Below are 144,179 nucleotides of genomic sequence, written 5' to 3'. Positions count from 1 at the left end.
TGTCTATTCAGAAAATGTGCAGACAGACCCTGTGATGTAGGGAATGTTAACAAGCTGGTGGTTAATAACTCCGATCATGTCCTGTTTCATCGATGTCCAGGAATACAGCATCGTCTGGATTCCCTCAGCACCCTGAAAGTGAAGGGTCTGGTGATCGGGCCGCTGCACATCAATTCTAAAGACGATCCTTCCAGTACCAGGCTCAAGGAGATTGACCAGAAATACGGAACCATAGAAAACTTCAAAAGCCTCCTGGATGCTGCTCGTAAGAAAAGTGAGTACCACGTGTGGTGCCCCCCAAGGCAGGTGGGATCACTGAGGAGTCTGCGCTGGTGGTACAGAATGAGAATGGCAGTCTGTGTACTAAGCAGATTTATTCGTTTATTTTTAGGTATTCAGATAGTTTTGGACCTAACCCCAAACTACAGAGGAGAAGATGTCTGGTTCAACCAGGAAATGAAACAGCCAGAGAGTGCCCTGCTAACACAAATAAAGGTGAGCCCACCATACACAGGTCTGTCCGGCAGCGAGTAAGGCTTCTTTCACATTTACGTCAGTACTCGGCCGTCACAAAGCGTCGGCGCGACGTACCAACGTACGTTTGTGGAATTTGGTGTAACGTGAGCAGCAGACGCAGTTTTCAACGCGTCCGCTGCCCATTCTAAAGTCCCGAGGAGGAGAGAGCTCCGGCCGGGCATGCGCACTAGAAAAAAACAGGATAGGACATACGAAAAAACTTTCCCTTGAACGTTTCCTCAAGACGACGGCTTGCCAAATTCCGACGCATCCAGTGGACGACGCATGCAACGTATGGCCATACGTCGCAATGCATCGCTAATGCAAATCTATGGGGGAAAAAACGCATCCTGCAGGCAACTTTGCAGGATGCATTTTTTTCAACAAAACGACGCATTGCGACGGTGGCTCAACAACGGAAATGTGAAAGAGGCCTTAGAGCTCCGATTACATAATGCTGCCTACATTGACTGTGTCCTAAAAAAAAAAAACAACCCTTCCCTGGTCCAACACAGTCTCCAGCTGCTGCTCCCCGCGGTGTGTCTGTGATATTGATTTTGTGTCAACATGGCGGACAATAAGTGAGCTTAGCAGCTCTTGCCATCAACAGCATGTCAGTACTGTGAGTAATAACAGTCAGGAGCAATGATAAAGACTCAATGCTGGACCCAGGGTGGGTGAATAAAACCACCGCCCACAGGTGCAGTTTTTCTGAAACTGGAAAACCCTTTTTATGGGGTATTTTTATGTTCAGAATATTGATTCTTTCTGTATGATCGCCTATCCGTATCGGATTGTCTCCCTTGCATGCACAGGATGCTGCAGCATTTTAGACTGGGCTAAGGGTACTTTCACACTAGCGTTTTTTTAAATCCGTTACAATGCGTCGTTTTGCAGAAAAAACGCATCCTGCAAAAGTGCTTGCAGGATGCGTTTTTTCCCCATAGACTTCTATTGACGACGCATTTGCGACGGATTGCCACACTTCGCATCCGTCTTGCGACGGATGCGTCGTTCTTTGGCGGACCGTCGGGAGAAAAAAAACGCTACATGTAACGTTTTTTTCTCCTGATGGACCGCTTTTTCCGACCGCGCATGCGCGGCCGGAACTCCGCCCCCACCTCCCCGCACCTTACAATGGGGCAGCGGATGCGCCGGAAAAATGCATCCGCTGCACCCATTGTGCAATGCAGCAAACGCTAGCGTCGGAATCTCTCCCCGACGCATTGCGACGGGGAGATTCCGACGCTAGTGTGAAAGAAGCCTAAGTTATTTGCCCCACTGCCTGTTTGTTCCATAGAGTGGTGCAGCTCTTTCAGAGGTGTATCTAGGGTTTCTGGAACCCGGGGCAAGAATTCAGTTTGGCGCCCCCCCAGAACATATGCGATTTTCACACTTAGTCATGTAACGACGAGCTCCTCTCCCTAATGCTCTCAATGTTCAGTGCAAAACTGAGAGAAGCAGGAAGAGAAGCTTGTTGTCACAGGACCATAAGTATGAAAGTCGCATATGAGTGACATGTCCATGTGACGACTACTGGAACCTGCAATGCTGAATCCTGACATTGCAGCTTCTGAATTCTCACAACTAATGCACTGCACACTTTTAGGATTCTCCCTTGCCAGTGGATGGTCATGTCAGTACAAGCATGTGATTTGTATACTTCTGATCACATTCCAACTAGACGTGCCCAGCCTCGCTCAGTTCATTGAGTGAGGCCACACATGTCTAGTCGGCACGTGACCGCATGTACGTAAATCACCAGCACCAGAGAATCCTGACAGCGTGTAGTGCGCACTGTGAGAATTCAGAAGTCTGCAGTCACAAAGAATCACTGCAGACTCATCACAAACCTGGACATCCCCTTTAATGCTCCTAACATAAATAACAACATGAGAGTTAGTCAGTATAGATGACGTCGCCTGTGGAGTTGTTCTCCTTTTCTTCATCTTGTCCAGACCCCATGATGAGTTTTCTCATCCACAGCCATCTCTGCAGACTTCCATCTTCTCCGCTCTTTTGCAGAAAATCTCCACATGACGCCCTTAAAGATACAAGTGTCATTATAATGCTCCTGAATGAAAAATTGCCCCTCACTATATTGTCTGCACAAAATATGACCCCCACACTGTCCCTCTTATGGTACAAGCCCTTCACACTGACCTCTCCTTTCCATACCGGCCCCTCTTCACACTGTCCTCTTACACTGTGTCCCCCCTTTAGGGCCCAGTATTTATACTGTACTCTCTCATCACACTCCCCCCTCCTTGGTATACTGTCTGCTCCTGGCTGTGCCCTTACACTGTCCCCCCATGCTACACATGCACACATCCCAACACCCTCACTCCCCGTACTCTGTCCACATATGTTTTTCACATCGCAACTCATACTGTGTCTGCATACATTCCCCCGTTTGCTCCCCAAACTGTCTGCACCCATCCCCCATACTGTTTCCTCATATATGCCCCCCATTCCCCTGTACTGTTTCCTCATACATGCCCCCCATCTCCCTCTTTGCTCTTCATTTTGTGTCCTCAAATCTCCCCCACACGTTAAATCCCCTTATCCCCACTCAAAATATCACCCCACACATTAAACACCCCCATCCCCATGACAAATCTCCCCCCACACACATTCAATCCCCCATCTCCACTCCAATTCTCCCCACACAATAAATCCCCACATCTGCACTCACATTAAATCTTTTCCCCACAATAAATCCCCCCCTCTCCACTCATATTAAATATCTCCCATCCAATAATAAATCCCACCATCCCCACTCACATTAAATCTCCCCTGCACCTTCGGTGTCTTCAGCTCCACTGGAGCACTTACCACCGATCTGCTTCTCTGCCTCTGCTCTGCAGCGCGGGCGAGTTACATCAGCAGCGTGATCACATGACCTGATCACGCTGCTGGCGTCGCTCTGACCCGGCAGTCAGAGCTTCAATTGTACTCGCATCTCAGATGCAGTACAATTGAACACAGAGCCGGCGCGCTGCAGCTTCTCTGTGCCGGCTGTCAGCTTGACAGTCGGCACAGAGAACAGCTGACTCCCAGTCTGGGGGCCGGCAGAATGCAGCCGCCGGGGGAGACACTGCGGACCGCAGCTTTAGGCGGCCCAACTGCGCCCCCCCCCCTGCCGGCTGCGCCCGGGGCACATGCCCCGGCTGCCCTCCCCCTAGATACGCCACTGAGCTCTTTAAATGGCACTGCCACTCTTGGAAAGTGATGCAAGTTTTCAAGCAGGCAGACCTTATTGTCCCCTCAAACTCCTTTTTATTTCCCTATTATTTTTCAATCTCTGAGGAAGACTTACGGTAACTTTTTATTTCTGGTCTTGCAGGATGCTATGCATTTCTGGCTTGAAAAGGGAGTTGGAGGAATTTACATCAGCGGATTTGAGAAAATCCAGAATGTAAGTCTATTTGTCTTACACTTTGATAGTAGGTTCTGTCATATTACATCCTCTGTTCGCTGATAACACGTTTGTTCATCCCTTACTATACAGCCCGATGAGATCGTTCCTGAGCTGCAGAACATCACTGTGAACCACAGCTCTGAGGGTAAAGCGAGGCGAGTATCTAGGACGCTCTTCTCCGCACTAGTAGAAGATGCATATTGACAGGTTTTGTATTTTCTCTTGCTATAGGGTGCTGCTCATCTCCTCTAATGATTCCCCCAGCAACCAGATAATGAGTATCCTCAATGACACGACCACTGGTGTATTAAGCACCAGCTACTTGTTGAGCAAAGGGAATGAAAGCGACAACTCTCTCGGAGAGCGGATCAGGCAGTATCAAGGGTTCGCTTGGGAACAGGACAAGATTCTGTGGGCGGTGAGTATACCTGGACTTTGCCATATACTTCAGCTTCTGTGGGTACCAGTATGTCGATCGATATTCGCATTTATAATGTTTATCTTTCCTCTAGATCCGACCACGTCTAGGACACTTGGCTTCTGCGGTGAAGGAGAAGTTGCTGCGTGTGTATCAGCTCCTGCTCTTCACTCTTCAGGGAACACCTTTAACTCTGTATGGAGATGAGATTGGACTTAAAGATTTGCCTGGACAGGTAAGGGTTCTTACAATAGGATTAGCCTAATAAAATGACATCAGTGGACAAGCCTAGGCACGAAGTGGTCTACGCCAAATCCGTTAATCTGCCCTTTACTAGTCTGCACATTGTTCCTTACGCGTTCCCTCCTCCGCAGCCTGCACGTGGCCCGTACATGCAGTGGGATAGCGGTAAAAATCATGGCTTCTCTGAAGGCACAGTGGGCGAGGTGAATGAGCTCAACATGAACATCTCATTTAAGGTAAGGAGTGGGTATATGATCGTACTAAATATGAATATTTGAGCTGACCTCGGTCGTACAAGTCATTGTGTGGTTGACTTCTCGCATGTTCTTCAAACTGAGAATTATTGAATGTTTTTATTATTTTGAAAGCTGAATGATTAATGTAAAAACAAAATTACCAGAGGGGCTTTAACGTGATAAACTTCTGATACTAGATGGAGTGGTCAGAGGACAACTTCCTAGACACTCTTACACATGATGATTTTGGGAGAAGGGATTAGGCTTTTATGGACATATCTGGCTGCTGCACGTTAGGGCGTGTTGGGTTAGGCTATGGGTTGAACTAGATGGACATATAGTCTTCCTTCAACCTTAATAACTATGTATGTAACTGTAACTATCTCCCTTGAGAATAGAGATCAGACATGTTGAACCAAAATTGTCAGCGAAGTGTCGACATAAGCTGGTCATCTGGATCAGCCTGCACCTACATGATGCCTTACCATACACTGCTGTTTCAGACTGATCTTCCACTCAGGTGTCTGGGAAAGCATTTTTTTTTACCAAAAGATATGTAATGGGTTTTCCCCGTTTAAAAAAAAAAAAAAAAAAAAGTTTTTGCTCTTTCATCAGAGGCACTAAAGACATCACGATCCAACAGATCTGCTGAGATACATACACGATCGGCATGGAATCGCATGGACCTTTTTCATTAGTATCTTGGCAGGTGTTTGGGGTCATAACATTATGTGCTTCAATCGCCTCCTGTGTAGAAGTAGACAGCCCCACTTTAGAGAAGAGAGTAGGAACTTTGATTTAATGGTGATTTAGGTGCTTTCGTTTTGAGCATATGACTAATCATAAATGGCATAATTCAAATGTGCTATACTCTAGTGCAGGGGTGGGGAACGTCCGGCCCGTGGGCCATGTGCGGCTGGCGATATCATCTGGCGCGGCCCACAGCCACTTTGCCCTTTTTGGCCACTCGCCCTTTAATTCTTCAGAGGTGCCGATTCCAAGTTTGGAGCTTTTTAGCTGGCAGCCCTAGGCCCATCACGTAGGTGCAGAGCCTGGGATTCTCGGATGCAAGTGCTGTAAATCTATTTTATGGAGCGGTGGAGGAGGGAGAATGACGATGCAAGTGCAATCCCAGGAACAGCCTTCTGCAACCCCCGGCATCCCTACAAGAAGATCTGAGATGCACACTTTGCATCTTTGTTGTAAAACTAGAGAGAAAGCGAGGCATAGTCTTTTGTACACTCGTTCCCCCCCTCCCAGCCAAGGCAAAGGGGAGAATGTTTCAGCCTGGTAAAGGAGGTACCAAAGGAGGAGCCCAAATTCTGGAGTTTGCACAGTGCAAATACAAAATCCCCCCCCCCTCACCCCCCCCACCCCCCCCCTTCTCCCATGCATATGAGAGTTCATGAGTGCAGGCAGCTCGGGGCCAGTGCATTAGGCTTGGTTCACAGTGCGTTAATATGGCACGTTAGACGGACTGCGTTACACCGCGGCATAACGCAGTCCGTTAATGCTGCCATTAACCCCTATTTCAGGTGCATCGCTAACGCATGCCATAATGGGCGTGCCCTAGAGATATGCCGTCATTGAGTGTCGGACCCTCGGACGCGGGCTGCAAAGTTTCTGGGTCCGTCACCACTAGCGCAGATAGAGCTAGCAGATGCTCTATCTGCGCTTGCGCGATCGTATTTTGACACTTGCGTTAACGCAGTCCGTTTAACTCATGCGTTGAACAGGCTGCTTTAACGCATTGTGAACCTAGCCTTAGTAAGTTTGAGCATTTCCTGTTTACTGGCTGCCCTTCTGCAGAGTTTCTGCAAGGCAGGGCTTCCATGCAACAGTGGAGATCACCACTCCTAGTGCAGGCTGACGTGGCTGCACTGGCATGTACTCTCTGCAAAAACTGCACATCCTCCTGCAAGAAGGCAACAAGCAACTGGTTAAACATTGCATGCATACTTAATTTTTAATATATATATATTTTTTTCCCCTTTTATTTTACAAAAAAAAAATTTCATGGTTGCAGCTTTAGGCATTTACTACTTAGCATTTTTCATATTTTTTTGCATGCTCCTTTTTTATTTTATTTTGCACAGTTGCAAATTATTCCTTGTGCACTTTTATATTTGCAGGCATTTACTATTTTTTTTTTTTTTTATGTAGTTTTGCAGTTGCATTTTTTTTCTTTTTGCAAGTTATTTTATATTTGCATTTACTTTCTTTTTTGCACACAGAATGTGCAATTTTTTATTTTATTTTTTTAATTTTGCACGGCTGCCAAATATTCCCCATCGTTTTTCCTGGGTGCACTGTGAGGAGACATGCATTGAAATATGCATAATTTCATACAGTCCGCAAACGCTATTGTAAAATTCCAAATGGTCCTTGGGAGAAAAAAGGTTCCCCACCCCCGCTCTAGTGGGGTGCCGCAGCGGCTGGTGTAGAGGGCTGTGTGTTTTTGCGTGTGCCTGCCTATCTCTCCAACCTTTGTTCTCTGCAGTAACCTATGCACTTGCGTGTTTTCCGTAATCTTTGCTCTGTTCCTCTGCGATCTGCTCACGCTGCAGTTTTATCCTTGCTGTCGGCAGCTTTCTCTGCAGCAGCGGCTTCATCCCCCTCCTGACTCGGCTCATTGCATTGTGCGCTCCTAATCCTGTGGTGCGGACTCTTGGATACAACCTTTACTCTACTTGGCTACAGACTGAGAAGAGAACATGAGCCCAGGGCTGAAATGTCTGTTCTTTCACAAACTTTTCTTTATTTTTCACTTTGTCTCTAGGCCCAGGAAGGCGATAAAGATTCTTTACTCAGTCTTTACAAGCGTCTGAGCGATCTGCGGGGCAAAGAACGGTCCCTTCTTCACGGAGACTTCACATTACTCAACCACACTGGCAAGGCGTTGGCCTTTGTGCGGAGTTGGGACCAAAATGAAAGATTTGTGACCGTAGTAAACTTTGCTCCCGATGAGGAGACGGAGGTGTCCATAGCACATAAGAATCTACCGGAGCAGTGTTCACTAGTTCTGAGCTCCAATCCCGAGAGGAAAGAGGGAAGCGTCGTTCCTGTAAAGAGGCTGACGTTAGCGGCAGGAGAAGCCTTACTGCTGAAATATCCGTACAGCGCGTAAGGAGCGCTCTGCTGGCGGAGCCGCACTCTCACATTCCACATTCTGACCCTGTCCACTCCAGCAGGCACAGTATTAGCCCTTGCGCCATCCCTCCCTTTCACTCTTCCCTCCCTTTCATCCTTCATTGCGCTGAGACCACCATCACCATTAATGTCTAAATTTTTTATCGAGTAAGAGTTTCTTTAAACGCGTTAACAGCAATAAGTGTAGTGTGCTTTCTCGTGTCGTGAACGTAAATGCTCTAGGATGTGTGCACACTTGTGTATGGATGATTGATTCATACCGATAATACAGTATTGCGGCAGACTGACCCCTGGATGTTTGCAGAGGGAATAATAAAAGGGTTTCTGGTCAGAAGATGTTTCCTTATAATAAAAGTAGTTTACATGTGAGTGGATATTGTCGTGTGGTTACTTTTTTTTGTTTTTGTTTGTTTACAATTCAAGTAAATGGAAATTTCCTTATTCCTCCAAAAGAGGTTCTGCAGCAGTTAAAGGCAATCTCTTCTATGTTCTCAACACAGCAAAGGTATGTGCTAAGCCGATCTTCATGTGCTTCCCCTTAAATTGCAGTGAATTTTTATATTTGCTTTGTTTATACATTAGTAGTAGACAACCCATTTAAATATACTTGAGCGCCCCAGAGTAAAAAGAAAACCTGAATCAAAAACACAAAATGCTTCATTTGGTGCTTTATTCCTGACCCGACCTATAAAGCTTTGTGCACACAATGGGATTAGGCTTAGGAATTTCTGGTGCGGATTCTGCATCTCTTGGCAGAAAACACAGGTGCGGATTTGTCTTGTTTTTTGTGCAGATTTTGTGCGTTTTTGGTGCAGATTTGCTGCCGATGTTTTGCGGATTTACTGCGTTTTTTTACCCCTGCGGATTTCTATAATGGGTACAAAAACGCTGCAGATCCGCAAAAAAGAAGTGACATGCTGCTACTTTTAATCCGCACAGAATTTTCCGCACCATCAGCACAGTGTTTTTTTTTTTTTTCACATTGATTTACATTGTACTGTAAATCACTTGCGGATCTGCAGCGTTTCTGCACCGCAAAAAACGCTGCGGATCCGCAGCAAATCCGCAACGTGTGCACATACCCTAAAGCTGTCACACTAGTTAACTCCTTCAGAGCACACACCATTAGCAAAAGTTTTCTTTTTAATATCATGCCGCCAAACAAAAAGTCAAATTGAAATAAAAAAGGTAGCTATGAAAACGTCATCTTGTCCCGCAAAAAGTAATCTGCCATACAGCTCCCTCAGCGGAAAAATAAAGTTATGGCTAATATCGTTTGTGTTAAAGTAGCAAAACATAGTTGTTGTTTTTTTACTGTGGTATCGCTGTAATCGTACTGATTCAAAGAATTAAACTGTCTTACAAATTTTACCGCACGCAGAACAGCAATGAAAAAAAAAATCCTGAATTGCTGTTTTTTGTTCATTCTGCCTTCTAAAAATCGGAATAGAATGCGATCAAAAAAACGTCATGTGCCCAAAAATGGTACCAATAAAAAGATGTCAACTCGTTCCGCAAAAAACAAGCCCTCACATGACTCTTGTCAGCTGAAATATAGATAAATTATAGCTTTTAAGATGTGATGCAAAAACTAGTTTTTGTGAAAAAAGAAAGTCTTTTATTGTGTGACAGCAGCTACACATAAAAACTATATAAATCTGGTATAGCTGTAATCACACCGACCCAAAGAATAAAGTCACCTAATCACTTACCGTATATACTCGAGTATAAGCCGAGATTTTCAGCCCAAATTTTTGGGCTGAAAGTGCCCCTCTCAGCTTATACTTGAGTCAAGGTGGGTTGCAGGGTCGGCGGGTGAGGGGCTGAGGGCGCTGAGGCATACTTACCTAGTCCCAGCGATCCTGGCGCTGTCCCTGCCGTCCCACGGTCTTCTGTGCTGCAGCTTCTTCCCCTCTTCAGCGGTCACGTGGGATCGCTCATTAGAGAAATGAATAAGCGGCTCCACCTCCCATAGGGGTGGAGCCGCCTATTCATTTCTCTAATCAGCGGTAACGGTGACCGCTGATAGAGGAAGAGGTTGCAGCACCGAAGACCGTGGGACAGGCAGAGGGAGCCGGACGTCGGGACCAGGTAAGTATGTCATATTTACCCGTCCCCGTTCCAGCCGCCGGGCGTCGCTCCATCTTCCCGGAGCCGCTCCATCTTCCTGGCGTCTGCGCTCTGACTGTTCAGGTCAGAGGGTGTGATGACGCATATAGTGTGCGCGGCACCCTCTGCCTGATCAGTCAGCGCAGAGAGACGCCGGGAGCTGCAATCAAGAGAGGCGAGTATGGCTTTTTTTTTTTTTTTTTTTTTATTGCAGCAGCGGCACAGATTTATGTGGAGCATCTATGGGGCAGTATGAACGGTGCAGAGCACTGTATGGGGCACAGCTATGGGGGCAGTATGAACGGTGCAGAGCATATATGGGGCACAGATATGGGGGCAGTATGAACGGTGCAGAGCACTGTATGGGGCACAGCTATGGGGGCAGTATGAACGGTGCAGAGCATATATGGGGCACAGATATGGGGGCAGTATGAACGGTGTAGAGCATATATGGGGCACAGATATGGGGGCAGTATGAACGGTGCAGAGCATATATGGGGCACAGATATGGGGGCAGTATGAACGGTGCAGAGCACTAGATGGGGCACAGATATGGGGGCAGTATGAACGGTGCAGAGCACTGTATGGGGCACAGCTATGGGGGCAGTATGAACGGTGCAGAGCATATATGGGGCACAGATATGGGGGCAGTATGAACGGTGCAGAGCACTGTATGGGGCACAGATATGGGGGCAGTATGAACGGTGCAGAGCATATATGGGGCACAGCTATGGGGGCAGTATGAACGGTGCAGAGCATATATGGGGCACAGATATGGGGGCAGTATGAACGGTGCAGAGCATATATGGGGCACAGATATGGGGGCAGTATGAACGGTGCAGAGCATATATGGGGCACAGATATGGGGGCAGTATGAACGGTGCAGAGCATATATGGGGGCAGTATGAACGGTGCAGAGCACTATATGGGGCACAGATATGGGGGCAGTATGAACGGTGCAGAGCACTAGATGGGGCACAGATATGGGGGCAGTATGAACGGTGCAGAGCATATATGGGGCACAGATATGGGGGCAGTATGAACGGTGCAGAGCATATATGGGGCACAGATATGGGGGCAGTATGAACGGTGCAGAGCACTATATGGGGCACAGCTATGGGGGCAGTATGAACGGTGCAGAGCATATATGGGGCACAGATATGGGGGCAGTATGAACGGTGCAGAGCACTATATGGGGCACAGCTATGGGGGCAGTATGAACGGTGCAGAGCATATATGGGGCACAGATATGGGGGCAGTATGAACGGTGCAGAGCACTGTATGGGGCACAGCTATGGGGGCAGTATGAACGGTGCAGAGCATATATGGGGCACAGCTATGGGGGCAGTATGAACGGTGCAGAGCATATATGGGGCACAGATATGGGGCAGTATGAACGGTGCAGAGCATATATGGGGCACAGATATGGGGGCAGTATGAACGGTGCAGAGCACTATATGGGGCACAGATATGGGGGCAGTATGAACGGTGCAGAGCATACAGGGCACAGATATGGGGCAATATGAACGGTGCAGAGCACTATATGGCACAGATATGGGGAAATATGAACGGTGCAGAGCACTATATGGCACAGCTATGGGGAAATAATGATCTATTTTTATTTTTGAAATTCACCGGTAAATGCTGCATTTCCACCCTAGGCTTATACTCGAGTCAATAGGTTTTCCCAGTTTTTTGTGGCAAAATTAGGGGGGTCGGCTTATACTCGGGTCGGCTTATACTCGAGTATATACGGTATACCACATGAGGAGTGTCATAAAATAAAAAATACTGTATATACTCAAGTATTAGCCGACCCGAGTATAAGCCGACCCCCCCTAATTTTGCCACAAAAAACTGGGAAAACTTAATGACTCGAGTATAAGCCTAGGGTGGAAAATGCAGCAGCTACCGGTGAATTTCAAAAATAAAAATAGATACCAATAAAAGTAAAATTAATTACGACATCAGTAGTTTAAGTGTTTTCTGAATATCCATATTGAATCAGGAGCCCCATATAATGCTCCATACAGTTCATGGTGGCCCCATATAATGCTCCAAACAGTTTATGATGGGCTCCATAAGATGCTCCATATTAAAATATGCCGCATATAATGCTGTTCAAATGTTGATTATGACCCAATAAGATGCTCGATACAGACATTTGCCCCATACAATGCTGATTATGGCCCCATAAGATGCTCAATAGACACATTTGCCCAGTATAATGCTCCACAAATGTGGATTATGGCCCTATAAGATGCTTGATAGAGATATTTGCTCCCATATAATACTGCACATGGCCCCATAAGATGCTCCATAGATATATTTGCCCCATATAATGCTACACATGGCCCCATACAGATATTTACCCCATATAATGCTGCACATGGCCCCATAAGATGCTCCATACAGATATTTGCCCCATGTATTGCTGCACATGGCCCAATACAGATATTTGCCCTATAAGATGCTCCATACAGATATTTGCCCCATATAATGCAGCACATAGCCCCATAAGATGCTCCATACAGATATTTGCCCCATATAATGCTGCACATGGCCCCATAAGATGCTCCATACAGAGATTTGCCCCATATAATGCTGCACATGGCCCAATACAGATATTTGCCCCATATAATGCTGCACATAGCCCCATAAGATGCTCCATACAGATATTTGACCCACATATTACTGCTGCACATAGCCCCATAAGATGCTCCATACAGATATTTGCCCCATATAATGCTGCACATGGCCCCATAAGATGCTCCATACAGATATTTGCCCCATATAATGCTGCACATGGCCCCATAAGATGCTCCATACAGATATTTGCCCCATATGCTGTTGCTGCTGTTAAAAAAATAAAAAAATTACATACTCCCCTCTCAGGCCCCCGGCACTTGCTATATTCAACTGCTCCCTGTTCCAGCACCAACCGTCGCTGTGTCTTCCCCGTCCTCTGCACTGACTGTTCAGGCAGAGGGCGGCGCGCTCACTAATCGCGTCATCGCGCCCTCTGACCTGTGCGTCACTGGAGAGGACGCGGAGGACGGAGCGGCACCGACGGTGGAACGGGGAGCAGGTGAATATCGCGCACTGCCCCCCGTCATACTCACCTGCTCCTGTCGCTGTGCCTTCACGTCTGTTCCCTGGCGCCGGCAGCTTCTTCCTGTAGTGAGTGGTCACATGGTACTGCTCATTACAGTAATGAATATGCGGCTCCACCCCTGTGGGAGTGGAGTCAGGTCCATATTCATTGCTGTAAGGAGCGGTACCATGTAACCGCTCACTACAGGAAGAAGCTGCCGGCGCCGGAGAGCCAGGGACACCGCGCCAGGAGCAGGTGAGTATTATTACACAGCTGCCGCTCCCCCTCCCCTGCCGACCCCTGGGTATGACTCGAATATAAGCCGAGAGGGGCAATTTCAGCCTAAAAAAAATGGGCTGAAATTCTCACCTTCTACTCGAGTATATACGGTAAATCCAAGTTTTCATCTTGTTTATTTTTTTCTTTTCATTCTGCCACCCAAAGATCGCAGTAAGGCTCAGCGCACATTTATCATGCACTGAGCGCTTACACCGGGGTTTCCGTGTAAATCTCTGAAATATGTGATTCAGACTGAACCTCTGGCAGAATATTCCCTATAATGAGGCAGATGTCGGCACTGTGGACGCCATAGCACCTGTGATCCTTTTAGGATTGCATGAAAGCACTGTCTGCCAATTTTGTGCACCTCTGAAAAGGACAACGCTGAACAGAGGCCAGACGGAGTTCAGAGTAAGGCCGGGGTCACACTAGAGAGGAATACGGACGAGCGAGAGGAGCAAAAACAACGCATTGAACATGGACCAATGTTTCTCTATGGGGCAGCTTACATCAGCTGTATATTTCTTGGCCGTATTTTACTGACTGAGAAAATCGCAGCATGCTGCGATTGTCAGCATATTGCGCAAAAAATCTGCCAATGAAAGTCTATTGGGGCGAGAAAAATATGGATTACACAAGGACCATGCGTGTGACTTGTGAGAAATATGCAGCGGTGTTCTAGAGAAAAGCCGGCAATTCAGTGCGGTGTACAGTAAAATAACACTGACAGGTTAGAAAAGAATAGATAAAATAAATGTCTACACATAGTATAGGTGTGTGTGTGTGTGTATATATATATATATATATTTATATATATATATATATATATTATACTAGCTATTGAACCCATTCTACGCCCGGGTGGCGAGCATTTATATTGGTATATGGTCTCCATCCTGGTATGTGTTGCTCCATCCTGCATCCCCATCCTGTCATGTGCTGCACCCATCCTGCGCCCCCATTCTGACATGTGCTGTTCCTATCCTGCCCCCCCGTTCTGTCATGTGCTGCTCCCATCCTGCGCCCCCGTTCTGTCATGTGCTGCTTCCATCTTGCACCCCTTTCTGTCATGTGCTGCTGCCATCCTGCACCCCCGTTCTGTCATGTGCTGCTGCCATCCTGCACCCCTGTTCTGTCATGTGCTGCCCTATTCTGTCATGTGCTGCACCCATCCTGCGCCCCCGTTCTGTCATGTGCTGCTCCCATCCTGCGCCACCGTTCTTTAATTTGCTGTTTTCATCCATATGCCCCATACGCTGCTCCATAAGATGCTCCATAATATATGCCCCGTATCAGGTGGCGTAAGTAACAAATAGCTGTGGCATGAAGTGCCACAACCTCATGCCACAGCAATTTGTTACTTACGCCACCTGATTCCTTTGTCCTGCTGCCGGAATCGGTGCCTGCAGAAAAGCAGAAAAACATATCATGCTATCAAAGCCAAGCATAAACCATAGGGCTTGTCCCATTAACAACCACAGCCATGATCCACACAAAATCCGATCAATATAGTTCTGTCAGTGCAGAAAATAAGTACCGTATATACTCGAGTATAAGCCGACCCGAGTATAAGCCGACCCCCCCTAATTTTGCCACAAAAAACTGGGAAAACTTATTGACTCGAGTATAAGCCTAGGGTGGAAATGCAGCATTTACCGGTGAATTTCAAAAATAAAAATAGATCATTATTTCCCCATAGCTGTGCCATATAGTGCTCTGCACCGTTCATATTTCCCCATAGCTGTGCCCCATACAGTGCTCTGCACCGTTCATTTTGTCCCATAGCTGTGCCCCATATACAATGCTCTGCACCGTTCATTTTGTCCCATATCTGTGCCCCATATATGCTCTGCACCGTTCATTATTGCCCCATATATGCTCTGCACCGTTCATTATTGTCCCATATCTGTGCCCCATATAGTGCTCGGCACCGTTCATTTTGTCCCATAGCTGTGCCCCATACTGTGCTCGGCACCGTTCATTATTGCCCCATATCTGTGCCCCATATACAATGCTCTGCACCGTTCATACTGTCCCATATCTGTGCCCCATACTGTGCTCGGCACCGTTCATTATTGTCCCATATCTGTGCCCCATATAGTGCTCTGCACCGTTCATTTTGTCCCATAGATGCTCCACATAAATCTGTGCCATGGCCGCTGCTGCTGCAATAAAAAATACAAAACACATACTCACCATTCTTGCTTGCAGCTCCTGGCGTCCGGTCCCGGCGCCTCCATCTTCCCGGCGTCTCTCTCCGCTCTGACTGATCAGGCAGAGGGCGCCGCGCACACTATATGCGTCATCGCGCCCTCTGACCTGAAAAGTCAGAGCGCAGACGCCGGGAAGATGGAGCGACGCCTGGCGGCTGGAACGCGGACAGGTGAATATAAAATGCTTACCTAGTCCCAGCGATCCTGACGCTCACTCTGCCTGTCACAGCTGGTCTTCGGTGCCGCAGCCTCTTTCTCTATCAGCGGTCACCGGCACCGCTGATCAGAGAAATGAATACGTGGCTCCACCCCTATGGGAGGTGGAGCCGCATATTCATTTTTCTAATGAGCGGTCCCACGTGACCGCTGAAGAGGGGAAGAACTGAAGCACCGAAGACCGTGGGACGGCAGGGACAGCGCCAGGATCGCTGGGACTAGGTAAGTATACCTCAGCGCCCTCTCCCCCTCACCGTCCGCCCACCTTGACTCGAGTATAAGCCGAGAGGGGCACTTTCAGCCCAAAAATTTGGGCTGAAAATCTCGGCTTATACTCGAGTATATACGGTAGATAGTAAGGTTAATACCTTCAATAGGATCCGTGCTGGAACCGCTGCTCGTGGTGTCCCCTCACCCCGACGCGTGTTTCGCCTCCTGCTTCTTCCGGGGCTGTTTAGGATACCAATAGGGGTCTATATTTATGATCAGATTTTGTACACAAAACACCAGTTACTTATTCAAATGGTCAAAATCGACTGCTCACTTGGATGCCAGTTCTGATGCCCAGAACCCATTTAGGCCAGGCTGAAGGCACCTGGGTTTGATACAGGGCATCATTATCTATGTATTCTTTGTGTGATATCAGTAGCCCAAAGTAATTTAACCCCTTAAAACATCAGTTACTTATTCAAATCAGTGAAAATGGATAATGTGCCCACTTTGATGCCAGTTCTGATGCCAAGAACCCATTTGGGCTAGGCTAACGGGACCAGGGTTTGATGCAGGGCATCACTATCTGTGTATTCTAAGTGTGAGATCAGTGGCCCAAAGTCATTTAACCCCTTAAAAACATCAGATACTTATTAAAATCTGTGAAAATGGGCTGTTTGCCCACTTTGATGCCAATTCTGGTGCCCAGAACCTATTTGGGCCAAGCTGTAGAACCTGGGTTTGATGCAGAGCATTACTATCTGTATATCTTAAGTGTAATATCAGCGGCCCAAAGTCATTTAACCCCTTAAAAACACCAGTTACTTATTCAAATGGCCAAAATCGACTGTCTGCCCACTTTGATGCCAGTTCTGATGCCCAGAACCCATTTGAGCCAGGCTGGAGGCACCTGGGTTTGATACAGGGCATCACTATCTGTGTATTCTTACTGGATATCAGTGGCCCAAAGTCATTTAACCCAGGGGTGTCAAACTGCATTCCTCGAGGGCCTCAAATCATGCGTGTTTTCAAGATTTCCTTAGCATTGCACAAGGTGCTGCAATCATTCTCTGCAGGTGATTAAATTATCACCTGTGCAATGCAAGGAAATCCTGAAAACATGACCTGTTTGCAGCCCTCAAGGAATGCAGTTTGACACCCCTGATTTAACCCCTTAAAAACATCAGTTACTGATTCAAATTTGAGAAAATGAGCTGTTTGCCAAATTTGATGCCAGTTCTAATGCCTAGAACCCATTTGGGCCAGGCTAATGTGACCTGGGTTTGATGCAGGACATCACTATCTGTGTATTCTTAGTGTGAAATCAGTGGCCCAAAGTCATTTAACCCCTTAAAAACACCAGTTACTTATTCAAATGGCCAAAATCGACTGTCTGCCCACTTTGATGCCAGTTCTGATGCCCAGAACCCATTTGAGCCAGGCTGGAGGCACCTGGGTTTGATACAGGGCATCACTATCTGTGTATTCTTACTGGATATCAGTGGCCCAAAGTCATTTAACCCAGGGGTGTCAAACTGCATTCCTCGAGGGCCTCAAATCATGCGTGTTTTCAAGATTTCCTTAGCATTGCACAAGGTTCTGCAATCATTCTCTGCAGGTGATTAAATTATCACCTGTGCAATGCAAGGAAATCCTGAAAACATGACCTGTTTGCAGCCCTCAAGGAATGCAGTTTGACACCCCTGATTTAACCCCTTAAAAACATCAGTTACTGATTCAAATTTGAGAAAATGAGCTGTTTGCCAAATTTGATGCCAGTTCTAATGCCTAGAACCCATTTGGGCCAGGCTAATGTGACCTGGGTTTGATGCAGGGCATCACTATCTGTGTATTCTTAGTGTGAAATCAGTGGCCCAAAGTCATTTAACCCCTTAAAAACATCAGTTACTTATTCAAATCTGAGAAAATTAGCTGTTTGCCAATTTTGATGCCAGTTCTGATGCCCAGAACCCATTTGGGCCAGGCTGAAGAGACCTGGTTTTGATGTGGGGTACCCTGTTCTATATGTACGCACTGTGGTATCAGTGGCCCAAATTCATTTAACCCCTTAAAAACATGTTACTTATTCAAATATGTGAAAATGGGCTGTTTGCCCACTTCGATGCCAATTCTGGTGCCCAGAACCCATTTGGGCCAGGCTCAAAGGACCGGTGTTTGATGTGGGGCTCCCTGTTCTATATGTACGCACTGTGATATCAGTGGCCCAAAGGCATTTAACCCCTTAAAAACATCAGTTACTTATTCAAATATGTGAAAATGGTCTGCTTACTTTGATTCCAATTCTGGTGCCCAGAACCCATTTGGGCCAGGCTGGAGGCACATGGGTTTGACACAGGGCGTCACTATCTATGTATTCTTTGTGTGAGATCAGTGGCCCAAAGTAATTTAACCCCTTAAAAACATCAGTTACTTATTCAAATCTGTGAACATGGGCTATGTGCCCACTTTGATGCCAGTTCTGATGCCAAGAACCCATTTGGGCCAGGCTAATGGGACCAGGGTTTGATGCAGGGCATCAATTTCTGTGTATTCTAAGTGTGATATCAGTGGCCCAAATTCATTTAACCCCTGAAAAAAATGTTACTTATTAAAATCTGAGAAAATTAGCTGTTTGCCAACTTTGATTGCCTGTTCTAATGCCCAGAACTCATTTGGGCCAGGCTGAAGAGACCTGTTTTTGATGTGGGGCTCCCTGTTATATAAGTATGCACTGTGGTATCAGTGGCCCAAAGGCATTTAACCCCTTAAAAACATGAGTTACTTATTCAAATATATGAAAATGGGATGTTTGCCCACTTTGATGCCAATTCTAGTGCCTAGAACCCATTTGGGCCAGGCTGGAGGGACATGGGTTTGACGCGGGCCATCAATCTCTGTGTATTGTTAGTGTGAGATCAGTGGCCCAAAGTCATTTAACCCCTTAAAAACACCAGTTACTTATTCAAATAGCCAAAATTGATTGCCTACTTTGATGCCAGTTCTGATGCCCAGAACCATTTGGGCTAGGCTGGAGAGACCTGGTTTTGATGTGGGGCGCCCTGTTCTATATGTCTGCAGTGTGAGATCACTGACCCAAAGTCATTTAACCCTTTCTTCAGCGCTCTTTGGTGCCCACTTTGATGCCCATTTTTGTGCCAGTTTTATTGTTTTTATAGCTGTTTTTAAGTGTATTCACATCAGGGCTCCTCACTGCATTGTATGTTATTATTGTGATGCTTATTATTTGTTGTTCAACCTATAAAATAACAGAAAATAAAAAATTGCCAAAAAAGAAACCGACGAATAAGAAACCAACTTCAGCTCTGAATAAGAAACTGAATGAATGAGGCTACGTTCACATTTGCGTTCTGCCGGGCTGCGTCGGGCGCAGCCGCGGCGACCCATGCGCCCTTATATTTAACATGGGGGGCACATGGACATGCGTTGTGCTGCGTTTTGCGACGCATGCGGTTTTTTTTACGCAAGCGTGGGGCGCAGAAAACACAGCAAGTTGCATTTTGTTGCGTTGCGCATTGCGTCTCCGACGCAACATCGCACAACGCAAATGTGAACGTAGCCCAAGAAACCAACTTCAGCCTCGCCCAGGCTTCCCTATAAGTGAACTATAGCAAAACCGTGTGCTTGCCCTTAGTTACAAATGCCCACTGTCCTTCCTATGGTACAAGATGGTGACTACCACTTTCCTAATCCCACAGAATGGGCCATTTTTTTATGTATAGTGGAAGACGAGACAGCTGCTTTTGAGTATGGGAAAAAAATAACACTTTTCTGCTACGATCACATTACACGCTCAGCACAGTGTTCACCATGATCAGGTGATCTGTCACGGCCGCCATTTCTCGTCTCCACCCGCGGCCATTTTGTGTTGTGCATTGATTTTCTAATTAGTGAGAGGGGAGAGAGGATAAGGCGTGGTTTGGCCGAGGCAGACGTAGATAGGAAATGGTGGAGGGCGAGCATTGTAACGACGCATGCTGACTGAGGGCTACGAGAATAGTCAGTGTTGTTTATCTCGGTGTTGAGACAGCTGGGCGCCATTTCCTCAGCGCCCGCACTACTGCAGTGCTTGTGTCTGAGGTGATTTGTGGATGAATTCCCGGATGTTGCCCAGCAGGACTGCTCCTGTCCTGTACACGACAGCTGTGTCCGCTCGCTCCTCCATTCTGTTACTCTAGCACAGGAACCCTTGTCCTGTTGTTTCCACAATCCTCCATGTTTGTGTGTGAGGAAAATGCATAAATGACAATTCCCTCATCCACTGCTCGTACTGGAATCGCTCAGTTTTCGAGGTGAAGTCTCCTATAACAGATAACATACATTTTTTCATACAGGAAATAAAATCCTAACTTCTTCCCATTACACAGTAACTAATGGATGACATGCCTGGCGTGACTATGTGCTGCATGTTTTTCCATTTTCCCATTATTTTGAATGGATGAGTTATGGCTGCCATCATCCTCTGTTGTCACAGAATATAGAAAAAGTGATCAGACGATCGCAGGGTTAGTCCCTTGAAAGGACTAAAAAAGTAGAAAAAAAACCCAAATATCTCTCTATATATATCTTTTTGCAAATATAAAACAACATTTTTAGTCACTCCTCTTTTTTATGCCCCATGAAAAATAAAGAGGTTAGAAAAATACAAGGCGTCGCTGGATAAATATATATATATATATATATCTCAAATTGCCCTCCATTTATTTTTACTATTTTTTTTTAAACTTTATTTTTCAAGGTGGATAAAAAAGGGGGGAGACTAAAAAAATGTTTTTGTATATTTGTAAAAAATATATATTTTATATAGTAAGAATCGCGGTCTCCTATGAACGCCAGCCACGAGCTGTACTTCGGGGCACAGTCATGGCGCAGTCACGGGGGGCCCTCAGTATAGACCCCATGACTATTGACAGTTCATCAGCGAATGGTGCTGTCAAAGGTGCAAGAGTGGCATTTAAAGGGTTAAAAGCAGCTCGGCCCCACTCGCTGATGGGTATGATAGGGGCTCGACATGAGGCCGGGGTCACACTAGAGAGGAATACGGACGTATGAGAGGCGCAAAAAAAAACGCATTGCACAGAGACCAATGTTCCTCTATGGGGCAGCTCCTATCTGCCGTATATTTCTCGGCGGTATTTTACGGGCTGAGGAAATCCCAGCATGCTGCGTTTGTCAGCGTATTGCGCAAAAATCCGCCAATGAAAGTATGGGGGTGAGAAAAATACGGATTACATGGACCAACAGTGTGACTTGCGAGAAATACGCATCGGTGTTCTATAGAAAAGCCGGCAATTCAGTGCGGTGTACAGTAAAATCACACTGACAGGTTAGAATAGAATAGATAAAATAAATGCACATAGTATAGGTATATATATATATATATATATATATATATATCAGTGAGACACACACACATATATATATTTAATACAGAGCTAGATAGCAGAAACGCCGGTAATTCAATTGCCGGCTTTTGCTATCTCCTTATCAAACCCGACAGGGTATGAGACATGGTTTACATACAGTAAACCATTTCATATCCCTTATATTTTTACATATTCCTCACTAATAATGTTAGTAGTGTGTGTGTGTGTGTGCAAAATTTGGGAGCTCTAGGTGTTAAAATAAAGGGTTAAATCACTGAAAAAAACTGTTGTGGGCTCCCGCGCAATTTTCTCCGCCAGAGTGGGAAAGCCAGTGACTGAGGGCAGATATTAATAGCCTAGAGAGGGACCATGGTTATTGCCCCCCCCCCCTGGCTAAAAACATCTGCCCCCAGCCACCCCAGAAAAGGCACATCTGGAAGATGCGCCTATTTTGGCACTTAGCAACTCTCTTCCCACTCCCGAGTAGCAGGGGGGATATGGGGTAATATTATTATTATTATTATTATTATTATACATTTTTATAGCGCCATTTATTCCATGGCGCTTTACATGTGAATACGGGGCAAATATAGACAAATACATTAAACATGTAATAAAGGGTTAATGTCACCTTGCTAATGTAAGGTGACATTAAGCCTAGTTAATAGTGGAGAGGCGTCAATAAGACACCTATCCATTATTAAACCATTATTAATAACGAGTTAAAAAACACACATTAGGAAAAAAGTATTTTAATGAAATAAATACACATGGTGTTGTAATAGCTTTATGCTACGCTCAATCCACATGACGACCCTTGTCTTCTGAAAAAAAGTAAAAATAAAAAAACAGCAATATCCCATACCTGTCCGCCGTACAGTCATGTCCCACGATGTAAATCCATCTGAAGGGGTTAAATAATTTTACAAGCAGGAGCCTGCTAATGCAGCTGCCCCTGGCTGTAAAAACTGGGGAATTAATGGAATGCAGGGGAACTTAGCTACCTAGACTTGCGGTGATGCGCCCCCTGCTGGCATAACCTCATATGATCTCTAGCATGGGAATTTTTCAGAATATTTTCCCACACTAGAGTTCATACCCTTAGGGTATGTTCCCACGGTCAGGAACCGGCAGTGCTTTGGACGCAGCACATGTCCGCTCCGTCCAAAGCGCTGCCGGCTTTTGAGCGCAGGTTATTCTGCATGTGTTCACTGAACCGTGTGGAATCACCTCGCCCAATACATTGGACTGTGATGTTTATCTTGCGGAGACGGAGCATCTCTGCAAGATAAATAGACATGCTGCGGTCTGGAAAGACGCGCCGCATGTCTGTCTCCCCAGGGAAGCCAGAGGCGTCCCAGCAGGCATAGTGGAGATGGGATTTCTTCAAATCCCATCCACTATGCTGTAACATCTGGCTGCTGCAAGTTGGACACTGCGGATGTACACAGCGTCCAAAAGCATTTCTGACTGTGGGAACATACCCTAAAAGGTTTTAAGAGATATGCTCAGGGGTATAACGATTGCGGTACCGGAGGAAGGGGCCCAGGATAAGGGACATATATACCAAGAAGGGGCCCAGGATAAGGGACATATATACCAAGAAGGGGCCCAGGATAAGGGACATATATACCAAGAAGGGGCCCAGGATAAGGAACCTATACACCAGGAAGGGGCCCATGATAAGGGACATATATACCAAGAAGGGACCCAAGATAAGGAACCTATATATCAGGATGGGGGATATATACCAGGATGTGCTGAGGATGGAGGGAGATATATGCCAGGATAATGGACATATATACCAGGATGGGGGATATACTGTATATTCCAGTATGGAAATTCTGACAAATACAAGTGCCTGCTGGGGGTCTTCTGGTTGTTAATTTTAACCATTACAACTACTTCTGAGGCTATGTGCACACCTTCAGTTTTTTTCGCGGTAAAAACGCTATAAAAACTCATTAAAAACGCATACATTATGCATCCTATCATTTAGAATGCATTCTGCATGTTTTGTGCACATGATGCGGTTTTTTTTTTTCGCGAAAAAAACGCATTGCGGTAAAAAAAAGCAGCATGTTCATTAATTTTGCAGATTTTCTGTGTTTTTCCCGCTATTCTATGCATTTGGGAAAAAACACACCAAAAACGCATCATAAACGCATGAAAAAACGTCAGGAAAATTTCTGCAAGAAATCCTGACGTGTGCACATACCCTTACGAGCGTCTTCCCAGAGGACTTGTCTCTTCTTTCGAATTGCTGAACATATGAACAGCAAATTGTTTTTGTATGATGAATATGTTAATTCTTTTGAGCATGTTTTTTTCCCCCATTATGGTCGTGCCTTGGTTATCCAGTTGTTTTAAGCTATTTACGACTTTTCGAAATGTTCAAATTTTTGCGTTATATTATTCCTGCACCCTGGGGAATTACAAAATCCATCTAAATTTTTTCTTTTTTTTTTGTGCAGTTGCTTTCAATAATGCTGGACTTTATTTTTCATCATGTGACTTTTTACTGTGAAAGGTGCAAGAGAGACAAAAAAACGAGCTGCTGCAACTTTGCACCAAATTCATCAAACATTGTGCAGCCATTCAATAAATTAGGTGCAAAAGTAACAAAAAAAAAGGAGTTTTGCGTAAAGTACTTAATAAAAGGTATGCTGAGATCTGACCGATTTTATTAGGTCACCACGTCAGATATATACATTTATGTCAGGTTAAGATTATAATAAATTTGTTGGGTCACTTTTGGCCCCAACTCCTTTGGCCATTTATTTTTATTTTTTTTGTAGAAAAGTGGTGGAAGAACTCAAAGAACTTGCTGCTTATGCAGGTCACCATAATGTGAAACGTTGTTTTCTTCTTTTTTTACACCACTTTTAGCTGCAATAATTCCCCTAAACTACATTGAAAACTTTAACTTGGGGCCTCAAACACCCTGTATACACAGTAGATCGTTTGTCAGGAAAAGAAATGGCACTTGAAAGTTTGTGAACCCTTCAGAATTTTCCATATTTCTGCCTAAAATTAGATAATTGATGTCGGCCGATGTTTCTCATACAGGAGATGTATCCTACTCTGACTGTATTTGTAGTGCACCCCCGGCTGTCATGTTGCCCCTTATTTACCAGACACTATGGGTCCCCTGGAATGTTATTATTGCCGCTGGCCGTGTTCCCCGCACACAGAACATCGGCTGTAAACAGCGTCCTGGCATCGTCTTCCTTCCTAGTATCAAGTCTTATTATAGATCGTCCAGCAATACGATCAATTTCATCTCAGGAACCTGTTTACTGCCTGTGTCTCACGGGAAGACGTGCTGACACAGGAATCTTGGACAGGAAAATATTATTTACTTATGTCCGGCACTGAATAGTAATATTCATAATGCAACCCAGACAGATACACAGAAGCTTGTAAATACGCAGGGTTTTTACAGCAGGTAATGGAAGTTTTCAGAAATGATGAAAATGTGCCTCCATGGGAACCTAAGTAGCTTTTGTAATTTGCTCCATATCAAAATTGGCTTTTGCTGCCAAGATTCTGATACCCCCATCACCATGTGACCCGCCAGATCACATGTAATGATGAGTCGTTTGCAAAAGATCTGGTACTGGATTGTTTATGTGAACAGAGGGAGCCGGCACCACAATTATAGCCATTGGCTTTACTGGGAGCAAAATCTCACAGTCTAGCTGCCAACGTGGCCAAAAAACCCAGCCCAGTCTGCAGTTTTATTGAAACCTCTGAAAAATCCTCAGGCAGGTGGGTGGCGTTTCGACTGCATTGGGATCAAGAAGATTTTTACCTGGGAAGAAATGTTTAAGTGGGTATTCTCCGGTTGTCTTTTGAGCAGCTCTGAGCTATGCAGTCATGGTTTCTGGCAGGGCGTGCTCTCCCTCCATGTTCTGGTGAGCAGCAGAACTATATAGCTCAGCACAACTTCTGCTATAACATATTCATCTGTCAGTAGTTTGTTCTGAGTTTAAACTATCACTATATTTTCACACATAGCTAACGGGGCATTTGAACAAGCACACGGCTCAGGAAAGTAGGAGCTGCGATTAGGAGAATTGCTCTGGGAGAAGCTTATGGTGGGTGCTGGTGATTTTGCAAGACTTATAACAGCGAAAGAGAGGGTCGAGGAAGGTGAACAGATAACTGCTGTATATAAATCACTGGGCTGGAGAGGGGTGGCTGGTATGTTAGGAGTTAACTCCTCTCCTGGAATGTAACTACTGGTGGAAACTAGCTATATACTAAGTAAGATAAAAGTTCTTATTGCAGATGAATGACAGCAGATACAAGAAGCAAGTCAATTGCAAACTTATTTATTTTCATGCTGTCCAGCTAAAGCAATTTTAATAACTTAGCTGTATTCATAAAAGCATAGTTCGGGGTCAACATATACACCATCGATGCCTGGTCTGGCGGCAGGTCTCCAGACCCAAACTGATAGCCTCATAAATGTCTAGAGAGCTGTAAGTTTGGGTCAGCAGTAGAGATGAGCGAATTTGATCTGGTCAGGGCTTATTCGGCAAGCTATAGCGCTTATTGAATAAGCTACAGAGGGAACACGGCTACCTGGATCGCTCCGGCTGATCAGCTGTTCGGTTCCGCAGCTGCTTATGTCACGGCTGTGTTACTGTCATGACACATATATGGAGATGAGTCGCCCACCAGGGCCATGGGGTACTCGGTACCGGGTTCAGTACTCAGAGGGGGATGTCACGGTGGCGGCGACCCGGTCCATGGCCCTGGTCGCCCATGTTAAAAGTACAGTCTTTAATGGGGTTTTTAGAATAAAATTTGTTTGTGAGGCCACCTGCTTAAAGGGGTCCACTGGGGTGATTTTGAGGCAGAGATGAAAGCCTTCTTCAAAGCGCGGTGGTGTTGTAGTCCCTTAATGCGTATGGCTTCTCATAAGGTCCTCACAGTTCTCTGTCCCCCATATAGGTTAAGACACGAATTCGTATGACAGGTGACTCAAGCCTTTTTATAGGGTCTCTATCACGACCTGGGCTCTATGTGCCACTGTGCCTCCTGGGTGTAAAGGCGGACAGGTAACTAAGTTCAGCTGTCCTGCCGGTTTCAGCTATGTCTCTTAGAGTCCGACATGGCCTCAGTCTTCCGGCTACCGGAATCTGTGCTCAGCCAGGGAGGTAGCCAAATTACTGCTCTGCTCCCTGGGTGTGACTCTCCTGTGCCTTTTCTCTCCTGCACACTTTCCACAAGCTATTATTATTTATTATTATTATTTATTTATATAGCACCATTGATTCCATGGTGCTGTACATGAGAAGGGGTTACATACAAATTACAGATATCGCTTACAGTAAGCAAACTAACAATTACAGACTGATACAGAGGGGCGAGGACCCTGCCCTTGCTTACATTCTAGAGGATGGTGGGGATGGAGACAATAGGTTGAGGGTTGCAGGAGCTCCAGTGTTGGCGAGTCCGTAGCTTCAGTAGTGGTGAGGAGGCAGCAGGGTCAGTGCAGGCTGTAGGCTTTCCTGAAGAGGTGGGTTTTCAGGTTCCATCTGAAGGATCCAAATGTGGTTGATAGTCGGACGTGGTGGGGCAAAGAATTCCAGAGGATGGGGGATATTCGGGAGAAGTCTTGAAGGCGGTTGGGTGAGGAGCGAATAAGTGTGGAGGATAGAAGGAGGTCTTGGGAGGACTGGAGATTACGTGAGGGAAGATATAGGGAGATTAGTTCAGAGATATATGGAGGAGACAGGTTATGGATGGCTTTGTAGGTCAGTATTAGTAATTTGAACTGCATACGCTGAGGGAATGGGAGACAGTGAAGAGATTTGCAGATTTGCAGAGGGGGAAGCGGAGGAGTAGTGAGGAGAGGGATGAATTAGTCGGGCAGCAGAGTTAAGGATGGACTGGATAGGTGCAAGGATGTTAGCAGGGAGGCCACAGAAAAGTATGTTGCAGTAGTCAAGGCGGGAGATGATGAGGGCATGCAGAAGAATTTTAGTAGATTGATGGTTGAGGAAAGGACGGATTCTGGAGATATTTTTGAGCTGGAGGCGACAGGAGGTGGAAAGAGCTTGGATGTGCAGTTTGAAGGACAGGGCAGAGTCAAGGGTTACTCTGAGGCAGCGGACTTCCAGTACGGGGGAAAGCGTGATGTCCTTTAATGCGATAGATAGGTCAGGTAAGGAAGATCTATGAGATGGAGGAAAGATGATGAGTTCAGATTTGTCTACATTGAGTTTGAGGAAGCGAGAGGAGAAGAAGGAGGATATGGCTGATAATAATAATAATAATTTTTATTTATATAGCGCCAACATATTCCGCAGCGCTTTACAAATTATAGAGGGGACTTGCACAGACAATTGACATTACAGCATAACAGGAATACAGTTCAAAACAGATACCAGGAGGAATGAGGGCCCTGCTCGCAAGCTTACAAACTATGAGGAAAAGGGGAGACACGAGAGGTGGATGGTAACAAATGCTATAGTTATTCGGACCAGCCATAGTGTAAGGCTCGGGTGTTCATGTAAAGCTGCATGAACCAGTTAACTGCCTAAGTATGTAACAGTACAGACACAGAGGGCTATTAACTGCATAAAGTGAATGAGAACATTTTTTTTTTTTTAAATAGGCCACACAGGGATCCTTACATTAATGCATTGAGGCGGTAGGCCAGTCTGAACAAATGAGTTTTTAGGGCACGCTTAAAACTGTGGGGATTGGGGATTAATCACATTAACCTAGGTAGTGCATTCCAAAGAATCGGCGCAGCACGTGTAAAGTCTTGGAGACGGGAGTGGGAGGTTCTGATTATTGAGGATGCTAACCTGAGGTCATTAGCGGAGCGGAGGGCACGGGTAGGGTGGTAGACCGAGACCAGAGAGGAGATATAGGGTGGTGCTGAGCCATGGAGTGCTTTGTGGATGAGGGTAGTAGTTTTGTACTGGATTCTGGAGTGGATGGGTAGCCAGTGTAATGACTGGCACAAGGTAGAGGCATCGGTGTACCGATTGGTGAGGAATATGATCCTGGCAGCAGCATTCAGGACAGATTGGAGCGGGGAGAGTTTGGTAAGAGGGAGGCCGATTAGTAGAGAGTTACAATAGTCCAGACGAGAATGAATAAGTGAAACAGTAAGAGTTTTTGCAGAGTTGAAAGTAAGAAAAGGGCGAATTCTAGAAATGTTTTTGAGATGCAGATAAGAAGAGCGAGCCAGTGATCGGATGTGGGGGGTGAATAAAAGGTCAGAATCAAGGATGACCCCAAGGCAGCGGGCATGTTGCTTTGGAGTAATGGTGGAACCGCACACGGAGATGGCAATGTCAGGCAAAGGTAGGTTAGTAGAAGGAGAGAACACGAGGAGTTCAGTTTTTGACAGGTTTAGTTTCAGATAGAGGGAGGACATGATGTTAGAGACAGCGGTAAGACAATCACTGGTGTTTTCTAATAAGGCAGGCGAGATATCAGGAGCAGAAGTGTATAATTGGGTGTCATCAGCATAGAGATGGTACTGGAAACCAAATCTACTGATTGTTTGTCCAATAGGGGCAGTATACAACGAGAAGAGGAGGGGGCCTATGACTGATCCTTGAGGAACCCCAACAGTAAGGGGAAGGTGAGAGGAGGAGGAACCAGCAAAACATACAGTGAAGGATCGGTCAGAGAGATAGGAGGAGAACCAGGAGAGAACGGTGTCCTTGAGGCCGATGGAGCGGAGCATAGTGAGGAGGAGCTGATGATCCACAGTATCGAATGCTGCAGAGAGATCCAAGAGAATAAGCATGGAGTAGTGACCATTAGATTTAGCTGTTAGTAGGTCATTAGAGACTTTAGTGAGGGCAGTTTCAGTAGAGTGTAAAGAGCGGAAGCCAGATTGAAGAGGGTCTAGAAGAGAGTTATCTGAGAGATAGCGGGTAATACGGGAGTGGACCAGGCGTTCGAGGAGTTTAGAGATGAAGGGAAGATTAGAGACAGGTCTATAATTAGCGGCACAGTTTTGGTCGAGGGATGGTTTTTTAAGTAATGGATGTATGATGGCATGCTTAAATGAGGAGGGAAAAATAGACACTCCGAGATTCTGGGCAGCAGAGAGGTGACGTCTGGGCCAGAGAGGTAGATCTGAGTGTCGTCAGCATAAAGGTGGTACTGGAATCCATGAGACTTTATGAGTTGTCAAAGGCCTAGTGCATAGATTGAGGAGAGTAGGGGTCCTAGAACAGAGCCTTGGGGGACTCCAACAGAGAGAGGGTGGGATAAGGAGGTAGTGTGGGAGTGGGAGACGCTGAATGTGCGGTTGGAAAGGTATGAGGAGATCCAGGATAGGGCGAGGTCTTTGATGCCAAAGGAGGAGAGAATCTGTAGTAGGAGGCAGTGGTCAACTGTGTCGAAAGCAGAGGACAAGTCTAGAAGGAGTACAGAGTATTTTCCGTTAGCTTTGGCTATAAGTAGGTCGATAGTGATTTTGGTCAGGGCTGTCTCAGTTGAGTGATGGGGGCGGAAACCAGATTATAGATTGTTAAAGAGCAAGTTATATGAGAGGTGGGAGGAAAGTTCATTGTGGACGTGCTGCTCCAGGAGTTTGGAAGCGAATGGGAGCAGCGATATTGGGCGATAGCTGGACATATCTGTTGGATCGAGGGTTGGCTTTTTAAGGATAGGCGCGATTGTGTCATGTTTGTAAGCAGAAGGGAAGGTGCCAGAAGTTAGTGATAGGTTGAAGAGGTGGGTTACGGATGGGATACGTGTGGTGGTGAGGTTGGGGAGGAGGTGGGATGGGGTCAAGTGCACAGGTGATGAGGTGTGATTTGTAGAGGAGACAATTAAGTCCTCCTTCAGTGATGTTGGATAGGGAGGTTATGGGGTTTGGGCATTGGTCTGGTATACAAAGGGGTTGTGGTGGTTGAACAATGAAGACTTGCCTTGCTTGGTCAATCTTATTTTTAAAGTGTGTGGCAAAGTCCTCAGCAGAGATGAGGGAGGTTGGAGGGGGCAGTGGGGGGCGGAGAAGGGAGTTAAAGGTTTGGAATAACTGTTTGGGGTTGTAGAATAGGGAAGATACGATGGTTGTTAAGTAGGCCTGTTTAGCAGAGGTGAGAGCAGATTTAAAAGCGAGTGTTGCCTGTTTGAATGCAGTGAAGTCATCTTGTGAATGGGTTTTATTCCAACGCCGCTCTGAAACTGTCCTTTCCTTCTTAATTCTCTTTCTCTAGGAGCTGTAGCAACTCTGGCTACACGGCCCCCTGCAGTCCTGCTGACACTCACTGTCCGACTGCCCTCTCCTCTATCCTCTGACAGACTGCTCACTAACTTCCTTTTTCTCCAGACCAAAATATAGGGAAAATACAGAGAGTAGAACGGCACTAGAGTAGAACGTCTCCAAGCAGTCAGGACTATTAGCAGACAGCTGTGTATACAGGCGCCACAATCAGTATGGGAACCGGTGCTCTGCATAAATATCCAACAAGAAATTCATCAACAGCAGAGCAGAAGAAAATATGCGGCACTCACCCCAGGATAACTGTGAAGATTGTGGTCTTTATTGGAGAAAAATGCAAGTTACATCCATCAGGACATCAGGTATATACGAGGGTGCGGTATAGGAGCTCGGACGACGGCCGTTTCGCACACACAGGTGCTTCGACGGGTCCGGACCCGTCGAAGCACCTGTGTGTGCGAAACGGCCGTCGTCCGAGCTCCTATACCGCACCCTCGTATATACCTGATGTCCTGATGGATGTAACTTGCATTTTTCTCCAATAAAGACCACAATCTTCACAGTTATCCTGGGGTGAGTGCCGCATATTTTCTTCTTCTCTGCTGTTGATCAAAATATAGGGAAGCTCCCCTTTATCCGGGTTCAGAGCTCCCCTTTCTGGCCTGGAGTGTGAACATGTTGTGCGCATGTGATTACCTGATAAAAGAGATCTTTCATCGCTTCCAAGCGTGACATTACTCTCCCCGTGGGGAAAGCAATGCCACTGTGATGACCAAGACCCTGGGGCGTCACAGAGAGCCCAGCAAACAAGCTCTCCATGCAAGTGTCGCGACTGTGACTCTCTGTAGAAAAATCTCTCTAGGATGGGGCATCACTTTTTGATCAGCATGGTGTCGACATCAGGGACCCCCCCACTGATCCTGACAATCTAGTTGACGCAGTGTCGGTGTATCTCCTTTTCCTGCACCTCTGGCAGCCCGTCGGGAAGGATCTGAAGCCAAGCCCATTTAAGTAAATGTGCATCCTTGAACAGACGGGTGTCTAGAAAGAATAGGACACCGCACTAAATCAGCTTCATTCTCAGGATTGGTGACGATCTCGGAGATATCAGAGCAATATACTGTATTATTAAAACATACTAAATAGGAAGGTCAGGTATAGGCTTTATTCACAACATTAATCTATTCTTAATGTCTGCAACATACTGTGTGGCCGAAGGATTTCTAAGTGTACTTTCACACTAGCGTTTTTTTAAATCCGTCACAATGCGTCGTTTTGCAGAAAAAACGCATCCTGCAAAAGTGCTTGCAGGATGCGTTTTTTCCCTATAGGCTTCTATTGACGACGCATTTGCGACGGATTGGCACACTTCGCATCCGTCTTGCGACGGATGCGTCGTGCTTTGGCGGACCGTCGGGAGAAAAAAACCCTACATGTAACGTTTTTTTCTCCCGACGGACCGCTTTTTCCGACCGCGCATGCGCGGCCGGAACTCCGCCCCCACCTCCCCGCACCTTACAATGGGGCAGCGGATGTGCCGGAAAAATGCATCCGCTGCACCCATTGTGCAATGCAGCAAACGCTAGCGTCGGAATCTCTCCCCGACGCATTGCGACGGGGAGATTCCGACGTTAGTGTGAAAGTAGCCTTAATGTGTATTGTCCGATGGCCAGCTCTGATATGTGCTACAGTACAAGTTTTTCTGGGGCATACAGCACCCACAACAAAAAGGAAAGACCTTCATGGTATAAGTTTATTTCTATTCGCTGTCTCTGCATAGTAGAAGAGGGTTTCTTTGTGAGTTAAAAAAAAAGAAAAGAAAGAGTGCCAACATAAAAGGACACCGTATTGACATCCGTAAGGTGAATAAAGTTTTGCTTGTTGGTGCGTTAAGGATTTTTTTGAGACAAATGTGGTCACATAATGAGATGGGAACAAAGAGGCCTCCAGATGTGGGATAGTGAGCACCTGGAGATGGTTCTTAGCGCAAAAAAAAAAAAAAAACAACGCAATGGGGAGAATAAGTGTGTGCATTCTATCGTTTTAAGGGTATGTGCACACATTGCGGATTCTCTGCGGATCCATAGCGTTTTTTGCAGTGCAGAAACGCTATAGATCCGCAATTGATTTACAGTACAATGTAAATCAATGAGAAAAAAAAATGCCGTGCACACGTTGTGGAAAATCCGCTGCGGATTAAAAGAAGTAGCATGTCAGTTCTTTTTTGTGAATCTGTAGCATTTTTGCACCCATTCCATTATAGAAAACCGCAGGGGTAAAAAACGCAGCAAATCCGCAAGAAAACCTCAGCAAAAAATGCACAAAAAAAGCTACGGAATCGCACAAAAAAATGCAACAAATCCGCAGGTGCGTTTTTGTGCCAGGAGAGGCAGAATCCGCAGCAGAAATTCCTAAGCCTAATCCGCAACGTGTGCACATAGCCTAAATCTCATTCACTTTGCTGGTACCGTAAAATGCAGTCTTTTTACTCCAGAAAAAAAAGGCACGCGTGAGCATGCAGGATGTGCTCATTCGGCTCCGCTCGCCATAGAGAGCCGGCTCTTTCAGCTCATGCAACAGCTTTTTTTAAATAGAAATACATTTTACACTGTCATCGTTCCTGGTCTTTGCCTGTAGAGTGACAGCCTCATTACAGTATACACCTGTATAAGTCTCTAGTGAAGCAGTGCAGACTGTTTTTTTAACATTGCTGTTTCCTCAGATTGTTAGCTCTTATGAACAGAGCCCCTGCTACTCGGTTGTAGTCTTAACATGCATTACTTTCTAATATGTGGTGTTTTTTGTACATGTCCTTTCTGGATTAGTAAGTGCTGTGATGTGTTGGCGCTGTATAAGATTATAATTCATAAAATTAAAGGCATGTTGCAAGCACTGTGCTAACACACACTGTACACACACAGTATACACACTGTACACACACTGTATACACACACTGTACACAAACTGTACACACACTGTGCACAAACTGTAAACACACACACTGTACACACACATACACTGTACTCACACACAGTACACATACACTGTACACAAACTGTTAATTCACAAACTTTACACACACATTACCCAAACTGTACACACACACTGTACACACACACACTATGCACACACACAGTACATACACTACACACACTGTACACACCCGGATGTGAATAGGGGGAATGTGCAGTAGTTGGCTATGGCCATTAAATATAAGACAGAGCAGCTCTGTAAGGCAGTAGTTCCAGCTGGCACCATGAACAGCTGACTGGCAGGGTGGTAGATATCGCCCCCCACTGATCAGACATCGCTGACCTATTCTAAGGTTAGCCAGTGTTAGGCCGGGGTCACACTAGAGAGTTTTACGGACGAATGAGAGGCGCAAAAACAACGCATTGCACACGGAGCAATGTTTCTCTATGGGGCAGCTCCTATCTGCCGTATATTTTGCAGCCATTATTTTACGGGCTGATAAAATCGCAGCATGCTGCGTTTGTCAGTGTACTGCGCAAAAAATCCGCCAATGAAAGTCTATGGGGCGAGAAAAATACAGATTACACACGGACCATCAGTGTGACTTGCAAGAAATACGCAGCAGTGTTCTATAGAAAAGCCGGTAATTCAGTGCGGTGTACAGTAATATCACACTGACAGGTTAGAACAGAATAGCTAAAATAATTGTCTACACATAGTATAGGTATATATATATATATATATACTAGATGGTGGCCCGATTCTAACACATCGGGTATTCTAGAATGCACAACCACGTAGTATATAACACAGCCCACATAGTATATAGCAAAGCCACGTAGTATATAACACAGCCCACGCAGTATAACAGCCACGTAGTATATAGCACAGCCCATGTAATATATAGCACAGCCACGTAGTATATAACACAGCCCATGTAGTATATAGCATAGCCACATAGTATATTGCACAGCCACGTAGTATATAACACAGCCCACGCAGTATATAACACAGCCCATACAGTATATAAAAGCCACGTAGGATATTGCACAGCCCACGCAGTATATAACACAGCCACATAGTATATTGCACAGGCACGTAGTATATAGCACAGCCACGTAGTATATAGCACAGCCCACGTAGTATGTAGCACAGCCCACGCAGTATAAAACACAGCCACGTAGTATATTGCACAGGCACATAGTATATAACACAGCCCACGTAGTATATAGTACAGCCACGTAGCATATAACAGCCCACGCAGTATATAACAGCCCACGCAGTATATAACACAGCCTACGCAGTATATAACACAGCCCACGTAGTATATAGCAATGTGGGCACCATATTCCTGTTAAAAAAAAAACAATTAAAATAAAAAATAGTTATATACTCACCTTACATCGGCCGCCGGATCCAGCCAAGGCCTTTCCCGCTCCTCGCGACGATCCATTCCCTGTAATGCCTAGCGACAACAACCCGTGATCATGTAGCGGTTTCGCGAGACCGCCACGTGATCACGGGTCATTGCTGCAATGCATTATTGGGATCAGATTGTGAGGAGCGGGAAAGGCTGCAGGGGACTTCGGAAGGTGAGAATCTAATGGGTTTTTTTTAATATTATTTTTAACATTATATGTTTTTACTATTGATGCTGCATAGGCAGCATCAATAGTAAAATGTGAAGCGGTGTTTAAATCCCGCCCCAATCTCGCTGATTGGTCGCGGCTGGCGGGCCGCGACCAATCAGCGACCCAGGATTTCCGTTACAGACAGACGGAAGTTAGAAACAGACAGAAGTACCCCTTAGGCAATTATATATATAGATATATGTGTCATTAAGACTCATATACTGTATATATATATATATATATATATATATATATATTTAATACAGCGCTAGATAGCTTAAAAGCCGGTAATTCAATTGCTGGCTTTTGCTATCTCCTTATCAAACCCGACAGGATATGAGACATGATTACATACAGTAAACCATTTCATATCCCTTTTTTTTACATATTCCTCACTGCTAATGTTAGAAGTGTCTGTGTGCAAAATTTGGTGGCTCTGTTAAAATAAAGGGTTAAATCATGGAAAAAACTAGCGTGGCTCCCGCACAATTTTCTCCGCCAGAGTGGGAAAGCCAGTGACTGAGGGCAGATATTAATAGCCTGGAGAGGGTTCATGGGTATTACCCCTCCCCTCCTCCCCCCGGCTAAAAATATCTGCCCCCAGCCACCCCAGAAAAGGTACATCTGTAAGATGCGCCTATTTTGGCACTTGGCCACTCTCTTCCCACTCCCGAGTAGCGGTGGGATATGGGGTAATAAAAGTTTAATGTCACCTTGCTAATGTAAGGTGAATTAAGCCTGGTTAATAATGGAGAGATGTCAATAGGTCATCTATCCATTATTAATCCAATAGTAGTAAAGAGTTAGTAATGCACACACACATTATGAATAAAGTATTTTAATGAAATAAATACACACAAAAAAAAAATGAACAAGGGCTGGATTGGGAAAGACTTCTGTACACCACCAAGTGAAAACAGCGAAACATAATCTCCAATACATTCTCTTTTTTGGGGAGGTGTATTCTCATGCACCTCTTCACAACCACTCATGGGTATATGCTTCCAGATTTGGTCTGTTTCTTGTTATCCTCCTCCTTATCCTCATCATCCACAACCAGTAGAGCACCTGGGAGAACGGATTCCGTGATGCCAAAGTCCCATTTCTTTTTTTTTTGGGCAAGGGTGTATTTATGATGCCTGTTACTAATAGGAAACCAAAACAATTGTTACACAGGGGAAAATGTCATAAAAAAGAGATGTATGTCTATTATTCCCATTTATTCTTATATTGTCCATTTTCCCTATCTCTGGACAGTTCTCTAATGAGGTAGTGTATACCTCTACAATAGAAAATAATTCAAAGACTTTTATATTATATAATATTAACCTGTGTTCGCCCCTCCCTTTTGTTATTTACTTTCATCGTTGGATTCACATTTTTCATGTATTAATTTTATTTCATCATGATTTATCTTTATGTCTCCTCATTCTCCACCACTAGATCACCAGGCTCAACCTCTTGTATGCTGCTACAGACAGTCAATTTTTGGGCAAGGGTGTCTATGATGCCCATAGTATATTTTTAAACAATTTACCTCCATGGAGAAATGTTTGTCAGCCCATACACTTAGTGTATGGCCATTACAAGTCTAGGAGACCAGCTCATTTAAATTGGGCCTAGTTTTCAATGAGGCCTTCATCAATGTCCCCTCATTCTCCACTACTAGTTCACCAGGCTTAACGTCTTATGTGCTGCTACAGACAGTCAATTTTTGGCAAGGGTGTCTATGATGCCCATGAAATATTTTTAACAAATTTAACCTCCATGGGCAAATGTTTGTCAGGCCATGCACTCCATTACAATTCTCAGAGACCCACACCCCTACATTGGGCCTACTTCTTAGCTTGGTTTCCTGCAATATCTCTTCCTTATCTCTGACTACATGACCTGGGTGTACGTGTTCTGTACTGTTATAGGCCGGTGAATGTTGGGCAATAGGGGCTGTGATGGCAATAGTATATTTTTAAAAAAGGTACCCCCCATTGGGGAATTGTTTATCAGCTCATGCACTCCTTTACAAGTTTCAGAGACCCACATCCCTACATTGGGCCTACTTCTTAACTCTGTTTCCTGCAATGCCTCTTCCTTACCTGCCACTAGATGACCAGGGTTAACGTGCTTTGTACTATTATAGGCCGGTGAATTTTGGGCAATTTGGGAATTTTAAAAAGTACCCCGTATTGATGAAACCACATCCTTGTTGGCAAAGACTTTAAAACATTTGTGTACCTTAAAGAGCTCACATGAAAAGCTCCTTTTTGTGTTGCCTGGTTGCTCACATTGGACACAATACACTTCATATAAATTTGATAAAGCAATGCTGTTAGTTTGGCTCAGTAGTTCATTACAAATATTTCTTTGTCCACTATATTAGTTTCTCTCCTTGAGAGCCATAACTTTGGCTGCATCAAATGGTAAGGGTTCAATACAAAAAAATGATGGCTGAATGCTTGTAGATGCAGAGGACTTAATCAATTTTGGCTGAAATAACTTGTACGAGGGAGACTGCATGTCCCTTCTTTCTTTCTAGAATAATAAACAGGAATAATAATAAATGCTCTTTTTATCTGTAATTATTTGAAAGGATGTCAGATCATCTATTGTGTCTCCAATATTTACTACACAGCGGAACGCAACAGTTATGGAAAATGGAGGTTAGTCACAGTTAGTTTTTAGAACATCTTGACATTCTTGCAGTTCTCACTTTTATTTCCGGAATACATAGTAGCAGCTACATTTAACATTACTTACCTATAGATACTGTTCAAGAAGATTGTCATGATTATACAGAGTACTCAATGAGTTAAGCTTACGTTTTTCCAGAAAGGTTAAATATAGTTATGATTGCTGTTAATAGTGTAGTGCGAATATACAAATGGGGATTTGGAATCCAAATTAAAAGATACCAAATGCATTCAGACAATTACATAGCTGCATTTCTTGTAAAACATTTACAGATGTGACAGACAATCCTCATGGTGACACAATCTTGAGAAATGTTTGTTTATTCACTTCACAAACAGTTCTAAGCTTCTATGTGTCTGTTGTTTGGCATTGTAAAACATTAAGGTTTTCTGAACCTCTGCCTATGGTAGTTGTATCTAAATCCTTGTGGCTTTTATATTCTAAGGCAGTGTTCCCCAACTCCGGTCCTCAAGAGCCACCAACAGGTCATGGTTTCAGTATTTTCTTAGTATTGCACAGGTGATAATTGCATCACCTTCACAGGCAATAATTCCATCACCTGTGCAATACTAAGGAAATCCTGAAAACATGACCCGTTGGTGGCTCTTGAGGACCGGAGTTGGGGAACACTGTTCTAAGGGTTTATGGCCCCTTGTCTGATGACTCCATGATATCTCAGTTTCATCCGACCTTGAAAGCTGGCCACTTGAAGGGCTGGGTGAAACTAGAGTTACTACATAGTGTAAATCACTATATAAGACCAGAGAAACATGACTAAGACAGATGCCAAAACTAGGGTACCTGTACATGTACAGTGTGCTCATACCTGCATAATTGGGGATGCCCATGCAGTGTAGGTAATCTCCCAGGGCTTCTCTGTCTTGGTGTTGCTTCTCTGATATTCCAGACGGATGATGTTTAAAAGCCTCTTGGTGATCATGTAAGTATATTGTAAGTAGTTAATCTTTAGATATACTTAATCATTATATTTATGTAATCCAAACCTTGTACTTAACCTTTGTATGTTAACTTATACAAAAGTGTATGCACTCATACTATCCAATCATACTATTCCTTGAATTTTGTACTTTGAAATAAAATTGCATTGTATTGCAAGTATTAGCCTTTTTTAAAGCCGAATCTGAACCTTAGTGTTAAAAAATTGGCAAATAAAAATGCCAAATTCTCTTGTAAATCATTTTGCAAAGAGGGAACCATCATACCATTAAAAAAGACAAAAAGTTGATCGTCCTTCAATGTAGTGCATCCTGCTCTCAACATATTGTCGGGATTCCATTACCATTTGAAAACCAAGAAAGGGTTTGACAGCTTGAGGTTTCATGGTACACAGTTTGTTTGTTTTATTTCAAAGTAACAGTCTCCTGTCTCCAATCACGTCATTCAGACTGCATCGTTGGGTATTCTCAAAAGCTTAACTGAAAACAGACATCATTTGGTGTTACATTAGTAAACTTTATAGTCTTTCAAGGGTATAAAGTATGTGATTTTTTATTTCAACATTGAGAAATGGATTTGGGAAGAACGCACTTTTCTGCCATTTAAAAAAAAAATTGTTTGGAACCATGCCTTGTTTAACGTCCACCATCTTGCAATGTTCGATCTTTGCCTACAGTTTAACAGTTCACTGAATGCTTTTCTTTTCCATCAGAAGATGATTTCAGGGAAGCAACATTATTTTCTTTATTTGATACAATAATAGCTGGAAAAGAATATGATCATCAAGTGTTTCTGTGGAGAAAACGCACACTTTGCATGGAGGTTTCATTAATTTTTTTGGTGTGGAAATGCCATTTACGGTACTTTTATATGTTGGAAATCTTGCACTGAAGCCCCATTAATAATCAATTGGGTAGATTAAGGTAGACCTTTTATGTCTATCATTGGCGACTTATGGATGTACAAAATGCATATTGTGAAGTCGATTTTCATGGGCCCATCCAGTATGTGGGTTCCAAGGCGTAATGGGGTGCATATGAATTGGTAGCAGGGCAGGCCTTGAATTCAATGCAACAATTTTTCAGGAGTCCCCCCTGGACATCTTATAAAAGGAGTATTGTGGTGCGTCGTAATTCTTGGCAGCCCAACCACTCACAGCATGGGCTACAACAGTTTAGGAGACCCACTGTTTAATAATGGCCCTTTAAGAAGATTAATGCCGCCTGATGCACCAGTAAAAATAGGCTCTGTGACTTTAAGAGTCCCTCCTTCATAAATGAAACAGGATGGGTCTGATTGTGTGTCACACACCACATGGCCAGCTAGGGGGGTTAAATGTTACAATGACATTTCCCAGTGAATGCATTTGTAGTGGATGAAAGCAATGTTAAAGTTGAAAAAAGCTTAGAAAAAGCATCTGAACTAAACCCAAGTGGGGGGAAGAACTGGGGTTAATAATTTGGCCTTACAGGCAAGTCAATGTATGTATCAAGCCTGCAATGTATGTACCTTGACATATTTCCCAGCAAAACCTGTTTTGGTTTCGTTTTAGTGTGTTTTTTGTTGCACCAGGAAAAATGGCGTGAATCTTGGAAAAAAATGTTTACAGCTGTGAACTAGGAGTCAGGAATGCTTCCAGGGGCGATCCCCATGATGTCTCTGTGCCATTTGAGCAGTGTTTCCTTCATTTTCAGAAGTTTTTAGACCTTAAAAATATTCGGCTCTCCCACAGACTTACATTGGGCTTGTTGCTCGGGTCGAGTACCCGAGTATTCCAATCTGCTCGACCCCAGCAACGAGCACCTGAGCATTTTAGTGCTTGCTCATCACTACTCCTCAATCCTAATAGTATGATACCAATTTGCAGAGTCACTCCTCCTATATACACCATATATGTATCTGCCATGCATGAGGCCAGTAAAGTATATCTTCATTTGGGACTAAAGGTACCTTCACACATAACGACATCGTTAATGATATCGTTGCAACGTCACACTTTTTGTGACGTAGCAACGATCCCGCTAACGATCTCGTTATGTGTGACAGCGACCAACGATCAGGCCCCTGCTGGGAGATCGTTGGTCGCTGGGGAATGATCAGGACCTTTTTTTGGTCGCTGATCACCCGCTGTCATCGCTGGATCGGCGTGTGTGACGCAGATACAGCGATGTGTTCACTGGTAACCAGGGTAAATATCGGGTTACTAAGCGCAGGGCTGCGCTTAGTAACCCGATATTTACCCTGGTTACCATTGTAAAAGTAAAAAAAAAAAAACACTACATACTTACATTCCGGTGTCTGTCACGTCCCTCGCCGTCAGCTTCCCTGCACTGACTGTGTCAGCGCCGGCCGGAAAGCAGAGCACAGCTGTGACGTCACCGCTCTGCTTTACAGCCGGCGCTGACAGTCAGTGCAGGGAAGCTGACGGCGGGGGACGTGACAGACACCGGAATGTGAGTATGTAGTGTTGTTTTTTTTACTTTTACAATGGTAACCAGGGTAAATATCGGGTTACTAAGCGCAGCCCTGCGCTTAGTAACCCGATATTTACCCTGGTTACCCGGGGACTTTGGCATCGTTGAAGTCTTTCCCCTGATCGTTGGGAGAGCTGTCTGTGTGACAGCTCCCCAGCGACCACACAACGACTTACCAACGATCACGGCCAGGTCGTATCGCTGCTCGTGATCGTTGGTAAGTCTTTTAGTGTAACGGTGCCTTTAGGTAACTCAAATCGTGACTCCAGCACTGAGGGATGGTGTAACACTAATGCGTGCAGTCTGGGGGCACTTAAGAGATAACAATAGGAAGCCCTTTTTTTTCTTTTCCCTTCCACCCTGTCCTGTGCTTCTCTGCACCATTTCTCTAGTACTCCCATGCATTTACTAACAGTGCACATCTACTTCTCTTCTGACTGCTCCTCCCAGATCAGTGACTCATTGGGGAGGAGCAGTCAGGCTTCAATAAGCTGAATCTGATAAGCTGCAGGGCACTGGCCAAGAAAGAAAAACTCCCACTGCAGAGCCCACTCCTTCCATTCACAGCAGGGAGCAGCTCTGTGTATCAGCTCTTTCACTATAAGCTGCTGCTGATCCACACACTGCAGTCCAGGTGAGCGGAGGAGCCGGCAGGCCCCGGCTAGTTGTGGCTATGGCAGGGCCCCGGCTAGTTGTGGCTATGGCAGGGCCCCGGCTAGTTGTGGCTATGGCCCCGGCTAGTTGTGGCTATGGCCCGGCTAGTTGTGGCTATGGCAGGGCCCGGCTAGTTGTGGCTATGGCCCCGGCTAGTTGTGGCTATGGCAGGGCCCCGGCTAGTTGTGGCTATGGCCCGGCTAGTTGTGGCTATGGCAGGGCCCCGGCTAGTTGTGGCTATGGCCCCGGCTAGTTGTGGCTATGGCCCGGCTAGTTGTGGCTATGGCAGGGCCCGGCTAGTTGTGGCTATGGCAGGGCCCGGCTAGTTGTGGCTATGGCAGGGCCCCGGCTAGTTGTGGCTATGGCCCGGCTAGTTGTGGCTATGGCCCCGGCTAGTTGTGGCTATGGCCCGGCTAGTTGTGGCTATGGCCCCGGCTAGTTGTGGCTATGGCCCCGGCTAGTTGTGGCTATGGCCCCGGCTAGTTGTGGCTATAGCAGGGCCCTGGCTAGTTGTGGCTATGGCCCCGGCTAGTTGTGGCTATGGCAGGCCCCGGCTAGTTGTGGCTATGGCAGGCCCCGGCTAGTTGTGGCTATGGCAGGGCCCTGGCTAGTTGTGGCTATGGCAGGGCCCTGGCTAGTTGTGGCTATGGCCCCGGCTAGTTGTGGCTATAGCAGGGCCCTGGCTAGTTGTGGCTATGGCCCCGGCTAGTTGTGGCTATGGCAGGCCCCGGCTAGTTGTGGCTATGGCAGGCCCCGGCTAGTTGTGGCTATGGCAGGGCCCTGGCTAGTTGTGGCTATGGCAGGCCCCGGCTAGTTGTGGCTATGGCAGGGCCCTGGCTAGTTGTGGCTATGGCAGGCCCCGGCTAGTTGTGGCTATAGCAGGGCCCTGGCTAGTTGTGGCTATGGCCCCGGCTAGTTGTGGCTATGGCAGGCCCCGGCTAGTTGTGGCTATGGCAGGCCCCGGCTAGTTGTGGCTATGGCAGGCCCCGGCTAGTTGTGGCTATGGCAGGCCCCGGCTAGTTGTGGCTATGGCAGGGCCCTGGCTAGTTGTGGCTATGGCAGGGCCCGGCTAGTTGTGGCTATGGCCCCGGCTAGTTGTGGCTATGGCAGGGCCCGGCTAGTTGTGGCTATGGCCCCGGCTAGTTGTGGCTATGGCCCCGGCTAGTTGTGGCTATGGCCCCGGCTAGTTGTGGCTATGGCCCCGGCTAGTTGTGGCTATGGCGGCCGGGCTCATGTGTCTTCTCTCCCGCAGGCTTCCTCCCCGCAGACATGACACAGGACACGGCGTTAGACATGAAGGACGTGGAGCTGAACGAGATCGACCCCGAGAAGCAGCCGATGGCGGCGGAGGCAGGAGAGTCCCCAGTGGGGGGCGAGAAAAACGGGGCGGTGAAGGTGAAGCTGGAGGACGATGATGGCGGCAGCCGGCCAGTGAAGTTCACCGGCCTGTCCAAGGAGGAGCTGCTGAAGGTGGCCGGCACCGCGGGCTGGGTGCGGGTGCGCTGGGCGCTGCTCATCCTCTTCTGGCTGGGTTGGGCCGGCATGCTGGCCGGAGCGGTGGCCATCATCGTCCAGGCCCCGCGCTGCCGCCCGCTGCCCGCCATGGAGTGGTGGAACAAGGGGCCCCTCTACCAGATCGGAGACCCCGCCACCTTCCAGGACGCCGAGGGCCAGGACGGGGTCGGGGACATCGCTGGTGAGTAATGAACGGAGCCTGCTCTGTACACGTCACTGCAGGCAGGGTGACGTCACCGGAAGTGTCTGCCTGTGTTGCATCAGCTCCTGCCTGTGCTTCTTCCATGACGTTCTGTACTTGTCATTATGCCACGAATTGTCCCTGTTCTCAGGAGCCCCCCATACGTGATGTGATGACCCCCTGACGTTCTGTACTTGTCATTATGCCACGAATTGTCCCTGTTCTCAGGAGCCCCCCATACGTGATGTGATGACCCCCTGACGTTCTGTACTTGTCATTATGCCACGAATTGTCCCTGTTCTCAGGAGCCCCCCATACGTGATGTGATGACCCCCCTGACGTTCTGTACTTGTCATTATGCCACGTGATGTCCCTGTTCTCAGGAGCCCCCCATACGTGATGTGATGACCCCCTGACGTTCTGTACTTGTCATTATGCCACGTAATGTCCCTGTTCTCAGGAGCCCCCCATACGTGATGTGATGACCCCCTGACGTTCTGTACTTGTCATTATGCCACGTACTGTCCCTGTTCTCAGGGGCCCCCCATACGTGATGTGGTGACCCCCTGAAGTTCTGTACTTGTCATTATGCCACGTGATGTCCCTGTTCTCAGGAGCCCCCCATACGTGATGTGATGACCCCCTGACGTTCTGTACTTGTCATTATGCCACGTAATGTCCCTGTTCTCAGGGGCCCCCCATACGTGATGTGGTGACCCCCTGAAGTTCTGTACTTGTCATTATGCCACGTGATGTCCCTGTTCTCAGGAGCCCCCCATACGTGATGTGATGACCCCCTGACATTCTGTACTTGTCATTATGCCACGTAATGTCCCTGTTCTCAGGGGCCCCCCATACGTGATGTGGTGACCCCCTGAAGTTCTGTACTTGTCATTATGCCACGTGATGTCCCTGTTCTCAGGGGCCCCCCATACGTGATGTGGTGACCCCCTGAAGTTCTGTACTTGTCATTATGCCACGTGATGTCCCTGTTCTCAGGAGCCCCCCATACGTGATGTGATGACCCCCTGACGTTCTGTACTTGTCATTATGCCACGTAATGTCCCTGTTCTCAGGAGCCCCCCATACGTGATGTGGTGACCCCCTGACGTTCTGTACTTGTCATTATGCCACGTAATGTCCCTGTTCTCAGGAGCCCCCCATACATGATGACCCCCTGTCAGCATCAGGTATCGAATGGCAGTCTCCAAGTGACGGTGTATGGTGCTCATTGCCGTACCCATATACACTGCATACAGCGGCGATCGTTGCCACCAGGACCCCCGTTCTGATGAGTTGCACCTTTATTGTCATTCTTGCAGATGGTGGATTAATTTTGTTCATATGGAATTCTTGACAAGGCTAAAGGAAATGTTACAGCGCCGCCACAGGAGAGCTGAGGCATTACATGGCGCCTGTTGAATTAAGAGGTTAAGGATTTCTTTTGAAACAGGAGCAATAATATAACATTATTTGTACTTATTGTAAGCCCCCCAACCACCCACAGGTGACTGCTGCAGCCGATCACTGGTCTCCAGTCTTGTGCTGGGCTGTGATTGACTGCAGCTGTCACCAAGGACACCTATGACATGAGCACTGCTGGACAGCTGGCTTAAATATGTTATCTTGTATGTGAATGCCTCCACTACCTTCTGTCACAGTTCAATAATCTTCAACCCCTTTAATTCACTGGGCACTATGTGATGCTTCATGTCTTCTCTGGTGTCGCTGCAGAGGACCCGCTGTCCTGACAAGTTACGGCCAAGCATGGTGGGTCTCTGCAGCTGAGTATTGAGACTTTTTTTTACTTCCCAATTGAAGATTATAGTCCAAGTGTTTTGTCTATTCAGAAAATGTGCAGACAGACCCTGTGATGTAGGGACTGTTAACAAGCTGGTGGTTAATAACTCCGATCATGTCCTGTTTCATCGATGTCCAGGAATACAGCATCGTCTGGATTCCCTCAGCACCCTGAAAGTGAAGGGTCTGGTGATCGGGCCGCTGCACATCAATTCTAAAGACGATCCTTCCAGTACCAGGCTCAAGGAGATTGACCAGAAATACGGAACCATAGAAAACTTCAAAAGCCTCCTGGATGCTGCTCGTAAGAAAAGTGAGTACCACGTGTGGTGCCCCCCAAGGCAGGTGGGATCACTGAGGAGTCTGTGCTGGTGGTACACCAGGAGAATGGCAGTCTGTGTACTAAGCAGATTCGTTTATTTTTAGGCATTCAGATAGTTTTGGACCTAACCCCGAACTACAGAGGAGAAGATGTCTGGTTCAACCAGGAAATGAAACAGCCAGAGAGTGCCCTGCTAACACAAATAAAGGTGCGCCCACCATACACAGGCCTGTCCGGCAGCGAGTATGAGCTCTGATTACATAATGCTGCCTACATTGACTGTATCCTATAAAGCTTAAAGGGGTCTTCCAGGTTGGGAAAACTCTTGTGCTTTGAAGAAAAAAAAATCACCCTCCCCTGGTCCAACAATCTCCAGCTGCTGCTCCCCGCGGTGTCTGTGGTATTGATGTTGCATCAACAACATGGCGGACAATAAGTGAGCTCATCAGGTGTTGTCATCAGCTCTGGTGTAGCTGTCAACATCATGTCAGTACTGTGGGTAATAACAGTCAGGAGCAATGATAAAGACTCAATGCTGGACCCAGGGTGGGTGAGTAAAACCACCGTCCACAGGTGCAGTTTTTCTGAAACTGGAAAACCCTTTTTATGGGTTTTTTTTATGTTCAGAATATTGATTCTTTCTGTATGATCGTCTATCCGTATCGGATTGTCTCCATTGCATGCACAGGATGCTGCAGTGTTTTCTGCCCTTTCCATGTGTGTTTTCTGGTTACTGCAGTGTTGTCCCATTTATCTTAACACTGGGATACCCAGCACAGCAATCACTTAGATGGTGGGCAGGCAATCATTTGGGGAACTCTACAGTTGGATTGTCTAGTCCAAGTATATACTGTCTATATTTTACACTGGACTAAGTAATTTGCCCCACTGCCTGCTTGTTCCACAGAGTGGTGCAGCTCTTTAAATGGCACTGCCACTCTTGGAAAGTGATGCAAGTTTTCAAGCAGGCAGACCTTATTGTCCCCTCAAACTCCTTTTATTTCCCTATTTTTTTCAATCTCGGAGGAAGACTTACGGTAACTTTTTATTGATGGTCTTTCAGGATGCTATGCATTTCTGGCTTGAAAAGGGAGTTGGAGGAATTTACATCAGCGGATTTGAGGAAATTCAGAATGTAAGTCTATTTGTCTAACACTTTGATAGTAGGTTCTGTCATATTACATCCTCTGTTCGCTGATAACACGTTTGTTCGTCCCTTACTATACAGCCCGATGAGATCGTTCCTGAGCTGCAGAACATCACTGTAAACCACAGCTCTGAGGGTAGAGCGAGGCGAGTATCTAGGACGCTCTTCTCCGCACTAGTAGAAGATGCATATTGACAGGTTTTGTGTTTTCTCTTGCTATAGGGTGCTGCTCATCTCCTCTAATGATTCCCCCAGCAACCAGATAATGAGTATCCTCAATGACACGACCACTGGTATATTAAGCACCAGCTACTTGTTGAGCAAAGGGAATGAAAGCGACAACTCTCTCGGAGAGCGGATCAGGCAGTATCAAGGGTTCGCTTGGGAACAGGACAAGATTCTGTGGGCGGTGAGTATACCTGGACTTTGCCATATACTTCAGCTTCTGTGGGTACCAGTATGTCGATCGATATTCGCATTTATAATGTTTCTTTCCTCTAGATCCGACCACGTCTAGGACACTTGGCTTCTGCGGTGAAGGAGAAGTTGCTGCGTGTGTATCAGCTCCTGCTCTTCACTCTTCAGGGAACACCTTTAACTCTGTATGGAGATGAGATTGGACTTAAAGATTTGCCTGGACAGGTAAGGGTTCTTACATTAGGATTAGCCTAATAAAATGACATCAGTGGGCAAGCCTAGGCACAAAGTGGTCTACGCCAAATCCGTTAATCTGCCCTTTACTAGTCTGCACATTGTTCCTTACGTGTTCCCTCCTCCGCAGCCTGCACGTGGCCCGTACATGCAGTGGGATAGCGGTAAAAATCATGGCTTCTCTGAAGGCACAGTGGGCGAGGTGAATGAGCTCAACATGAACATCTCATTTAAGGTAAGGAGTGAGTATATGATCGTACTAAATATGAATATTTATGATCTGACCTCGGTCGTACAAGTCCTCATGTGGTTGACTTCTCGCATGTTCTTCAAGCTGAGAATTATTGAAAGCTTTTATTATTTTGACAGCTGAATGATTAGTGTAAAAAATTACCAGAGGGGCTTTAGGCTATGTGCACACATCCGGAATTGCCACAGAAATTTCCTCGGCAATTCCGCAACTGTGCCGCGGATAAAACGCATGCGGAATTGTCATGCGTTTTCCTGTTAAACACTAGTGTTTGACAAGTGTGACCAACTTTTTACTATTAAAGTAAACATAGTAAAAAGATCTAATGTTAAAAATAATAATAATAAAAAAAAATCGTGATATTCTCACCTTCCGGCGGCCCCGGCAGCCTTCCCGCTCCTTGTGGCAATGACCCCAGATGACGTAGCATCACGCGAGACCGCTACGTCATCACTGGTCATTGCCGCAAAGCATGACTGGGAACGGGAGCATCGCGAGGAGCGGGAAGGCTGCCGGGGCCGCAAGAAGGTGACAATATCAAAATTTTATATTTTAATTTTTTTTTTTTTACAAGTATATGGTTCCCAGGGCCTGGAGGAGAGTCTCCTCTCCTCCACCTTGTGTACCAACCGCACATGATCCGCTTACTTCTTACATGGAGGGCATAGCCACATGCGGAAAGTAAGCGGATCAATGCATTCTTATGTGTGCGGAATCCCCGCGATTCTGCACAAAGAATGAACATGCTGCGTTTTTTTCCGGAATGCGATTCCGCCGCGGAAAAAAAACGCAACATGTGCACAAAAATTGCAGATTGCATTCTAATAGGATGCTTAATGTATGCGGTTTTATCGCATTTTTATAGCGAAAAAACTCGAAAAATCCTGAACGTGTGCACACATCCTTAAAGTGATAAAATTCTGATGCTAGATGGTCAGAGGACAACTTCCTACACTCTTAGACATGATGTTTTTTGGGAGAAGGGATTAGGCTTTTATGGACATATCTGGCTGCTGCTGATCTCCCTTAAGAATAAAGATCAGTCATGTTGAAGTCACAACCAAAATTGTGTTGTCAGCAAAGTGACGACATAAGCTGGTCAGCTGGATCAGCCTGCACCTACACGATGCCTTACCATACACTGCGATATATCAGACTGATCTGCCACTCAGGAGTCTGGGAAATACTTTTTTTTTAACCAAAAGATATATGACGGTGCTAAAGACGTCACGATCCAACAGATCTGCTGAGATACATACACGATCAGCATGGAATCGCATGGACCTTTTTCATTAGTATCTTGGCAGGTGTTTGGGGTCATAACATCATGTGCTTCAATCGCCTCCTGTGTAGAAGTAGAGAACCCCACTTTAGAGAAGAGCGTAGGGACTTTGATTTAATGGTGATTGTTGGGTGCTTTCATTTTGAGCATATGACTAGTCATAAATGGCATAATGCAAATGTGCTATACTCTAGTGGGGTGCACGCAGCGGCTGGTGTAGAGGGCTGTGTGTTTTTGCGTGTGCCTGCCTATCTCTCCAACCTTTGTTCTCTGCAGTAACCTATGCACTTGCGTGTTTTCCGTAATCTTTGCTCTGTTCCTCTGCGATCTGCTCACGCTGCAGTTTTATCCTTGCTGTCGGCAGCTTTCTCTGCAGCAGCGGCTTCATCCCCCTCCTGACTCGGCTCATTGCATTGTGCGCTCCTAATCCTGTGGTGCGGACTCTTGGATACAACCTTTACTCTACTTGGCTACAGACTGAGAAGAGAACATGAGCCCAGGGCTGAAATGTCTGTTCTTTTCACAAACTTTTCTTTATTTTTCACTTTGTCTCTAGGCCCAGGAAGGCGATAAAGATTCTTTACTCAGTCTTTACAAGCGTCTGAGCGATCTGCGGGGCAAAGAACGGTCCCTTCTTCACGGAGACTTCACGTTACTCAACCACACTGGCAAGGCGTTGGCCTTTGTGCGGAGTTGGGACCAAAATGAAAGATTTGTGACCGTAGTAAACTTTGCTCCCGAGGAGGAGACGGAGGTGTCCATAGCACATAAGAATATGCCGGAGCAGTGTTCACTAGTTCTGAGCTCCAATCCCGAGAGGAAAGAGGGAAGCGTCGTTCCTGTAAAGAGGCTGACGTTAGCGGCAGGAGAAGCCTTACTGCTGAAATATCCGTACAGCGCGTAAGGAGCGCTCTGCTGGCGGAGCCGCACTCTCACATTCCACATTCTGACCCTGTCCACTCCAGCAGGCACAGTATTAGCCCTTGCGCCATCCCTCCCTTTCACTCTTCCCTCCCTTTCATCCTTCATTGCGCTGAGACCACCATCACCATTAATGTCTAAATTTTTTATCGAGTAAGAGTTTCTTTAAACGCGTTAACAGCAATAAGTGTAGTGTGCTTTCTCGTGTCGTGAACGTAAATGCTCTAGGATGTGTGCACACTTGTGTATGGATGATTGATTCATACCGATAATACAGTATTGCGGCAGACTGACCCCTGGGTGTTTGCGGAGGGAATAATAAAAGGGTTTCTGGTCAGAAGATGTTTCCTTATAATAAAAGTAGTTTACATGTGAGTGGATATTGTCGTGTGGTTACTTTTCTTTTTGTTTACAACTCAAATGTTAGATTGGAATTACCTTATTCCTGCAAAAGAGGTTCTGCAGCAGTTAAAGGCAATCTCTCTTCTATGTTCTTAACACGGTAACGGTATGTGCTAAGCCGATCTTCATGTGCTTCCCCTTAAACGGCAGAGAATTTTTATATTTGTTTTTGTGGCTGGCATGCTTGGTTTATACATTAGTAGTAGACAACCCATTTAAATATACTTGAGCGCCCCAGAGTAAAAAGAAAACCTGAATCAAAAAACAAAATTCTTCAGTGATGTTGGTGCTTTATTCCTGACATTAGTCAGCAGCTGCATTTCCATTTTCTGTCAAGAGTATTGATTGCCTGCAGCGGTCATGTAACTCCTAAAATACAATAATAGCAATATAATAATCTCTTTATATGGCGCCAACATATTCCTCAGCGCTTTACATTTTGCACACATTATCATCGCTGTCCCCGATGGGGCTCACAATCAGAATTCCCTATGTCTTTGGAATGTGGGAAGAAACCGGAGTACCCGGAGGAAACCCACGCAAACGCGGGGAGAACATACAAACTACTTGCAGATGTTGTCCTTGGTGGGATTTGAACCCAGGACTCCAGGGCTGCAGTGCTAACCACTGAGCCGAATCTTCCCCTCCACCCCCCCCCCCTATCCCTGGGACTTGTATGACCTATTAATATGGGCATACAGGTACTAGAAATGTTACACTGGTCATACCTGTATGCCTCATATTATTGGTCTTGTTGTGGAGGAATGGTCTTCTTTCCTTATGCTAATGATTTCTTCCAGGCTCTGGGGTATGTGGTGATAAGGTGCTCGCTCCACTTCCTCCCTGCATAGTAATTGCTATGTACACATGGTTCCTAGCGATGACTATGCAGGGAGGAAGTGGGGAGAGCATATTATCAGTGCGCACACCAGATGTCAGTGACTGCGGCACCTTTACAGAAGAACCCTGAGTGCAGCACCCACAGAAGGGAGGATGAGGTGTAAAGTTCTGTGACACACCTGTGGTGTCCATATGTTCACTGCACCCCTAGATGAACTCATTGAGAGGTGGAGTTTGTAAAATGAGGTCACGTATGGGGGTTCTACTGGTCTGGAACCCCAGGGGCTCTGCCAATGTGACATGGCACCCTCAAACCAGTGCAGCAAAATCTGCCGCTCTCTCTCCCTTCTGAACTTTGCTCTGCGCCTCAAAGAGAGAGAGCTGTACTCAGGAGAAATTGTATAACAAATTATGCAATTATGCAAATTATGCAATTTCGCGCTTCCAGCAATCACGTCAGAAATACGCACTCCGGTGACCCGTGTCACGTGATCGCAGGTCACCGGTGTGTTGGCATGACAATCGGAGGTCTGGAGACCTCTATGGTTGTCAATGCCAGCTTGCTGTGAGCGCCACCCAGTGGTCGGCGCTCATAGGAACTGAGTAAATCTACTACATAGAGGCGATCTGATCATTGCCTCTATGTAGCAGAGCCGATCGGGTTGTGCCAGCTTCTAGTCTCCTATTGAGGCATGGCAAAAGTAAAAAGAAAATGTTTTTAAAAAAATTAAATATAAAAGTTCAAATCGCCCGCCTTCACCCTATTCAAAATAAAAATAAAATCAAACATACACATATTTGGTATCGCCACGTTCAAAATCGCCCGATCTCTCGATAAGAAAAAAGGATTAACCTGATAGCGAGAAAAAAAAGTCAAAACGCCAATATTACTTTTATTTTTTTTGTCGCCACGACATTGCATTAAAACATAACGGGCGATCAAAAGATCTTATCTGCATAAAAGTGGTATAATTAAAAATGACAGCTTAGCACGCAAAAAATAAGCCCTCACCTGACCCCAGATCACGAAAAATGGAGACGCTACGGGTATCAAAAAATGGCTCTTTTTTTTTAAAAAAAAAAACTGTTTGGATTTTTTTTTTCACCACTTAGATAAAAAAAAAACTAGACATGTTTGGTGTCTATAAACTCCTAATGACCTGGAGAATCATAATGGCAGGACAGTTTTAGCATTTAGTGAACCTACTGAAAAAGCCAAAAAAAAAAACCAAGTGTGGGATTGCAATTTCTTTGCAATTTCTCCGCACTTGGATTTTTTTTTTCCCGTTTTCTAGTACACGACATAGTAAAATCAATGGTGTCGTTCAAACGTACAACTCATCCCTCAAAAAAACAAGCCCTCACATGGCCATATTGATGGAAAAATAAAAAAGTTATGGCTTTGGGAAGAAGAGGAGCGAAAAACGAAAATCGCAAAAACGAAAAAAGCTCCTGGGGTTAAGGGGTTAAACTTTGGGGGATATTATTTAAAAAGTCTCTATGGGAAGGGACCTGTACAGGTCCTTCTCAAAAAATTAGCATATAGTGTTAAATTTCATTATTTACCATAATGTAATGATTACAATTAAACTTTCATATATTAGATTCATTATCCACCAACTGAAATTTGTCAGGTCTTTTATTGTTTTAATACTGATGATTTTGGCATACAACTCCTGATAACCCAAAAAACCTGTCTCAATAAATTAGCATATCAAGAAAAGGTTCTCTAAACGACCTAATCTTCTGAATCAACTAATTAACTCTAAACACATGCAAAAGATACCTGAGGCTTTTATAAACTCCCTGCCTGGTTCATTACTCAAAACCCCCATCATGGGTAAAGGCCCCTTCACATTAAGCGACGCTGCAGCGATACCGACAACGATCCGGATCGCTGCAGCGTCGCTGTTTGGTCGCTGGAGAGCTGTCACACAGACCGCTCTCCAGCGACCAACGATGCCGGTAACCAGGGTAAACATCGGGTAACTAAGCGCAGGGCCGCGCTTAGTAACCCGATGTTTACCCTGGTTACCATGCTAAAAGTAAAAAAAAAAAAAACACTACATACTTACCTACAGCCGTCTGTCCTCCAGCGCTGCGCTCTGCTTCTCTGCTCTCCTCTTGTACTGTCTGGGAGCCGGAAAGCAGAGCGGTGACGTCACCGCTCTGCTTTCCGGCTCACAGCCAGTACAGGAGGAGTGCAGAGCGCAGCGCTGGAGGACAGACAGCGGTAGGTAAGTATGTAGTGTTTGTTTTTTTTTACTTTTAGCATGGTAACCAGGGTAAACATCGGGTTACTAAGCGCGGCCCTGCGCTTAGTTACCCGATGTTTACCCTGGTTACCAGTGAAGACATCGCTGGATCGGTGTCACACACGCCGATCCAGCGATGCCTCCAGGGAGTCCAGCGACGAAATAAAGTTCTGGACTTTCCTCAGCGACCAACGATCTCCCAGCAGGGGCCTGATCGTTGGTCGCTGTCACACATAACGATTTCATTAACGATATCGTTGCTACGTCACAAATAGCAACGATATCGGTAACAATATCGTTATGTGTGAAGGTACCTTAAGACTAGCGACCTGACAGATGTCAAGAAGGCCATCATTGACACCCTCAAGCAAGAGGGTAAGACCCAGAAAGAAATTTCTCAACAAATAGGCTGTTCCCAGAGTGCTGTATCAAGGCACCTCAATGGTAAGTCTGTTGGAAGGAAACAATGTGGCAGAAAACGCTGTACAACGAGAAGAGGAGACCGGACCCTGAGGAAGATTGTGGAGAAGGACCGATTCCAGACCTTGGGGAACCTGAGGAAGCAGTGGACTGAGTCTGGTGTGGAAACATCCAGAGCCACCGTGCACAGGCGTGTGCAGGAAATGGGCTACAGGTGCCGCATTCCCCAGGTAAAGCCACTTTTGAACCATAAACAGCGGCAGAGGCGCCTGACCTGGGCTACAGAGAAGCAGCACTGGACTGTTGCTAAGTGGTCCCAAGTACTTTTTTCTGATGAAAGCAAATTTTGCATGTCATTCGGAAATCAAGGTGCCAGAGTCTGGAGGAAGACTGGGGAGAAGGAAATGCCAAAATGCCTGAAGTCCAGTGTCAAGTACCCACAGTCAGTGATGGTGTGGGGTGCCATGTCAGCTGCTGGTGTTGGTCCACTGTGTTTCATCAAGGGCAGGGTCAATGCAGCTAGCTATCAGGAGATTTTGGAGCACTTCATGCTTCCATCGGCTGAAATGCTTTATGGAGATGAAGATTTCATTTTTCAGCACGACCTGGCACCTGCTCACAGTGCCAAAACCACTGGTAAATGGTTTACTGACCATGGTATTACTGTGCTCAATTGGCCTGCCAACTCTCCTGACCTGAACCCCATAGAGAATCTGTGGGATATTGTGAAGAGAAAGTTGAGAGACGCAAGACCCAACACTCTGGATGAGCTTAAGGCCGCTATTGAAGCATCCTGGGCCTCCATAACATCTCAGCAGTGTCACAGGCTGATTGCCTCCATGCCACGCCGCATTGAAGCAGTCATTTCTGCCAAAGGATTCCCGACCAAGTATTGAGTGCATAACTGAACATTATTATTTGTTGGTTTTTTTGTTTGTTATTAAAAAACACTTTTATTTGATTGGATGGGTGAAATATGCTAATTTATTGAGACAGGTTTTTTGGGTTATCAGGAGTTGTATGCCAAAATCATCAGTATTAAAACAATAAAAGACCTGACAAATTTCAGTTGGTGGATAATGAATCTATAATATATGAAAGTTTAATTGTAATCATTACATTATGGTAAATAATGAAATTTAACACTATATGCTAATTTTTTGAGAAGGACCTGTAAATCAAGCCACTTCCTTGACTTTTCTCTCTGTTCTCTGCTCATTTTAAACTGTTTTCTCTGAGCTGCTGCAGACGGACTTTCAGGACATATGGATGTCATCAGTGACATGCTACATTGGCTTTGTTAAATATCCAATTATAAAAGTACAAAGGCATACGCAGTCTGCCAGGAAAAAAGGCAAACACAAAAAAAAGAGTATCTCTATTTTCTGGTGATACACGGCAGCATCAGTGAACCAGCATACAACGAAAGCCCCTCCAAATACACAAAAATATTATTTTATTGATACATAATTGACTTATGAACAAAAAACGACATTATACACTTTTTTAAAGATGTGCTTAACAAGTCTCATAGCTATTGCTCATGATTTGTCAGCCTGCTACCACATGGACAGCTAGGGTATAAATTGAACAACCCAGTAAAATAAGACCATCCTCAAATTTAGCCTCGTTCTCGAGACGTCATAAAAGACCATCCAAGTATAGCCAGAGTATAAATGATTACATATATGCCATGCAAAATTCCAAAGCTGGTGATCATTCCCTGAGGAAGCTGGCTTATTAGTGAAACGCATGGGACCTATTTATCCACAAAGACAAAAGACAATGGTGATCATCCCCTGAGGAAGCTGGCTTATTAGCGAAATGCATGGGACCTATTTATCAACAAAGACAAAAGACAATTGTGATCATCCCCTGAGGAAGCTGGCTTATTAGCGAAACGCATGGGACCTATTTATCCACAAAGACAAAAGACAATGGTGATCATCCCCTGAGGAAGCTGGCTGATATCAGTGAAATGCATGGGACATAGTTATCAAAAATGACAATGGTGATCATCCCCTGAGGGAGCTGGCTGATATCAGCGAAATGCATGGGACCTAGTTATACACAAATGCAAAAGACAATGGTGATCATCCTCTGAGGAAGCTGGCTTATTAGCGAAACACATGGGACCTATTTATCCACAAAGACAATGGTGATCATCCCTGAGGAAGCTGGCTTATTAGCGAAACACATGGGACCTATTTATCCACAAAGACAATGGTGATCATCCCTGAGGAAGCTGGCTTATTAGCGAAACGCATGGGACCTATTTATCCACAAATACAAAAGACAATGGTGATCATCCCCTGAGGGAGCTGGCTTATTAGCGAAACGCATGGGACCTATTTATCCACAAAGACAAAAGACAATGGTGATCATCCTCTGAGGAAGCTGGCTTATTAGCGAAACGCATGGGACCTATTTATCCACAAAGACAAAAGGCTTTTTTTTTTTTAAACCTTATTGTTTTGTTAAGTCAATTATGCATCATAAACACATAATGTTAGTATAGTGGTGCTGTAGGTGCCTTTCTTGCACACTGGTTCACCTTTTTGATAAACTAAATATCTTTGCAAATATGTATTCAAAATGAAGCAATAGAAAAGATGCTCAATGAAACAAAAAAGTGCTGTAGCCTGAAACCGGTTAAAAGACATGATCCGTGGTTTCCTTCCCACACAGCAGCGCACGTGACTCCTCAGCAACATTGTACTTCCCCAATTTTTGGTGACGTCTATATGTGTCATCTCTCTTTCCATCAGAATATATGTCTCTGACGTGAGTCTGTATCAAAGTTCACCAGGGTCCAGTGGTTCCTACACAGATACCCATCCTAGTATTGATTCTCTCAGCTCCAAAAAGTTTGAAATTTAAAGGGCATTTATCACCCCTCCCCCCCAAAGTATTTATATATGTAGCTCTTTCAAAGACAGGTCCAGCAATATCATTACAAGGCCACTCCATTCCGCCATCACTGAGAAATCAGAGTTTAAATTCACACAATACAAATAAAACTGAAGAGCTATGGTAGATCTGACACTTCCGTCACTCCAGCTCTATTCTCCGCCCAGCATCCCTTTCCCCTGCCTAACTGATCGCTTCTTTGCCCAAAGTCACACAGCATAGAGGCTGTCAGTCAAGCAGGATGTGGCTGTGCGTGGGTAACAGAGCTGGAGTGACGGTGGCTTCGGATCTACCATAGCTCTTCAACCTCATTTGCATATTAATTTCAAACTCTGATTTCTCAGTAATAGGGGAACGGACTGGCCATGTAAAGGTATTGCTGGACTTCTCTTTGAAAGAGCTACATGCACATACAAATCATTTGGGGAATAAAATCCTGCTGACAGATTCCCGTCAAATAATGTTTTTGTGTTACATATATCTTAAAACATTTTTGCCAATGTCTTTTTCTTTTTTCCAGATCATAACCTTTATTTTTTTTAAAAAAATAGTGATTTTGTAATTTTTTCTAACACCGGACACTTTTATTTTTTCTACACTCCTACTGCCCATCATTTCAGCAAGAGTTTTCAGCAGAATACTTATTAGCACAGACAGGATTACACATGACAGATAACACCTCTATACACAGCTGGTAAGACAGGAGCCACAATAGGTGATGTTACGGATCCCCCTCCCTTCATAATGACCTTTTCACATGCGCATTAGATGCTTCAATACAAAAGATAGGGATCCACCATTGTGGCTATGTACATGTGTTATTTCCTGAAACAGCAGGAAGTACAAGTCTACAGTAGCCTCACTTCCCAGTCTTGTTGCAACACCTTTTATGCGACCCAAGTTCGCTAGGTGCTGCTGTTATGTTGCTCTTGTACTGAGCCATTGTCCTATGACCAAAATAGATCTCAACGTCAATTTTTTTTATACCTTCACAGAAAAAAATGTCAACATACTTATTCAACAAGGAAAAGTGCAGGGTTTTAATTACAAACCATTGTCATGCAGAACAAAAAAAAGTACTTTTTCCTGCAGTTACGGTGAATCTTGCCAGACTTTAGTAATTCGAGAGATCTTCTGACATCACTGGACTCTGCCAGCAGCAAAATCTGGCACCTGGGAACCTGCTGTACCAGCCAGCGGTGGATTCCTACCGTTCTGCCATCTAGTGGCAAGCAGAAGAACTTCATACATGAATTTTATATGCATAATCATGACAAAGCAAAATGAAAAACAAATGGATATTAACACGCAAATGGTTGTGAATATTTCCTAGCAGCCATCTGCCCTTTTCGTCCGTCATGTTGAAATTCTTCTCCTCCAAACTGCACACGATCATCATCTTAAATTGGTGAATTTGCAACAGGCAACTTTGCAATTTACTTGTTAGTGAAAATCCTCACTGTTCTCAAGTACAAAGTTTATTTTTTTTCTGACTGCTTGATGCTTGGGTTACCGGCCACCTCTGCAGTCTTATCAGTGGTGGCCAATGTCCTAGGCACGGAGCACAGTATATACAAGCTCTCGCTTTGTCTGAAGGAGGGAAGAGTGAAGCCAGTGCTGATTGGCTGCAGGGATTGCGATCGCCAGGAGAGCCAGTGCCGGCCCCGGGGGTGAATATAGTTATTATTTTACGAGGGGGAATATAGGGATTAAGTAGGGCTTGCCAGAGTAGTGGGCAACCCCTTTAAGCCCTCTTACACATCACCCAGCAATACGCTCCCTCGCATATCTCTATGAAAATGCCTTTACAATTCTCCCGCACCATACTCTAATCATCCGCTGTCTGGTCCAATGGGCCGGATGCTAATCATCCGCTGTCTGGTCCGATAGGTCACACGCTAATCAGCACAGTTTGGTCCGATGGACCATAAGCTATTCGTCTGCTGTCTGGTCCGATGGGCCATACACTAATTAATGCACCCCGGTCTGATGGTCCATACAGTAGTTGCCGCGGTCCAGTTCCATGGGCTATACAGTAATCGGCGCAGTCCAGTTCAATGGGCTATAAAGTAATTGGCGCAGTCAGGTCCGATGGACCATAAGCTAATCATATGCTGTCTGGCCCGATGGGCCATACACTAATTAATGCACCCCGGTCTGATGGTCCACACGGTAATCACCATGGTCCAGGTCCAGTTCGATGGGCTATACAGTAATCGGCGCAGTCCAGTTCGATGGGCTATACAGTAATCGCCGTGGTCCAGTTCGATGGGCTATACAGTAATCGCTGTGGTCCAGGTCCAGTTTGATGGGCTATACAGTAATTGGCGCAGTCCAGTTCGATGGGCTATACAGTAATTGGCGCAGTCCAGTTCGATGGGCTATACAGTAATCGGCGCAGTCCAGTTCGATGGGCTATACAGTAATCGGCGCAGTCCAGTTCGATGGGCTATACAGTAATCGGCGCAGTCCAGTTCGATGGGCTATACAGTAATCGGCGCAGTCCAGTTCGATGGGCTATACAGTAATCGGCGCAGTCCAGTTCGATGGGCTATACAGTAATCGACGCAGTCCAGTTCGATGGGCTATACAGTAATCGCCGTGGTCCAGTTCGATGGGCTATACAGTAATCGCTGTGGTCCAGGTCCAGTTCGATGGGCTATACAGTAATCGGCGCAGTCCAGTTCGATGGGCTATACAGTAATCGGCACAGTCCAGTTCGATGGGCTCTACAGTAATCGGCGCAGTCAGGTCTGATTGCCCATAAGCTAATCATATGCTGTCTGGTCCGATGGGCCATACACTAATTAATGCACCCCGGTCTGATGGTCCATACGGTAATCGCCGTGGTCCAGGTCGATGGGCTATACAGTAATCGGCGCGGTGAGGTCCGATGGTCCATACGCTAATAGATGCTTTCTGGTCCAATGGACCATACACTAATCACTGCGGCCTTGTCCGATGGGCCACACACTAATCGGCGCAGTCCGGTGCAATGGGCCATATAGTAATTGCGCAGTCCTGTCGGCCATGTGGTCTGATGGGCCATACGCAATTCGCGCAGTCCGGTCCGATGGACCATACTCTAATCGGCGCCATCTGGTCTAATGGGCCACACGGTAATCGGCGTGATCCGGTGGGCCATATGCTAACTGCTGCGGTCCAGTCCGAAGGACCATATGCTAATCAGCGTGAGCTAGTCCATTGAATGTCGCTGGTCCGTGCTCGGCGCCTCCCACAATCGCTGGCCCTCCTGTCTTGATAGACATGGATGATGTCCTTATGTCATCTACCCACCGCTGCGAATCTCGACCCTGTGCAGTTGATGCAAAGCAGAGTTTCTGTCTGTCTTTTTGATGGCAGAGCAAAGTCCTGTACTGCGCATGTGCAGTGCAGCCGGCTCCGACCCATCCACTTTTCAGGACTTTGCTCTGCCCTCAGGAAGGCAGGCAAAACGTGCCCATGCTCGAGATTTGAAGAGCTGGGTGGATGACGTCCTGTGTAGTGATCATATTGTATTGCTGGTCCTGTACTGATCAGGCAGGTGCATGGTTCCTTACAGTATCAGAACCCTGCCTGAGGGCACCTAGTAGACCTGTTATGCCAGTCAGCAGTGTATTGCCAATGCTCTGCCATCTAGTGGCAAGTACAGAAACTGCAAATCTCACATATAAATTCTATATGGATAATCATGGCAAACCAAAATGTAGAAAAAATTATTAACACAAGTATTTGTAAACATTTCCCAACCTTCCCTTTTCATCAACCAAAACCATGTAAGATTGATTACCAGAATAAAAGCTATGGACACCTCGCGGAGGATGGAGGCACGTTTATTTTTTTTTACTAAATGGCTGCATTTTGAGCTAAAAATAATTATTGCAATTAAAAATATTGCACTTTTACCTTTTGCAGTGTCTATGTTGCATCGTGAACTACTGGCTGCAAAATGTGTGACCCATTTATCTGTCTTTTTCTAAGCTCCTCTTGCTGATTTATGACTGCAAGAAAGTTATGCTGAACTTTGTGGTTATCAATCGGCTGAGAGGAACTCCAAAAAATGAATTGCAAAATCGCCTTTAGTACCAGCTGCAATATACAAGGAAACAAAGAGCCTGCAAAAAGCCAAAAGTGTCCAAATTTTTTATTAATTCTCAAATGCAAGAATCATTTTTAGGCGTTGTCCACCTTTCAGGGCATTTTTTTAAAACTTAAAATGCATGTATTTTGGGATAAAAATATATATTTTTTGCAATTGGGTTGCATGAAAAATGTTGCTATAGCCGTTGTGTTGCACTGACTGTACTGTAGAGTAAGTTAACTGAGAATCCCTCAGTCAGCCAACAACAATAGTCTGATCTGGTACTCTCTTATCTGTCTTTTTCTGGGCTCCTCTTTGTGATTGATGACTATATAGACTGAAAATAAAGTTGTATCCGTGCAAAATTTTCAATGAAATCTAACTGCAAAAATTATGTTTTAGACCCACATACATGCATTTTGGTGGTAGAAAAAAGACCCATTTAAGTAAAAAAAAAATGATTAGATTTTTCAAATACTGACTCTGGCAAAATACAAAAACAAGAACAGATCACAGTCATTGTGGAAAAAAAAAAAGTTTATTTCATAAAAACAAGACATTTTCAATAATACATTTTGGCTCTGAGTCCATTGCACAACGCTTTATGACATATTGGCTAATGTCCGTGGTTTTTAGCATGTTCGGTGATCAGTGCTATGAAAATCTGAAGCGGTCAATTTATAGTCAAAACGATAATGCCAATTACGTTCAAGAGATGCCCACCTAAGCCGACGGCGCCATATTACAACCATCACGTTGGACATACCATCCCTCAACCGTTACATTTCCTGCACAGTTCAATCTAGACCTTAAAAAAAAACTCCAAATGACCCAACACTCCAAAATGTATCTTCAGTCACTAAAGGTAAATGTTACCGCTATCGGCCAAGAAAAGCGCACGTAGGACAACGCAAACCGACAATGGTACAATGTTCATCATATGAGAAGTATCTAGTGGTGGCCAAAAGTCGAGACTGATACGATTTGTTGGTTCTCACAGTTTTCTGCTTCCGTGTTTTTAGATCTTTTAGCCCGATGTCTGTAAACATTTCATAAGTTTTTTAAACTTTTATTGACAAATACGAAGTTTATGCAAAGACTCAATATTTACACTGTTGACCCTTATTTTATTATTTTTTTTAAACTTCTGCCCTTCTTCCCCCCCTGGCAGCTGGATATCGGCGTCTGGCCCAAATCCTGACCGATGACCCATTCTTGCGTATTCAGCGCTTGGAGTTTATCACAATTTTTGTCTCCTTCGTTTGTCCTTTCCGCTTTTTGAGGATCAACCACAGGTTCTCAATGGGATTGAGATCTGGAGAGTTTTTTGGCCCTGCACCCAAAAATTGCAATTTCAATAGTTATCATTTTTGCCTTGTGATATAGTCTCCTTCACGATGGGAAAAACAACATTGTTCATCTCTGAATTACTCCTGGAATGTTGGTCTTGGGAGGAGTTTTAGATCCCATTCTTTATTCATGGCAGTGTTTTTAGGCAAAATTTTGAATGATTAAGTAGAGCATTTTGTTAAAACCAAACTTTGTGTCAGTCTCAAAACTTTTGTCCATGACTTTACACATATAGGCATCGCTCTAAATGCGTGTTCATCCTGTAAGTGCCTAAAAGTGACTGTTGCTGGAATAGCAACTCTCTTTCAGGGCTGATAACTGCTTCTCTCTCGATTTCACATGACCGCATTATGATAGAAAGACCCGGTCTTGTGACCTGATCTAACACCATCATACTTTTAAGTAATGAGATCTGCATTCTGTGCGGTACTTGTGTCCGGCGGTACCCGCTAATGTGTATGTGTATCTCCGGACCCTTCCCAGAGAGATGATCGGACCCCTGGAATTTCCGCAGCCGATCCTTTTGTTTCCTGCCTTCTCCCGTTCTGGGCCGAGCACTTCTGGGCAGTGGCGTTGGGATAGATAGCTGCCTATTGAAGAACCGCTATATCATGTTTTTTGACCACCTCAAGTCTTAAATTGCACTTTTTTTTTTTAGCTTGCACTAAATCTATAACTAGTCACCGCCATATTACTTTCCTAGGTGACAGCTATGTCAGCCCTTCAGTCTATATACCTTCAATTTCCCTGCATGGAACCGTCTTTGTTGTGTATACGGACACAACGACATTTCATTATCAGTGGAGTTACAATTTACCTGGTTGATTTAGTCAAATATTTCACCAACTATAAGTCATCATCTCTAAAAAGAATTCAACAACAAAAAAGCATTAAATATGGTAATATTGCTTTGGGTGAGCATGCCCTTTAGAACGTATCAGCACGTTTTTTACATATTGGAGCAGCAGTGTGGTTTTATAGTCACTTTTTTCTTAATAAAATTGCCACCTTTTTTTGTACAGATTCGATGTGCCGGTCATGAGAAATCTAGCAAAAAAACCATTTGCAAATTTGTCTAGAAGTGCACTGGGGGCGTGTCAATGCACTTGGACTGCTTCGTCCTAGGTCACCGACACGCCCCAGTGCACTCTCAGCATAAATTGTATATTTTTCATGACTGGTACATCGGACCTCTGCAAAAAAGGTATCATTTTTATTAAGGGCGAAGCGCCTTTACAGCCATACCACTACTTCCAAATACCAAGTTCCCTTTAATAGTGACCTAGTGCATACATCCCATTGGAGAGATGCCATCGGCAACTCAGTTGGTTGATGCCTCTGCTTGAGAAAGTGCAAATTAGTGGCAATAAGATTCCATCTGCAAGGCCAACTGGTATAATAATTCTCTATAAGACTTTCTTAGGGGGGGCTTTAGTGATATGTTACTTAGTGGGAAGATACATTTTGCTGATGCCACAAGTCTCATAAGACACAATAAGTAGCTTCATAAATATTGATGCAAGATGGTTCACAAGTTGCGTGTGCCAGAACTACCAAGCAGCCCTGCCGTTTTCTCTGAAATCTGCAACACCACTTGCAAAGTAATAAAAGGAGCGTCGTCTACTTTGTGCGCCATATTTACTAGGCTAATGCAACAAGGACGTCACCGAATTTACTAAGTAGTCTGAAACATTGAAATACACTAGTTTGCAATTTGCTTTTTTGCAATATATGTCTTTGCAAAGGTACTAAGGATAAACTTGGCCGATTATATTCACTGCAACAATATCTACTCCCCTGTAAGCAGAATACGATTCCTGATACAATCGGTGTCTGTAGAATTAATAGCAGCAGTCATGCTTTCCCGATGCATTTATTGCACTGATTCTGCCTTTCTTATAACATTTCAACAAAGTTCCTTTCTATTAAAAAAAAAAAAATAATAAAATCTGTTACCAGAAGGAATAAAACCTTTCACCCCCAATAACTAAATTAGAAAGTGCTGGATGCAGTCTCCATTATTTATGGCGACCAGATTCTGCTTGGGCTACAAAGTGTCGCAGTGTGATATTCCACTTTTTATGGGCGGTGTAAGGGGAAATTGATCAGTTTGTGCCATAAGAGCATAAAAGTCGTACGTTTTTCTGACAGCGTTTTTTACGTCAACATTTTTTTTGGAAAATTGGGGGTTGGGGTATGGGCTACTGGGGCCTGATAGATTCACTATAAATTATATCAGAAATGGTTTCCCGACGCGGACTGGAGAACATTTTCTGAGTCTGGGGTCAGCGATAATTAGTGTAGAAGATTAGCTAAAGGGATTGTCTCAGGATGATCAGGAGCACACTGCTCCCCTGCCTTCCTGTTTGCTGTTTTCCAAGATATATGCAGCGGCAAGGAAAACAATATGCTGCCTATAAAATAAATAATACCTTACCTCTATGGTACATATCTTTGGTCGGTAAGGGCAAACATGTGCATTAATGGGCTTCTATCAGAGGTAGAGATGAGCACTTTCGTGATCCTGCATCTACTTTGATACTCCGTGGCAGCTATACATCCGCGGCCGGTACTACAATGCCGGCATCCCGGACGCCTCTTGCGATTCCAAGACCACCATGACATCATGATAACTCTTGAGGCCTTACGACATCATCACATGCGTAATGCCATAGCGTTGGAGGGGCATAGTGATCACAGGATGCCGGCTTTCAAGTGACGGCTGAGAAAAATTTGGTCCAGCCAAGAAAGTTAGTGGACGCGCGTCAGGGTAGTATTTTTTTTATTCATCTCTAGTTTGGTGTATTTCCCAAGACATACATCTAATGGAACTTTGTGACACCTGCCAGCTTCTAGTCATTTGTTAGCATAAATCAGCCATTCGGCTTAAGGTACTTATTATTTTTTTTTTTTAACGTGATGCTGTAGTAGACTACGGTTTATGACGCTGAAACAAACCAGCTCTGCGTACGCCAAAAGGACACTCTTGCTTGGTATAAGGGAGGCCTATGGATATGTTTAGTGTTTGCGCTGTTACGATACTTTTCATGTACATACGTCATATGTTACATAAAAACAAGAAATAAACCATAGAGCCATATTCAGACAATTCATATACGGACCTTGATACACAGAGCGGCCGCGGGTCTCCGATCCTGATCCGACAGCCTCGTAGACATATACAAGGCTGGCGGGTTCAAGTCAGGAGACCCATGGCCAGTCCGCTCCGTACACAAACTTTGCTTTACGATTGTCGGAATCCGTCCTAAGTTCTGATGAGCGCTGTACTTTGCAGATCGGTCACATCGGCCAACTGCGGACATGACTAGGTCCGTGCGCTGCGTAGTGGATGAGTATAGGAGCTGCCTACTATTTACATGCACTAAGGTAAGCGCGGCATGTGGAGGATAGCCCCACTTAGGATAACGTTGGCCCGTGAAAATACACAAGTGTGAACTTCAACCTTGCAGACAGCAGTGTACTCCTGATGTAATGTCCTGCAGGCATCGGACTGAATATGGCGAGGCGATCGCCTGCAGTATATTGGAGCTCTGCAGCGCTCTACAGATGCAATACTAAGATAAAACGGAGCAAACTCCGTGCCCCAGATGTGATAACAGTCGCTGTGCTTACCAGTGGCAAGGTTAACCCTAACCCTATCCTCCCAATAGTAAACCTATATGTTCCCAGCATAGATAATCTGCAAAGCTGTGCTGCATAAAAATACACACACTGTGCATTTCAGCTACTATATACAATACATCTGTGTCCTCCTATTATAGTAAGTGCAACGAATATGAACCGACACCAGATCTAGCTATAGACAGCACAATGATAGATCATTCTTTATGTATCTATACAATGGCATAGGAAGGTGCAAAGCTTCCATGTCAGCCCTGTATACACAAGACACCGACATAGCTCATCACTTGTAGAAATAATGGTATCCTCAAAATGTATAGCAAAAACGCACAGTCCACGCGACACAAAACAGCTGGCTAGACAAGAAATACAGAATAAGAGGTCACAGCTTGTATACAGGGGTGGCTGCTGGGGCTCCGAGACAGCCGTATATATATAATGCCCTCCACTTCTGTTGTGGGTAAGACCGGGATCACGCATTAATTGAGTTTATGAGCCAAAGGGTGGGAAGGAAACCAGAGTACGGGCTCCTGAAGGGGCTGCAAGATGTTCTGCCAAGACGCATCAAACATACCCCACATCAACACACAATGAAGACATTTAAAGGGCTTGTCCAGCAGCAGAAAAATCTATATTTTTATTGATGAGCGAGTTGTCTCCTTTTCATCAATGGCTAAAATTGCAAAGTGATTGTAAAAAAAAACAATCCACCTCTTATTAAAAATGTTTTTCGTTATTAAAAACAGAGAGATTTTTTAATAATATAGATTTTTCATTGCTTAAGTCGCCGGCCACTTCTGTAGCCTCAGAGGTCACATCCATCAACCATGTAACATCTCATCAATAATAAAACATTTATTTGTCTCTGGACATCTCCTCTAAAGGGAGATACGATAAGATACACTTTATCGATCCCGGGGAAAATTACGGATCAATGATATATCGATTAGACATTGCATAAATGTCGGACAGATTCCGAAAAAAAATTGCCAAATTAGAACCACATCTATTTGACATTTACGACATATCCTATTGATTGATATGTGATAAATGTCTCAGAATGGGAATAATGGTGTATAACGCAGACGACGATCACATCACAGTGCTCGGACTGGCCGGCGGCTCTCCTCACCCAAGTGTGACAGTCCGATAACTGTGATGTGATCGTCGTCCGTGTTATACGGCACTCAGACTGTGCCTTAAGTCTGACGCTAAAACGGTACAACACCATTGGCCACTTTAAAGGAAAATTCAGCAATTCAGCTCAAAACAAAAATTTCTGTGTAACGTCCTCCCAGTCCTAAACAAGTTAAAGAACATCACCGGTGACCTTAAAATGTGAAACTCTGCCAACTCCCCCATATCTCAGCCTCACAGAGTCCTGTGTGAGAAAAGTGTGAAGTATTAGGGCACCCTTCATCACTTGCAGCCATATATGAATTTTCAGACATTAAAGGTTTATTCCTAAAATAACAAGTTGTCCCCTAATCATATGATTGGGAGTAACCTGCTGACCCCTTGGGGTCCAGCTGATAGGATCCCCTGCTATCCAGAGATCACGGCTACCGTAAGAGTAGAGTGCAGCGCTCCGCTATTTCTGGCAGTCCCATAGACCAATAATGGAGTGGAGGTCCAGCATTCGCACCTCTACACCAGCCATGGTTGGGCTGCACATCAGCTTTCTCGGAGTCGCTGGCGAGTCTCAAAAGTCAAATAGGGATAGATGGGGGAAGAACGTGTTAGTTTGGGAATAACCCTGTAAATGGAGTTGACTTTTAAAGCTACAACCAATTCTACGCTGACAAAGAAATTCTGGTTACTGCACACATCTGGCTATTCTATAAGCGGGGTATCTTGCTCCGACAAATTGCTTACAGAAAGATAACCCTATATAAACTATTAAAACATACATTTTATTAAAGGGAATCTGTCAGCAGGTTTCTGCTACCTCTTCTGAGAGTAACATGATGTAGGCAAAGAGAAGCTGATTCCAACGATTTATCACTTAGATTGTGTCGGAACGGCTACACCCATTAATCAGTTTCTAGATTGCAGCAAAGCTGAGGAAGCAAACCGCGCCCTCTCCGAGCTCTGTATATACAATGTCCATAGACAGTGAGCTGCCTATCACAGGAAGGGGCGTGTCAGACCAAGGCTCACATGACCAGCTAGTCACAGCAACGATAAGCTACCGGTGCTAAAACAATTATTGTAAGCAAACAAAACCTCAAAGCATGATAAGAGAGGCATCGCAGAAATCTGTGTTTTCATCTCTACAGTATGCTGTCTTCAACTAATGTAGCAAAAACCTGCAGGCGGACTCTCTAAGTAGCTAACCCCAGGACAAACATACATAAAAAATATCAGTACAACTAATCCACCATCTACGATACCAATATCCTAAATAGGGTATAGTAGAAATGAGGAGCCATGCAGTAAAAATGGACGCTGCACCATTATATCGCGCCTCCCTGCGTTCCACCCGTATGATCATGGTGGCCCACTGTGTTCCACCAACATTAAACATAGCGCTTTCCCTTCTCCAACTTTATTAATTATTCAATTATCAATCAAACTAATGGTATAACTAGACAGGATGTATACAGTATTAACTACAGTAAATAAATTACTTATCAATCGAGACCAAAAAGTGGGCCTTATATCGGAATATTCCCGTATATTGAATCTCAGCATAGTCCTAATTCATTCAATGAAGAGATAGTCACCCATCTCTGGGTAAGTAGATGGGGGTCTCCTGATGAACCCCACATTGGAGGGGCAAAACGCGTTGAGACAAAGGTACACTATGCCTGGAATATTTTGATTGGAGGACCAGAGGCTCTTTTTTGAGAAAGATGATCGTTCTTCAGAACACCGACTCAAGATTAGTATATTTTTTCTAAATACCCTGTATGTTATTCATGATTGGTGACCAAGGAATGTAATTAGGAAGTCCTAGCAGTTGAGTGGAGTCGCCATATCGTTAATTTAGGGTGCCAACCTCTGCGGTGAGGCAGGGACCAGTAGTGTAGGGTCATCTAGGATAGCTTAGACGACCATTATTTCAATTACTGAGCTGACCATTACTTAGAATACCCTGTGTATGGACGCTTGTTTTTTTAATATACAAAGGAAATAAACACTACCATCCCTTAGTTGGGATAACATGGGATATTGGTATCCTAGATGGTGGATTGTTTGTACTGTTACTTCTGATGTATATTTGTCCTGGTGTTGTCCACACCTTTTCTAAGGTTTTTTTTTATAGATACTTACTAGTGATGAGTGAATGTGCTGGGATAAGGTGTTATCTGAGCAAACATGTTTGCTAACTGAGTGACTTTGGCATGCTCGAACACTATGTTCGGGTCCTCGCAGCTGCATGTCTTGTGGCTGTTCAGTAGTCGCAACACATGCAAGGATTGTCCAACAGACAGGTAAAAATCCCTGCATGTGTTGTGACTGTCAAACAGCTGCGGGGACTCAACCATAGTATTTGAGCACGACGAAGACCCTCTATTAGCACTCAAGCATACTCATATAACATCTTATCCCAGCACGCTCACTCATCACAAATACTTAATAAAATGTATGCTTTAATGGTTAATATAGGGTTAGCATTCTGTAAGGAAACCGCGCACATCTGACCCGACTTCTCTTTTGCAGTTTTGTTCATGGTAGAAATCTCAAACAAACCCCCCGCTCAAAAAAAAAAAAAACAGAAATGGGAACTTATTATTACTGCTGACTGAAGTTGAATAAGTCTTCTTATTCCAGTTTTTGGCAATATATATATATATATATATATATACAAATATTATATATGGACGGGAACACAGAACTCATACACACACCAAGTTATCTGGTATCAAAGCACACAAGGCCCTTAAAAAGCTTGAATACAAGCTTGTTAATAAAATCTCATTGTTAAAAACATATATATATAGATATATACTGTATATACACATATTTATAAAGGGGGGAGGGGAAGGAGACATCAAACTGGAACACCGAGGAAAACAGTAAATTCTGGTGCAGGGACCCAACGGTCATATCCTAAAACCTTCCCTGCGTTAGCACATTTACACCGGCGGGAGGGAAGACGTACAGTCACTGATACATGGGAAATGGCTAGTATCTATGTCCTTACTATGTACAAACTCGATATACAAAAGTGCACTGGACAGTGATCCTGCCGCTACCTCTCCGAGCCCGCACACTGCTCTCACACATGAAGCAAATACGGTACACCATGCTTCTTTTTTTTTTGGTCCTCCTTTTGCACACGATAGCCGGGCCTGTAGTGTAATCGAAGTAAAGCAAATAGTTATGAATTTGCAGGCCTGTGACTTTGTGGGGGTGCTCTGGATTTGGGGGATCGAGCCGCAGTGGTAGCAGATGAGGACGATGATGAAGACGAAGAGGAGGATCCACTGCGTGCGTCGCCTCCTGTACTGCACTGCTTCAATTTGCGTCTTTTAGCCAACGGAGCATTATCCACACTTTTTAGAAAGACTCCCTCCCGCTTACCACGATTAAATGCCTGCAAGAAAAAAAACAACATACCGAGTAAACGCTACAAGCTAATCTGTAACCACCATTCAATGATCTTACCATTTTACATTTTACAAGAAGAATATGACTTTTAGTAAGACTTTTCCATTGAATAAGATGGACGTGCCATCCGTGTGCTGTACGTGTTTTACATGGACACATAGACTTGTATTGGCCCTTGTCATCTGGAAAAAACGGACATGTCTCCATGTGGTTTGCACCGACATGTGTGCAGCACCATAGGTTATAATGAGTACTTGTGGCATCCATGAAAATACAGGACGTCACACCAACCTGAAACACGGACATGCGTCACGGGATCCCTGGGATAGCCAGAGCAGACATGGCTGGAATGGTGCCGGCACCGGAGGCGAGTATAAGTGTTATTATTTTACTGGGGGGAACATAGGGATTCAGAAGGGGTTGTCAGAGTAGTGGACAATCCCTTTAAAGTAGTTGTCCAAAACCTCTCTAAACCCAGGGTGGTGTAATAACAATAAACCTATACTCCCCCACTGGACGAGGGCTGCTCGTTTGTACTCTGTACTGCATTCCCTGCCAATCCCCAGTCATCGACGTATGTTGAGGGTGTGACAAGAATACTGCTGCCAATCAGCAGCCACTGATCAGCTGCAGTCTTCACTCCCTTCCAGTTCGGATGCAGTGTGAAGGCTACAGATCATCAGCAAAACCACTGATTGGCTGCATCACTCACATGACTTTCCCCGCCAGATGAGAATGCCAGGAGACTGGAGAGACACACTACCAATTGTAAAGGAGCGATGTGGTGTTAAGGTGCACTTTTAAAGTAGTGGACAACCCTTTTAATCCATCCATCTACTCCTACAACCGACATCTGCAGGGAGAAAGTAAAGGGCTTCAGTAACTATAGTCTTGTCCAACCCTTTTAATCCATCCATCTACTCCTACAACGGACATCTGCAGGGAGGAAGTAAAGTAACCTCGCACACATAGACATTCACAGACTCTCAGACTCTCTTCTACCCCTGTCCTCCATATCTTCACTCCGCGACACGGACTGTGCCACCGCTTTCTACAACTCCACCCTCACATCAGCCATAGACTCAGTCGCCCTTCTCATGCATGGCAAAGTGTGACAAATCAATAGGCAACCTTGGCATAACAATCTCACCAAAAAACTTTGACAAGCATCCAGGGTCGCGGAGCGGCGTTGGAAGAAAACACTCCTGCCAGACGACTTCACTGCTTTCAAACAAGCTACGCTTGCCTTTAAATTAGCCCTCATCTCCGCTAAGCAGACCTATTTCACAAACCTTGTATCTTCATTATCCTACAACCCAAAACAACTGTTCAGCACATTTAACTCTCTCCTCTGCCCACCACTGCCACCTCCAACTCCCCTCATCTCTTCCGAGGACTTTGCCACCTACTTCAAAAACAAGATCGACCAAACAAGGCAAACCTTTACTGTTCCACCACCCCAACCACTCCATATACCAGACCTCTGCCCTTCTCTAATAACCTCCCTCTCCAACATCACTGAAGGAGAGCTTACTCACCTCCTTTCCAAATCACACCTCACCACCTGTGCACTTGACCCCATCCCTTCCCACCTGCTCCCCAACCTCACTAACATGTTCATTCCAGCCCTAACCTACCTCTTCAACCTATCGCTGTCTTCTGGTACCTTCCCCTCTGCCTTCAAACATGCCACCATCACACCCATCCTCAAAAAAACTAACCTTGACCCAACTGCTATGCCCAGCTATCGCCCCATATCACTGCTCCCGCTTGCTTCAAAACTTCTTGAGCAGCATGTCCATGCTCAACTTTCCTCCCACCTCTCATCTAACTCACTCCTTGAAAACCTCCAATCTGGCTTCCGCCCCCACCACTCCACCGAAACTGCCCTGACAAAAATTACTAATGACTTACAGACAAAGCTAACAGACAGTTCTCCATCCTCCTCCTTCTCGACCTGTCCTCTGCCTTTGACACAGTCGAACACTGCCTGCTGCTACAGATTCTTTCTTCCCTTGGCATCAAAGACCTTGCCCTGTCCTGGATTGCCTCATACCTTTCCGAAAGCACATTTAGCGTTTCCCACTCCCACACTACCTCCTCATCCCGCCCTCTCTCTGTTGGGAGTCCCTCAGGGCTCTGTCCTAGGGCCTCTACTTTTTTCCATCTATATCCTTGGCCTAGGACAACTCATAAAGTCTCATGGCTTCCAGTACCACTTGTATGCGGACGATACTCAGATCTACCTCTCTGGCCCAAATGTCACCTCTCTGCTGTCCAGTATCCCAGAGAGTCTATCAGCCATATCCTCTTTCTTCACCTCTCGCTTCCTAAAACTCAATGTAGACAAGACAGAACTCATCATCTTTCCCCCATCTCACGTATCCCCCCCTACCTGACTTATCTATTATGGTAAACGGCATCACGCTCTCTCCCGCACCTGAAATCCGCTGCCTCAGGGTAAGTCTCGACTCTGCCCTGTCCTTCAAACCGCACGTCCAAACTCTTGCCACCTCCTGTCGCCTCCAACTCAAAAATATTGCTAGAATCTGTCCCTTCCTCAGCCCGCAATGTACTAAAACTCTTGTGCATGCCCTCATCATCTCCCACCTCGATTACTGCAACACCCTCCTCTGTGGCCTCCCCGTTAACTCTCTCGCACCACTCCAGTCTGTTCTCAACTCTGCTAACCGGCTAATCCACCTCTCTCCTCGCTACTCCCCTGTTTCACCCCTCTGCAAATCCCTCCACTCGCTCCCAATTTTCCAGTTCAAACTACTAACACTGATCTACAAAGCCATCCACAACCTGTCCCCTCCCTATATCTCTGAACTAATCTCCCAATATCTTCCCTCACGTAATCTCCGATCCTCACAAGACCTCCTCCTCTCCTCCACACTTATTCGTTCCTCACACAACCGCCTCCACGATTTCTCCCGAATATCCCCCATCCTCTGGAACTCCACGCCTCAACACGTCCGATTATTCACCACTCTCGGATCCTTTAGACGGAACCTGAAAACCCATCTCTTTAGGAAAGCCTACAGCCTGCAATAACCATTCTGCCGCCTCACCACCACCAGAGCCGCCGCCTCACCACCACCCGAGCCGCCACACCCCCGACCTTCTGTCTCTTCCCCATTATCCCGTAGAATGTTAGTCCGCAAGGACAGGGTCCTCTCCCCTCTGTACCAGTCTGTCATTGTAAATTTGTTTACTGTAAACGATATCTGTAACTCTGTACGTAACCCCTTCTCATGTACAGCACCATGGAATTAATGGTGCTATATAAATAAATAATAAATAATAATAATAGTATTGTCTAACCCTTTTATGCCAATGAATGAAATTATTAAAATAAAATACTATTTTTTTTTTAAATTGAGATTAGATACTTGAATTTACACAATAAGATACATGTTCTTTTTAATGAGGGGCAATTTATGTCAGGCAATCATAATCCTTAAACTTTTACCAATGTATATTTATGGAGCAGGTTTAAGATGGCTGTCCTAACATTGGGACCCTACATTATGCTTGAATAATGGATGCCTAATACAAATAAACAGAGGCCAAGGTCTTGTAATTTAACGACTAACAGTAGTTAACCGATCCCTATCACAATAGTTACAGGGCAGGTTTCCCCTGTAACTGGGCAGCTCTTGTTAGGATATGTGCACAAGAAGACCTTAAGATGCCGTTGTACCAGCATCATTTTTGAAGCAGAAGACGATTCAGAAAAACACCGGCGGCGTTATTCCTGACGAGTCTTCTACATCTTTGGCGTCATTTTGTTTCCCCATATATAACATAGTGGTGGATTCCAAGTGGAAGCCTCCAGTAGACTAGTCCTCTTTTAGCCTGAAACAATTCAAAGAAATGATGGAAAATATGCACAGCAAATTGGTTTGATATTGCAGTGCATGTGTGGCAGACGCGGTACTGAATAAGGTACGCGTCTCTGACTGGGGAGCACTTATAGAGAGCTGCACGAAAAGGTGGTCTGTGCCATTTCCCCCCTAGCATCACTTCCCCCTTAGTGATGCACTAATTGGAAGATCCCCAGCCGGGCCCAGCTTGCCCGCTAAAAATGGTTAGAAGATACGCCGGGATAAGACACGCTGGTAGATTTTTCTTCACTCATACAGACGGGTCCCCTCTGACCAAGTACCAATTTCAGGCGATGTTCAAGCTATGCTTGGAAAAAGCCGGGGCAAATCCAGAGTACGGAACACATTCGTTCCGGATAGGGGCAGCCACAGAAGCAGCTAGGGCAGGAGTGTCAGAGGCCGAAGTGCAGAGAATGGGTCGTTGGAAGTCCGCATGCTTCGCCAGATACATAAGACCCGACTTGCTTAATTAACATGTGTTGTCTCTTTCAGGGGTTGAAGTTTGGGTTGTAGGAGATTCCTACGTTTACTGGGCCGAAAAGAGGGCCGAACGGCGGCCAGGAGGGACAAATCTTTACCTCCCGGGCATAAAAGTTAACTGGAGGGGTGTCAGAGGCCTCCAGTGGAAACAGGTGTTCAAAGAGATGGTTGGCATAGCAAGGATGGCGGAACATCCGGTGATAATGGTGGTACACGCGAGTGGCAATGACCTTGGCAAACAAAAGGTGGCCGAATTGTACAAATGGGTGACAACGGATATGGAAAGGTTCAGCTGTCTATTCAGGAACATGATACTGGTGTGGTCGGATATAGCACCACGGGACGTTTGGCAAGGAGTAAGAGATAAAAAAGCCATAGAGCGGACAAGAAGGAAATTCAACGCGCGGATTGGAAAATATGTGAGAGGAAGAGGCGGTATCGTGATCCGTCACCGCCCGCTACAAGGGGATAACACGCCACAATTAAGACCGGACGGAGTTCACCTAACCGACATTGGCCTCGATATTTTTCTGTCTGGTTTACAGGATGGGGTTGAACAGGCCCTAACATCGAGGGGTGGGGTCGGAGTCCCGCGTAGTTAATACACGGGATCCTCCGTGGCGGAAAAAGCGGAGGAGGGCAAAGGTCGTAACCGCTCGTTGGGCCAATTCCCCTGTCGATCACTGACAGGAGCTCGGCGCGAGCCGCTCGTTACGATATGTAATTGCCCTTTCTCCGATTATTTAATTAATAAACTGTGACCGACCTGTTCAACCCACCTAGGACTGTGTGTGTTTCATTACGGGATTGATGGGAGGGGGGAAGGCACTGGTTACGACACCCAGGTCTCCACAGTCTGGCAGACGCGGTACTGAATAAGGTACGCGTCTCTGACTGGGGAGCACTTATAGAGAGCTGCACGAAAAGGTGGTCTGTGCCATTTCCCCCCTAGCATCACTTCCCCCTTAGTGATGCACTAATTGGAAGATCCCCAGCCGGCCAGTGGGCACTAGAGGGGAGGGGTCCTACGGCCACTCCTACAGGGGTTAAATCCAGGTGTCCGGCCGGGAACTTTCTCTTTCACTCTCGGCAGGACACCTGGAAGCTTTTGTCCCACCCACCCTCCCTTTTTAAAGGCTAATGATTAAACTAACCCACAGGATAATGTAAATGTGTGAATTATCTTATAAGATTTGAAAAAAAAAAAAAAAAAAAAAAAATTATTACGTATGTTGATATAACTAACCCCTGGTAACCTTTATTAAGTCACAGCGGAAAAAGCGGAGGAGGGCAAAGGTCGTAACCGCTCGTTGGGCCAATTCCCCTGTCGATCACTGACAGGAGCTCGGCGCGAGCCGCTCGTTACGATATGTAATTGCCCTTTCTCCGATTATTTAATTAATAAACTGTGACCGACCTGTTCAACCCACCTAGGACTGTGTGTGTTTCATTACGGGATTGATGGGAGGGGGGAAGGCACTGGTTACGACACCCAGGTCTCCACAGTCTGCATTTTCTCAGTATTTTTTTTAGGGCTTTTACAGGTGGGTTCCAGGCAGAAAAAATTTCTTGTGCACATACCCGAATAATGGAAATTTAAAATGCTAAAATAAATCAGTAATAAAGTCCCCTATTAATCTTTTGAGGGATAAACGATAAAACTAAAAGTGAAAATACAACATTAAATTAATTACATAAAATATTCCAACCCCAAATTGCTGTCAGACTATGAGCCCTGATCCAATTGTTTGAAATTGGAAATGCATTTCCTCAAAAAGTCTTTTAAAGTAACATCCTAATATTACCAAATAAAGTACTCAGGATGTAAAAGGCATTTTTAAAGAGATAAACTAAAATAAAAGTGTGTATTAAACAAACATAAAAATCAGCAAAAAATGCAAGAAGGTTAAAGTATTTCACCGTAAGTCACATTGTTGGAGGAGACTAAAGGGGAAGAACACCTTTAACGTGGTAAAGACTCTTTCAGCTCAAGTCACTGTGACCTTAGAATTGATTAATGTCCTTACCATGAATGTGGCATGTACACAGGTTTTTGTGGCCATCCCACTAGATTCCAAAACATCTGGGGTCATGAGCGGAGTAGAGGAGAGCGGTCGTCCGCCACGGAGCCACTCGCTTTCTTGCAGTTCACCAAGGCTCAATCGACAAGACGGATCTACAGTCAGCAATCCTTAAAAATAGTTAAAAAGGCTGTGTGAATGGTACCATAATTAAAAGTCAGCGGGACTTTATGGGACACTCAGTAAAGTGTTCGATCTCATTCCTATGCCCGACACATGGTCCTCTGCCACCATTAATGATAAGAGGCGGGGGAGCAAACAGATGCGTGTCACTGGAATAAGAGAAATATACTAAAAAGATAACATTTTAGGTCCATACAGTGATAAAACCAACTTAGAAACTATGAATGCTTGTGAATGGAAGTGTTTTTTTCACTATTCATTTGATATCTTCAATGTAAAATTAAACAACTTTCCTAACAGTCAATATAAAATATCTCTTATTATTTTGCTGCTGTATACCCTGTGTAACTCCTTCACATAGCTGGCTGTCCTGCTGCTTCTGACATAGATCAACAGCAATCTTTGTTCTTCCCTTTCATTCCGTCAAGGATAGGAACAGGAAGGGGGAGAAGGGTGTATATGGCAAAACAGGAGATTAAAACATCCAAGCCTTCAGAGTGGGCAGCTCATACCGACTGAGATCAATTAAGAGTACAGATCTCAGTGGTGGCAAGAGAAGAGGAAGACTCAAACAGGCGGTGGATTCATGTAATAGGAGGTGAAAGGAAACAGAGAGGAAGGAAGAAATACCACACTCCTTAATATCATGTGAGCAGAAGGAAGAGAAGAAGACTCATGGTTGTAGAACAGTACAGGAATGAAGCTATACGGATACACAGTACAGGAATGAAGCTTGACTGGAGACTGCAGCATCCTGGACACGTGGGCCTCACATCCAGCATGCATTAGGAGAAATCTCCGACATGACAAAATGGGAAGGCTGAGTTCATATGAGGGGGCAGTGATGCAAGGCCAAAAAACTGTACAGGGTTTACAGGTGACGTACAAAGTTTTCATATTCTTCACCAGTAAAACTGCAACAATTTGCAGCAAACTGTGTGCAGTTTTGCTGTGCAGTCACTCCATTTGACTCAGCCTGAAACAGGGTGAAGCTGTTGCGTTTAGGTTATGAGATCGGTGGCCGGTCCACACACACACACACACACACACACACACACACACACACATCATGGTCCATACTCTGACCATGAGTGTCAGACGTGTGAAACTGGTCTAACAAGCAGCAGGGAAAAAAAAATTATCTTTGGTTGAAATATATAATTTCTTTTTAGGTTCAATTTTTTTTTTTTAAGTTAAAGGGAAGCTGTCATCAGCAAATGACCTATTTTTTATATCAGTTTTTTTGTGTTACATATATTTTATTTGGGCAATGTCTGATATCATCTTCTCTTTATGATTTACATACTTACATACCGTATATACTCGAGTATAAGCCGACCCGAGTATAAGCCGACCCCCCTAATTTTGCCACAAAAAACTGGGAAAACTTATTGACTCGAGTATAAGCCTAGGGTGGAAATGCAGCAGCTACCGGTGAATTTCAAAAATAAAAATAGATCATTCTTGCCCCATAGCTGTGCCATATAGTGCTCTGCACCGTTCATATTTCCCCATAGTTGTGCCATATAGTGCTCTGCACCGTTCATGTTTCCCCATAGCTCTGCCATATAGTGCTCTGCACTGTTCATATTGCCCCATAGCTCTGCCAGACAGTGCTCTGCATCGTTCATATTGCCCCATAGCTGTGCCATATAGTGCTCTGCACCTTTCATATTTCCCCATAGCTCTGCCATATAGTGCTCTGCACTGTTCATATTGCCCCATAGCTGTGCCATATAGTGCTCTGCAACGTTCATATTGCCCCATAGCTGTGCCATATAGTGCTCTGCACCGTTCATATTGCCCCATAGCTGTGCCATATAGTGCTCTGCACCGTTCATATTTCCCCATAGCTGTGCCCCATATAGTGCTCTGCACCGTTCATATTGCCCCATATCTGTGCCATATAGTGCTCTGCACCGTTCATATTGGCCCATATCTGTGCCCCATATATGCTCTGCACCGTTCATATTTCCCCATAGCTGTGCCATATAGTGCTCTACACCGTTCATATTGCCCCATAGCTGTGCCATATAGTGCTCTGCACCGTTCATATTGCCCCATAGCTGTGCCATATAGTGCTCTGCACCGTTCATATTGCCCCATAGCTGTGCCATATAGTGCTCTGCACCGTTCATATTGCCCCATAGCTGTGCCATATAGTGCTCTGCACCGTTCATATTTCCCCATAGCTGTGCCCCATATAGTGTTCTGCACCGTTCATATTGCCCCATAGCTGTGCCATATAGTGCTCTGCAACGTTCATATTGCCCCATAGCTGTGCCATATAGTGCTCTGCACCGTTCATATTGCCCCATAGCTGTGCCATATAGTGCTCTGCACCGTTCATATTTCCCCATAGCTGTGCCCCATATAGTGCTCTGCACCGTTCATATTGCCCCATATCTGTGCCCCATATATGCTCTGCACCGTTCATATTTCCCCATAGCTGTGCCATATAGTGCTCTACACCGTTCATATTGCCCCATAGCTGTGCCATATAGTGCTCTGCACCGTTCATATTGCCCCATAGCTGTGCCATATAGTGCTCTGCACCGTTCATATTTCCCCATAGCTGTGCCCCATATAGTGCTCTGCACCGTTCATATTTCCCCATAGCTGTGCCCCATATAGTGCTCTGCACCGTTCATATTTCCTCATAGATGCTCCACATAAATCTGTGCCATTACTGCTGCTGCTGCTGCAATAAAAAAAAAAAATGCCATACTCACCTTTCTTGCTTGCAGCTCCCGGCGTCCGGTCCCGGCGTCTCTCTGCACTGACTGATCAGGCAGAGGGCGGCACGCACACTATATGCGTCATCGCGCCCTCTGACCTGCACAGTCAGTGCAGATAGACGCCAGGAAGATGGAGCGGCGCCCGGCGGCTGGAACGTGGACAGGTAACTATGCGATACTTACCTGGTCCCGGTGTCCGGCTCCTTCTCCCGGACAGCTGTCTTCGGTGCCGCAGCTTCTTCCTCTATCAGCGGTCACCGGCACCGTTGATTAGAGAAATGAATAGGCGGCTCCACCCCTATGGGAGGTGGAGCCGCTTATTCATTTCTCTAATGAGTGGTCCCACGTGACCGCTGAACAGTGGAAGAGCTGCGGCACCGAAGACCGTGGGACAGGCGGGGAGCGCCAGGATCGCTGGAAGCAGGTAAGTATGCCTCAGCGCCCTCACCCCCTCACCCGCCGACCCTGCCACCCACCTTGACTCGAGTATAAGCCGAGGGGGCACTTTCAGCCCAAAAATTTGGGCTGAAAATCTCGGCTTATACTCGAGTATATACGGTAATTTGTAATCTTGCAATTATCACAGTAGCCACTAAGGCAGGATTGCAATGACCGGTAACACCTCTCTGCACAGCTGTTTGTAGCTGCTACTGTACATGTGCATTTCCTGACACAACAGGAGAAATGAGTCTAGAATTCCTCAAATAGTGTGAAAATTACAAGATTTCTTCTTTTTTTTGTAACTTAAATAAAAGTTTGTGATATGAAAAGAAAAACATTTTCCCAAAAATGTATATTTAACACAAAAACGTGATTTAAACAATAGGCTGTTTTCTGATGACACATTCCTTTTAGGCTATGTGCACATGTTCAGGATTTCTCGCATGAAATTCCTGAGAAAAACCAGACATTTTCTGCAAGAAATCCGCAAGCGTTTTTGCCGCGGCTTTGACGTGTTTTTGCCGCGGTTTTGCCGCGTTTTTGACACGGTTTTTTCCGGACACTTCTCAATGCATTTTGTAGTGGGAAATCCGCCAAATTAATGAACATGCTGCGGTTTTTACCGCGATGCGTTTTTTTTCGCGGAAAAAAATGCATCATGTGCACAAAACATGCGGAATTCATTCTAAATGATGGGATGCTTATTGTATGTGGGTTTTTTTTGGCGGTTTTATAGCGTTTTTATCAGGGAAAATCGCGAAAAAAAACGCAACGTGTGCACACAGCCTTAATCTGTAATCACAAAAAAATAAAGACTCAGATAAGAAAACAAACTGTACAAATGCCGGGCGTAACATTGAGCTAATAAAAAGCAGCAGTTGGGTTTGGGTCATTGTCAGTCCTCGGAAGACATTGTTCGCTGTGGGTTCTGTCCATTTTTACAATCGGATTGCTTCCCTCGGCTAAGCTGGGAGCCATTGCGGTGACACAGGTTTAGTAATTCTTTCCTTATTCCTTTTTATGTTGTGTAATTGTATATATTGCATTGTTTTGTGCTCAATCTGGATCATCTTGTATATTTGGTATTGTGTGTGACAAAAGCCCGACCTCACAGACATCCATTATGGAACAGCGTCTTACCTTTCACCAGCTCCTTTGCTTCATCGCTCACATGCTCCCAGCTCTCGCCCTGCATCATAAAGTCTCCCTCCTTGATCTTGTTAATAATGTCGGCAGCACGGCTCTGAGGAGATCCCCCCCTGGCACCTTGGAAGGGGACCTGTCCACACAACATCGTGTACTGAAAAATGGGAAGAATGAGAATGATGTCACGTACGGCGCTAATAACACAAAAGACACCATATAATATCAGCAATAAGTAAACCAGTGGTAATCTGCCCTAGGGTCAAAGTCTTCCTGCTAACGAGGCGCATAACTGTGAAATCATTGTCTTTTTTTAATTAATTTAATCAAGGATAATCCTAAAGGCCCCTTCACATTAAGCGACGCTGCAGCGATACAGACAACGATCCGGATCGCTGCAGCGTCGCTGTTTGGTCGCTGGAGAGCTGTCACACAGACCGCTCTCCAGCGACCAACGATGCCGGTAACCAGGGTAAACATCGGGTAACTAAGCGCAGGGCCGCGCTTAGTAACCCGATGTTTACCCTGGTTACCATGCTAAAAGTAAAAAAAAACAAACACTACATACTTACCTACCACTGTCTGTCCTCCAGCGCTGCGCTCTGCTTCTCTGCTCTCCTCCTGTACTGTCTGTGAGCCGGAAAGCAGAGCGGTGACGTCACCGCTCTGCTTTCCGGCTCACAGCCAGTACAGGAGGAGTGCAGAGCACAGCGCTGGAGGACAGACAGCGGTAGGTAAGTATGTAGTGTTTGTTTTTTTTACTTTTAGCATGGTAACCAGGGTAAACATCGGGTTACTAAGTGCGGCCCTGCGCTTAGTTACCCGATGTTTACCCTGGTTACCAGTGAAGACATCGCTGGATCGGTGTCACACACGCCGATCCAGCGATGTCAGCAGGGAGTCCAGCGACGAAATAAAGTTCTGGACTTTATTCAGCGACCAACGATCTCCCAGCAGGGGCCTGATCGTTGGTCGCTGTCACACATAACGATTTCATTAACGATATCGTTGCTACGTCACAAATAGCAACGATATCGTTAACAATATCGTTATGTGTGAAGGTACCTTTAGTAACAACTCTACCATGAATTTGCTGCTGGAAAGGCAAATAACAATCTGTGGTGTTAAAACCCAAGGCTCTTCTCCATTTACACCTTTGGCCTGGGACAGCTCATAGAATCTCACGGTTTTCAGTATCACCTCTATGCTGATGACACACAGATCTACATCTCTGCACCAGATATCACCTCCCTACTAACCAGAATCCCTCAATGTCTATCTGCTATTTCATCCTTCTTCTCCGCTAGATTTCTAAAACTTAACATGGACAAAACAGAATTTATTGTCTTTCCCCCATCTCACGCGACCCCCTTCCCCAAGAACCTATCCATTACAGTAAATGGCTGCCCACTCTCCCCAGTCCCACAAGTTCGCTGTCTCGGGGTAATCCTTGACACTGATCTCTCCTTCAAACCACATATCCAAGCCCTTTCCACTTCCTGCCGACTTCAACTCAAAAATATTTCACAAATCCGTACATTCCTAAACCAAGAATCTGCAAAAACCCTAGTCCATGCCCTCATCATCTCCCGCCTCGACTACTGTAACCCTAACCTCCTGCTCTGTGGCCTCCCCTCCAACACTCTCGCACCCCTCCAATCTATTCTAAACTCAGCTGCCCGACTAATCCACCTGTCCCCCCGCTATTCCCCGGCCTCTCCCCTCTGTCAATCCCTTCACTGGCTCCCCATTACCCAGAGACTCCAGTACAAAACCCTAACCATGACGTACAAAGCCATCCACAACCTGACTCCTCCATACATCTGTGACCTCGTCTCCCGGTACTTACCTACACGCAACCTCCGATCCTCACAAGATCTCCTTCTATACTCCCCTCTTATCTCCTCTTCCCACAATCGCATACAAGATTTCTCTCGCGTATCACCCCTACTCTGGAACTCTCTACCACAACACATCAGACTCTCACCTACCATCGAAACCTTCAAAAAGAACCTGAAGACCCACCTCTTCCAACAAGCCTACAACCTGCAGTAACCACCGATCGACCAAACCGCTGCATGACCAGCTCTACCCTCACCTACTGTATCCTCACCCATCCCTTGTAGATTGTGAGCCCTCGCGGGCAGGATCCTCTCTCCTCCTGTACCAATTATGACTTGTATTTTTCAAGATTATTGTACCTGTTTTTATTATGTACACCCCTCCTCACATGTAAAGCGCCATGGAATAAATGGCGCTATAATAATAAATAATAATAATAATAGACTAGCAGCAAAAAATGACCCGAAGACCCTCAAAAAAAGTGAGCCTCTGCCAGACTCCTCTAGCCGCAGCTTATCTCTAAGAGAACCAAAGGATCGGATTTGGAAAATCTAACAGGCTGGATCCTTCTATCCCCTGACATCATCTGTCGATGGAAGTTGAGAGTCTCCAATATACATTAAGACTGTTGTGTGCAGGATAAGGGACATATTCACAGGATGGAGCCCAGGATAAGGAACATATACACCAGGATGAGGCCCAAGATAAGGGACATATACACCAGGATGGGGCCCAGGATAAGGGACATATTCACAGGATGGGACCCAGGATAAGCGACATATATAACAGGATGAGGCCCAAGATAAGGGACATATACACCAGGATGGGACCCAGGATAAGCGACATATATAACAGGATGGGGCCCAGGATAAGGGACATATACACCAGGATGAGGCCCAAGATAAGGGACATATACACCAGGATGGGACCCAGGATAAGCGACATATATAACAGGATGGGGCCCAGGATACGGGACATACACACCAGGATGGGGCCCAGGATACGGGACATATACACCAGGATAGGGCCCAGGATAAGGGACATATACACCAGGATGGGGCCCGGGATAAGGGACATATACACCAGGATGGGGCCCAGGATAAGGAACATATACACCAGGATGGGGCCTATGATATGGGACATATATAACAGGATGGGGCCCAGGATACGGGACATATACACCAGGATGGGGCCCGGGATAAGGGACATATACACCAGGATGGGGCCTGGGATAAGGGACATATACACCAGGATGGGGCCTATGATATGGGACATATACACCAGGATGGGGCCCAGGATAAGGAACATATACACCAGGATGGGGCCTATGATATGGGACATATACACCAGGATGGGGCCCAGGATACGGGACATATACACCAGGATGGGGCCCAGGATAAGGGACATATACACCAGGATGGGGCCTATGATACGGGACATATACACCAGGATGGGGTCAGGATAAGCGACATATATAGCAGGATGGGGCCCAGGATACGGGACATATACACCAGGATGGGGCCCAGGATAAGGGACATATACACCAGGATGGGGCCCGGGATAAGGGACATATACACCAGAATGGGGCCCGGGATAAGGGACATATACACCAGGATGAGGTCAGGATAAGGGACATATACACCAGGATGGGGCCCAGGATAAGGGACATATACACCAGGATGGGGCCCGGGATAAGGGACATATACACCAGGATGGGGCCCGGGATAAGGGACATATACAACAGGATGGGGCCCCAGAAATGGGACATATATACCAGGATGGGGCCAGGATAAGAGACATATATACCAGGATGGGGCCAGGATAAGGAACATATACACCAGGATGGGGCCTATGATATGGGACATATATACCAGGATGGGGCCCGGGATAAGGGAGATATATACCAGGATGGGGCCAGGAAGTGGAACATATATATAGAAAATTACTGGTTTGCTGGTGAAAATATATTTTTGTTGAGCACAAAAGATCATCATTCTTGGTAGCATAAACAGGACCTGCGCTGCCGAGCTCATTCAGTGCGTTCCTGTCTAAACAGAGTATTAAAAGAAGGCCAAGCACTGCACATCACGTAAACCTAAGATTGGGTAAAATGTAGGGAGTCAAGCAGTCCCATAAAGCAGCCAAATGGACCCTGTAAGTTGCGCACAGTAGGTAATATGTGCTTTTTTATGTTTTTGTTGTTTTGTACATCAGAGAACTGCAGGCTCCCTGCTCCTGACTGTGCATGGTGAGGAGCAGATATGCTCTTGACAACAGCTTGCGTGCCAATCACTTTCTGCACTAGTGTTGGTGATAGTGGCAGATGGCAGTGGGTAGTGTTCATGTGTTGACTCTGTTGGAAATGAGGTCATCTGAGAACAGTATGTTTTCTCCATTGTCTTCAACTAAATAAGTCTAAAATTACCTGGTAACAGTGATAACTATGAATCCAAGGGAATATAATTACGCATTAGGCGAACAAATGCCAACCGGATAAACGAGGTCATACGACACTTACCATGATTACCCCGAGGCTCCATAAATCACAAGACTCATCATAGCCCTGACGAGACAGCAGTTCTGGGGCCGCATAGTGCAGTGTAAAGCAAGGAGTGTGCAAGGGCCGAGACCCTGGTGGACGCAGCCGGGCAAAGCCAAAGTCTATCACCTTTAGAACAGCATTCTCACCGGGAGACGAAAGGAGCAGGTTCTGTATAAAGTAACGGAAGCTTGACGTAAATGACAAATGCGCCAGAAATCCAATTCTCTAGAAGAGGTCTGCAGTCAGGATCTACCTCACCTCTGGTTTAAGATCTCTGTGGACCACCCCAGCTTCGTGCATATGAGCCACCGCACTCACAAGGCTGCGCATCAGACTGCTCGCTTCTACCTCGCTGAAGCGGGACTGCTTCTTGATACGATCCAGCAGCTCGCCACCATCCAGGAGCTCCATAACCAGATAGGAGTGATACTGCAACGCAGAAACGCTCCAATCAAGAAAAGGCATGTGCATTTTACAAGTTGAGAGAACATACTCAAAGCCGGTATTAGGGCACTCTCAGACGGCCACATAAATCGTACTGAGATCAGAACACAGTGCACGGACTGGCCGCGGGATCGGGGGGAGAGCAGCTGGCCAGTCCGCGCACTGCGATCCGATTTATACGGCCGTCTGACTGCGCTTTTACAGACTGGTGGTTTCATCCTGGAATTGGCAGCTTTCTCAGACCTGCGCCAAGTGAATGGAAAGTTTCTGAGACACTTCCTCCCAGACCATAAAATTGATCATTTCCTTTTTGCCTTGACACGACTTCAAATTTCTTTCTATTGTGTTATAAATGGTTCTATGTATCTATAAAGTTGGTTTGGTACATATGTGAATATTTTTTTTACTAGCTGTAAAATTTCTTTCTTCTAGCCTTCATTGGGGGACACAGAAACCATGGGTTACATGCCGCCATCGGGAGGCTGACACTAAGAAAACATCTTAGACACCCAGCTATTTAGTTAATTAACAAGCAGTAGAAGGAGCATAACCAAGACCCCAAACAAGGGAGGGTGCTGTGTCCCCCAATGAAGGCTGCAAATAAAGATTTTATGGTGAGTACCAAAAAATCTTCATTTTTCTATTGCTTCATTGGGGGATGCAGAAACAAGGGGTTATATGCTGCAATCGGGAGACTGACACTAGGAGTACATCTTAAGACGCCCAGCTATTCAGTTAGTAAAAAAGCAGAAGGTGCAGCAAAACCAAGATCCCCGATGAAGGCTACAAGAAAGATTTTACGGTGAGTACCAAAAATCTTCATTTTTCTATTGGGGGATGCAGGAACCATGGGATGTCCTAAAACAGTCCCTGTGGTGGAAAAACTAATACTAGTAGTGCAGAAGCAAGAATGGAAATCCCTAAGGTTACTACCCAGGTAGCTGCCGCTTGTAGTACCCTTCTTCTACAGACTTGCATGCCTAAATTCAAAAGTAAGAGCTCCGTGCAAAGTTAAACTGAATAGTTGGGTGTCAGCTGCCCAGCCTGCTGGCTACGTGTCAGATTTTTTACTAAGAGGTATTCATAGTTTCAGCCTCCAAGTGGCAGAATATAACCCAATATAACCCTATCTCTCTCATAAAGTATCCCCCAAAAAATAATCTAATGCAAACAAATCTCCAATAAGCTTAAATTCTGTGATGTCACAAAATTTGGTTAACCCCTTCGCTCCGAAGCCTCTTTTCAAATTCCTGACCAGGCCAAATTTGACATTTCTGACCAGTTTCACTTTATATGGAAATAACTTTTGAAAGCTTCAATGTATCCCAAAAGATTGTTTTCTCATGGCACATTGTCTTTTTTGCAATTGTATTTTATGTTGGTGGTAAATTTAGGTTGAATTTTTTGTGCTTACTTGTGAAAATTTTGCAAATTTTGCAATTTTCAAACTTTCAATTTTTATATCCTTAAAACCAGTTAGTCATGCTATACAAAATAATTAAGAAATAACAATTCCCACATGCCTTCTTTACATCAACATCATTTTTTTAAACATGATTTTTTTTGTTAGGAAGTTAGAAGGCTTAAAAGTTGACTAGCGATTTCTAATTTTTCCAACAAAATTTACAAAACCATATTTTTTTTTAGGGACATCACGTTAGAAGTGACTTTGAGTGGTCTATGTGATAGAAAATACACAAAAGTGACAATTTTAAAAACTGCACCCCTCAAGGTGCTCAAACCCATAGTCAAGAAATGTATTAACCCTTTAGGTGCTTCACAGGAAATAAAGCAATGTGGAAGGAAATAATGAACATTTTAATTTTTCTCACAAAAATGTTCATTTAGTCTCAAATTTTGAATTTTACAAGGGTAACAGGTGAAAATGGATTGTGGAATTTGTTGTGCTATTTCTCCTGAGTAAGCTGCAACCCCATATGTGGTGGAAAACTAATTTTTGGGTGCACGGCAGGGCTCGGTAGGAAAGGAGCGCCAATTGAATTCTGGAGCACAAATTTGGCTGCAATAGATTGAGGATGCCATGTCACCCTGAAATGCCAAAAACAAAGAAACCCACACAAGTGACCCCATTTTGGAAACTACACCTCTTGAGGAATTGGTCCAGGGGGTAGTGAGTATTTTTAAGCCTCAGACAATTCACAGAATTTTATAATATTACGTTGAGTAAATGGAAAATTACAGTTCTTCTGTAGACATGGACTCTGGTACTTAGACAGGCTCTCGTCACTACAGAGATGCCAAACATGTGGATGCTAAATGTCGTCAAGGCACACTCTGGGGCTCAGAAGGGAGGGAGGAATTTGAATTTGGAAGCCCAGAATTTTCTGGTTTTCTTTTGGGGGGTTTGGGGCCATAGTGCTTTTTCAAAGCCTTTGTGCTACTAGTAAAGTGGAAGCCCCCTATATTTCCATTGACAGAGGACGCACCTGAGTGGGGACTTGCTTTTTGGGGGGCTTGAGTTGAAGATTTTATTGGGAACATTTTCTATAACATTTTGGATTACATTTATCCTGTGCACTACGCTGAGCACTTATATTGGGGTTTCCATCTAAATCTCCAAATTACGTGATTCAGAGGAAACCCCCAAGGGATCCATTCACTATAAAGAGGCATCAGAGTTACTCTAGACTCTGATCAGTGTTGTCTTTATTTTCAGAAGTGCACAAAAATGTGGTTGACCACGCTTTAATGGATGGACACCACTGGATCACAGGCCAGGCTGCGTTCACAGTGCCTCCATCTGCCTCATTATAGGGTGTTCCGCCTGAATAACGTATTTCAGAGATTTACACGGTAACCTCGGTGTAAGCGCCCAGCAGAGCGCAGGATAAATGTTAGCAGAGCCTTACTGCGATATTTGGAAGGTAGAGTTAACAAACAAAAAGCATGTCAAAAATTGGTCTTATTTATTTTTTACGCTATTCCTGGTGCGGTATAAGTGATTAGATAACTTTATTCTTTGGGTCGGTGTGATTACAGCGATACCAGATTTATATGGTTTTTTATGTTTGGCTGCTGTCACAAACTAAGACGCTTTTTTTTTTTGCAAAACAAAGTTTTTGCATCGCCATATTTCGAGAGCTATAATTTTTCCGTATTTCTACCAACAGTCATGTGGGGGCTTATTTTTTGCGGGACAAGTTGACATTTTTATTGGTGCTATTTTCAGGCACATGACACTTTTTGATCGCCTTCTATTCCAAATTTTGGGAGGCAGAATGAACAAAAAACAGAATTTCAGGAATTATTTCTTTTTATGCCGCTCACCTTGTAAAAGTGATAAGACAGCTTTATTCTTCGGGACAGTACGATTACAGCGATACCACATTTACATAATTTTTTAATGTTTTGCCCTTTTACACAATAAAAACAATTTTGTAACAAAAAAAGAATTGTTTTCGCATTGCATTATTCTGAGAGCTATAGCTTTTTTACTTTTACGCTGATTGAGCTGTATAGTGGCTTGTTTTTGGTGGGACAATATGGCGTTTTAAGTGATACTATGTTAATGTACAGTCGACTTTTTGATCTAATTTTATTCCACTTTTTGTTCTGTGGTATGATGAAAAAGCATTGTTTTCGTTTTTTTGTTTTGTTTAAGGTGTTCACTGAAGGGGTTAACTAGTGAGACAGTTTTATAGGGTGGGTCATCTCAGACGCAGAGATACCAAATATGTGTACTTTTGTGTACTCACCGTAAAATCCTTTTCTCCGAGCCAATCATTGGGGGACACAGGACCATGGGTGTTATGCTGCTGCCACTAGGAAGACATTAAGTAATACAGAAAGAATAGCTCCTCCCCTGCAGTATACACCCTCCCTGCTGGCTCCAAGTAAACCAGTTCAGTAACAAAGCAGTAGGAGCTTAACATTTAACCAGGATGAACTATGTCAAAACCAAGCCAACACAGAAAACCAAAGCCGTTAGGCTAACAGGGTGGGTGCTGTGTCCCCAATGATTGGCTCGGAGAAAAGGATTTTATGGTGAGTACACAAAAATCCCTGTTTCTCCTACACCTCAATGGGGGACACAGGACCATGGGACGTCCTAAAGCAGTCCCTGGGTGGGGAACAATCAACTGTAATTGCTCCTTGTACCCACAGGTTACAGATGCGGCACAGCCGCCTGCAAAATTCGTCTGCCGACGGTCACATCTGTCGAGGCCTGAGAATGAATATGGTAATGTTTTGTAAACGTATGCTATGCAGACTGGACCAGGTCGCAGCTCTGCGAACTTGTGCTGTCGAAGCTTTGTGCCGAATGGCCCAAGACGCACCCACTGACCGAGTGGAATGAGCCTTAATCCCTGCTGGGACAGGATGACCTCTGACTCTGTAGGACTCCTGAATAGCTGAACGAATCCATTTGGCTATTGTCTCCATGGAAGCAGGAAACCCCTTTCTTGGCCCTTCCAGGAGCACAAACAGGGCATCTGACCTGCGGAAGGACGCAGTCTGCGAGACGTATCTCTTGAGAGCTCTCACTAAATCAAGTGTGTGGAGGGCCTTCTCGATGTGATGTCCTGGTGCCGGACAGAGAGACGGTAAGACAATCTCCTGATTGAGATGAAAGGATGAGACAACTTTTGGCAAAAAGGACGGTGATGTTCTCAAAACCACCTTATCCTGATGAAAATTCAGGAACGGAACTTGACAAGACGAAGCCGCCAGCTCTGAGACTCGTCTAATGCAAGTGACCGCAACCAGGGAGGCAACCTTCCATGAAAGAAAGGACGGGGCGTGGCTTGGGCATGGAGCTGTGAGCACACATCTCTCCTGAGCTCCAGCGTGCCTGAGACCTCTGCAGCAATTATATAGCCACCATCAGCTCCACTCACCCACCCATGTTGAAGAGCAAGGTCGGGCTCCGCTCCCAGGCACCCAGGGAGCTCACAGCAGGTCCTGCAGGCTCCAGTATCACCAGGTACATGTCCGTGTCTGGGAAGGCGGGAAAGAGAGCAGCTCCTTCAGCCATGGTGGAGGGGGGAGGTGCTTCCTCCTCCTTGCAGCAGCACCCACACAGGAGCTCTCCACCTGGAAATGCAGGCACTCAGAAGAATGGGGCCACAGCAGAGAAGGCACAGGAGAGAGGACGAGTGATTGCTGCACCAGGGACCAGCCGCTCACCACAGAAGCTGACAGGAGGGAGCCCAGCACAGAGCAAGGGAGAGGTGAGAGCTGTGACCTGCCCCTCCAACCCTGGACAGACTGTGTCACAGGCTGAGGACCTGTCTCCCCCTATACTGCACCCTTATCAGGCTCAGGAAACTGAAATGGGCCCCCCACTACTACCACCAGGGAGACATGAGAGAGGGGCCTCTCCCAGCCTAGTGCCAAAGGACATTGTGCCCACCATCACTGCATCTCATGGCCTCCACACACAGGCTCCTGTTAGGTCCCTGGCCTCTGATGACTATATAACTGCCTCTGAGCTGAGAGCGCAGCTGAGTGCCTTCCCTACAAAGGCTGACATGGAGGGCTATATACAGCGTCTGGAGGCAGTGTGCAGGAGTGAAGTGGGGTCCCTTAAGGAAGACGTGTCCCACCTTACCACCACTGTCTCTGCATTAGAAGCTAAAGTGGAGTCGCTTTCCTCACAATTGCAGAGTCAGCAGCAGCTTCTTGACCTACACTCAGAGACTTTCAATGTGGTCCTAGATATGCTCGAGGACTCTGAGAACAGGAACCGGAGGAATAATATCAGGCTCCGTGGGATCCCTGAGTCCGTAGCCCCACGTGACCTCTCCTCGGCCCTCCATGGCATTTTCAATTCTCTCTTAGGGAGGTCACCCACTGAACACATTGAAATTGACAGAGGCCACCGCTCGCTAGGCCCAAAGAACCCCGATACATCTAAGCCGAGGGACGTCATCTGCAGGATTCACTACTTCCAAACTAAGGATGACATCATGCGTAAGGCGAGGGACCACGATGCTATTGATTTTAATGGGTCTGATGTCCTTCTCTTGTCTGACCTCTCACGCTTCACCCTGGCTAAACGGAGGGCACTGCGCCCCCTCCTGGAGGTGCTGCGGGAAAATAAGATCCCCTACAGTTGGGGTTACCCATTTCAATTACAAGTACGCAGTGATAAAGGATTGATAATTTTGAGATCCCCGTCAGATCTGCAGAACTTCACCGCTGCACTGGGCTTACCCATTGTCACACTTGGAGACTGGCCTCGCCTTACTGCATCTGACCTATGGGGCCCACGTCGTGCTGGAGGCCCCCCCACCGGGTCGCTGGGAAAGAGGAAACGGGGCTCCCGCCGTAGACCTGCCTCCGTTACTCATGCTGATGACACTTGATCACCTAATTCAGACCTTATGATCACTATTGCCCCTTTTCTTTTTGCTTTCTTGCCGCCTACATTGTCCCTCCATGTTGCCAGGCTCCCACGGGGGGCTTGGTCGTGACTTTGCTTTAGCCTGTTAATTGTGGATGGATTGGAGCCACATGTTTTGTAGCGGTGACATTTCTATTTGATTCTACCTGGGACTCCTGAGCGGGGTTCCTAACATGGTTCATTTTGCACTATTTATGAATGTCCACCTACGTCAATTGACTCCTCATGTACTGTGCTCAACTGTTGCACTACCGCATTAATGTGTTAATGTTATTTTATGTTGGCTAACGCTGCTCTTTCTCCTGAAATGTGACTTTTGATGATACCCCTTCGGGGGCTTGTTATGACTCTGCTCATTTCGACAAATGTACTTGGCCCATGATCCGCTGTTATGCTCATTAACAATGTTTATGTTACCAAGGTCATGGGCCTACTGGGTAGAGTTGGATTTTTTTTTATTTTTTTTTGCTGCAGGGGCTCGGCTGGTTGCTCTCTGCTCAATCACCTCCCCACTAGGGTGTGTCTCTGACACTACTTCTCAGAGTTTTCTCTGATATTGTCCTGTACCCTTGAGGCCTAGTGGCTTCTTGGTTTTTCTCTTTTTTTCTGGTCGGAACCCTGTCTTCCGGCTGAACTACTCTCTTTCCTTGGTGCTTTACTTTCTCTGTTTCTATTTTTCCCCACTTTCCACCCTTCCTACTCCTTTCCGACCCGATTGTACCACCCGCAGGCCCGATAGTTCCTATGGCATCTCTACAACTCTGCTCGCTTAATGTCAGGGGGTTTAATGTCCCTAAAAAGCGATCAAAGGTTTTATACGGTATGCATAAGAAACGGGTTGACATACTTCTGCTGCAGGAGACACATTTCCGAGCAGACAGAATCCCTAAGCTTAACCATAAATACTACACACAGTGGTTCCATGGCAGTAACTCTGACTCCAAGTCTAAAGGTGTCAGCATTGCATTGCACAAGTCTTTACAGGCTCAGGTAGTTGCCTCTAAAGCGGATTCTAATGGTCGATATGTGTTTTTAAAGCTCAAAATTGCCCATGATCTGTTCACCATAGCTAACATTTATCTCCCCAATCAAGACCAGGTCCGAGCGTGCAGAAAGTACCTACGGGACCTCTCGGCCTTTGCGGAAGGCTATGTGATTATGGGAGGGGACTTCAATATGGTGTTGGACCGCGCTGTGGATTCCTCTTCGGGCAGGTCAGCGGTGTCCCTCTCAGCTGGAGAGACTGCGGCGGGCCCTGACGGACTCAAGGTTGGTGGATGTTTGGAGGTTACTACACCGCACTATCCGAAATTATACCTACTTCTCCACAGTACATAATTCCTATAGTAGATTGGATTATTTTTTGATCAGCCACGGGCTCCTGTCTCTTGACCCAAAGTCTGACATTGACACGATGTTGTGGTCAGACCATGCCCCAGTTTTGCTCTCCCTTCGGCTGCCGAGCCTTTCTCCGAGAGAATGGACCTGGTCCTTAAACCCTGGTCTCCTTGGAGATCTAACATGTCAGGCGGCCGTGCAAACAGCAATCTCAGACTTTCTAGATTTTCACAAGCATGAAAGAAAGGACAGGGAAACCTCCTGTAGAGGTTCGAAAGGAACTTCTTGCAAGACACTGAGGACCAGATTAAGGTCCCATGGTTCCAACGGCATCTTATAGGGCGGCACCCTATGGGAGACTCCCTGAATGAACGTCTTCACTTGTAATCTGTTGGCAATCCTGCGTTGGAACAGAACGGACAGGGCTGAAATCTGCCCCTTGAGAGAACTAAGGGCGAGATCTAAGTCCAAACCCGTTTGTAAAAATTCGAGGATGGAAGGAATGGAAAATTCAAGAGGAGAACGTCCCCGATCGTTGCACCAGGAAAAAAAGGTTTGCCAAGTGCGATGATAAGTGCGCATAGACATAGGCTTTCTAGTGCTGATCATGGTAGAGATGATTTCCGGAGAGAAACCTGCCTGGGTTAGAACCCAGGACTCAACGGCCATGCCGTCAAACACAGGGCCTCTGAGTTCTGGTGATAAATGGGGCCCTGTGATAGCAGGTCTGCACGATTCGGTAATCGCCAGGGAACATCGGCGACTAGATGAACTAGTTCCGTGTACCATGCCCGGCGCAGCCAATCTGGCGCAATCAGGATTACCGGTACTCCCTCCGCTCTGATCTTCTTGAGGACTCTCTGCAGTAAGGGGAGCGGGGAAAATATGTACGGAAGCCGAAAATGATGCCACGGGTGTACGAGTTCATCTGCCCCGATGGCTGCTGGATCGTGGGACCGAGCTATGAAGTCAGGAACCTTGGAATTTAGCCGTGAGGCCATCAGATCCACGTCCGGAGTTCCCCAACGACAACAGATCTGGTGGAAGATCTCCGGATGGAGAGACCACTCCCCGGAGTCGAGGCCTTGACGACTGAGGAAATCTGTCCACTCCCAGGATGTGAACCGCAGAAATCATTGAGCGGTTTTCCTCGGCCCAACGGAGAATGTAGCCTACCTCGTTCATGGCTGCCATGCTGCGGGTTCCCCCTTGACGGTTGATGTATGCCACTGCAGTGGCATTGTCGGACTGAATCCTGATGGGACGACCCGCCAGGAAGGGATGGAATTGGAGAAGAGCTAACCTGATTGCCCAAATTTCTAAGATGTTGATCAGAAGGCGTGATTCCTGAAGTGACCAGTGGCCCTGAGCAGTGTGATGTAAGAACACCGCTCCCCAGCCTAGAAGACTGGCATCTGTTGTCACAACTAACCAATGTACACCGACCTTTTTAGACACCGACCTTTTTAGAAAACACCAGTGATTGTCTTACCGCTGTCTCTAACATCATGTCCTCCCTCTATCTGAAACTAAACCTGTCAAAAACTGAACTCCTCGTGTTCTCTCCCTCTACTAACCTACCTTTGCCTGACATTGCCATCTCCGTGTGCGGTTCCACCATTACTCCAAAGCAACATGCCCGCTGCCTTGGGGTCATCCTTGATTCTGACCTTTCATTCACCCCCTACATCCGATCACTGGCTCGCTCTTCTTACCTGCATCTCAAAAACATTTCTAGAATTCGCCCTTTTCTTACTTTCGACTCTGCAAAAACTCTGACTGTTTCACTTATTCATTCTCGTCTGGACTATTGTAACTCTCTACTAATCGGCCTCCCTCTTGCAAAACTCTCCCCGCTCCAATCTGTCCTGAATGCTGCTGCCAGGATCATATTCCTCACCAACCGTTACACCGATGCCTCTACCCTGTGCCAGTCATTACACTGGCTACCCATCCACTCCAGAATCCAGTACAAAACTACTACCCTCATCCACAAAGCACTCCATGGCTCAGCACCACCCTACATCTCCTCCCTGGTATCAGTCTACCACCCTACCCGTGCCCTCCGCTCCGCTAATGACCTCAGGTTAGCATCCTCAATAATCAGAACCTCCCACTCCCGTCTCCAAGACTTTACACGTGCTGCGCCGATTCTTTGGAATGCACTACCTAGGTTAATACGATTAATCCCCAATCCCCACAGTTTTAAGCGTGCCCTAAAAACTCATTTGTTCAGACTGGCCTACCGCCTCAATGCATTAACCTAACGATCCCTGTGTGGCCTATTTATAATAATAAAAAAAAAAAAAAAGGTTCCTCGCATCATGTTCTCATACACTTTATGCAGTATTAGCCCTCTGTGTCTGTACTGCTACATACTGGTTCATGCAGCTTTACATGAACACCTGAGCCTTACACTATAGCTGGTCCGAATAACTAAAGCAATTGTTACCATCCACCTCTCGTGTCTCCCCTTTTCCTCATAGTTTGTAAGCTTGCGAGCAGGGCCCTCACTCCTCCTGGTATCTGTTTTGAACTGTATTTCTGTTATGCTGTAATGTCTATTGTCTGTACAAGTCCCCTCTATAATTTGTAAAGCGCTGCGGAATATGTTGGCGCTATATAAATAAAAATTATTATTATTATAATTATTATTATAATGTACTGGAAGAAAAGACTTTCCTTGATTTAGCATGGACTTTAATGTCCACCACCAGAGAGACTGTCTGACTCGCTGGGGAAGGAAGAACTAACGGTGGAGGGAGAACGGGTTCCTGTCCCAAACAGCCAGGAGGGCATGCTGTAAGGGACGGAAGTGTAATTGGGCAATTGGAACCGCCTCCAAGGCTGTTACCATCCTGCCGAGGACTCTCATACTGAAGCGCAGAGAGTGAATGCGAGGTTGAGAGAGCTTCTGAGCCTCCCGCTGTAAGGCTGAGATCTTTTCCGGGGGAAGAAGCACCTACACCTGGGACGAGTCCAGTATCATTCCCAGAAAGGAAATTCGCTGAGCCGGTACTGGGGAAGATTTTTTTAAGTTTATCTTCCAACCCAGGCGAGAAAGAGAATCTATTGTGATGTTCACTTCACGGCCTCCTTGCAAGCGCGGAAAGAGGGGCCTTTGATGAGGATATCGTCTAGATATGGTAGCACAACCACGCCTCGGGTGTGAAGGATGGCCACGGCAGCCGCCATGACCTTGGTAAATACCCTGGGAGTGGTGGTGAGGCCGAAAGGCAAAGCAATGAATTGGAAGTGTTGTTCCTGAACTGCGAAACGAAGGAACCTCTGGTGAGAAGGGAAAATTGGAATCTGGAGGTACGTGTCCTGGATGTCTATAGACGCCAGGAACTCGCCTTTTTCCATGGAGGCGATGACAGAACGAAGCGATTCCATTCGGAACCGTCGTAGCCTGACGAACTTGTTCAGCAGTTTTAGGTCCAGTATGGGCCGTACTGTACCGTCCTTCTTTGGAACAATGAACAGGTTTGAATAAAAACCTTGAAACCTTTCGCTTTGAGGGACCGGGATAATAACCCCGTCTTCTTTTAGACAGCTTATGGCTTGAAAAAACTCTGATGCCTTTGCCCTGGGAGGAGAAGACAGAATTCTATTTTGTATCTGGAGGACACTAGGTCGCGGACCCATTCGTCGTGAACGACCGAAAGCCACGCGTCGGTGAAGGAAAACAGGCCTACTTTAAGGGTGTCCTCCGGGTTACCATGGGGAGTCATTGTGTGGGAGATCTGCCCGGTCTGGACCCCCTGGATCCTGACTGCCTATGCCTGCCTCTCCATGAAGGGGAAGGTTTGTAAGAGGTCTGGGGACCTCTACCCCTACGTTGTGCCCAGCCGGGTCTGGAAGATGTGGAAGTAGAGGACCAATTTGAGTTGGAACGAAAAAAATCGGGACCGAGCCTGCTGTTGCTGGTTCCGAAAGGGCCGAAAGAGTTTCTGTTGTGGGAGAAATTTACTCTTCCCTCCAGTGGCGTCGGAAATTAATTGATGGAGTCTTTCGCCAAAAAGGCGACCGCTCTGATATGGTAATGAAGTCTATGACTTTTTGGAAGCAGAATCCGCACGCCAGTCCCTGAGCCATAAGGACCTCCGAATGGTGATGGCGTTTGCTGCTGCTTGAAAAGTGCAGTCAGCGGCATCCAGAGACGCAGTCACTAGAAAATCCCCAGCTCTGGCTATCTGAGTAGCAAGGTCTGCTACCTCGGGGGGAAGATTGGTATCCAGAACAGCTGAAGACAAGACCTCAGCCCAATGGGTCATAGCCTTAGTCACCTACGTAGCGGCAAAAGATGGAAAGAGTGCGGCTGCTGAGGCTTGAAAAGCTGAATGAGCCGTATTGTCGATCTGACGATCAGTGGGTCTTTGATCCAGGCGCCCTCCGAAGAGGATAAAATAGATTTAGTAGCTAGGCGCGATACTGGAGGATCTACCAGATGAGACTGTGACCAATCTTTTCTTAGATCAGGAGCAAAGGGATATTTTGACTCCATGGGCTTTTGCCCTGTGAAGCATTTATCTGGACGGATCCTATGAGATTCAACGATTTCCTTAAATTCGGGATGATTGGCGAACACTCTGCGAGCCCGCTTGGTCCTCTTAAAGGACACAGAATGATCAGTTCTAGATAAAGGTTCCTCATCTAGCTTCAGGGCCTTGTTTACTGACTCAATGAGAGAGTCGAGTGTCTCCTGATCGTGTTGAAATTCCTGACCTAGGGACGTGTCAGAATCGTCCTCTGAGCCAGATTCTCTACTAGCCCCAAGGGAGGGGTAGCAAGAAATGGAACTCTCAGAACCCGATTCCCGGTGATGGTCTGGGGACAAGGCATGAGTCCTTTTCCTGGAAGAGCGAGCGCTCCTTGGTAAGATACGACCCCTAGTGTACAAGGGGTTCTGATCATCGGAAGCGTTATCCGTAAAGGTGCCCTGGTTAGAGGAAGGGTCTCGGAACGTATCTAATGCTGTGGCCAGGGATGCCATAGACCGGGTAAGGGAGGTAGCCCACTCAGGGGGACCAGGCTCACTGGGTTCGGTATCAGTAACAAGTGGTTCCTGAGCAGTCACCGCTTCACAAGCTGAGCATAACGCAGTATTGTGACCCCGGGGAAGAGATACCTTACAAGTGCTACAAGCAGCAGAAAACACAGTGTGGGTTTTCCCAGACTTTTTGTTAGGCTTTGATTGAGACATAGTGTAGCCTTGAGGAGAGCGCTTACTAGCAGGGGAAGGGTTAAGCTATGTTACTGCAGCTTACCCAGGTCCTGTGTCTTGAGTCCCCGGGGGAGGTCCGCAATGTCCACAGAAATCACTAATCCCTGAAGCTGTGATTCAAAAACGCTGGAGCAGTGCTGCAGCAGCCGCCCTGTGGGTGTCCAAAGATGGCCGCCGAGATCAGGAACAGAAGGCGCTTCTCGCAGAACGAGAAGCGCCAGAAAGAGTGAGCGTCGGTAACCGCCGGTGGGCGGAGCCAACGTTCTGGCCTGGATGAGAGAAAAGCCGGGGGCTAAATTTTAAGCTTGCGGTTGCGGCCTGCAGCGCCGCGGCCGCTATTTGTGCGGACCGACATGACCCACGCACCCGGGCTTTAAAGTATATGCGGACCTCCCTTATCCCAGGGACCAGGACCTCCCAGCGCCTCGGCCCCGCAGGTGTACTCACGGTAGATGCGGTGGGCCGATGCTCAATCCACCATCGCCATACTCAGGGAGGGGGTGGAGAGCTTCTGCCGCCTTCCATCATCCGCTGTAACAGTGGTGATGCAGTGGGGGGGCTGCACGGACACCATAAACATCATATTCGGCTATGCACCTGGCTGCAGGAGAGGTAAATGGAGGGAGAGGTAAATGGAGGGCTACTCCATGTGGTCGCCTGCTATAGAGGGGGGGAGATCGGAACACGAAGGAACTGTCACCCGTGAGGTGAGCTCGGGGCTGGCATCCAACGGTGCAGGAAAGGATATGGGAGGGACGCTCCGCGTTCTCACCTGTTGATGGTTCGGGGGAGATCGGAACCTAGAAAGGATCCGTCGCCCCCATTCGCTCCGTTAAGGGAAAAATAGAATAAAAATAAAAACGGTGGGGTCTGAAAGCAGACCCAAGTGCCTCCTACAGACTCCAAGCAAGAACTGGTTCACTTGGAGCCAGCTGGAGGGTGTATACTGCAGGGCAGGAGCTATTCTTTCTGTATTACTTAGTGTCCTCCTAGTGGCAGCAGCATAACACCCATGGTCCTGTGTCCCCCAATGAGGCGCAGGAGAAATTTACATTGTATGTTTTCTAAATTGTATTTTAAGGGGTTGTCTAAAACGGAAGGTGTTTTTGAGGAATGGATGTTTTCAAAGTAAAAAAAAATACAGGCATAATCACTCTCCGTCACCACCCATGTGGACCACTCATGAGATCTGCGCTGAATCTGGAAGCGACGTTTGCACTGTCCAGATATGACTGGTGACTAGAGTGAGACATCGGATGCCAATCACAGGCTTTGGTGATCCTGCTGACATCCAGATGGCAAAGACATCACTACTTCTGCTGTCTAAGCCATCTATATGGGCATGTAGGTCATAAAAAGATGAATAAAATGATGCCCCAATAGCTGCGATCCGATGTTCTATTCCAGAGAAATCCACGTTTTTCTTAATATGTAAATTAGCTGTTAAGATCTATGGGTCGGACATAGATCTCCCTGAGAATCTGCCTCCAGAGCTTATTTTAAATGAAAGGAGGCATTTTTGAAAACTTTTTTTTTTACTTTATTTCTGAAGGGGCAAGAACCTGAGATTGCTTGATTGATGGTACCATATACTGCAATGATACAACATTATTACCAAAAGGCAGCATCGGGGGCCATCATTAGGTCCCCGGGCTGCCATGACAATCCATTGGCACCCGCGACCTCATCACATTGGGAGTTGTAGGGGATTCGATGGAAGGCAGTGCACATGCACATCAGCAATCATTACATTTTCATGGTTGAACAGCAGCGATCGGAGCTCGCGCCGGTTGCTGCTGTTACAAGCAGATGCCAGGTGTGCGATCGGAGCTCGCTCCGGTTGCTGCTGTTACAAGCAGATGCCAGGTGTGTAACACAGCCTGCTCGATACTTCTGCACACGAAGGTGAAAGGTTAACACTTTCACTGCTAAGGACATTTGCAATACAAGATGACTTTTTTTTTGCGTTGATCAATTTATAATCTTACAATTAAGATGGAGGTATTATATTATAACCCGGCATCTTAGAATGTTGGGCCTTAGGGCTCCAACAAACATCTGCGAATCTTAGATTGCAAAGCAAGGACTGGCCGCAGATCTTCTGACCTAATTTCATGAGACCGTCACCCTTGGGTTGGGAAATCTGTGGCCAGTCCGTGCATTGTGCTCTGCGATTGGACCAAGATCTGCGCACGTCTGCATGAGCCCTTAACATGATGCCAATTTTGTCAATATATGTGCAAGCAGCCATAGACAAAGTGGCAAATATGAACTCTACACACATATACAACCTGTATTTTAATAAGGGGGCCATGTGTCTCCGATATTACTTGGGTCAAACTTTTAGCCTCAAACTTAAAACTTTACACTTTGACGCAAAATTGCACGAAGGCACCCACAATTGTAAAGTGCGGGGTGATATTTGCCCATCATGACTGGGGTTTATGGTCAGAAGATATATCGGTATGGGGTTATAGTATAAATTTTTTTCCTTGTATTTTTATCATTCAAGATTAAAAGAAAAAAATTGATCTTTGTGGTTATAAGCTGCTTTTCACATGGCAGCTTACAAGACGGAAAAGTAAACATAGGAAAAAGAATGCGGTGAAGAAAAGCAGACCTGGTCATGGAGAACCTCGTGAAGATTTACAACGTTTGGGTGCCCCTGACATAACTTCAGAGCCGCCACTTCCCGTTGAGTGTTTACTTCCATCCTGTGGAAAATATGAAGTTTTAGAACAAGACAGGTGTAAAAACTTAGCAAGATTTGACGAAATTTTAAGATTTTTCACCCTCTTTCGACAAAAGTTCTAGATTGGGTCTGTGATGCTAAAATGACCAGGAATAGTGATGAGCAAATGTGGTTGGATAAGGTGTTATCTGAGCATGCTCGGGTGCTGAGTGTCTTCGGTGTGCTCGAATAATTATGTTCGAGTCCCCGCGGCTGCATTTCTCACGACTGTTCGGCTGCCACAAAACATGCAGGATTTTTGGTTTGTTAGATAATCCCTGCATGTGTTGTGGCTGTCGAACAGCCGTGAGAAATGCAGCCGCGGGGACTCAAACATATTATTCAAGCACGCCGAGGACACTCTGTAAGCACCCGAGCATGCTCAGATAACACCTTATCCCAGCACGTTCACTCATCACTAACCAGGAACCTAATATTTCCTGAAACTTCTGAAAAACACGAGTGTATCTTTTTCAACTAACCTCTTACTCAGGATTTTCACCGCATACTCCTTCTTGCTCTGCCGATGTCTACACTTTCTGCACACCGAAAAACTGCCGGATCCCAGTGCAGGCTCTTGCAGATCCATCTCGTACTGCTGGAAGAACGGAGAGTCCTAGGGACAAGTCGAGGAGAGAAAGAGAAGATGAGTAAAACAGGATTTGGGATATGGAATTACCTTCGGGGGTTAAAAGAAAGCAAACAAACAAACAGGATGTTGCAGTCTTTCACCTTCATAGCTGCGCTCAGTGCCAATGTAGGGCTGCCCGGTTTGTCAGCAGATGGAGCTGGCATGTCCGACATCACTGCATTTACACCGAAGAGGACGGAAGGTGCCACAAAGGAATAACCCTGATGGAAAAGAAAAAGCAGCAAATATAAACATCCGCTTGGAATGTATCAACTTTTTTTTTTTTTAATAAAACTAAATACCAATACTTTTTTTTGATGATGATTAAAGATGATTCTTAGGCTATGTGCACACGTCAGGATTTCTTGCAAAAATTTTGTGAACAAATTTTCGGACATTTTCTGCAAGAAATCCGCATGCGTTTTTTTTTTCGCGTTTCTCTCGCGTTTTTTGTGCGTTTTCTTCCGGAGCATCCCAATACATTAAATAGCGGCAAAAACACGAAAAATCCGCAAAATTAATTAACATGCTGCGTTTTTTACCGCACAAAATTGCAGAATTCATTAAAAATGATTGGATGCTTTGCGTTTTTTAAGCGTTTTTTTCTGCGGAAAACGGACAAAAAAAACGCGAAAAATCCTGAACGTGTGCACATAGCCTTATGGAGGCATCCATCTTTCCCGAGTTGCTTATCTCTCTAAACAGATTTGTTTACAGCCTTCAAATGGATCAGAGGAAACGGTTTTCTGAAATTGACTTTAGTGAGAGAGTGCTGTGGGCATGCTCTGTGGCCTGTGCAGAGGTTACTGTGCAGAGAGGGGGGTGAGCTGTATTCATTACCTATTGTCAGTGGTGGATCTGTGCTATAATGAGTTGACTACTTAGGCCTCATTTAGATGTCTGTTGTTGTCGTACTAGTGCTATTCGTTGTTTTCATAGAGAGCATTCGTTATTGTGATAGTCTATGGGGGCTATGATTTTTAGCATTCCGCACAAAATCGCTGCGATATATCGGATGTTGATCAAAATCAGCAATGCAAATCAATGGGTCTGTGAAAAAAAGGACCACACTCGGATGACATCTGAGTACGGTCTGATTTTCATGGATTGTCAAAAAGGAGAAGGTGGAGAAACTTTTTTTTTTTTTTGCATGTACGAGAAAAACACTGGGACCACACTCTGAAAAAAAAAATAATCGGTCTGTTTTTTTCTTATGTGGAAAAAACTGATGTGCGAATAAGTCCTTAGTAAGTTTTTAGTGATTCTCAATAGCCAGAGGGAAAACAGTAATATTGCAGATTTTTTTTAATATGCGGTACAGACTAAAAGTTTGGACACATCTTCTCATTTAAAGATTTTTCTGTATTTTCAGGACTATGAAAATTGTACATTCACATTGAAGGCATCAAAACTATGAATTAACACATGTGGAATTATATACTTAACAAAAAAGTGTGAAACAACTGAAATTATGTCTTATATTCTAGGTTCTTCAAAGTAGCCACCTTTTGATTTGATGACTGCTTTGCACACTCTTGGCATTCTCTTGATGAGCTTCAAGAGGTAGTCTCTGGAAATGGTTTTCACTTCACAGGTGTGCCCTGTCAGGTTTAATAAGTGGGATTTCTTGCCTTAAAAATGGGGTTGGGACCATCAGTTGTGTTGTGCAGAAGTCTGGTGGATACACAGCTGATAGTCCTACTGAATAGACTGTTAGATTTTGTATTATGGAAAGAAAAAAGCAGCTAAGTAAAGAAAAACGAGTGGCCATCATTACTTTAAGAAATGAAGGTCAACCTGTCCAAAAAATTGGGAAAACTTTGAAAGTGTCCCCAAGTGCAGTAGCAAAAACCATCAAGCGCTACAAAGAAACTGGCTCACATGAGGACCGCCCCAGGAAAGGAAGACCAAGAGTCACCTCTGCTTCTGAGGATAAGTTTATCCGAGTCTCCAGCCTCAGAAATCGCAGGTTAACAGCAGCTCAGATTAGAGACCAGATCAATGCCACACAGAGTTCTAGCAGCAGACACATCTCTACAACAACTGTTAAGAGGAGACTGTGCAGCAGGCCTTCATGGTAAAGTAGCTGCTAGGAAACCACTGCTAAGGACAGGCAACAAGCAGAAGAGACTTGTTTGGGCTAAAGAACACAAGGAATGGACATTAGACCAGTGGAAATCTGTGCTTTGGTCTGAGGAGTCCAAATTTGAGATCTTTTGTTCCAACCACTGTGTCTTTGTGCGATGCAGAAAAGGTGAACGGATGGACTCTACATGCCTGGTTCCCACCGTGAAGCATGGAGGAGGAGGTGTGATGGTGTGGGGGGGGGCTTTGCTGGTGACACTGTTGGGGATTTATTCAAAATTGAAGGCATACTGAACCAGCATGGCTACCACAGCATCTTACAGCGGCATGCTATTCTATCCGGTTTGCGTTTAGTTGGACCATCATTTATTTTTCAACAGGACAATGACCCCAAACACACCTCCAGGCTGTGTAAGGGCTATTTGACCAAGAAGGAGAGTGATGGGTGCTACGCCAGATGACCTGGCCTCCACAGTCACCAGACCTGAACCCAATCGAGATGGTTTGGGGTGAGCTGGACCGCAGAGTGAAGGAAAAAGGGCCAACAAGAGCTAAGCATCTCTGGGAACTCCTTCATGATTGTTGGAAGACCATTCCCGGTGACTACCTCTTGAAGCTCATCAAGAGAATGCCAAGAGTGTGCAAAGCAGTCATCAAAGCAAAAGGTGGCTACTTTGAAGAACCTAGAATATAAGACATATTTTCAGTTGTTTTACACTTTTTTGTTAAGTATATAATTCCACATGTGTTAATTCATAGTTTTGATGTCTTCAGTGTGAATGTACAATTTTCATAGTCATGAAAATACAGAAAAATCTTTAAATGAGATGGTGTGTCCAAATTTTTGGTCTGTACTGTAGATAAAATAGAAAATGAGAGAAAAACATATTTTTTTTTAATTTAACATAAAAACTTTAAATGAAATGAATAGGGTTTTTTTTATTTTGTATTATATTTACAAGGGTTTTTTTTCACCTTTGGGGACAATTTTTGATTTTGTTTTTTACTTAAAGAATGTAAAATATTTTTTTTGCAATTGGGTGTCATTAAACATTCTGCATTATTTGCCTTTTATAGTATCTGGTGTTGCACTATCTATTGCTGACTGTAGAATGAGTTAACTGAGAATCTGTCAGTGAGTTCATTCAAATTGAACGACTGGAGAGTTTGACAATCTTCTTTATCTTTTTTTCTGAGCTCCTCTCAGCTGATTTATGGTCACAGACTACATCAAAGTTGATTGTGCATTGATACAAACAGCGTATAAAAGTCAAACAGTGGAACATTATAAATGGAACAAGATTGCAAAACTGATTAAGAAAAAACTAAGAGGAAATAAAGTAAAAATATTGCGTAATTATCCTATTTGGAAAAAGTCAGCATTCAATTGTCTAAATCAATGTACCTGGAATATACGCGCTCCGGACGGTGGAGTAGCGGCAGGAGAGTACACCGGGTCAAGGCTTGTAAATTCATCAGAAAAATTACTGACGTCGGTCTCACTGCGTATCGAGGGTCGGAATGGAGGGGCGACCTTCCGCAGAGACAGCAATTCCCAGTCCAGCCCCTGCAAAGGAGAAATTATTACATTAGTAACGAGGCACAAAAATAACGACACATGCTGAATATAGAGTAGTCAGGCAAAGTCGCCGTCGCTCCAAAGTTTTTTTAAAAAAAAAGTAAATGTGGTCACTTGCCCGATAAAAGGGGTGTTCTTTTATTTGAGAAGCGCCACCTGCCCCAAGTCGTTTTTTCGGATCCTTGCGGAGCAGCTTCTGAAGGAGATCGCGAGCCTCCAAACTTAAAGAGGAGGAATACGAGGGATCCATCTTCAGGATCCGCCTGCAGTGACAAAGGCTCACGGTGTCATTTTCGATTCTGCGCTTGTTGTGTGGTGCGTTATCATTACCTGCATGGATACTTTGTTTCCGCTGCAAACACTAAAAATCTGTATTAAAACGTCGTCTGGTTTTGGTCGACTATCACGTAACAGAATTCTGATGATTGATCTGCTAATTAGGCAAAGCACCGAGCCCTGCGAAATCAACGGGCAGCCAATAATATGCACGGATAGCCTGGAGTCTGGTGTGAGCTTCCCCGCCGTTACATACACTATTAAGGATTATGTACGCCTAGTCACTATTTTTTTATTTGTATCGTTAATTTGCTTTTTAAATGCAAACTCAAGCAACTTACTAAAACTTTTCTTAGAAATCTCCTACTATTTTCCAGCTGCAGAAAGCTCTGACTCCATTCGAGCTCTGCTCCTGGTTCTCATGGCTCTCCCTGCTTTCCTCCTCTCGGTGTTAGTGCAGGTGTAGACAAAGGTATTTTTGGTCTGACTAAACATTGGAACGCACCGAGACCAATGTTAGTCTATGGGGCCATGCACAGACCCATTTTTTTCTCCAGTGGAAAAAAAATAAATTGCAGCATGCCCAAGTTTGATCACACTCGGCCATACAAGTCAATGAGTCCGTAGAAAACATCAAACTGCACTCAGATGTCCTCCGAGTGCAGTCCGATGGTTTCCACGGACTGACAGAATGGAGATGATGGAGACATTTTTTCTCCATCTTCTTCTCATCTGAGAGAACTGGATCACACTCTGATAAGCCCTTATAGATAGCACTAAAGGTGGTGATGGGGAGGTCAGAGGATCAGAGAGAAGGGAGTGGAAAAAGCACTGAAGGAAGCAGTGAGGACAGCTCACTCAGGCTTGTACATAGGGAGAAAAAAAAAGTATGATCCCCCAGGAGCTGTAATAGGGAAAATCAGTGCAGGAATGAAGCAGTTCTGATACATGAGATCTAGTGAAGGCAGCAGGATCCCAGACCTCAAATCCAACATGTATTACTGGGAGGGACGTTCTCAGAAGAGAAATGTCAAAAACTAAGAGCAGGTTGGGAACTGTATCAGGAGTAACTTGTAATATTTTTCGTGTCAGAGTTGTCTGTAAACGTTTCGCTTTCAATGATGCTCAACAGGAAAGACACAATTTTAAGCAACTTGTATTAGAGCTCTTACTGACGCGCAATATTAATGATCGGCGTTCGCCCCGGTGGGAAATCTGCCCTTATCAATGCCGCTTTACTCCGTCTTCCATACCACCCCCTGTATCTCACCTGGATACCTCGCTCTGCGAGTTCTTCTCTCCTTCCAGTGTAAATGGAGACGCTCCGGTCAGCAGTTCATAAATGAGGATTCCTAGGCTCCACCAGTCCACAGACTGCAATAACGGAGACCCAAATCTTACAAATGACGCCAATCGGGACAGTGCAACGTACAGAGACAGTGATTGGTCCCTTACCTTGCCATGACCTCCCTGCCCTCGTATTATTTCAGGGGCCATATATTCGGTTGTCCCACAGAAGGAATATGTGCGCTCGCACTATTACAAACAGATCCAATTTTTTAGAAAACATTCGACAACATAAAAGTGTATAAGAGAAGCCGCTTATTCGCAACGGTCTCTCACCTCTTCGGCCACAAACTCCTTGCTTAGGCCAAAGTCGGTCAGCACCACGTGGCCGTCACTGTCCAATAAGATGTTCTCCAGTTTAATGTCGCGGTATACAATTCCCAGCTGGAGAAGAGAGTGGCCGAGTCAGAACAGTCACCAAGAAGTGAGGTAAAGTCAGTAAGAGCGGCCGGGCAGGTCTCACCTTGTGCAAGTGCTCCAGAGCCAGGATAACCTCTCCCGAATAAAACCGCACTGCATCTTCAGAGAAGTTATCCCGCTGGTACAGGTGGGTGAAAAGTTCCCCGCCGCTTACATAATCTGTTGGGATAAAATGAAGAACAAACATAAAGTAACAGCGGGATGTGACATCTATGAAGCCACCAGACCGCTGTGCCACTGACCGGCTGCAGGGTCCAGTGACTGATGGACGGAGGTCACACCTGGGCTTTAGAAGGCCCAGACACTTTGCCACATGTACAAGCGTCTAATTCCCACTCTGTGACATCACTGTGTGCATCCTGCCTGTGCTACAATGCTGCCCTTGTTATTCCTGCGCTGTGACATGTCGGCCATTGTTTGCCATTATCAGATTACTGTCCGAGTTCTGTGATATCACTCTGCACATTATTCCTATATTGGGCCATAACTGTATGGAAAATCCCTTTCTGAAGACAATGTGGTGCTTCATCCATGTTCTGTGACATCACTGTGCTTGTTATTCCCGTTCTCCGTCATCACTATGTGCATGATCCCTGTATAGTGATGTATTGTGACGTCCCTGCTGGAAGCGGCATCAGACGTGTACGGACATCAGAGTGACGATTATTCCTGTACTGCGACTTCTCTGTGACTTGTGTTTTGCGACATCAAGATCTTTGTAACACAGATATCACCATTTATTATCACTGTATTATGACATCGCTGCTCATTATTATCAGTGCAGTGTGATATCGCTGCTTATTATCAGTGCAGTGTGACATCGCTGCTCATTATTATCAGTGCAGTGTGACATCGCTGCTTATTATCAGTGCAGTGTGACATCGCTGCTTATTATCAGTGCAGTGTGACATCGCTGCTTATTATTATCAGTGCAGTGTGACATCGCTGCTCATTATTATCAGTGCAGTGTGACATCGCTGCTTATTATCAGTGCAGTGTGACATCGCTGCTTATTATTATCAGTGCAGTGTGACATCGCTGCTCATTATTATCAGTGCAGTGTGATATCGCTGCTTATTATCAGTGCAGTGTGACATCGCTGCTCATTATTATCAGTGCAGTGTGACATCGCTGCTTATTATCAGTGCAGTGTGACATCGCTGCTTATTATCAGTGCAGTGTGACATCGCTGCTCATTATTATCAGTGCAGTGTGATATCGCTGCTTATTATCAGTGCAGTGTGACATCGCTGCTCATTATTATCAGTGCAGTGTGACATCGCTGCTCATTATTATCAGTGCAGTGTGACATCGCTGCTTATTATCAGTGCAGTGTGACATCGCTGCTCATTATTATCAGTGCAGTGTGACATCGCTGCTCATTATTATCAGTGCAGTGTGACATCGCTGCTTATTATCAGTGCAGTGTGACATCGCTGCTTATTATTATCAGTGCAGTGTGACATCGCTGCTTATTATTATCAGTGCAGTGTGACATCGCTGCTTATTATCAGTGCAGTGTGACATCACTGCTTATTATTATCAGTGCAGTGTGACATCGCTGCTTATTATCAGAGCAGTGCAACATCACTGTTTATTAGTGCAGTGTGACATCGCTGCTTATTATCAGTGCAGTGTGACATCGCTGCTTATTATCAGTGCAGTGTGACATCACTGCTTATTATTATCAGTGCAGTGTGACATCGCTGCTTATTATCAGTGCAGTGTGACATCACTGCTTATTATTATCAGTGCAGTGTGACATCGCTGCTTATTATCAGAGCAGTGCAACATCGCTGCTTATTAGTGCAGTGTGACATCGCTGCTTATTATCAGTGCAGTGTGACATCGCTGCTTATTATCAGTGCAGTGTGACATCACTACTTATTATCAGTGCAGTGTGACATCGCTGCTTATTATCAGTGCAGTGTGACATCGCTGTGCTTATTATCAGTGCAGTGTGACATCGCTGAGCTTATTATCAGTGCAGTGTGACATCGCTGCTTATTATTATTAGTGCAGTGTGATATCGCTGAGCTTATTATCAGTGCAGTGTGACATCGCTGAGCTTATTATCAGTGCAGTGTGACATCGCTGCTTATTATTATCAGTGCAGTGTGATATCGCTGCTTATTATCAGTGCAGTGTGATATCGCTGCTTATTATCAGTGCAGTGTGACATCGCTGAGCTTATTATCAGTACAGTGTGATATCGCTGCTTATTATCAGTGCAGTGTGACATCGCTGAGCTTATTATCAGTGCAGTGTGACATCGCTGCTTATTATTATCAGTGCATTGTGACATCGCTGCTTATTATTATAAGTGCAGTGTGACATCGCTGAGCTTATTATCAGTACAGTGTGATATCGCTGCTTATTATCAGTGCAGTGTGACATCACTGCTTATTATTATCAGTGCAGTGTGACATCGCTGCTTATTATTATAAGTGCAGTGTGACATCGCTGAGCTTATTATCAGTACAGTGTGATATCGCTGCTTATTATCAGTGCAGTGTGACATCGCTGAGCTTATTATCAGTGCAGTGTGACATTGCTGCTTATTATTATCAGTGCAGTGTGACATCGCTGCTTATTATTATAAGTGCAGTGTGACATCGCTGAGCTTATTATCAGTGCAGTGTGACATCGCTGCTTATTATTATCAGTGCAGTGTGACATCGCTGCTTATTATTATAAGTGCAGTGTGACATCGCTGAGCTTATTATCAGTGCAGTGTGACATCACTGCTTATTATTATCAGTGCAGTGTGATATCGCTGCTTATTATCAGTGCAGTGTGACATCACTGCTTATTATCAGTGCAGTGTGACATCGCTGCTTATTATCAGTGCAGTGTGACATCGCTGCTTATTATTATCAGTGCAGTGTGACATCGTTGAGCTTATTATCAGTGCAGTGTGACATCACTGCTTATTATCAGTGCAGTGTGACATCGCTGAGCTTATTATCAGTGCAGTGTGACATCACTGCTTATTATCAGTGCAGTGTGACATCACTGCTTATTATCAGTGCAGTGTGACATCGCTGCTTATTATCAGTGCAGTGTGACATCGCTGCTTATTATTATAAGTGCAGTGTGACATCGCTGAGCTTATTATCAGTGCAGTGTGACATCACTGCTTATTATTATCAGTGCAGTGTGATATCGCTGCTTATTATCAGTGCAGTGTGACATCGCTGAGCTTATTATCAGTGCAGTGTGACATCACTGCTTATTATTATCAGTGCAGTGTGACATCACTGCTTATTATCAGTGCAGTGTGACATCGCTGCTTATTATCAGTGCAGTGTGACATCGCTGCTTATTATTATCAGTGCAGTGTGACATCGCTGAGCTTATTATCAGTGCAGTGTGACATCGCTGCTTATTATTATCAGTGCAGTGTGACATCGCTGAGCTTATCATCAGTGCAGTGTGACATCACTGCTTATTATCAGTGCAGTGTGACATCACTGCTTATTATCAGTGCAGTGTGACATCACTGCTTATTATCAGTGCAGTGTGACATCGCTGCTTATTATTATCAGTGCAGTGTGACATCGCTGCTTATTATTATCAGTGCAGTGTGACATCGCTGAGCTTATTATCAGTGCAGTGTGACATCACTGCTTATTATCAGTGCAGTGTGACATCGCTGAGCTTATTATCAGCGCAGTGTGACATCACTGCTTATTATCAGTGCAGTGTGACATCGCTGAGCTTATTATCAGTGCAGTGTGACATCACTGAGCTTATTATCATTATATTATAACCTCATTTGCTTATTATGGCTGTACTGTGACACTGCTGTTCTTATCATGACTGCACTTTGATTTAAACAGCAACCCTTGTTTTAATTTTTAATTCATAAAACAGGATTCTTGGTTGCTTACCGTAAAATCTGTTTCTTGAAGCCTCCATTGGGGGACACAGGAACCATGGGTGTATGCTGCTGCCACTAGGAGGCTGACACTATGCACAAAAAAAAGTTAGCTCCTCCTCTGCAGTGTACACCCCACCGACTGGTATTATACTCTTCAGTTAGTGAGAAAGCAGTAAGAGAAAAACAACAAGGGTGAAACATAACCACAAACATGAGAACTGCAAACGTGAGAAGTCATAGAACATAGAACAACAGAAACTGAGAAACATTGGGAGGGAGCTGTGTCCCCCAATGGAGGCTCCGAGAAACAGATTTTACGGTAAGCAACCAAAAATCCTGTTTTCTTTATCGCCTCTCATTGGGGGACACAGGAACCATGGGATGTCCCAAAGCAGTCCCAAGGGCGGGAAAAACAGGACTTTCATCAGGTCAGAGGACTCACCACGCCGCCTGCAAGATCCTTCTGCCTAGGCTGGCGTCCGCCGAAGCGTAGGTATGGACCTTGAAAAATTTGGCGAACGTGTGGATGGAAGACCAAGTTGCCGCTTTGCAAAGCTGTAGGGCGGAAGCCCTGTGGTGCACCACCCAGGAGGCGCCGACTGCCCGGGTAGAGTGAGCCTTGATCCCAGGAGGGGGCACTCTGTTCTTGACCCGGTAAGCCTCCAGAATTGCCGTTCTGATCCAGCGAGCAATAGTCGCCTTAGAAGCCGATTGGCCTCTGCGCGTGCCATCAGGAATGACAAAAAGAGAATCCGTCTTCCGGAAAGTGGACGTTCTATCCAGGTAGATCCTCACTGCCCTGATGAGGTCCAGCTTGTTCAACGATCTGTCGGAGCTGGACAAAAGGAAGGAAGGTGGAGGCCTGAGGACCACCTTGTCCTGGTGAATGACAAAGAACGGAGGTCGGCAAGACAGGGCCGCCAACTCGGAAACGCGGCGGATAGAAGTGATAGCCACAAGAAAGGCCATCTTCCAAGATAGAAGTGACAGGGGAATCTCCCTGAGAGGCTCAAAGGGGGAACCCTCAGAACATCCATGGTTTAAATCCCATGAATCCACAGGGGCCCTGTACGGAGGGACAGCGTGGGCTACTCCTTGAAGGAAGGTCTTAACCTGTGGCCGAGAAGCTAGTCTTCTGAAAAAGGATGGAAAGCGCAGAGACCTGGCCCTTCAGGGAACTAAGAGCCAGGCCCGAATCCAGTCCTGTCTGAAGGAAGGCCAAAATTGAAGGCAGGGAAAAGGACATAGATGAAACGCGGTTGGACTCGCACCAACGGAAGTAAGCCTTCCAGGTACGATAGTAGACCCTGGAAGACGAAGGCTTCCGAGCCTGAATCATGGTGTGAATCACCCGGTCCGAAAGGCCGGACGCTCTTAGAACTGCGGTCTCAACAGCCACGCCGTTAAACTGAGCGACCGAGAATTCGGGTGGCAGATCGGACCCTGAGACAGTAGATCGGGCCTGTCTGGAAGGCGCCAGGGAGCGTCCGCGAGAAGATTGACGAGCTCCGCGAACGAAGCTCTCCTGGGCCAATCCGGGGAGATCAGAATGACCGGCACCCCTTCCACTTTGATCTTTTTCAACAGTTTGGGAAGTATTGGAAGGGGTGGGAACAGGTAGGGCAGCATGAACTGTGATCAAGGAATGGCCAGAGCGTCGACGCCCACTGCAAGAGGATCATGAGACCTGGAGACGAACTGCGGAACCTTCCTGTTCATTCGAGACGCCGTGAGATCCACGTCTGGAGTCCCCCATCGAAGACAAATCTGATGGAAGACCTCCGGATGCAAGGACCATTCCCCTGCAGCGAGGCCCTCGCGGCTAAGGAAGTCGGCGGCCCAATTGTCCACGCCCGGGATATGCACCGCGGATATCACCGGAACCGTTGCCTCTGCCCAGAGGAGGATCTTGGATACCTCGGCCAAGGCCAAGGAGCTCCGAGTCCCCCCTTGATGGTTGAAATATGCCACCGCTGTGGCATTGTCAGTCTGGATTCGGATTGGTAGGCCCTTGAGAATCCTTTCCCAGTGACGGAGGGACAGAAAAATGGCCCGAATCTCGAGGACATTGATCGGCAGAGTTGACTCCTGCGCCGACCAACGGCCCTGAACCGTCAGGTGGCGAAACACCGCACCCCAGCCGAGCAGGCTGGCATCCGTTGTTACCACCTGCCAGTGAACCAGAAGGAAGGACCTGCCCTGGGAGATAAGAGGTGACGTCAGCCACCAGTTGAGTGACCGTTTTACCCCGGGAGACAGTCGGATCGGACGATCCAGAGAGAAGACAGACCCGTCCCACTGAAACAGAATGGCTTGCTGAAGGGGTCGTGAATGAAATTGGGCGAAGGGAATCGCTTCCAATGTTGCTACCATCCTCCCCAGAACCTTCATGGCCGATCTGAAGGAGGGAAGCCGAGGACCCTGGAGCATGCGTATGTCCCGACGAAAGATGGATCTCTTGTCTTCGGTAAGAAAGACCTTGGTCTGACGAGTGTCGAAGAGCATGCCCAGAAAGATGATGCGCTGAGAAGGAATAAGGCAGGACTTCTTCCGGTTGACCAGCCACCCAAAACGGGCTAGGGTGTCGAGAACGATGGACAGGCTTTCGTGAGCCTGAGAAAAGGATGTCGTCGAGGTATGGAAACAGAACCAGGCCTCTGACCCTCAAGATGGCCATCAGCGCCACCATGATCTTCGTGAAAACTCTTGGGGCGGTTGCAAGACCGAACGGCAGGGCGACGAACTGAAAATGTTCCTGAAGCACTGCAAAGCGCAGGTATCGGTGATGTCCCGGGAATATCGGGACATGGAGGTAGGCGTCCTGAATATCTATGGAACACAGAAATTCCTGAGCCTCCATGGAAGCAATCACTGATCAAAGGGATTCCATCTTGAAGTGCTTCAGACGAACTCTCTTGTTCAGCAATTTGAGATCCAGAATGGGACGCACCTTGTCGTCTTTTTTCGGTACCACAAAAAGGTTTGAATAGAAACCTGTGAACTGTTCTTTTTCTGGGACGGGAACAATTACCCCGGCTTTGAGGAGAGAAGTGATGGCTGTGAAGAAACCCGGAACTAAAGCGGGATCTCTTGGAGGTTGGGATTCGAAAAAACGATCCCGGGGTCTTGAAACGAACTCTATCTTGCATCCCGAGGATACAACTTCCCTGACTCATGCGTCCTCTAGTGAGGAGATCCAGACATCCCTGAAGAAGAGGAGACGGCCGCCCAGACTGGGAGGTAGGCTGGGGACTAGTCGAGAGTCATGCCGAGGTGGTTCTTCCAGTCCTGGACCTGGAGGATCTACCCTGGGGAGTAGCGAGGACGCCAGGAAGGAGTGGGCCTAAAGGATACCGTCTTCTTCTCTTGACGTGCCTGAGGCCTCTGTTGCTGCTGGGAAAAGGAGTTTGATGTCACGAAGCGATGAAAAGACCGAAACTGACATCTAGGAGGAGGGCGACGAGGCTTGACCTGGGGAAGAAGATAACTTGTGCCCCCTGTGGCGTCCTTAATGATTTGGTCCAGCTTAGAACCAAAGAGACGAGACCCCTGAAACGGCAGGCTGGTAAGGGATTTTTTAGAAGACAAATCCGCCTGCCAGGCCTTAAGCCAAACGGTCCGGCGGATGGCAACCACGTTGCTGGACGCCTGAGCCGCACAAGACGCGGCATCCAGGGAGGCGGAGACCAGATATTCACCAGCGTGAGAAATCTGGTTGGCAAGTTCCGCCAGCTGTCCGGATGGAGCCCTGTCCAGAATGCCCTGACGGAGCTGTTTGGCCCATCTGGATATGAATTTTGAAACCCAAGTGGAAGCAAAGGTCGGACAAAGACTAGCTGAGGCCGCTTCAAAGGCTGACATCGCGAAAGATTCTATGACTCTTTCGTTAGAATCCTTCAGAGATGCTCCTCCGGACAGTGGGAGGACCGTGTTGGTGGACAGTCTGGAAACTGGAAGATCCACCGAAGGAGAAGCAGTCCAATTAGCGGTGAGCTCTGGAGAAAAGGGATATAAAACGCCAAGTCGCTTTCCTCTCTGAAAGCGTCTGGTCGGGTTCTCTCTTTCTCTGGTCATAATCTCCTCGAATTCCGGGTGAGGAGCGAAAAACTTGAAAGGTGGTTTAGCCCGTCTAAACGAAACTGCCTGATCTGCGGGTTCCGTAGAGGACTCCTTGATGCCACAGGTTAGATTTATCGCTCCAATGAGATTCTGAACCATATCCCTCATGGTAGCGATTTGGTTTGAATCCAGCTCCGAAACATCCTCCGAAGACGCATCTGAGAACGCCTCGCCTGACTCAGGGGAGGAGGACCGGGGGGAAGTCGACCGCAAAGAAGGACCGTGTGGTGAGATGGAGTGAGAAGAGGACTCAGACCGGCGTTCCTGTCTGAACCTTCTGCAGCTTATAATGGAGGGCTCCGACGGAGGTTCCTGCGACCCGCTGGCTACTGCGGGGTTCTGCAGGGGTAATCGGTCCAGCACGGACACCAGAGTTTGAGACACCCGTGTTAGATCCGCGACCGATTGTGGCAGAGAGGAAACCCAGCCTGGGGTGGGGGTATCACTCTCAAGCGGAGCGGCCGGGGGATCCTGGGCGGTGGGAACAATCGGGTTGCTGCAGGCCTGACAGAGTGGAGAGGACTGACCTGAGGGAAGTTTGCAGTTACAAGACGAACATGCAAAGTATTTGACTAAGGCAGAGGAATTAGAAGAAGAAGTAGGAGGACGAGAGCGGCCCCCTTTAGAGGTAGACATTGTGAAAAGGTCCCTGAAGAAAATGCCAGAGGGTTAGGGGACAGGGGGGCAGAGGGGAGTGTCAGTCTGCAGTGCAGCTACTCACGCAGACGAAGCGGTTCCAGATGAAGGACACAGCCCAGCTTGAAGATGGTCCCTCAGGGAAGAAAATCCTTTCTCAGAAGGTAATGCGGATCCTGCAGTAGTGCAGCCAAAGGGCTCTGGGACCCGTAGTCGTCCACTGCAGCGCACAGAGAGACGTGCGTGGGCTAAGGCAATTGTCCACGCCGGGTGCAGTAAGATGGCGCCGGTGGGCGGAGCAACGCCGAGGGCTGATGGTCGAGCGGGAGAAAAGCCCGCCGAGTAAAGGGAAAGTGGGCGGAGAGGTGTCGCCGGTAGTAGGCCCCAGGAGAAGCTAGATTAAAGATCGGCGACCGCGTGAGAGGGCCGCGGTGCCGTCGCTGCCCGGCTGGAAGGTGCGGCATCTGGATAGCGGTACGGCAGCCTGCGAAATCGCCGCATAGCAGGGGGAAGCGCTTCTGCCGGAGGTAGGCCCAAGGGAAGCCGGGACCTAAATTAGGAAGGCGGCGACCGCCGGAGAGGGTCGCGGCGATGCTTCGTGCGGTCGCAGGAAAATTACAGCCTTACAGCCAGCCGCGCTGGACCCCCGCGCAGGGAGAGAAAGTGCTGCAAAAGTAGCGATCTGCGATTCCCGGGACCCCTTTAGGAAAGCAGACCAGGGCAAAAGATGGCCTGGAAATCGGCAAGAAAAGGTAAACCAGGGGACCCCCGGGCTAGGAATACTCACCTAAAAACATCCCACGTCGTCGGTTACTAACCTCAAAGGAAAAGTATCCATGGAGCTGATGATGGACGTCCTCGTCTCCTCCAACCGACAGGCTCTGGTGGGCGAGTGGGTGGGGGACGGAGCCAGGACCGGACTTCGGAGCACGCTTGTGTGCTAGGCTCTTGGTCCTGGAGAGGGATCTATGAGGATACGGGGTGGCAGTACACGCCGTACTCATAGTCCGCTTGTGGGACTACAGGTGTGACTGTTCACCCTGTATCCCTTCCGGAAAACCTGAAAACAAACGACGCACATTGAGGTAAATAAGGGTCTAATGAAAGACCTGTGTCTACCTCCTACTGACACTAAAGGTACCGTCACACTAGACGATATCGCTAGCGATCCGTGACGTTGCAGCGTCCTCGCTAGCGATATCGTCCAGTGTGACAGGCAGCAGCGATCAGGCCCCTGCTGTGATGTCGCTGGTCGGGGAAGAAAGTCCAGAACTTTATTTCGTCGCTGGACTCCCCGTAGACATCGCTGAATCGGCGTGTGTGACACCGATTCAGCGATGTCTTCGCTGGTAACCAGGGTAAACATCGGGTAACTAAGCGCAGGGCCGCGCTTAGTAACCCGATGCTTACCCTGGTTACCATCGTTAAAGTAAGAAAAACAACCGCTACATACTTACCTACCGCTGTCTGTCCCCGGCGCTCTGCTTCTCTGGTCTGGCTGTGAGCACAGCGGCCGGAAAGCAGAGCGGTGACGCTTTCCGGCTGCCCGGCGCTCACAGCCAGACCAGAGAAGCAGAGCGCCGAGGACAGACAGCGGTAGGTAAGTATGTAGCGGTTGTTTTTTTTACTTTAACGATGGTAACCAGGGTAAGCATCGGGTTACTAAGCGCGGCCCTGCGCTTAGTTACCCGATGTTTACCCTGGTTACCGGGGACCTCGGGATCGTTGGTCGCTGGAGAGCTGTCTGTGTGACAGCTCTCCAGCGACCAAACAGCGACGCTGCAGCGATCCGGATCGTTGTCTGTATCGCTGCAGCGTCGCTTAGTGTGACGGTACCTTTAGCTAAACTGGAGTGCATAATGCCAGTCGGTGGGGTGTACACTGCAGAGGAGGAGCTAACTTTTTTTGCGCATAGTGTCAGCCTCCTAGTGGCAGCAGCATACACCCATGGTTCCTGTGTCTCCAATGAGAGGCAATAAAGAAATCAATATTACACATGGAAATAAGCAACTCTGTAATAAATAGAATCAGTGAGATCGGCTTCTTTCTCCACCATGACTGATTATTCATACTAAATACAAAGGTAAAATCTGATTTCAGTGAAGACACATTTCCCCATTATAGGGATAGGAGATGGCAGTTGGTGCTTTTAAAGTTTTATTGAGGAGCTAGAGGCCGACAGACATTCTACTGCACGTCCTCCATAGAACTTTACGAGCACAAACTGTCACCTCCTATCTCAGTAATGGGAAAGTCTGTCTTCACCGAAAACAGATTTTACCCATGAATGGAGAATGCTGGGTAATAGTAAGTTGAATATCACATTTGCCTACCTAGTATCAGGTGGAGTTTGGCATCTGTCTGGAAGGCGTAATGAAGGGTCACAAGGAAGGGGCTCTGCCTCACGTGCTCCAGGACCGTGCGCTCCGTTCTTGTGTGCTCCGCAGTCTTCTCCTTCTGGACCAGCGCTGCTTTGCGCAGAACCTTCATGGCATAGAGACGTTTTGCATCTGGGCCAGTTACTTTACGTACAAGGAAAACTTTCCCATATGCTGCAAGAGGAAAGAAAAACAAATATTACATGAGCAGAAGTGAGAGTAGATTTTTTTTTTACATTTTAATATTTCATTTTGTATGATAATAATGTTAAACCGTATGTCATGTAGTGAAGCAATTAGGCTACTTTCACACTGGCGTTTTTTGCCAGACGTCGCAATGCGTCGTTTATGGCAAAAAAACGCATCCTACAAAGTTGTTTGCAGGATGCGTTTTTGCCCCATAGATTAACATTAGCGACGCATTGCCACATGTCGCAACCGTCGTGCGACGATTGCGCCGTGTTGTGGCGGACCGCCGGGAGCAAAAAACGTTACATGTAACGTTTTTTGCTCCTGACGGACCGCTTTTTCCGACCGCGCATGCGCGGCCGGAACTCCGCCCCCACCTCCCCGCACCTTACAATGGGGCAGCGGATGCACCAGAGAAATGCATCCGCTGCACCCGTTGTGCAGTGCGTCAAACGCTAGCGTCGGAATCTCTGCCCGACACATTGCGACGGGGAGATTCCGACGCTAGTGTGAAAGTAGCCTTATCAAGGTACACAAGTCTTAAGGAAAATAGAAAAAATTGGAGTCCGGCTCAACAGGACCAGATTTTCCTTTTCTTTTTGTTTTTCAAAAGAAATTATAGTGCATACAAAAGAAAAAAATTACATGGTCGACATGACCCAGTCGACGCGTTTCGACTGCACTAAGCAGTCTTACTCATGACTTTTGTATGCACTATAATTTCTTTTGAAAAAGAAAAGGAAAATCCAGTCCTGTTGAGCCGAACTCCATTTTTTTCTATTTTCCTTGATGTGAGGCCAGGGCGATGCTGGAGTCTGAGCCCCAGGTTGATTGAGCATGGAGCAACTGGGTGAGCTGGAATCAAGCTTCTACACAAGTCTTAAGCCTGGTTCACTAGTGACCAAGTATTTCCACAGAATCCGAAAAGCCCCCAATATTCAGCTCTGTCTGCATCAATTACAGTCATGGACCAAGAAAGCATGATATAATGGTCATTATTATAATATATATATATATATATATATATATATATATATATATATATAAATAATGGACATTACACATCGGCTCTTACCTCCAGTGCCCAGGATTTTTAGCAGTTCAAAGTCTTCCATCCCAACTTTATCTTCATGTTCTGTTAGATTCACTATAACAAAAAAATAATGAAACAAATAAGACTTTTTTTTTACTTAAATGCATGCTTTTGGGTCTAAAAAACAATAATTTTGCAATTACCGGTAGGTTTCATTAAAAAATTGTAGCCCATCTATTACCGGCTGAAGAGTTAATTGAGAATCTGTCAGTGAGCTCTGCTGGTCTAATGGTTGAGTTTGCAAGGCAATGTTTATAATTTGTGTTTTTGTAGCGTTTCAGCAAATCTTGATCTCTTGGCAGTAAAAAAGCGGCGTCCAAAACACCCATTTTGCAGCACTCTCACTGCATTTTTTGCCGCGTGTTTTGGAGCGGATTACTTGGGTGACTTGTCTACAGTGCATGTTTTATAAGGTCAGTTTTAGCCACCAAAAAACGCTGCAAAAACACTTAGTTGCGTTTTTGCACTTTCTCACTGCTTTCCATGGGTAAAAAAAACTGCAAAAGAAATTTAAAAAACACTGAAGTTTTCCAAGTCCGTCACGAAAAATAAAACATGCGTGCGCGTGAGATTTCTAAAACTTCATTGCTTTTGCTGATACTGTAAAAAAAAAAAAAAAAAAACTACTTTAAACTAGCATTAAAAAATGCGGCAAAAAAAAAAAAGCAATGTGTGAACACAGCCTAACTCTTGCCTCTAACTTTATCAAAGTTGAACGTAAAAGAGAATTAATTGCAAAAATGTTTTGGTTTTTTTCCCAAAATGTATGCATTAAAAAAAATTAATAAAGGTGGACAGTGCTTGCTGTTAGTGTTGACAGGTTGTTCTGAAAACTTTAAAAAAAATATCCCAAATTGGAAAACAAAGCGGAGACAGAAAGGCATTCTTACTACCTAGACGGGACGTGAAGCCTCTGCCTTCCTATGTCTGCGTATTCCTCTGATTCCTGCAACTGCAATATACGATGCCCATATATTTTCCAAGGTATTATATCTAGGTTTTCTTCTGGGCTTAGATGAATCGCAGCTTCCGTACTAGCCGTTATACACACAATGCTAAATGAAAAGTGAACGCTAATTTGCATTAGTTAGTTACATAAATAGCATCACGAGGAAGCAGGCAGGGAATAGATAAGAGCCGCTTATTCTCATCTGTATTTTCTATGAGAAACAGATGCTTACAATAAAAGATACAGTAGCAAGAACAGTAAGTGAGCGCTTTGGAGATACCTATACTTCTGCAATGATTATAGGGCTGGTCTAGGTTTGGGATGAAAGTCTGCAGCCACTCTAAAGTCTGCGCACTTTTCAAACCTCACAGCGCCTGCACCATACGGTGCCGATGTTGGGAGCGAGCGGCCAAGTTTGCCCATTTACAGCCACATTCAAAGTAGACATGCGCGGCCTCACTCAATTCACTTGGACCATTCCCCCTGCAAATGTGTTCCAGATCATCAATATTTCCAAGATGCGTTACTCTGACTTATTGTTTAGCTAGAGGAAACAAGTTAATGCCTTGCAAACTCAAGTGATTGCTTGTTACTCGCTGCCACTGTAAAGTGACGACCCGGGCCCTCTGTTTAGCCCTAACCTTAATTTACAGAAATCTCTGCAATGGATCTGCATGTGATCATACACAAACAGCAGACCAATGGGGTCCGTACGACATAACAAGGGTCTTTTGGAAATGAAGCAAAGCACTGGACACGAAACTCTTAACATCCCCTGCAAATGTGGCAAAGTGTGACGTCATGCTCTTTCCTGACACTATGCTCGTTCCCGACACCATGCTCGTTCCCGACGTCATGCTTGTTCCCAACGCCATGCTCGTTCCCGACGTCATGCTCGTTCCCGACGCCATGCTCGTTCCGGATGCCATGCTCGTTCCCGACGTCATACTCGTTCCCGACGCCATGCTCGTTCCCGACGTCATACTCGTTCCCGACGCCATGCTGGTTCCCGACGTCTTGCTTGTTCCTGACGCCATGCTCGTTCCCGACGCCATGCTCGCTCCCGACGCCATGCTCGCTCCCGACGCCATGCTCGTTTCCGACGTCATGCTCTTTCCCGACGCCATGCTCGCTTCCGAAGTTATGCTCGTTCCCGACGTCATGCTCGTTCCCGACGCCATGCTCGTTCCCGACGCCATGCTCGTTTCCGACGCCATGCTCGTTCCCGACGTCATGCTCGTTCCCGACGCCATGCTCGTTCCCGACGCCATGCTCGTTCCCGACGTTATGCTCGTTCCCGACGTCATGCTCGTTCCCGACGCCATGCTCGTTCCCGACGCCATGCTCGTTTCCGACGTCATGCTCTTTCCCGACGCCATGCTCGCTTCCGACGTTATGCTCGTTCCCGACGTCATGCTCGTTCCCGACGCCATGCTCGTTCCCGACGCCATGCTCGTTTCCGACGCCATGCTCGTTCCCGACGCCACGCTCGTTCCCGACGCCACGCTCGTTCCCGACGCCACGCTCGTTCCCGACGTTATGCTCGTTCCCGACGTCATGCTCGTTCCCGACGCCATGCTCGTTCCCGACGCCATGCTCGTTCCCGATGCCATGCTCGTTCCCGACGCCATGCTAGTTCCGGATGCCATGCTCGTTCCCGACGTCATGCTCGTTCCTGACGCCATGCTGGTTCCCGACATCTTGCTTGTTCCTGACGTCATGCTCTTTCCCGACGCTATGCTCGTTCCCGACGCCATGCTCGTTCCCGACGCCATGCTAGTTCCGGATGCCATACTAGTTCCGGATGCCATGCTAGTTCCCGACGCCATGCTGGTTCCCGATGCCATGCTCGTTCCTGACGTCTTGCTTGTTCCTGACGTCATGCTCTTTCCCGACGCCATGCTCGTTTCCGACGCTATGCTCGTTCCCGATGTCATGCTCGTTCCCGACGCCATGCTCGTTCCCGACGCCATGCTCGTTCCTGACGCCATGCTCGTTCCTGACACCATGCTTGTTCATGACGTCATGCTCGTTCCTCTCCAACAACATCTCCATTTGACACTCCACTAGGGATGAAACCTAAAGATTTCTGAAAAACACTCTACTCTGACCATACAGGTGACTGTTGGATTATTGGGTTTATTGAACTTTATTGAAAGTTCTAGTTAGCAGATGCGGCTTCTGCCGACTGCAACAGCCGATGGCTCTCAACGGGTTTCCTGCTCTTGTTTTTCGCCGTGGCCCAGCAGATTTGGGCAGCAGTGTCACCATTGCTAAAGCTAAATTTCCCAAAAATGACATCAAGCCTGACGGTACATTCACAGAGTTTGCAACCTGCTGTGATTTTTTAGAGTTAACATGTCTTGTTTCTTGTTCATGTGCTTCTGCTATAGCATTTTGGATCCTAAATTTTACCCTCATCCTGACCTTGTTCCTGATTATCCCTGTGGTTTTCCTTTCTGCCTTGGATCCCCAGCTAATTGCTTGTTTCATCTTCCAATATACCACACTCTGATTATCTCCTCTTCTCCTGTCACCTTCAACCCACGACCTTCCTGGGGATCGAGCCTGAGTGTCCTCCTCTAACAAAGTGAACACCTTCTTGCAAGGGTGAAGGCTGAAGATCAGGAGATTCCTTTGACTCCCATTAGTGTCAAATGAATTGTAACTATAGTCTATGGGACTATTCACAATCTCCGTGACCGAGCAGTCCATGGAAAATCGCAGACACATCTAATTTTGATCTGAACGTCTGATCAATATCAGAAACGCAAGTGTATCGGTCCGAGAAAAATATCGGATGTCATTAAAATGCAGTCAGATTTACAAGGACATTCACATAAGAGAAGGTGGAGAAACTTTTTTCTCCAAGTACTAGAAAAAGGGAAGACACTCTGATCAAAATAAATCGGTCTGTTTTTCTCGTACTTGAGACTGAAGCCTTACTCTGTAGTTCCTGTTATGATAGGCAATTCAGTAACACAATGTACAAAGCGATCAGAGCACATACAGTGATCTGACAATAACCCAAAATAATAGAACGAGCTCTGAGACGTGGAAACTCTGTAGACCGCAATTCCTGATCCTCTCCAAACACAACTAGAGGCAGCTGTGGATTGCGCCTAACGCTCCCTATGCAACTCGGCACAGCCTGAGAAACTAACTAGCCTGAAGATAGAAAAATAAGCCTACCTTGCCTCAGAGAAATACCCCAAAGGAAAAGGCAGCCCCCCACATATAATGACTGTGAGTAAGATGAAAAGACAAACGTAGGGATGAAATAGATTCAGCAAAGTGAGGCCCGATATTCTAGACAGAACGAGGATAGGAAAGATAACTTTGCGGTCTACACAAAACCCTAAAGAAAACCACGCAAAGGGGGCAAAAAGACCCTCCGTACCGAACTAACGGCACGGAGGTACACCCTTTGCGTCCCAGAGCTTCCAGCAAAACAAATAGACAAGCTGGACAGAAAAAATAGCAACAAATAGCAAAGAAGCACTTAGCTATGCAGAGCAGCAGGCCACAGGAATGATCCAGAGAAACACAAGTCCAACACTGGAACATTGACAGGAAGCATGGATCAAAGCATCAGGTGGAGTTAAGTAGAGAAGCAGCTAACGACCTCACCAGATCACCTGAGGGAGGAAACTCAGAAGCTGCAGTACCACTTTCCTCCACAAACGGAAGCTCCCAGAGAGAACCAGCCGAAGTACCACTTGTGACCACAGGAGTGAACTCTGCCACAGAATTCACAACAAGTTCCCCTCTTCTATCTGAACCCTATATTTTGCCAAAGCATATTTGAGAACTTTGCTGGAAGTGGCTCCATGATCAGACTACATAGATTTGGTTTCTTCTCAAGACTGTTTGTAAATTAACATTATTTTTGCATAGATTCCAAACAGTGCCACCGCCGATATCTCATTTTCAGGGTATGTGCACACGTCAGGTTTTTTTCCTGACAAAATCCTGAGAATTCTGCCAGAAATCCGCATTTTTTTCTGCGCGGATTTCTCGCGGAATTTGCGCGTTTTTTGCGCGTTGTTTGCGCGGATTTTTTGCGGATTTTTAGCGTTTTTTTTTTTCCTGAATGTCCTTTTTGCCATGGAATCCGCAAAAAATCCGCAAAAAGAATGAGCATGTCCGTTCTTTTTGCGGAATGCGTTTTTTTTGCGGAAAAAAAACGCTAACATATGCACAAAAAATGCGGAATGCATTCTAAAAGATAGGATGCATAATGTTAGCATTTTTTTAAGCGGATTTATAGCGTTTTTATAGCGAAATTCCGCAAAAAAACGCTAAAAATCCGGACGTGTGCACATACCCTAAAGAGTGCAGGTTGGCTCTCTTGACATGTCTATCTTAGTGAAAACCAGCACAGCCTCCAACTTTTTCTTAGACGTCTATGTAATGCCTTTCCTCTGTAGATCCTCCTACAAATGTATGATAAAATTGGGAATGATCTATCAAGCCAAAAGCTCTCTCTCCTGATTCACCCATACAAATGAACGATCCAGCCGTGCACTTGTGTTTCCTATGAGACTGGAACCGGGGCTGCTCCTTCCCCATCCACCGTTTCCATGCAGCACATCTGTGCCGGGTGTTGCACCCAACTAATCCGATACTGATGACCTTATCTTAAGGACAGGTCATCAATACGATAGAACCTATCAACTCCTTTAGGCCGGGCAACACAGGCAACTTGTATGTCTAAGTTCCCTTGCGAGGTGACCTCATTCACTTGTATTGAGCTGCAATGTAGCGGCAACATCTAGAGATGTTGCAGCCAAAGTTGCTGCGTAACCCCAGAATTAAGGAAATTGTTTCTTGAAAACAACCCCTGCGAACATGTCTCATTAGGACAAATAAATCTGAGCTTACGCAAGGGACAATTCAGCAAGCAGTTGAAGTAGGAGTTCACGGAAAAACTGCTCGAGATGTCACAAACAACATTTTTGTGCAATTCTTAGATACACTGCGACTTTAGAAATTTTTATGCCAGTTGTGGCCAATTTCCTTCAATTTTTTTAAAAAGTGGATGACGCCATGAAGTGTTCAAATGGCGCCAATAAATTCATTGTAATTTGTGCTGCAAATTACAATGATTTACGCTCGCTCTTCACTGGAGTGCATTTTTTACGGTGGCACATGGCAACTTGAAAGATGCACCAAATTAAGAGGTGTTGTGTCAGTTAATGAATTTTGCACATCTTACTCCACGGACATTTCATCAAGGCTGGTGTAAAAAATACCACTCGAGATGAATTGGGGAAAGAGTGTAAACACTGAACTCCATTCACTTGCACCATGCTGCAGCGTAACAGCAGCATACAGCAATCTTTAGCAACCTGTGGTGCGGCCAAAGTCACTGAGTTGCAGCCAAAAAGTGTCTATAACCAATAAGTACATACATGCTAGCCACCTTAGGGAGAGACCCAAGTTGGGCTAAATGTAGCGGGACGAAAGAGACCGAAAAGCCCTCTACTTAAAGGAAATACATAGTGGATGCTTTCCTGAAACGGAAAGTACTTGCAAGCAGCATAATACAAAGAATAGCAGGTTTACCCAGAATCCTTTGCAGTAGGCGGAGCTATGCAAATCATCTCTTTCCACCCCTGTCTAATCCACAGCGCTTGGAATCGCCAAGCGTGCAATGCTGCGGATTAGTTTCTAAATTTACACAGCCAACCAATTCAATAAGCACATTCACTGGACAAGGCGAAAGCTCATCAAGAGAATGCCAAGAGTGTGCAAAACAGTCATCGAAGCAAAAGGTGGCTACGTTGAAGAACCTAAAATATAAGACATATTTTCAGCTGTTTCACACTTTTTTGTTAAGTATATAATTCCACATGTGTTAATTCATAGTTTTGATGCCTTCAGTGTGACTTTACAATTTTCATAGTCATGGAAATACAGACAAATCTTTAAATGAGAAGGGGTGTCCAAACTTTTGGCCTGTACTGTATATATATATATTTTTTTTATCAATTGGTCTGACATACCCTGCCCCCTGCATACAGGTTTAATCATATTCTTTTGCATTTTTGTAATTACCGTATTTTTCGGACTATAAGACGCACTTTTTCCCCCCCAAAAAATGTGAGGAAAATGGGGGGTGCGTCTTATAGTTGGAATGCAGGCTTACCGGCAGTGGTGTGGTGGCGGCAGAGGTGCTGAGGCGCAGTGAGCGGTATGACGTGAGCGGGGTCCCTTCCACAGGTGAGGTGACGCAGCAACCCGGTATCCAAGGTAAGCAGCAGAGCCGGGTGAATCAGATTTATCGGTGGCCATCTTCCTGAGGCCGTGTGTGCGCAGATGGAGTACTCTGCTTCCCGGGGCTTCAGGAAAATGGCCGCGCGTGTGCAGCTGGAGATCGCGGCGGCCATTTTCCTGAAGCCGAGATCTAAATCTGCGAACTCGGCTTCAGGAAAATGGCGCCTCATCATCCCCGCACCTCTGCCGCCACCAAAGAACTGCTGCAACCCCCCCCTCCATAGAAACCAGACCGTGGCGTCGCCCACCTAAACAGGAAGGGATCCTGCTCAGGTGCACACCATATCGCCGACCGCATCACCGCATCTCTGCCGACACCATGCCTCTTGTGACCCTGCTCTACCACTGCCAGCCCTCAGGTAAGATACTGTAAATTCGGACAATAAGACGGACCCCCATCTTATTAAAAAAAATCTTTTTTTCTGCAACTTTCACTCCAAATTTGGGTGCGTCTTATAGTCCGAAAAATGGAATTCATTGTTTTTATCATGTATCTTTGATTGTGTAACTGTTGTGTCATTCTTGTCTTATATGCTAATAAAATAATTTAATAATTTTTTTGTGTTTGACGAATATAGTTTCACATTTGCGTCTATGTGTGCAACGTATCATCCGCAACCACAAACGCATGCAAAAACATATGCTAACACAGCTTTTTTTTTTCTGCATCAGCTTACGCATGATGGCAAAAAAGCGCTGCGTGTGCGTGCAGTTGTATGTGTTTTTTGCCTGCGTTTCCATTTTTTATGCGCATGCGTTCGATATTTCAAGGAGGGCGTGTCTCAATGGACGTGTCTCAATCAGTTCCTGAACATGCGCAGTCCAAAGTACGCATGCGTTCCCATAGACAGTAATGCGTTTTTAACTCACTCATCCTCATGCCTGTGCATATTTGACAAATTTTTGACGCTTCCAAAAATGCAACATGTTGCGTTCGCCAGACCCCACCGCACACCGCGAAACGACGCATGCGCAAGCAAATGCAGGCGAACGCATGCAAACAGATGTACCTGAGTCCACAATGTAAGAGATATGAAAACACAACGCATGTGGATGTATGCGTCAGAAATAGTGATGAGTGAATATATTCGTTACTCGAGATTTCCCGAGCACGCTCAGGGGTCCTCCAAGTATTTTTTAGTGCTCTGAGTTTTAGTTTTTCTTGCCGCAGCTGAATGATTTACATCTGATAGCCAGCATAAGTATATGTGGGGATTCCCTAGCAATCAGGCAACCCCCACATGTACTTCTGCTGGCTAACAGATGTAAATCATTCAGCTGCGGCAAGAAAAACTGAATCTCCTAGCACAAAAAAATACTTGGAGGACCCCCGTGCATGCTCGAGAAATCTCGAGTAACGAGTATATTCGCTCATCACTAGTCAGAAACACTGCGGACACAACCGCAAATTTGAAGCCGGCCTTAGTGAAACATAATATCAACTGGTTCAACCAATGGCCTATGAAAAGGTGTCTCATTACCAAGGTGCCACATAAGAAACATTTCATGATGGGTAAAACCAGCGAACTGTCTCAAGACCTTTGCAACCTTATTGTTGAAAAACATACTGATGGCACTGGTTACAGAAGAATTCCAAACTACTGAAGGTTCCAGTGAGTAGTTTTGGAACCATAAATCGGAAGTGGAAAGAACATCCTTTCACCATAAACCGGCCACGATCAGGTGCTCCCCACAAGATTTCAGACAGAGGAGTGAAATGAATTATCAGAAGGCTTGTCCAAGAGCCAAGGACCACCTGTGGAAAGCTACAGAAAGACCTGGAATCAGCAGGTACAATTGTTTTCACAGAAAACATTAAGTAATGCACTCAACCTCCATGGCCTGTATGCACGTTCACCACATAAGACTCCATTGCTGAACAAAAAGCATGTTCAAGCAAGATTAAAGTTTGCTCAACAACATTTAGACAAGCATTTGAAATACTGGGAGAATATAGTCTTGACAGATGTGACCAAAATTCAACTCTTTGTAGGTCACAATACACACCATGTTTGGAGGTCAAAAGACCTTGCATATCACTCCAAAAACACGAAGTAATGTAATGGTGTTGGGCTGTTTTTCAGCATATGGCACAGGCAAACTTCAGGTAATTAAAGGATGATAGATCATAGGACAAATGTACTGAGACACTTTTGATAAAAATCTGCTGCCATCTACCAAGATTATGAAGATGAAACAAACGTGGACATTTCAGCAATACAATGATCCCAAACACACAGCCAAGAAAACTCTCAATTGGTTTCAGAGAAAGAAAATAAAGCTGCTAGTATGGCTAAGGCTAAGTTCACACTGCGCTAGCAGCAGCCCGTTCAGCACATACACTAACGGGCTGCTGCTAGCGCAAGTGCCGACGTTTGCATCGCGCTAGCGCAGATAGAGCATCTGCTAGCTCTATCTGCGCTAGCAGTGATGGACCCGGAAACTCTGCAGCCCTCGTCTCCGGGTCCGTCACTCAATGACGGCACATCCCTAGCGCACGCCCATTGTCGGCGTGCGCTAGCGATGCGTCCGACATTGCTGTCAATGGCGGCCGTAACGGACTACGTTACACCGCGTTTATGCCGCGGTGTAACGTAGTCCGTCTAACGGACTGCCTAGACGCAGTGTGAATCCGGCCTAAGCCAATCCCCGGACCTGATTCCAACAGAAAATTTATGGAAAGAACTAAAGCTCAGAGTTCATAGAAGGAACTCACGGGACCTTCAGGATTTGAGAAGTGTTTGTGTGAAAGAATGGGCTAAAATCACACCTGAGCAATGCCTGTGACTAGTTTCTCCATACAGGTGGCGTCTTGAACCTGTGATCACCAACAAAAGCTTTTGTATGTAAATATTAATTGCGGTACATTTCAGTAAGCGTGTTCAATACTTTAATGTATGGACAGCTTTGTATTGATTTCTTTGCCTGTGTGGAATGGATGGGTGGTTACCGACATCTGGTGAGGTTTCTTTGCCCGTGTGGAATGGATGGGTGGTTACCGACATCTGGTGAGAATTTCAGGACAATAGCATCTTTAAATATGTATTTACTTAGAAAATTGGTGAAGTGTTCAATAGTTATTTCACCTACTGTATATATACTCACACACACAGATATATATATATATATATATATATATATATATATATACACATATATATACTAGCTATTGAACCCGTTCTACGCCCGGGTGGCGAGCATTTATATTGGTATATGGTCTCCATCCTGGTATGTGCTGCTCCATCCTGCGTCCCCATCCTGTCATGTGCTGCACCCATCCTGCATCCCCATCCTTTCATGTGCTGCACCCATCCTGCGCCCCCATCCTGTCATGTGCTGCACCCATCCTGCGCCCCCATCCTGTCATGTGCTGCACCCATCCTGTGTCCCCATCCTGTCATGTGCTGCACCCATCCTGCGTCCGCATCCTGTCATGTGCTGCACCCATCCTGCGTCCCCATCCTGGTATGTGCTGCACCCATCCTGCGTCCCCATCCTATCATGTGCTGCACCCATCCTGCATCCCCATCCTGTCATGTGCTGCACCCATCCTGCGTCCCCATCCTGTCATGTGCTGCACCCATCCTGCGTCCCCATCCTGGTATGTGCTGCACCCATCCTGCGTCCCGATCCTGGGATGTGCTGCACCCATCCTGCGTCCCCATCCTGTCATGTGCTGCACCCATCCTGCGTCCCCATCCTGGTATGTGCTGCAACCATCCTGCGTCCCCATCCTGGTATGTGCTGCAACCATCCTGCGTCCCCATCTTGTCATGTGCTGCACCCATCCTGCGTCCCCATCCTGGTATGTGCTGCACCCATCCTCCGTCCCCATCCTGCGTCCCCATCCTGGTATGTGCTGCAATCATCCTGCGTCCCCATCCTGGTATGTGCTGCAACCATCCTGCGTCCCCATCCTGGTATGTGCTGCACCCATCCTGCGTCCCCATCCTGGTATGTGCTGCACCCATCCTGCGTCCCCATCCTGGTATGTGCTGCACCCATCCTGCGTCCCCATCCTGGTATGTGCTGCAATCATCCTGCGTCCCCATCCTGGTATGTGCTGCAATCATCCTGCGTCCCCATCCTGGTATGTGCTGCAACCATCCTGCGTCCCCATCCTGGTATGTGCTGCACCCATCCTGCGTCCCCATCCTGGTATGTGCTGCAATCATCCTGCGTCCCCATCCTGCGTCCCCATCCTGGTATGTGCTGCAATCATCCTGCGTCCCCATCCTGCGTCCCCATCCAGGTATGTGCTGCAACCATCCTGCGTCCCCATCCTGGTATGTGCTGCACCCATCCTGCGTCCCCATCCTGGTATGTGCTGCACCCATCCTGCGTCCCCATCCTGGTATGTGCTGCAATCATCCTGCGTCCCCATCCTGCGTCCCCCATCCTGGTATGTGCTGCAATCATCCTGCGTCCCCATCCTGGTATGTGCTGCAATCATCCTGCGTCCCCATCCTGGTATGTGCTGCAATCATCCTGCGTCCCCATCCTGGTATGTGCTGCAATCATCCTGCGTCCCCATCCTGGTATGTGCTGCAATCATCCTGCGTCCCCATCCTGGTATGTGCGGCAATCATCCTGCGTCCCCATCCTGGTATGTGCTGCAATCATCCTGCGTCCCCATCCTGGTATGTGCTGCAATCATCCTGCGTCCCCATCCTGGTATGTGCTGCAATCATCCTGCGTCCCCATCCTGCGTCCCCATCCTGGTATGTGCTGCAATCATCCTGCGTCTCCATCCTGCGTCCCCATCCTGGTATGTGCTGCAATCATCCTGCGTCCCCATCCAGGTATGTGCTGCAACCATCCTGCGTCCCCATCCTGGTATGTGCTGCACCCATCCTGCGTCCCCATCCTGGTATGTGCTGCACCCATCCTGCGTCCCCATCCTGGTATGTGCTGCAATCATCCTGCGTCCCCATCCTGGTATGTGCTGCAATCATCCTGCGTCCCCATCCTGGTATGTGCTGCAATCATCCTGCGTCCCCATCCTGGTATGTGCTGCAATCATCCTGCGTCCCCATCCTGGTATGTGCTGCAATCATCCTGCGTCGCCATCCTGGTATGTGCTGCAATCATCCTGCGTCCCCATCCTGGTATGTGCTGCAATCATCCTGCGTCCCCATCCTGGTGTGTGCTGCAATCATCCTGCGTCCCCATCCTGGTATGTGCTGTAATCATCCTGCGTCCCCATCCTGGTATGTGCTGTAACCATCCTGCGTCCCATCCTGGTATGTGCTGCAACCATCCGGGGGCCTGAGCAGGCGGGGACACCAGCGCGCTGTGGGGGTCAGGTGCCGGTATCGCCGCCAGCTCAAGCCCCCCAGCACTTCCTATACTCACCTGTCTGTCCCGTTCCAGCGCTGCGCGCCGCCATCTTCCCGGTCTCCTGGCTGTGACTGTTCAGTCAGAGGGCGGCGCCGGCGCGCATTAAGCGCGTCATCGCGCCCTCTGAACTGAAGGTCACAGACCGAAGACCGGGAAGATGGCGGCGCTCAGCGGTGGAACAGAGGACAGGTGAATATGGCCGATACTCACCCTCCTGGCGGTCCCTGCTTCTCTGTTGGAGATCGCGGTGTGCGTTCAATGTGAACGCATACCGCGATCTCCCGGGAGCGTCACTCTGTGAGGCCCAGACTGCGCCGGCGCTTGCGCCTGCGCAGTCTATAAAGGCTTCGGACAGAGTGACGCTCCCAGCGTTATATTATAGATATATATATATATATATATATATATATATATATATATAAAGAAAAAGGAAAACAGCACAACAAAAATGAAAAAAGGGTGGACTTTATTGCCTGAACGGCGTGGCAATGTTTCGGATATAGTATCCTTTCTCAAGCTTGAGAAAGGATACTATATCCGAAACGTTGCCACGCCGTTCAGGCAATAAAGTCCACCTTTTTTTCATTTTTGTTGTGCTGTTTTCCTTTTTCTTTTTTATATTTTTACCACTTGCAATAGTGGTTTGGAAAGCTTTGCACGTTTTTTCAAGGTAGTATTTTGATGCTGTTCCTTTTTTCACTTTATATATATATATATATATATATATATATATATATATATATATATATATTATATATACTAGCTGAAGAGTCTGGGCATAGTAAATATCTGTGGTTAGTTATAGCACCACACTTCTCTTATTTTCCCATCACGCCTCTCATTTTCCCAATCACATCTTTCATTTTCCCCCTCACATCTCTCATTTTCTCCCTCACTCCTTATTTCCCCCCTCACTCCTTATTTTCCCCCTCACTCCTCTCATTCCCCCCTAACACTTGTCATTTCGACCTCACATCTGTCATTTTCTGATCACTCCACTATTTTCCCTCACTCCTCTCATTTTCACCTCACACCTCTCATTTTCACCTCAGTATATACATGTTTATCATCTCCCTTATATATAGTATACACCTGTATTGTCATCTCCTGTATATAGTATATACCTGTATGTCATCTCCCCTGTATATAGTATATACCTGCTGTGTGTCATCTCCCCTGTTTATAGCATATACCTGTATGTCATCTCCTCTTATATATAGTATATACCTGTAGGTCATCTCCTCCTGTATATAGTATATACCTGTGTGTCATCTCCCCTGTATATAGTATATATCTGTGTCATCTCCTCCTGTATATAGTATATACCTGTATGTCATCTTCTATATATAGCATATACCTGTATGTCATCTCCTCCTGTATATAGTATATACCTGTAGGTCATCTGCTCCTGTATATAGTACATACCTGTATGTCATCTCCTCCTGTATATATATGTACCTGTATGTCATCTCCTCCTCTATATAGTATATACCTGTGTGTCATCTCTCCTGTATATAGTATATATCTGTGTGTCATCTCCCCTGTATATAGTATATACCTGTGTGTCATCTCCTCCTGTATTAGACCTCGTTCACACGTTATTTGCTCAGTATTTTTACCTCAGTATTTGTAAGCTAAATTGGCAGCTTGATAAATCTCCAGCCAACAGGAAGCCCTCCCCCTGGCAGTATATATTAGCTCACACATACACATAATAGACAGGTCATGTGACTGACAGCTGCCGTATTTCCTATATGGTACATTTGTTGCTCTTGTAGTTTGTCTGCTTATTAATCAGATTTTTATTATTGAAAATAATACCAGACTTGTGTGTGTTTTAGGGTGAGTTTCGTTTGTCAAGTTGTGTGTGTTGAGTTGTGTGTGGCGACATGCATGTAGCGACTTTTGTGAGATGAGTTTTGTGTGGCAACATGCGTGTAGCAACTTTTTGTGTCGAGTTGCATGTGACAGGTTAGTGTAGCAAGTTGTGTGCAGCAAGTTTTGCGCATGTCGAGTTTTGCGCGTGGCGAGTTTTATGTGTGGTGCCTTTTGAGTATGTGCAAGTTTTGTGTGAGGCAACTTTTGCATGTGTTGCAACTTTTGTGCATGTGGCAATTTTTCTGCGTGTGCAAGTTTTGCGTGTGGTGAGTTTTCCATGAGGTGAGTTTTGCACTTGTGGCGAGTTTTGCGTGATCCTAGTTTTTGCATGTGGCGAGTTTTGCGCGTGGCGAGTTTTGAGCGGCGACTTTTGTGTTTTGACTTTTATGTGGCGAGGTTGGTGTATGTGTGGTGAAATGTGTGCTGAGGGTGGTATATGTGTTCAAGCACGTGGTAGTGTGTGGCGCATTTTGTGTGTGTGTTCATATCCCCGTGTGTGGTGAGTATCCCATGTCGGGGCCCCACCTTAGCAACTGTACGGTATATACTCTTTGGCGCCATCGCTCTCATTCTTTAAGTCCCCCTTGTTCACATCTGGCTGCTGTCAATTTGCCTCCTACACTTTTCCTTTCACTTTTCCCCATTATGTAGATAGGGGCAAAATTGTTTGGTGAATTGGAAAGCGCGGGGTTAAAATTTCACCTCACAACATAGCCTATGACGCTCTCAGGGTCCAGACGTGTGACTGTGCAAAATTTTGTGGCTGTAGCTGCGACGCCTCCAACACTTTTCCTTTCACTTTTCCCCATTATGTAGATAGGGGCAAAATTGTTTGGTGAATTGGAACGCGCGGGGTTAAAATTTCGCCTCACAACATAGCCTATGACGCTCTCGGGGTCCAGACATGTGACTGTGCAAAATTTTGTGGCTGTGGCTGTAGCTGCGACGGTGCAGATGCCAATCCCGGACATACATACACACACACACATATATATATACACACACACACACACACACACACACATTCAGCTTTATATATATATATATATATATATATATATATATATATATATATACACACACACAGCTACACATACATAGCTATATGGTGGCTGTTGGACACAAAGTGGATGGAAAATATGTCTCACAGATATAAACCTGGAGTAATGCTCTAGTACAAATATAACTAAGGGGAAGGGGTGGGGGTTAATCGGCCATGACAGATTGATTGCGAGCAGCAGAATAGTTGGGATAGACAGCTGCTCACAATATCTCCACCCCTGGGTGTGGTTCACATTGTAAAATGAGGCCTGTTTGTCTCACAGAAGTCAGTGTATGGAGGATTGCAGACCTCCAGGATTGTGTGCCTTTGCGAAAGGACTAGAAAGCTGGACTCTAGCTCAAAAGGGCAAATCTGCATTATTGCATGAATTTTTTATGTTTCACTTTGTGCTGGACAAATGCTGTATTTGAGTTTTGATGTTGCAGTTTATGAGGTCTGAAATAAACCAGCCAGACTTTTAAATAGAAACGGTTCCTGTGATAGCACATTTTGCTCCCAAGTGAGTAGCATTGTTACTGTTACATTTGGAGTTAGAAGTGCAGGCAGCATTCTCAGGGGACATATGTGGCTACTATAGAAGTACTGCATCCCTTGGGTGAAGGCGGCTAAAAGCCAGGGAGCAAGTCAGATAGCATAGAGGACCTGATTAAACACCTGGTGCAAGCCCGGCAGCAGCACAAGCAACAACACCAGCAACAACAACAGCTGGCACAACAGGAGACAAATAAGCTGCTTTTGCAATAGCTCCAGCAACACCAACAACAGCAGCAAATGGAATTACTAGCAGAGACAGTTCGTGGCACATTGGCAGCTCCGACTCCAAGGTCAGCTGATAATTTCTCTGTCCGGAAGGTGGTGAAGAGAGTCTTGCAGAAAGTGAGCAAGGGTAATGATAGAGGCCTTTTTAACCATTTTTGAAAGGGTCGCAGATAGGAAGAAACTCCCGCCAGAGCAGTAGGAGGAAATTCTGGTGTCATCCTTAATGAGGGGAGCCACAAAAGGCCTACTATGATGAAGCCTTACAGTACGCCAAAGAATATACGAAATTGAAAATAGAAATTTTGATGCGCCTGGAGGTAAAAATGACAGTCAGAGCACAACAGGTCCACCGCTGGGCATATCACCGAGACAAGCTCCATCACTCCCAAATGTTTGATCTGCTGCACCTCCTCCAAAAGTGGTTGCAGCTGGAGTCCTCTACCCCTGCGCAGATGGTAGATCGAGTTATAATGGGCCGCTTCATGCACTCCACTCCAAGGCCGATGCAGACTTGAGTTGCCCAGGGAGATGCCCCAGAATGCCAACGACTTAAACGGACTGGTCGAAAGGTATCAAGGGTTCGAGGCTTCTTTGGGGAGGCAACCCACTCTATATTGGGGGTCCAATCAGGGGGCTGATGCTCAAAATGGGGTGTCAAAGGTCAGGTTCTAAGGTCTTATCGGGGGGATGCAATTTGCTGGAAATGTCACAGCCCAGGTCAAATAGCTGCTCGTTGTCAACCTAACCATCGAGCAAATGAATTGTAGCATGGGATGCCAGCGTTCGTTCTACGCATATCCGGCCTGCAGTGTGGACTGTCCATTTAGAGAAGGGCCCCAAGATTTCCCATAAAAGTGAATGGCCTGCAAATGTCTAGACTACTAGACTCAGGTAGTTTGGTGACCCTTGCGAGGGCCACACTCCCTCTCCAACTGATCCCTTGGAAGAAGGTGGGAGTCGGATGCATTCACAAGGATGCTAAAGACTAGTTGGTGACCAGAGTAGTAAAATGAGATGGCCCAAGACACTGAGTCCTACGAGGTCCAGGATTTATTGCACCCAATTATTATTTGTTTTGGGACTTGTGGGAGAGGGGGAAAGAGGCCTCAACTACTTGGATAAGAGACACTCCTATAAACAAGTCCTATGTTTTAAGGCCTCAAAGTATAGACATAAAGACCACCAACAAAAAATGCTTCATGATCAGACCATAATACACTTAAAATAATGTTTTATTAAATACAATGTAAAATATGAACATGATATGTATTAAAAACAAGGGAAACCACAGATGAAAAAAATGGTGGAAGCGTAGACCAGAGAACAATTATACAATGTGAAGAAAAAATGCAAAAATGATATGTATAAATACAGTAGTACAATAAATAAATAGACAAAAGAGCACCGTGCATGATATAATGTCACGTGAAAAATTATATACTGGGTGTGCGTGAGGAGCACAATAATCAATGTTTAAACAAAGTGCTTACATTTTTCACACACATTTCCAAAAGTTAATAATAGTGAAAAAATAAATTACATAGCCTAGTAGCTAGCTGCCAAATGAGGTAGGTCAAGTAAATAGTCACATGTGCCCATAAAGTGCATAGTGCCAAATCATATAAACATCCCATGTAAATAAAACAGTTGATACCTAAGTAGGTGCCATTAGTCCGAGCGTCCACCACACTCGACGTAATTTTCGCAAAGACTGCTTCGTCCAGGGGTTTTTAATACATATCAAGTTCATATTTTACATTGTATTTAATAAAACATTATTTTAAGCGTATTATGGTCTGATTATGAAGTATTTTTTGTTGGTGTTCCCTATTCGGATAAGAGACAGGTATCCCCTACAGGAGTCACACCACACCCAGAGTCTGACGGGTATCCCTTCTGAGTAATGGTGGGAGATCACGAGGTAATATCACATGAGGCCCTGAGATAGGGGTGGCTGGAGAAAATTTGGGATCTACACAACATAGGGACCTACCTCTAAAAGAAGAGATCAATAATGTGACCATTATAAAACGGCAAAGAGCAAAAGCCGGGGGCTTACACCAGATTTCCTTTACTATGATGAGTGGAGACTTATGGTATTTGGGTTACTAAGGATAGAGAGGAAATAGGGGAGGAACTGTTACTACCAGGACCCCATAGAAGGAGGGTGTTGGACATGGCCCATTCACATTTCTTGGGTGGCCATCTGGGTGTCAACAAAACCCAAGAATGGGTAATGTGGAGGTTCTTTTGGCCCAGATGTCACCTGGAAATCCTAAATTATTGTAAGTCCTGTCCCACCTGCCAGTTAACTGCTCCCACACCTCTCTTCCGAAATCCCCTTGTGCCGCTATGCATCACAGAGGTGCCGTTTGAGTGAATTTCAATGGACCTGTCAACCCCCTTGTTAAAGTCTGATTGTTTGCATCAGTATATATTGATAGTCCTCGACTAGGATACGGGGTACCCATAAGGCTTCTTTCACATTTCCGGCAGTACGGGGCCGTCACAAAGCGTCGGCGCGACGTACCGACGGAAGTGTGTGCTTTCACATTTCCGTCAGACTGTAGGGTGAGGAAAGATTGTGAGCGCAATATTTCCTGCTCGGCATGCGCAGTCTGAAACACTGGATGCGACGTACAGAAAAACGTTCCCTTGAACGTTTTTCTGTGATGACGGTCCGCCAAAACCCGACGCAACCAGTGCACGACGGACGCAACGGGTGGCCATACGTCGCGATCCGTCGGCAATACAAGTCTATGGGAAAAAAACGCATCCTGCGGGAAAATTTGCAGGATATGTTTTTTTCCCAAAACAACGCATTGTGATGGATTCCCAAAAACGGAAATGTGAAAGTAGCCTAAGCGGTTCCCCTGAGAAACCCCTCCTTGAAAAATATATCCCACACCTTTGCCCGGACTGGACTACCGAAAAGGTATCCTGAAAGAAAAAGAAAAACCTTTTATGAGTAAGGTGATGAGGGAACTGTGTAAGGCTGCGTTCACATTTGCGTTGTGCGGCGCTGCGTCGGCGACGCAACGCACAACGCAAATATGAACGCATGCACAAACGCTGCGTTTACCGACGCATGCGTCGCTTTTTGCATGGTTTTGGGCGCAGGAAAAACTGCATCATGCTGCGTTCCCTGCGCCCTGACGCATGCGCTGCAGCGACGCATGCGTCGCAAAACGCAAATGCAACGCATGTCCATGCGCCCCCATGTTAAATATAGGGGCGCATGGCGCGTGCGTCGCCGTGGCTGCGCCCGACGCAGCCGGGAGCGGCGCAAATGTGAACATAGCCTAAGGCCTTGCAAATTACACAACTGAAGACACCAGTTTACATAGACGGCCTTGTGGAAAGGTTCAATAAACCCTTAAAGAGTATGCCTAAGAAGGCTATAGAAAAGGACGGTCGAGACTGGGACTGTCTCCTTCCATATTTATTATTCTCAATCCGGGAGGCTCCACGTGCTTCTCCTGGATTCTATCTGTTTGAACTCCTGTATGGCCGACATCAGCAAGGTGTTCTTGATATAGCAAAAGAAATATAGGAAGCCGAGGTCACGCTCCATCAGATCATCATCGAGCACATCACCCAGACGGGTTGCGAAGGTAATGCCCCTTGTAGATGAGCACCTCCTCTAAGCACAAAAGGCAGTTTAGCCCCGGGGATCGAGTCCTGTGCTTATTCCCACGGTAGAGAGTAAGTTTTTGGCCAAATTACAAGGCCCCGATGAGGTGGTAGAGAAGCTGGGTGAAGGGAACTACAAGGTTCATCAACTGGGAAGGCAAAAGCCGTACCTGATCTACCACGTCAATCTTATCAAGCCATGGTACGATGGGGACCTTGTAGAAACTCCATGTTTGCTGGTTAAGCAAGGTGACATTGAAGATGTCACAGTAGCAAACACGCGATTGAATCCGCAAAAACAGCAATGTCGGGAATTACAGCAGCAAAACCAGGACCTGTTCTCAGATTTGCCAGGGTATACAGATGTCATAGAACACTGGGTTCTGAATTCCAGAGGCCCGCCGAGAACTAATCTCTAAGGAAGTGAAGAGAATGTTGAATCTTGGAGCCATCAAGGAATCTAAGAGTGCGTGGTCTAGCCCGATTGTCCTTGTTCCAAAATCCGATGAAGAGTGAAGATTATGTAATGATTATCAGAAGCTGACTGAAGTCTCCAAGTTCGACTCATATCCGATGACGAGTGTCTTATCAGTTAATTGAGAGACTTGAGCCAGCAAGGTACATAACCACCTTGTATCTAACAAAGGGATATTGGCAAATCCCCATGTCACAAGAAGCCAAAGAGAAGACGGTTATGCCCGATGGATGCTTCCAATAACTCCGGATGCCGTTTAGAGTGTAGGGAGCTCCAGCCACCTTCCAGACGGCCATGGACCAAATCCTCGCACTTCATAAGAACTACACCACAGCATACCTGGATGATATTGCAGTCTTCAGCCCGGATTGGGGAAGCTATCTGGGAAAGGTCCAGGAGGTGTTCGATGCTCTAAGAAAGGTGGGCTTCTCTATAAATCCAAAAAAATGTGCCATGGGGAAAGAAGAGGCCAAATGCCTTGGATATGTAGTAGGTAGAGGTGAAATCAAGTCCCAAATCACTAAAGTGGTTGCAATTAGAGATGAGCGAATATATTCGGGTTCCCTGTTATTCGGCAAGCTATAGCGCTTGCCGAATAAGCTACAGCAGGAACCCAGCTTCCTGGATCGTGCCGGCTGAACAGCTAATCGCCTCCACAGCTGCATGTGTCAAGGCTGTGTCACAGTCACAGCACATGCATGGAGAGCCTGTATGTTGGGCTCACCATGCATGTGATGTGACTGTCACACAGCCGCGACACATGCAGCTGCGGCGGCCATCAGCTCTTCAGCCGGCACGATCCAGGAAGCTCGGGTTCCCGCTGTAGCTTATTTGGCAAGCGCTATAGCATGCCGAATAACAGGGAACCTGCACATATTCGCTCATCTCTAGTTGCAAAGCAGAACTGCCCAAGACCACTCTTAAAAAAAACAAGTTAGAGCCTTTCTGGGAATTGTGGGGTGCTACATTAGATTCATCCCAAACTCTGCCATGATGGCCACATCCCTGACCGACTTCCTTAAGGGGACAAAATCGATTACGGCCAAATGGACTTTGGAGGAGACGACCTTTCAAGAACTGAAAGTAGCTCTTTGTAAGCAGCCGTTTCTGGTAGCCCCCTGACTTTAAGAAGGAATTTGCACCCCAAATGGATGCCTCAGAAGTCGGATTAAGAGCGTTCCTTTCTCAGGAGATGTACGGAGAGGAGCATTCTATTCTCTACCCAAGTAGGAAACTGTTGGCATGAGAAAAAAATTATTCCATTGCAGAAAAAGCAAAAAAATGGTCATGTCACCTGCTGGTTTCTAGCCCTGCAGGATTTCTACTTCCATGTGGAACATAGAGCCACGAAGTTACATGGTAACGACGATGCTCTCTCTGGACAATCCAGTGTCTAGTGGTAGAAGGTGTACACTCACAGTTTTAGGCAAAGGAGGGAGGTATGTAAGGTGGCTGCCGGACATATAGTGGATAGGAGATACATATACACACACAAGTACACATACATAGCTATATGCATACATTTATACATAACGTACACATACATAGCTATATATATATATATATATATATATATATATGCACACAACACATTCATAGCTTTATATACACATACATATATACATAACTCTACACATACATAGCTATATACCCACACACACGTACGTACATACATAGCAATACACACACATAACTACAGACATATATAGCTATACACACACCCACACACAAAACTACAGATATACATAACTATACACACACAACTACAGAAATACATATACACACATATACACACATATACATACACATACATAACACATAACTACAGATATACATAACTATACACACACACACAACTACAGATATACATAACTATACACACACACACACACACACAACTACAGATATACATAACTATACACACACACACACAACTACAGAAATACATAGATATACACACACACATAACTACAGACACACATAGCTATACACAGAACTGCACACATACATAGCTATTCACACACATATAACCACGCACACAGATATATGTATATATATATATATATATATATATATATATATATATATATATATATATATAAATACACACATCCATAGATATACACACACATATAGCTACACACACATAAACCATACACATATATACACACACATAACTATACACAGGAGGCTGTTGCTGCAGTGACATGTGTATATGGCTGCTGTGTCCGTGAGTCACAGTCACACAGTCTGTTACACTGTGAGTTACGCAATGAGTCACACACATATAAAGACAGAACATGTAAACATGTGCAGTGTCCGTGTGCAGAGTGTTTGCGGTGTCCGTGTAGTGTCCCTGCCCCCGTTTCCGCTGTGGTCAGGGTCTCCCTGCCTGTTGACGGCGCCGCCGCCTTTACCTTGGACCCGTGTGCCGCTGTCGGGCGCTGCGGTGCCCGGGTCTCCCATGTCCGGCTGTGCTGTGCCCGGTGGCCGCTCCGGGTCCCTGTCCGTGGTATGAGGAAGATGGCACAGCAGCAGGAGATGAGGACTTCCTGTGGGCTGTGCGCTGTCAGCCTGTACTCAGGGCTGTAGTGGAGGGTGATGTGCTGCACTGGGTGTGTCGCTACATGCAGAGGGTGTGTCAGGCAGAGCAGACCGGGCACAGGGGGAGACTGACGGGTGTCAGCCGGAGATACCTGTAGTGGTGTGTGTACATATATATGTCTGTGCATATGTGTGTATGTGGGTGTATATATGTGTGTATGTGGGTGTATATATGTGTATGTGGGTGTATATATGTGTATGTGGGTACATGTATGTGTGTCTGCACATTTATCTATATATGCGTCTACATGCTGTATGTGTGCATGTGTGTGTGTGACGGTGTACATTTATATGAACAATTATGTGTATGTGGGTGTATATATGTGTATGTGTGTACATGTATGTGTGTGTCTGTACATACATATATATGTATGCGTCTACATGGTGTATGTGTGCATGTATGTGTGTGACGGTGTACATTTTTATGAACATATATGTGGGTGTATATATGTGTATGTGTGTGACTATGTACATGTATGTGTGTACATGGTAGGTATTTATGTGTATGTGTGAGTGTATATACATGTATGTGTGCAATGGTGGATAGGACACCGACACTGCTGTGCAAAA

General features: G+C 45.9%; 3 protein-coding genes across 3 annotated transcripts in view; 2 read left to right on the top strand and 1 right to left on the bottom strand.

The window, feature by feature from the left end:
* LOC138649567 (amino acid transporter heavy chain SLC3A2-like) overlaps positions 1–8,353 on the top strand; it is an 11,405-nt gene extending 3,052 nt beyond the window's left edge. The window contains exons 3-10 of the mRNA XM_069740069.1: positions 101–274; positions 392–495; positions 3,863–3,934; positions 4,028–4,092; positions 4,169–4,355; positions 4,450–4,590; positions 4,730–4,834; positions 7,614–8,353. Of these exons, the coding sequence (XP_069596170.1) occupies positions 101–274; positions 392–495; positions 3,863–3,934; positions 4,028–4,092; positions 4,169–4,355; positions 4,450–4,590; positions 4,730–4,834; positions 7,614–7,961 (1,196 nt within the window). The 3' untranslated portion in view covers positions 7,962–8,353. The remainder of the gene's footprint in view (positions 1–100; positions 275–391; positions 496–3,862; positions 3,935–4,027; positions 4,093–4,168; positions 4,356–4,449; positions 4,591–4,729; positions 4,835–7,613) is intronic.
* Positions 8,354–41,924: 33,571 nt separating this feature from the next.
* On the top strand, positions 41,925–50,524 carry LOC138649494 (amino acid transporter heavy chain SLC3A2-like). Its single transcript, XM_069739968.1, has 10 exons — positions 41,925–42,060; positions 43,333–43,776; positions 45,716–45,889; positions 46,003–46,106; positions 46,962–47,033; positions 47,127–47,191; positions 47,268–47,454; positions 47,547–47,687; positions 47,827–47,931; positions 49,785–50,524. The coding sequence occupies exons 2-10, from the start codon at positions 43,350–43,352 to the stop codon at positions 50,130–50,132; spliced, it is 1,623 nt and encodes a 540-aa protein (XP_069596069.1). The 5' UTR covers positions 41,925–42,060; positions 43,333–43,349; the 3' UTR covers positions 50,133–50,524.
* Positions 50,525–70,241: 19,717 nt separating this feature from the next.
* Positions 70,242–143,581, bottom strand: LOC138648882 (ribosomal protein S6 kinase alpha-4-like). Its single transcript, XM_069738849.1, has 17 exons — positions 143,423–143,581; positions 120,612–120,683; positions 119,303–119,521; positions 108,375–108,490; positions 108,188–108,295; positions 108,020–108,100; positions 107,835–107,938; positions 106,407–106,551; positions 106,115–106,276; positions 102,726–102,845; positions 102,476–102,609; positions 101,883–101,976; positions 86,145–86,315; positions 85,863–86,054; positions 81,500–81,659; positions 77,004–77,167; positions 70,242–70,592 (listed from the first exon to the last, which is right to left on the bottom strand). Exons 1-17 carry the CDS (start codon positions 143,469–143,471, stop codon positions 70,377–70,379), a joined length of 2,307 nt encoding a protein of 768 aa, XP_069594950.1. The 5' UTR covers positions 143,472–143,581; the 3' UTR covers positions 70,242–70,376.
* Positions 143,582–144,179: the final 598 nt, after the last annotated feature.

Source organism: Ranitomeya imitator, chromosome 9, assembly GCF_032444005.1.
Source record: "Ranitomeya imitator isolate aRanImi1 chromosome 9, aRanImi1.pri, whole genome shotgun sequence".
Classification (NCBI taxonomy): Eukaryota; Metazoa; Chordata; class Amphibia; order Anura; family Dendrobatidae; genus Ranitomeya; species Ranitomeya imitator.
This window is presented reverse-complemented; position numbering and strand designations above follow the sequence as displayed.

Coding starts and splice junctions, on each gene's coding strand:
- LOC138648882 (XM_069738849.1), bottom strand. CDS start 143,471: ATGGGAGACCCGGGCACCGCAGCGCCCGACAGCGGCACACGGGTCCAA. Junction 108,296..108,374: donor CTCTGGAGCACTTGCACAAG/GTGAGACCTGCC, acceptor TCTCTTCTCCAG/CTGGGAATTGTATACCGCGA. Junction 86,055..86,144: donor ACAGAGATCTTAAACCAGAG/GTGAGGTAGATC, acceptor TACTTTATACAG/AACCTGCTCCTTTCGTCTCC.
- LOC138649494 (XM_069739968.1), top strand. CDS start 43,350: ATGACACAGGACACGGCGTTAGACATGAAGGACGTGGAGCTGAACGAG. Junction 47,034..47,126: donor GATTTGAGGAAATTCAGAAT/GTAAGTCTATTT, acceptor CTTACTATACAG/CCCGATGAGATCGTTCCTGA. Junction 47,932..49,784: donor ACATGAACATCTCATTTAAG/GTAAGGAGTGAG, acceptor CTTTGTCTCTAG/GCCCAGGAAGGCGATAAAGA.